General features: G+C 38.2%; 3 protein-coding genes across 7 annotated transcripts; 1 reads left to right on the top strand and 2 right to left on the bottom strand.

Moving 5' to 3' along the window:
* Positions 1-25,777: 25,777 nt before the first annotated feature.
* LOC148973548 (uncharacterized) lies at positions 25,778-70,322 on the bottom strand. The gene is given in 8 exon segments (XM_089119957.1): positions 25,778-25,904; positions 27,675-27,790; positions 29,215-29,355; positions 50,158-50,280; positions 50,282-50,523; positions 50,526-50,626; positions 50,628-50,759; positions 70,159-70,322. Coding segments are annotated over 8 exon segments (1,146 nt in total).
* A 22,679-nt stretch (positions 70,323-93,001) lies between these two features.
* LOC120468795 (uncharacterized) lies at positions 93,002-98,910 on the top strand. Its single transcript, XM_039657383.2, has 6 exons — positions 93,002-94,053; positions 95,138-95,309; positions 95,412-96,242; positions 97,532-97,599; positions 97,735-97,778; positions 98,714-98,910. The coding sequence occupies exons 1-6, from the start codon at positions 93,853-93,855 to the stop codon at positions 98,802-98,804; spliced, it is 1,407 nt and encodes a 468-aa protein (XP_039513317.2). The 5' UTR covers positions 93,002-93,852; the 3' UTR covers positions 98,805-98,910.
* Positions 98,911-102,519: 3,609 nt separating this feature from the next.
* LOC120492234 (uncharacterized) lies at positions 102,520-109,010 on the bottom strand. Of its 5 annotated transcripts, none has more exons than XM_089120214.1 (14): positions 107,822-109,010; positions 107,100-107,180; positions 106,458-106,850; positions 106,165-106,266; positions 105,750-105,982; positions 105,447-105,625; positions 105,217-105,310; positions 104,794-105,138; positions 104,552-104,669; positions 104,420-104,469; positions 104,151-104,265; positions 103,774-104,049; positions 103,463-103,624; positions 102,520-102,828 (listed from the first exon to the last, which is right to left on the bottom strand). In XM_089120214.1, the coding sequence occupies exons 1-14, from the start codon at positions 108,063-108,065 to the stop codon at positions 102,623-102,625; spliced, it is 2,598 nt and encodes an 865-aa protein (XP_088976340.1). In that variant the 5' UTR covers positions 108,066-109,010; the 3' UTR covers positions 102,520-102,622. The 5 variants fall into 5 exon arrangements, with proteins under 5 accessions (XP_088976340.1, XP_088976339.1, XP_088976338.1 ...); XM_089120213.1 differs by having other exon boundaries at positions 103,774-104,052; XM_089120212.1 differs by having other exon boundaries at positions 104,378-104,469; positions 107,822-109,009.
* Positions 109,011-144,179: the final 35,169 nt, after the last annotated feature.

The raw sequence follows: 144,179 nt of genomic DNA on the forward strand, positions 1-144,179 counted from the left end.
GAAATTCTGCAGGTAGCATTTTTTTTATTCAAATGATAAAGTAGATTTGTATTCATCTTGACTTACTTGTACGCTTCTAGTTCCAGAGAGCCACAGAACATATTTCAGATAAGATGGTGAAAAAAACCTTGAGCTCATTTTAAGCACTACTGAGGACAAAAGATAAGAATTCAAAGCATTTCTTGTCCCTAAGGACCAATCAAATTCGATGTCACTTTGCTGGACACTCATATGAAGGAAGGCAAAGCGCTGAAAAGTCAAACAGTGCTGTGAGCTAATACTGCTCAGGGTAGAAACATTAGAAACATAGTCTCCGTTTCGATCATGCTTTTCTGTGTTGATGCGTGTGTGTGTGTGTGTGTGTGTGTGTGTGTGTGTGTGAGAGAGAGAGAGAGAGAGAGAGAGAGAGAGCTTCTTAATGAAATTTGTTTTGTTAAATGTCATTTTATTTAAATGATTATTTAATTCAATGCATGGCTTATTTAATTCACTTACTCCATTCCATAGCATTTAACTTGAAGCCTGTAGGATATGTAATCCATTATAAACTTATTCAGAATGCCTTAGACATTGCAATGACTGTTTTATCTTTCCACAAATAATTGCAACCACATTTACAAATGCATTACAGCATTTACCTATTCATGGGTATATAATGACGTAAATTTTAAACATCTACCATGCCCTTTTGCTGATTTAAGCCTATCTAAATCTATATCTGTCACATGTCTTCCTTTTTTTTTTTTTGAGTATTGTTTAATTTGTCCCACCTGTTTTCCTTGTTACCCTCCTTGTTTGCTCCCCTATTTAGGCGAAAACATAAAAATATTTCATCGGATGTGCCTTTCGTTTTACACGGCGACTGCGTTTTTGCGGCTTAAAAACGCAAAAAAGTGAAACCACCCAGAGTGGAAATCTTAAAAACGTTCCTGTAAATGGTAAAAACGCAAAAGTCTGCAAGACAGTGAAGGTTGTACGCAGGCGCGCAGACTTGGTGTTGTTGTGTGACAGTGCTTCACATTGCCACCAAGCCACCTGGAGTGCATAGCCTACTGCATCGAATTTTTACACTTTTGCCTCACCATATGCATGCGGATTTCACATCCATAATGCTCGTCTAAACGTAGAATAAAAAGTGATAACGCAACGCCACTCTTGCGTTTTCTCTTCAGATCGTTTCCGTGTAAACATAGCCCTAGTCTCCCTGTGTTTGTAGTCCTGTGCTGGTTCGTTGTTATCATGTTCCTTGTGTTTCCTGCTGGACCTGATTTAGTCTTTGTCTGTTTTTGTTTGTTAGTTTTTGTGTTTATATTCAATTTATTATGTCCTCTTCCTGAGTCCTCAATCCTTTCCACTATCCAGCCGTGACATAACAAAATGATGAGGACTCAGTTGAAGACTTCGAGTCAACCACCAATCGTGTCGATTGACTGCCCGCACTATGACTGGATAATGAAGATCTCTGAATTGGTTTCTTTGCACCAGGAGGGAAGGAACTTTGAGAGACTTTGCCCAGGAATTTGAAACCTTTGGGAAGGTCACCGTTCTGGCCGGCTAAGGGTTCTTCACCGCCCTGGCCACCCGAGGGGTCTTCACCGCTCTGGCCACCCAAGGGGTCTTCACCACCCTGGTCGGCTGAGGGGTCTTCACCGCCCTGGCCGGCTGAGGGGTCTTCACCGCTCTGGCGGCCCGAGGGGTCTTCACCTCCCTGGCTGTCCAAGGGGTCTTCACCGCCATGGGCGCCAGAGGGAAAGTCTCCACCCTGGCCGCCCGATGGACTGACTTTTCCACCCTGATCTCCTGAACTGTCCATGTCTCCTGTCCCTCCCTGGTCTGTCCCTCTTGCCCCTCCCTAATGTCCCTAGTGGAGCGTCTGGTAGCCGCTCCTTAAAGAAGGGGTAAAAGGCTTGTTTGAGATGAGCAAAATCTGCGCAGAACCGATCACCGGTGATCAGCGCGAGATGCATGCCGGTTAGAAATGTGTCCGAGAACGGTCCGCCTGGCTCTGATGTCATGCCGACGTATGTCAAAAAACTCTCGCGAGCGCAAGGCGCACCTTTCGGATTCTGCAGTCGCGCGCAGTTGCTCTCCCCCGACTGCGCTGATCAAAAGCATGATGGGAAACGACTTGCTGACGACACAGCTTAATGCTCATTGGTTTAAACAACCGTGATGTATTTTTCTCTTTTAACATGTTTGATTTTAAAACTCTGATATCATGTTTTATGTGTATACATATTTGTTATGGGTGAATAAACTCTCAGACAGTGCCATATGGGTTATTATGTGATGTCACATATGATATTTTTATGCACATGATATTTTTATTAAAACAATATATAAAAACACATGTCTGTATAAAAGAAAAAAATATTGATAAACACATATTTGGAATGTAATTAAATAACAAGTATTTTTGGTGTCTTGTTCGTTATATTTATTTTCATATAAAAGCAACAGAACTTAAAATTACATCCAGTTTATTAGCAACACGTGCACGAGCGTGAATCCCATGAATCCCGCGATATCAGTCTTTGATCTCACAGGTGTCAGACCCACTGCGAGAACCGAGATTTGTCCGGCTTGATTGCGCTTTTTTCACTCCTCCTCTAACTGCAGCCGCCTACTCTCGACTACATTGCAGGCGAGGCGAGGCGCATCTCAAACAAGCCTATTGTCTCATCTCTGTCCTATCATATGTAGCACATGTGGTGTTTTGTGTTCCTGTCTCTGTCTTGACTCCTCCTCCCTTGTTATCTGATTATTGGTTAATTTGTCCCACCTGCTTTCCTCGTTTACTCCTTGTCTGCTCCCCTATTTAGTCTCTCTGTGTTTGTAGTCCTGTGCTGGTTCATTGTTATCATGTTCGTCTGTTTTTGGTTGTTAATTTTTGTATTTATATTTACTTTATTAAATCCTCTTACTACACTTGAGTACACACTTCCAACACAGATATTTTCCACTATCCAGCTGTGACAATGTCTAAAATGCATGGCTGCATGTTAAAAATTCTTATGTATTATTTCATTAAAAGTTGCTAACATTATTTTTTTGAGTTCTGTTGACGTAATAATGCTGATCATTTTGTGAGTAATTTAAACAAAAGAGTGCCGAAGTTAGTACGTCACTTTGTTGTCCAAAACGCGGGAGTTAGCATTTTAGCACTTCCGGTTCCCTCGCCCTAAAGTCTAGGTTTTTTTTTTGAATGGGTTTTTGCTAAATTGCTTGAAATAAGGTCTTTGGTTAACAAAGCCTCTAAATATTTCCACGTTTTGATCTATGACATAAAGCACACTAGTTATAACCTGCTTGTGGGTTTTTTTTAACTTTATTGTTTCTGCTTGTCGTTTTTCAAACTTTAAATAGGCTTCAAAATGTATAAATGTTGGATTAACGTGTAAAGATGATCTTGATTGACAAAACGTGTAAGGGTCACAACTCTTTGTTGCACACGTTATTTTTTGCGATTTTCCAAAAGTCTATGGGGAAAATGCATAGCTTTTTTCGATCGAGGGAACCCATGCACTGCAAACTTCAGAGTTGCCCGGAAGCTAGTTATTTTAGCCGATATTTTTAAATATGGGTATTTTTCTTACACAAATGCATCACTTCACTTCAGAAGGCCTTTATTAACCCACAGAGATGCGTGGAGCACTTGTATCATGTATAGATGCGCTGGACTTCTAAAAACATACAGCCATCCACTGCCATTATAAAGCTTGGAAAAGCCAGGAAATGTTTTAATATAACTTTTATTGTATTTGTCTGAAAGAAGAATGTCATATACATCTAGGATGGTTTCAGGGTGAGTAAATCATGGGCTAATTTTGATTTTTGGGTGAATGATCCCGTTAATGTTTATTTATTTATTGTTTTTTAGTGATGGGAAATACCAGCTAGTGTTTAAAACTGTTATGTTTGACATTTAAAAGAGTCCCTGCGATGTTGAAGTGGTTACCATTGTGTTAAAGATGTAGCCTGACGTTGTCATGCTCAGATTCTTGTCAGAATATGAGTCTGATACTGCTCCATTGTGCTGTGATTATGGGGTGTGTGTCAACCCAACCCGATCACATTAAATGCATCTTTATAGCACGTGGTGTGTTTATCGTACAATTTACACGCTAAAGTGAGTTTTTACGTGCATATGATACGCATGGGTTGGTTAGTGTAGGTTTAGTAGGTGTTGTTTATCAGGGGTGGTAATGGCACAGTGGTTAAGACACATGCCTTTCGTATGAGAGAACGGGGTTCGAATCCACTGTGAGACACAAATGTGTCCCTGAGCAAGACACTTAACCCCTGTTGCTCCAGAGGCGTGTGACCTCTGACAAATATAGCAATTGAAAGTTGCTTTGGATAAAAGTGTCAGCTAAATGAATAAATGTTAATGTAAATCATCAATCACGCGTCTCGCGTCCCTCGACCTCATCCTGCTCGCCACAGAGGTCTTTTCTGAAACACAGTGGAAACGTCTGTATGGATGAGGATTTTTTTTTTTTTTTCATTTCGAAACGCTGTTAAAACGAAAATGCACTAATGTGGACATAGCCTAAATATGCTGTACATGCTACATAAGTTGCATGAAGCATGTGATCCAGTAGCTGTTGATTTGAACTGACATTGGTTTCAGCTCGACTTAATTTTTTGTTTTTGAGTAATCAACTCAACTTTTTTTTTTTTTTTTTGTTACAAATTATTAAGTTCATCTAACTCAATATGGTTTGTTGGTTGAACATAATTTTATTCGATGTTCCATATTCGACCCATCCATCCACACATCCTTCGATTTTAGAAAGCTCACTCTTCCTCAGTCATGCAGGGCTAACACATCATTGTCCAGCTGGTTAAAAAAAAAAAAAAAACAGTGAAGGTATTTATACTGTTACACAAACAAACATTTAAAATAAATGCTGTTTATCTGAACTTTCTATTCATCAAAAAATCATAAAAAAAACTGTTCTCAACATTGGTAATAAGAAATGTTTATTGAGCAGCAAATCAGTAGGCTATATTATAATTATTTCTGTAGCATCATGTGACACTGAAGACTAATGCTGAAAATTTAGCTTTGCCAAAAAATAAATAAATAAAAAAAGAACAGTTATTTTAAACCATAAATATATTTTGCAATATTACTGTTTTTGTAGTTTCACACCTAGAGCAAACATTACAGACATGCATACACGTGGATATGATCTAAATGTCTAAAGTATACAGTATTTTAAACTCCTTGATTTTGAACAACTTAACATTTAATCTGAAAGCACAATAAACTACAGTAAAATGTATGTACATCTCTCGACAGAAATGTTTTTGCTGGTTTTAATAAAATGTAATTTATTATCAGTAGTCATAATAAGCTTATTTAAATGCCTCTCAACGAAATGACATCACAACTGAAGCGACCAAGGGCAAATGATGTTCAAATCAAAAACGGGAGTCCAAATCGTACTGACAAGTTTGTTTGCTATCTTGTTAAATCATTCTCCAGGGAATAAATGTTCCACTGCTTTGAAAAGCTTTATAAAAGTAACAGCTTTGGTTTGAAAAGAGGGTTTCTTTTTAATAGTGAATCTGAAAATATGATCCGAGATTGATGTTATTGGCGACAGCAAGCCACACTGTGAGTAATCTTGTTAATTCTGATAAATTGAGTTATAAAATAATGAGCAAATCAGATCATTATCACTAAAAAGGTCTTAACTATAGGCTTATAAAATCTTAAGGGCTGGTGGAATGTTCCAGAAGAGCACTATTAAGCAGTGAAATGACTCTTTCACAATGGCCTTTTTTGTGCTTTTAATTGCATGCAGCCAGGTCTCGTTATACATTTCTCAAAACAGATCGCATTAGTTCATTATAAGCTCATCTGCTGGGGAAAACAACATGTCACATATTGAAGAAATCAAAGAATATGCTTTCTGCAAGGTTACAAAACAAGAAGAGCATTAGGATTTGCAGTGCCTCGCTTATTTGAATTGTACAATAATTTGCTTCAGCTAAATTCGCATTCAGCAATTGCAAGTAAAGAAGTTAATGGAGACTCTGAAGGCACTGTACAAAATAATGGCTTCACTTACAGCTTCTAATTCTCTTCCATAATTTGTAGTGCAGCATTAATATAATAAGAAATAATAATAATAATAATAATAATAATAATAATTAAAAAAAATAACATCATGATTGAATCAAAGCTGTAGGCTACTGTATATAAGGATCTTTGGTCTGATTTACAGAAAAAAGAAAAAAAAAAGGCAAAAACCAATGCACCAAGAACGTTCGTGGAGATGGTGACATTCTGAATATAGAGATTTGTAATGATTTCTCATTATTTATTTCAAACTGCATCATTTGTTACAAAATGTCATAAGTTGTTGTAAGCAAGATATTAATTATCTCATAGAATTCAAATATCCAACATCCAATAGAATGTCTTATAGGATTTATTGTTGTATTGTGTTGCATTTATCACCATTCACTTGAAATATGTGCTTTCATAATAATCCAACCCGATCTCACGGGAATTTGTACGAATTTTACGAGGTGGCTAATTCGTAACAATTCATACGACCTCAGTCGTACAAATTAGTACGATTTTTGCTAAATCGTACATATTTTACGAATTGGCCAATTCGTATGAATCCGTACGAATGACCTACCCCTGACCCCGCCCCTAAACATAACCGTCACGTGGGTTTAGACAAATCGTATGAATTCGCACAAGTGAGGTCGTACGAATTAGTACGAATTAGCCACTTTTTAATCACTCGTAAGAATTCGTACGAATTGGTCGTGAGATAGGGTAGAATAATCCACAAATCTTAAAGGGATAGTTCACTTTGAAAGTAGTTTTTGATATGTTTTAGCTTACCTCAAGGACATCCAAGATGTAAGTGTCTTTGTTTCCACAGTATTTTCAATTTTGACATTTTTCGGTCAAACAGTTGTTGTCTGTCAGTCATATAATGCAGGTTTAGGGAGTCCACCTCAAAGAGCATGCACAGAGAAGTCCAAATTAAACATGATTTAATGACTCGTGAATGTAAGTATACACTGATGGCCTAAGACATGAAACGAGCAGTTTGTGTGAAAAAAATAAACAGTATTTATATAGTTTTTACCTCTTGTTAACAGCTAAGTTGAACTGATCTGAATCAGATGTCCAACTGAACCGAACTGAACCGTGTCCAACGTTACGCCAGAAGTGATCTCTCGCGCGTCTACATCATGCATTGTTTACATGAGATTTCACAGAGATTTTTACCTTTCACTAAACATATTTAGATATATTGAAATGGTCTTCCATTGTGATTTCCTGTATATCTAAATATGTTTAGTTCATCCCTGCCCACGCTACATCATGGGTAAGGATACACACGATCTGTGTGTTGTTTTTATGGGAGTGCAGCATGCTCAGTCAGCTCTCGAGGGAGCTGATTGTGAACATTGCGAGCATATGTCTATGAAAACGCTCCACTCCCGCCGTGCCCTCTTCGAGGAGAGTGGTTCGGTCCGCACGGGCTCTGCCCTTTCTCCAGACACCCTCCAGATGCCCATTCTCCAGATATTGTCTTTCAAGACGCCGGCATTGCCCACCAAGCCATTGAGAAATACATCGGCTTTGGTGGGCAAAGCTTACTCAGCGGCAGGTCAAGTGGCAGCGTGCTTGCATACGATGTCTATTTTACAAGCGTATCAGGCAGACCTTTTAAAAGACATTAGTGAGGGGGATGAAATTGGTGCTGATGTTATCAGAAAACTAAGACAGGCTGCTGATCTCTCTCTCCGTGCCACTAAGGAGACGACCAGAGCAGTCGGCCGCTTCATGGCAGCTATGGTGGCCACGGAGAAGCACCTGTGGTTAAATTTATCTGATGTGAAAGACAAGGATAAATCTTTTCTTCTGAACGCCCCGCTTTCGACTGTTGGTCTGTTCGGTGACTCGGTGAACTCGGTCATTGAAAGGAGAAAAAGCAAGCGGCGGCGCTCCAGAAATTTCTCCTCCTCCGTGTACATGTCTCCCGCCCAGGCTGTCGAGTAGCTCCTCACACAGGTGCAACAAAAGCATAGTGTCGTGTCTCATGCTCTTCCTCAGCAAAGCTGGGGCGAGACGCGGCCGATCTGACCGATCTGAGGACGGTCATTGTCGCGAGGAAGGCTTCGTTGAAGAAGAAGCCCTGACACCAGACGTTTCAGGGTGCTGAGGGTGGTCCCTGCCAAAAGAGAAAGGTGTTTGCCGCAGTAAACGGCACCCGTTCTCTCCCGGTGGCCTCAGGGGCCCGTTCTGCTAACCCCGCCTGCGTGCCGGGGCGTAGATAGTCCCAGCGAGCGCTTTCCCAATGGACGCTCGCTCGCTCCGAGGAGCGATGTAGAGCGGTCAGACCAGGTGTTCCCTGCCGGTGCGCCATTACAGGGCACTGTGACTGCCACTCGAAATATTCCAGAGGCCAGTCTCGAGAGACTGGTACCCTTAAGGGGGTCGCACACCGGGCGCGCAGCGCAGCGCCACGCCGTGTCGCATTGCGCCACGTCTAGAACAATTCACAGGTATCGCACACCGGACGCGCACATTCTATTCGCACGAGCTCAGTTTTGAATCAACTCCTGGTAGAAGTCAAGAGCTGCAAGATGGGTGAGTTTAAACTGGATGAATTATATATATATATTTTTTTTATGTTAAGTGAATAAAATAGCTGATGTTTGAACGTTATTAACCAAGTAAACGTGTCTATCACCTTGTTAAGTCTGTTATTTTGTTGTAACGTTATCCGTTGTCTAGGCAACTACTTCATTGATTACTCCCTACTCCTTCATACTACTCCCTACTTCATTGATGAGTTTTTCTTCGTCCATTTCGCTCCGCTGCTACGCTACAGAAATTACCTGAAGTGTGTTGTGACCTGGTAAATCCAATAGGTGGCTCTACACGACCGTGAATGTAACCACGTGAGGCAAACGTTACATCGCCTATGCATTAATATGTCGCACTGATGGGTTTAGACTGGTACTTAATAATAATAATAATAACCCAGTTAGTGTATGGTTAATATGATAGAGTATTGAAAAATGGATTTAAAAAGGCTATGTTTGTTTTACGTTTTTTTCCCAATATGACTATTCAAGCTGTTAGGAATTAGGGAAATTAGGAATGTTAAATAGGCTTAAATGTATATTGCAGCACAGGGTGAAGTCAGTATGTACATTAACGACGATTTGAGACAAATAAATGCAATTTTAATAGAAAACTATGCAAATGACGCTCTGTGGCGCGGCAGGGTTTTGAACACGGTCCTGAGCCGTAGCTGGGTGGCGCGGACAGACGCCGAATGGCGCCGCCGGTGTGTGTACACTCATAGAGAATAATGTGTTTCGAATTTTGAAGACATGGCGCTGCGCGCCCGGTGTGCGACCCCCTTTAGTAGAGTTTTTGACGGAGTGGAAAAATCTTCCAAATATACTGTATAGTGGGTCCTGCAGACTGTAGAGCATGGGTACGCGATTCAGTTCAGATCATGCCCACATCGCTTCTTGATTTGATATCTTTATTTTCAACATGTAAATAAAAAATACAAATTTTAATCAATGAAACAAGGAATATTGATAAAAAAAACAACAAAGTATAAATCCATACTTTCCAGTACTTGAAGAAAAAGAAAAATAAATAAATAAAAACAACCCTCTATTTGCATGTGCAAAAAGGAGTAGGAAGAAGTAAAACTTGTACTCCTACCCCTTTAACTCCTACCCCTTTATACCCTTACTACCATATAAGGGGTTCAGAGGGGTTCTGCCCACAGTGGTGGACCCCGAGCAGGCTCTGGTTATGGAACAGGAGGTGAAAACTCTGTTCTAGAAGGGGGCGATTGAACGAGTGCATCCTCCCAGCAGAGAGTTGGGTTATTACAGATGATATTTCATTGTTCCAAAGAAGGATGGGGGGGTTCCAATTTTAGATCTGCGCCTATTAAATCGCTCAGTAGGGAAGCTCAGATTCAAAATGCTTACTCTCAAGTTGATCGTGTCTCAAATCAGGTCCGAGGACTGGTTTGTCACAATAGATCAAAAGGACGCATACTTTCACATTTCCATTCTTCCACAACACAGGAAGTTCCTGAGGTTCACTTTCCGGGGCGAAGCGTGCCAATATCGGTTTCTTCCGTTCGGCCCAGCACTGTCTCCCTGAACTTTACCTGCCTAGTGCCCTGGCTATGTGGAAAGACCCTTGGTTCCTGTCCTTAGGACCTGTGTTGGGGGCTCCATGTCGTTGTGTAACACTAACAACGGACGCCTCTCTCACAGGCTGGGGGGCGATCATGAGTGGTCACTCGGCACAGGGTCTGTGGCAGGACCATCATCTTCAATGGCACATAAACTGTCTAGAAATGATGAAGGTATTTCAGGCACTGAAAAAATTCCTCCCAGACCTGAGAGGTCACCATGTTCCCTTCCGGTCAGACAACACTTCGGAGGTCTCTCATATATGAACCATCAGGGGGGTCTGCGTTTGTGCCCGTTATACAAGTTGACTCGCCAGATCCTTCTATGGTCCCAGGGGAATCTTCTTTCATTAAGGGCGATTTATATCCCGGGGTATTTAAATCAGGGGGCAGACATCCTGTCAAGGCAGGGGCCGAGGCCCGGGGAGTGGAGACTCCACCCCGAGGTGGTGGAGCTCCTATGGAAACATTTCGGTCGTGCCGAGGTAGACCTATTTGGTAACATTGCACTGTCCACTGTGGTTTTCCCTGTGTCCTCCAGCCCCTCTGGGGTTGGACGCGATGGTACAGGAGTGGCCAAGGTCAGCCCTCCTCTGGTGATTCTGATCAGGAGGGACCTTCTCTCTCAGGCGAGCAGGTCGAGCGGGTCAGTTCGCACAACGGTGCTGACTTGGGACCTGGCGATTGTTCTAGAAGGGCTCTGTCTAGCACCGTTCGAGCCCACTGAAGAAGTTCCTGAGAAATTCCTCACTCTTAAAACCATCTTCCTGCTAGTTATATCTTCATTAAAAAGAATAGGAGATATTTAAGCTTTGTCAGTCTCTCCCTCGTGCCTGGAATTTGCTACCGGCATGGTGAAGGCTTTCCTCCTCCCTAGACCGGGATACGTTCCTAAGGTCCCAACCAATGTGGTCAGGCCTATTGTACTGCAGGCGTTCTGTCCTCCTCCCTTTTTGACGTCGGACCAAGAGAAACTAAATCTGCTCTGCCCTGTTAGGGCCCTAGATGCATATGGCCACAGAGCTGCCCTGTGGAGAAAGACTGAACAGTTATTTGTTTGTTTTGGACCCCTAAGAAGGGCTGTTCTGTTTTTATGAAGAGGTTGAGCAAGTGGGTGGTTGAGGCCATCTCACTTGCCTACGAGTCTACTGGTCAGCCTTCTCCTTTGGCTGTCCGGGCTCATTCAACCAGGAGTATGGCTGCCTCCAAGGCTATTCTGTCAGGATTATCTATTCAAGACGTTTGTGACGCGGCAGGATGGTCATCACCGCACACATTTGTCAAGTTTTATCATGTTGACTTCAGCTCCACTCCAGGGGCGCAGGTGCTTTCGCAGGTTCAGGTGCAACCCGCCCAGCCATACCATCTATTCTCCTGGCAAATGTACGATCACTGGACAACAAAATGGATCACACACGACTGCTGAGGTCAGCGAACCAAACTGTAAGTAACCGCTGTGTGCTCATATTCACTGAAACCTGGCTGATAACTGATAACATTCCCAACTCTGCTGTACAACTGGAGCAATTAGCATGCTTAATAAAAGGGTCTGCTTAATGAATAAATGTAAATCTAATGTAAATTTTCCATCATGCTTCAAAGCCATCACCATCATACCTGTGCCAAAAAAACACCAAAAAAACTGTTCTATCCTGTTTCAATGACTATCGCCCTGTGGCACTGACACCCATCATCATGAAGTGCTTCGAACGGCTTGTCATGTCATACATCAAATCCACCCCCCATTAAATCCATACCGAGTCAAATGATCCACAGAGCATGCAATATCCTCTGCCCTTCATCCAGCCCTTACCCATCTGGTTAAAAAAAGATACATAAGTAAGAATGCTATTCATAGATGTCAGTTTAGCATCTAACACTTTAATTCCGCAACAACTCATCTGCAAACTTGACAAACTGAGGCTAAGTATTTCACTCTGCAACTGGCTATTGTTGGACTTCCTCAGTCAGAGGACTCAAGTAGTGTATGTTGGCAACAACATCTCAAGCAGCATCACACTGAGCACAGGGGCCCCTCAAGGCTGCAATGCTAAGTCCACTGCTCTTCACGCTGCTGACAGATGACTGCACAACAACTTAAGCCTAGTTCACACTACGTGATTTTAAGCCCGATTTAAGCCCGATTTGCAAATCGTTGAGTCGCCGACAAGTCAGGGTTTTATCGCGTGCAAATCACGGGCGATTAGCGGACGATTAACGCTCGCCAATCCGTTAGTGTGAAAGAGCCAACAACGCATCAAAGACAGCTCGCAGACACCTCGCAGACAGGTCACCGAGCTCAGAAAAATATCTAGCATGCTAGATATCTCGAGCAGTCGCGCGACTCAATCTCAGTGATGTCATGAGTACAGCCAATCATAGCAACGCATGGGTTGAGGACACCAGGTAAATCTTACTTTTTCTTTTTTGCATTTTTTTTCTCAGAGCAGATCGTCGAGCAAACAGTGTGCAGCACTAGTTTCTGTCTGACGTCCATATTCGCGTGTTATGTTCTTCTCTGTAGTTTCGCGTCATTTCTGGTTCGTTTTATTGTGTGGTTTTTCGTTACAAAACATGGTTTCTAGACCAGGGGCCCGTTTCAATAAGGAGGTTCAACCAACTCTGAGTTAAAGCTTGAACTCTGAGTTGACTTACCCTGAGATGGGAAACTCTGAGTTTTCGGTTACAGAACAGCTGAAATTAGTTAGTTCAATCAACTCTGAGTTGATTGACTCTGAGTTAAGCGCGTGCACCACAACTATAAAAAGCCATTATCAATAGAGCTCAGATATTAGGAGTCACCATGGCAACAGCGTCAGACAAAAAAAGGTGTGCATATTTCTCACCAGCGGAACTGGATGTGCTAATGCAAGCATATGCAGAATTTGAACATGTATTTAAAAAAAAAAGCAACACGGCTGCTGCGGCGAAGGAGAGAGAGTTAGCTTGGGAGAAAATAGCTGCTCGAGTCAATGCGTAAGTTTACATTTTAATTACTTTTATACACTGTTGGGTGTAATGAATGAAGTTACTAAGTCATCTAAATACATGCAATTAAATTAAAGACTATAAAACAATTGTGTATAAAACAATAGTGGATGTAATATCAAATTTTAAAAGGTATATTTTTAATTTAACTTTCTCCCTCTAGTTACACAGTTTGATCAATTTAAGAATAATTTATGCAATTGTATATTGTTTATTTGAAAGCATTAGAAGTGCAGTTTCTTGTCTCTCCTTGTATTGTTCAAGTGGTTTAGGTTAATTTGGGATTTAGAAAGAAATTAATAAGTAAGTAAAACAAATTAGGAAGTAGACCACTTTCTAGAGATAGTAATTATTACATTAATCTAATTAGACTTTTTGAAGGTAAAATTTATAGTTAGTAATTAAGAACTATTTTAGAGTAACTTACCCAACTGCTATAATATCAGAGGTGAAACTGAAAGAACAGATTTTATTAAACCTAATTTAATTTTCATGGATAGGTGCAATCCTGCAGGCATAAAAAGAACATGGCAGCAGCTGAAAATGAAATATAAAAACATACTTCAAGCAGGTAAGCCTTGAGCCCATCATAGGAGTAGAGTAGCTACCTCGCTTTACAAACATTTGACATATTAAATGACTAAATAGCATTCAGTGTCTAGCAGTGCCGCAGCATTTTTGACATAGGTCTAAATATTCATTCTCATTTGACTTCTACTCAGCCAACAGAAAGAAGGCAGAGGCTCGCAAAACAGGGGGAGGACCTGCACCACCACCTCTGTCAAATGCAGAAGAGATGGCCCTGAGCCTAAATGCTGGAAGGCCAATGGCTGAGGGAATACCTGGAGGGACTTCGTCAGAGCCAGTCACTCCAGAAGACTTAAGTGCATTCATAAAATGTAAGAGATCTACCTACAGTATGTGTAATTTTTTATATATAGACTAAATGTGATATTTACATTTATATTACTTTGGGTTGGGTTTTTTGTTGGTCCCAACAGATTCTGATGGTAATATCTGCCTCTTGGAGCCTCCTGTCCCAATAGTACCCCATACAGTTGTCAGTAGCCTACTCCATACACCATCAATTATGACAAATAGAATTATAAAGTGTACTCTATTAAATGCTCATCTTCACAGGATGATGGGGATGAAGAAACCATTTCTGCTACCACAGACAGGCCTACAGAGGTAATTTTAATATTATATGTTTACATATCAAACAATCTACACATTCACATTTATATGTGGAGTAGCCTATAGAATCTAAGTTTCTATATAAATGGTTATTCTTATCTCTACCCCCAGAGTGTGGAAGAACAGCAGGAGGAAGGTCCATCAACTTCTGGTGCACAGATGAACACAGTTCAGTGATTTACAGTAAATGCCACAGTTTAATTCTGAATTTTAGACTACATTCATGATGTAACTCTAATCTAATGTATTTTCAGTTGCCAGTTAAGGAGTTATATAGACTTCTTCTTATTAAAAAGATAGAAAAAAACAGCAAAGAAGTTGTATACTTGGACCGCCAGATCCAAAAGGCAGATCTGGAAATTGACATTCTGAAACTAAAGCTAGAGGTGAGTGTATGGTCACAGGTGCATTCTAGGAAGTATTGTAACTATTTTAAAATCTTTTTTTCTTTTTTCTTTTTAGCAAATGAAGAACACCATATAAATTGCTGTGATTTTGTTTATTAATTATTTTATTTTGTGGTTGCATTTCTATGAAATAAAGAACACCATAAATTGCTGTGATTTTGTTTTTATTCTTTTTTTTTTTTTTTTTTTTTTTTGGTGGTGGTGGATATCATGTGTATTAATCTGAGAAGACATTGCGGCATATCATATCCCGGACTACCCTTCCATCCTGGAAATCTGCAGGATTGATGGGGTCTTCCTCAGGGTCTTGTAATTGTAGGGCAGGGTGTTGCTCCCCTCTAATTATGGCAATATTATGGAGAACAACACATGCCACAATAATGTCGCAGGCCCTTTCAGGGGTTACCCTGAGGTGACGTAGGCACTGGAAACGTGCTTTCAACAGGCCTATGGTCATCTCCACCCGGGCTCTTGTCCTGCAGTGTGCCACATTGAAGCGCTGCTGTGGGCCTGGTTCAGGTTCTGGGTAAGGGGTCATAAGATTTGGTCGGCATGGGTAACCCCTATCTCCCAGCAGAAAGCCATCAATCTCTCCTGTAAGAAAGTTCACATTGCTTTAGAGCTGCATAGAAATTCCCCTGTAAGTGTTTAGTGCATACATTGAAATATGTGTATAGGATATATATTTACTTACCCCTTTCCAGTCTGTTGCTCAGGGTTGACTCCCGATAGATTCTTGAGTCATGAACAGAGCCGGGCCACTTGGCCTCCACATTTGTGATTATATGTGTAGCATCACATATGATCTTGACAGTGCAAAGAATGAGAGATGTTAAAATTGTGGTGTAGTCTTTGACCATTAGAAACAGTAGGCTGTCAGTGTACCTGCACATTAATACTGTGGATGGATCTCCTGTTCACATAGTCTGCTTCATTTTCAGAAGGTGCAATAATCGGAATATGTGTGCCATCAATGCATCCAACCACATTCGGAAATCCTAAAGGGAATTCTAATTATTAGGTTACTTCCCGGGGTAGCAGCAAGATATTATAACTGAGTGTAATTTATCAGGTTAGCCTCATTTAAACACTTAACATTTAAACAGATTTATACACCACTGACCTGCAATCGTGTGAAACTCCTCTTTGATGACTCTCACTGGTTTGTGCCCAGGAAACAATACAAAAATTCTCAGAAAGCGCTTAAGAGCGAGGCACACTTTCCTTACTGCTCTGCAAACAGTAGCCTTACTAATATGTTCTGCATCCCCGATGTTATAAAGAAAACTTCCATTCGCAAAGAAACGTAAGGCAACGCAAAGAATCTGCTCGGATGTAAGAGCACGGCCGCGATGGTTGATGTTTCTGATGTAAGGATGGATGAGATTATGGATGTACCTTATTGACTGTAAAGAAAAACGGTAACGCTCAAATAAAAACGAATAGGGATATGACAAAAAATCCACTCTGGGCCTCAAAATCCTCTCCCGACGTAAATGTAACTCCCTACGAAGTAATACTGCCTCTTCGTCAACAGGATCATCCATAAAAGGACATGCCATTTCATACCCTTTGATGCGCTCTGCGTGACTAAAATGTGCGCAATGAATATGTCCCCAAAGAATCAATGAGGTGTTTAAACAGCACTTCCTCTTTAAAAAAGGGGAGGAGACCAAAATAAACTCTGGGTTTTCTGAAGAAAACCTGCTCCCGACCAGGTTAGGTTCACAGAGTAAGTTACCATGGTAACTGACTCTGAGTATAAGTTACCTCTCTTTCAGAAACGGGCTTGACTTACCCTGCTTTCTCAGGTTTAACTTACCTCCCTTTCTGAAACAGAAAACTCAGAGTTTCCCTCATTTCAGGGTTAACATACTCAGAGTTTTCACTTAACCTCCTTTCTGAAACAGGCCCCAGATAGAATCGTGTTGTTGTCAACTCGTTATTTGTTTGATTATTTTCAGGATTTAGACCATACTATAGTCCTGAAACAGCTCTCATTGAGTCACAAATGATATGCTCTTATCATCCGATCGTGGTTGTATCTCTATGCAGTGCGTTGTTAACTCGTGTAGTGAGTTACCTCCTGTTGTGGATCAATCACGTTGTGTTGTGTGGTGTGAACAGCTAAACAACTTGAACACTCATGATTTCACTGAGAGCAAGTCATGTAATGTGAACTGCACAGTTCAGCCCAACATTTTAAAATCATGTAGTGTGAACTAGGCATTATAACACTATTCACATTATCAAGTTAGTAGACAATACACCTCTGGTGGGTCTCAACACCAAGGGAGACGAGTCACTGGTGCAGAAACAACAACCTCCTGCTGAACATCAGAAAAACCAAAGAGATCAATGTTGCTGATGTGGAGATAGTCAGCAGCACCAAATTCTTGGGAGTGTACATTAGTGAAGATCTCTCCTGGACCACTAACACTGCATCTCTGGTGAAGAAGGCTCAGCAGCATCTCTACTTCCTGCGCAGACTCAGACGGGTCAGACTCCACCACTCATTATGAGCACTTTATACAGAAGCACCATTAAGAGCATTTTTTTTCCAGCTGCGTTACTGTGTGAGGTGGGCGCTGCACAGAATACAACAGGAAAGCTCTTTAGGTCATAGTTAACACAGCCGGAAAGATCATTGGTGCGCCACTCCCCTTCCTGACAGACATATACTTCTCCTGTCTCATCCTCTAAACGACCACAATTGTGAGCGATGAAAGTCATCCTGCTCACAATTTGTTCAGACTCAACAACAGCTCCATCCACTAGGCTGTTAGGATGCTGAACTCTCTTCACTCAGACAACAGGCCGTCAAGAAGATGACAACCACCCCAAATGATGTCATTGTACTATCATGTCTTTTGCACTTTTTGATGCTGCTATGACTAAACTATCCTTGCACTACAATGCCATTTGTACACTTCAGATGCTGCTTTTGATGAACTGTCTTCACACTACCATGCCATTTGCAAACTTCCAATGTTTGCTATGACTGAAATTGTCTTTGCATTATCATGTCACCAGCTGATTTAATTTTTGAATATCTATTTTTTTATGCCTATCATTATATAGTTATTAGCTATCTAGTTCTTAACTCTAGTTTAGTTTTAATTACATGTTTAACTAAATTTTGTTTCTATGTCTTCACCATGGGATTGAGAAAAACGTAATTTCGATTGTTTGTATGTCTGGAACATGTGAGGAATCAAGCTGACTACTGTAACAGTTTGACTCTTTGTTCCCCCCTGTTTTCTAGTCTTTTGGTTTAGTCCTGTTCTGTTTTGCCGCCTCTCATCTGTTTCCATAGCAACCGTCATTAGTTCATTAGTTCAACTAACTAACTAATTAACCAACTAATTATTAAACAGGCCAGCAGTTTTACAGCTTCTAGTGTTAATTTCTGTTGGAAACTGCAGTGATATGTTGGTAATATTGGTATTTTGTTTTGCAAAAATGTTGCCACAGGTATGTTTTTTTTCTTTTTCTTTTTTTCTGCTATACCCTCTACATCCCCTTGCCCTGCAAAGAAATTCAAATCTACACACCACATACCACCAGTTTGTGTTTTTCACTCCACAATGAAGACATGCACACAAAGCTCAGCCTTATATGCTGTCCTAATCAATGCATTCTAAGGCATTATTGACATCTGTCTGGAGTGTTTCTAATTGACCGTGTGAGATTAGTGTAGAGAGAGCCTGTCTTAATCAGACAGCATAACCAATTCACAGTCAACCAAGGTTTGATTAAACATTCCAACCCTTATTTGCTTGTTTTACAAATGGAGCCTTCGCAAACATGCATAAGAATTTATGTTCGTATGCACACAGTTGGTGTGTCAGTCTTGGTTTCTCACAATGCCATTGTGTAATGAGGAAAACAAGGGGTGACTTATTTCACACTGGGTCTCGTTCACTAAAGTCACTTCTAATGTTGATGGATCCATATTATTTTAAAAGAGAGAGCTGTCTCAGTAATTAGCATTATACCCAAACCACCTCTATTAAAGGGCTGCCAACACAATCTCACTCATTGAGTAAAGACAAGTGTACTATTTTCATGTGAGCTGAACATTTGCCAAAAGCGTACTCCTCTGTCAAAAGCTTGAGAGGACTGATATATATATATATATATATATATATATATATATATATATATATATATATATATATATATATATATATAAGCAGTGTATTATAAAGATTATACAGATTATTATTACATATTATAACTAATATATGTCTGTGCACTGCAGGCTAAAAAGGAAACATGTAGATTACAATTAAGAGCTTAAAAATATTTTTGTTAAATCACAAATATTTATTTTACATTAATTAACTTATATTATTAAAAATGAAATCTGATGTATAACGCACATCCCTTTTTATACTCAGAAATAAAAAATTAAAAATATATCATGTATTGATTGATAAAACAAATCATTGTTTAAAAGTCTGGGATTAGTAAGCCTTGTTAGTTGGCCCTAAGTTGGTTAAATAGCCTACATGTTGTTCTTTTAAACTTTGTATTCATCAAAGATTGTTAAAATATATCACAAAAAAATGTCATGTATGTTTTTTTATTTTTTATTTATTAATATTTATTTATTTTTTAAATGAAGCACATTACTGTTTTTAGAGTAGTTTGATTAAATCAAAAACCAATCAATCTATCTGTTTGTCATTCAAGGTCACAAGCACCAAGAATTCAGACAGAACTCCTATAACTATACTGTATGTATAATATTCCAATACACTATAATCATATTCACTGAACAGCACAGTATTTTTGCTGTGTTGATATTGATGTGATCATAATACCCCTTAACCCTTGTGTGAAATTGAAATAGAAAACATGCAAAGTAGATGTTGTTTCCTCTCAATGCCACTGAACTCATCACAAACAAGTAATTTCAGGGTTTGCCAAAGATGGAAGGTTGATCTTGTAATTTGTTTTTGTTTTTTTTCTGTTTGTGAATATGTTAGCACAGTGCAAAGTGACTTTCACTGTGACATTGTCAAACATGCAGATATATGTATTGTGTTGCAATAAAAATGACAAACACAGTGTGATTTTTGTTTAGTCTTCACCATAACAGGGTGAAGACTAATTTATGCAAACTGTTACACACAACATGTCCTATTGATCACAAACAAGGATAAAGTAAAAGCTTACTTTATTTAATTACACAAATATTACACAGCAGGGAATGATTCAATGAACAGCATGCTAAATGCTGAAAGTTTCCTGTGAGTTGGGATGTATTTGATCTTTAATGTTTGTGTTAAACAAAAGGTTTGCCTGTAAAATGCTTTGATTGATTAAACATGATTAATAAACACATGATTAAGACAATACATGGTTTATCTGAGTTCTTCAAATAAGTTACATATGCACTCAATGTGTTGTTCGCCTGGAATTCCCGTCCTAAATTTTCACGTGTTGAAAAAAAAAAAAGTTGTGTCAATCACGTTTACACACAGCAGTGCCTCCGAAACTTTTGTCTGTCAAAAAACAATTCGGATCGGGTTCGATTTTTTGCGTTTTTCCAAACTCGATCTTACAGCAATTCGTCCGAATTTTACGAGGTGGCTTATTCGTACAATATCATACAACCTCACTCGTACCAATTCGTGCTATTTTTGCTAAATCACACATATTTTACGTACTTTTGAAACAGAGAAAATATTTTTTTATATAAATATGAAACTATAAATATTTTATCTAAATAACTCAAACAATTTTATTCCACTTGTTTCAGTCTTCAAACTTTAAACCATTTTGGTGGGAATAGTGTGTACTTTGAAACATGGCATGCATTACAAAATAAGCACTTTAATAAAAACAGAGTTTAGCACTGTATTGTTGATACATGTCATAGCAAAAGACTATGAAGTGAAACATTAATTTGTTAAGCTGTATAACTTTCACAAAAAAGTCTATTGTTTTATTAATACAACAAATGATATTGATTAGGTGTCCAGGATGCTGTGGTTTTATGGTTTTCAGTGATTTAGCTCAACAGAGACAATTTTCAGGATCAAAGGAAGCTTGAAGCAATTAAATATTGCCAAGCAAAGAATTTCTCATGCGGTATAAGACCGAAGACCAAATGTTCTCTAGAGAATCTTGTAATTGCTCAGATGGCAGATGAATTCAAAAGAAAGCAATGATACAGCACTTGAATTGAAACTTTTACCCCTGGAATTTACTTTCATTATGAGTTTAACAGTAGGAGGAATGAATTGCAGTGAAAATTCCAGTGGCTGATAGGATCACAATTTAAAATTGGTAACACTTTTTAAAAAGGTTATACACCTTAATATATTAATTAATGCGAAGCAAATACAAACAATAATAATTCTTACTATAAACTGTATGTTTACAATATTTATTAATTTAGTTTGATTGTTAATTTAATCATTAAAATGTTCCTTAAATATTGATGCAACAACAACAACAACAACAACAAAAAACTGTATAAAGTAAACCCTGTTTACTTTAAAGTGTTACCAAATGATTTGTGCATGGAGAGGAAGATGAGCTAAGGCTAATAGTTGATTCATGTCATAAGTTCAGTGCTCTTTCCTGTTAACCTAAAAAAGTTAACCTGTCAGCAGTCCTCTGCATACATATGCACTCAATGTGTTGTTTGGCCTTGTATATTAGATATTCTACAAAATCTGCAAGGAAACATGGTTGATAATGTGCACATTTTTTCTCCAAAAAAAAAAAAAAAAAAAACATTCAACTTTGCAAAGAGCAGCCACACGTTAGCAAGGTCTGTCTATTTGATAGTAATATAGCACAGAGCACACCTAAAAAACAACAGCAGTTGACAGACATAAACATTTGGTTTCATCTCGAGTGGAATTTAAATCTGGTGAAGTAAGACACACTGTCGCTTCCGAAGATGTTTGAACTCGGTAAGCATCTCGCCTCCATGTAAGCAAAGTGCGGTTGATCTGATGAGTAGAGAAATGCATTTGGCTCTCGAACTGACGACTAAAGTCCCACTGAGTTCCTGCCAGATGCCAGCTCTCAAATGGAACTGAAAGTGTTCATTTTCTCCCCTGAAAGCAAATCCAACCACAACCATAAAACTGTTTCCACTCAAATAAATAAGAAAACAAAACAACAACATTGCCCACTCCATATGCACCAAGGAAATCTCAGATTAACTCCACTACAGCCATTGCAATGCAGAGGAGGGAAATTAACAGATTTTTAAAAGACAGCTGTCTTTAGAGTGTAAAAATGTGGAAAAGGGTTCACTAGAATTCATGAAGCAGACATTTTATTGATTTCTTCATGTTGCTGTTCATTGTAACTTTTACAGGCACTTATTCACAAAGTCACCCACACAAAGCAGTGTAATGAGACATTATTTTACGAAAATCATTGCAAAGTGTATGGATCAATCAACTCAATGAGCACCCAACCAGAAATTAAATGAAAAAGCAAGCATTGCTGTATTGTCTTCCAATTTTTCTGCAGTAAAAGAGAAATTAGAGGTGGAGGAGGTGGAGGAGGTGGTGGGAAAGTAGGTCTGATACTTTTTCATCTCCACACTCTCAGAATAAAATGTCATCAGAAACTGATAGTGACCTTGCCAAGGTCTTGTGCCCCTATTGTAATTATATAAGTTCCAGTCATTAAACGAGGGCTTGCTTGGTGGCCACAGAATGAATTATTGTGTGGTGGACTGCCAGCACCGGGCACGGTGCCTGGGTAGGAAGTCCAGAGGATGGTCTTTTCTAGCAGCAGAAGGAGCCCTGCTGCTCCTATTGTGCTTACTTCTTGATTAAATAATGTATCGATTATTATAGTAAGGTTATGTGGTACTGAAATTAAAGGAAACTTGTAATTTGATTTGTTCAAAATAACAGTTTGTAAGTTTGACAACTACATTACAGCTTATTATGGTCAAGAAACCCACGCAATTTGACCAACTAGATGAATCTGAAATTTATTATAACAAAAGGCCAGCATGGAAAAAAAAATCATTTAAAGAGCCCCTATCATAACATTTGAAATGTTCCTATTTTTGTTTTGGGAGTTCCCAAAAACAATTTAACGTGCATGCAAGGATAAAAAACACTTTATTTGTCTTATGATATGCATTTATTTTTACCCGATTTGCTCAACGACTCCCAAATGATTCGTTCAATAATTCATTTTCCCAAACACCTCCTTTGAGTTATGCGAATACAGCAAATACAGAATACTTCATACAGTTCAGTTCACTTGACTCGTCATTTGTGGTTTGACTTGTCGAGACTTGTCATTTCCCAAAGATGGCTTCTGCTTGCATACACGAAGTGAACTGTTTTTTTTTTTTTTAAGTATCTTCTTACTAAACGGTCTGTACACTTACAAATTTCTCAATGCTTCGGTTTGCATGTAGGGACGCTCATTATGTTACTGTGTTAGTGTTGGGCTATTTTGAGCCTTGTTAGTGGTATTAACTAGCGATTATTTTTCATGCCCTTTATACTAGTGTTATACACTTTTTAGAGATAAAACTCTTTAAATTTGATTATCATTAAAACAAATAGAGAGTGGTTGACTAGGTACCAAAGTGTTATTATTAGACCAAAGGTTCATTTTGCACCGGGGTTGTCCTTTATGCTTTATGAGGGGAAAGTTTACGACACTTTGTGTTCAAGTATTTTACATATGTAACTGGATTGGATGTTGATGCAGAAACTATTAAAGGTACTTGTACTAATAATATACTGCATAGGTATCAACATATACTATACAAGATCATTTAGATCATTAAAATATCAATTCATAGATACCAAACATGGTATTGGTGAGGTTGCATTAACTGGTGGTTCTATCATCAAACATGCATAAAATGGTATACAATACAAAAAAGACATTACAATATACAGGACATTAATAATCACAAACATAATGTTCTGGAGATATGCATTTTTTCTTCATAGAAAGTTGTCTATGAATGAATGTGGTATAGTCTTTTTTTTGGGCATTATTGTGTTTCAATGGGAGAATGGAGTGAGAGTTGACTCTTTCACATTCCTTTTGGTCCTACAACCATGGTAACATGGTAAACAGCAGCCTTGTTTTATCCACAAAAATATTAAGAAGCACAACTGTTTTCAACTGAAGAAAATTCAGCTTTCCCATCACATGAATATTATAAAGTGGGTAAATAAAGTATTGAACACGTCACCATCATCATCATCATCATCATCTTCTTCCGCTCATCCGGAGCCGGGTCGCGGGGCAGCAGTCTTAGCAGAGAGACTTCCCTCTTCCCAGACACTTCCTCCAGCTCTTCTGGGGGGACACCGAGGCGTTCCCAGGCCAGCCGGGAGACATAGTCTCTCCAGCGTGTCTTAGGTCTTCCCCGGGGCCTCCGCCCAGTGGGACGTGCCCGGAACACCTCCCCAGGGAGGCGTCCAGGAGGCATCCGGAACAGATGCCCGAGACACCTCAGCTGACCCCTCTCGATGTGGAGGAGCAGTGGCTCTACTCTGAGCTCCTCCCGAGTGACCGAGCTTCTCACCCTATCACTAAGGGATCGCCCAGCCACCCTGCGGAGAAAGCTCATTTCGGCCGCCTGTATCCGGGATCTTGTCCTTTCGGTCATGACCCAAAGCTCATGACCATAGGTGAGAGTAGGAACGTAGATTGACCACTAAATCGAGAGCTTTGCCTTACGGCTCAGCTCCTTCTTCACTACAACAGACCGGTACATCGACTGCATTACTGCAGAAGCTGCACCGTTCCGTCTGTCAATCTCCCGTTCCATCCTACCCTCACTCGTGAACGAAACCCCAAGATACTCCTCCACTTGAGGAAGGATTTCTCCACCAACCTGAAGTGAGCAAGCCACCCTCTTCCGGCTGAGGACCATGGCCTCGGATTTGGAGGTGCTGATTTTCATCCCAGCCGCTTCACACTCGGCTGCAAACCGTCCCAGTGCATCCTGAAGGTCCTGGTGTGAAGGGGCCAACACGACAACATCATCCGCAAAGAGCAGAGACGAAATCATGTGGTCCCCAAACCTGACACCCTCCGGCCCCTGGCTGCACCTAGAAATTCTACAAAGGGCAGCCCTGCTGGAGTCCAACATGCACCGGAAAGAAGTCTGACTTATTACCGGCAATGCGAACCAAGCTCCTGCTTCGGTCATACAGGGACCGGACAGCCCTTAGCAAAGGACCCCATACCCCATATTCCCGGAGTACCCTCCACAGGCCGCCTCGGGGGACACAGTCGAATGCCTTCTCCAAATCCACAAAACACATGTGGACTGGTTGGGCAAACTCCCATGAACCCTCCAGCACCCTGTAGAGAGTATAGAGCTGGTCCAGTGTTCCACGGCCCGGACGAAAGCCACACTGTTCCTCCTGAATCCGAGGTTCCACTATCGGCCGTATTCTCCTCTCCAGTACCCTGGCATAGACTTTCCCAGGGAGGCTGAGAAGTGTGATCCCCCTGTAGTTGGAACACACCCTCCGGTCCCCCTTCTTAAAAAGAGGAACCACCACCCCAGTCTGCCATCCCAGAGGCACTGTCCCCGACCGCCACGCGATGCTGCAGAGGCGTGTCAACAAAGACAGCCCCACAACATCCAGAGACTTGAGGTATTCAGGGCGTATCTCATCCACCCCCCTGTGCCTTGCCACCGAGGAGTTTCTTGACTACCTCTGTGACCTCAGCAAGGGTGATGGACGAGTCCACCTCTGTGCCCTCAGCCTCTGCTTCCTCAATGGAAGACGTGCCGGCGGGATTGAGGAGATCCTCGAAGTATTCCTTCCACCGCCCGACGATATCCCCAGTTGAGGTCAACAGCCGGCCTCCCCTACTGTAAACAGCATTGGTAGGGGACTGTTTCCCTCTCCTGAGGCGCCGGACAGTTTGCCAGAATCTCTTCGAGGCCAGCCGATAGTCCTTCTCCATGGTCTCACCGAACTCCTCCTAGGCCCGAGTTTTTGCCTCCACAACCACCCGGGCCGCAGTCCGCTTGGCCTGCCGGTACCTGTCAGCTGCCTCCGGAGTCCCACAAGCCAACCAGGCCCGATAGGACTCCTTCTTCAGCTCACTTCTTCACGTCACCATTTATCTCAGTAAATATATTTCCAAAGGTGTTATTGGCATTGGTTTTCGGCAAGATGTTGGTAACAACCTATGCAAGGGAGGTGCAAAAAGCACTCAAGTCTCAACCAATGACCTTTTTAAAAACTGATCAAATAACTGTTTTAGTCAGTGTTTGCTTTACAATATGAATAAGATGGTGAATGGACTGTGGGCAGTATGTGGCCGAGCCTTCTGAGGCGGTGACAATGTTCAGATCTAAAGTCGAAAGGGGAAAAAACTGACTGTTGAAATGAACTATTAAGAAGTTAGGCCAGTGGTGTATTTGGAGTTCTTTTGTTCTTCCAGAATTTCAGAAAAATGTACCTTTGTTATCTATTGCCTTGTAGAGAATAAGTTAACAATGTGCATGAAAAAAGCAATTAGTAGAACATCCACTGACTTCAGGTATTTCAATTCAAAGAAAAAGGGCAATAGCTTTATAGTTAGTAAAATTACAAAAGAACATATACTATTCAAGGAATAGGTCTGTGAAGGAGTTCATGTTCATCCTGGTTAATGTAATAAAACCAAGCGCACACTGGTTGCCCATTGATGTTTTTGCTTGCAACAGTAATCACACACATCTAATCACAAGCACTTTTAGTATATTTTAAACGGGTGAGAGAGAGACTGGGAAAAAGTGGTAAGGGGCTTAACCTTATTGTGCGCAATACACAGAGCTTCATAAGCAGTAGGGCTCATCCTCACATTTATGTGATATATACTATCATCCTCCTGGCCTATCTGTATTGAACTGAAGGATAAGGAAAAATTTATAGGTACACGAGAGAGCCATTTCTCAAAGGATGATCTCAAGGTAGGGTTTTTCTGCCCTAGCGCATGTGGCCTCTGGAGACCAATAGTGGCACTATAAATATTAAACACCTCCTCCAACTGTAGAATATTTCTGTGGCCTTCAGCAAAGATGAAATAGTGATACTAAGAATGACAAACATTACTCAAGCAATACTAGTAATTATATGCATTCTGTTTTGTACTAACCTGCCTTTCATAACATATTTGATAATACTGTCATTTTTTCGTTGAAAAATAAATTAAAAGAAAGATCTTTTCATATCATCGCAGAGGTTAATTGTAAAAATTCTGACCTCTGTTTATTATATTGACCTCTGTGCCATTACTGTGTGACCTCCACTGGAGAGTGTTTACTAACATATCTCAGACCTGCTGCAAGCATAATTGAGTTATTACCATGTGATTTACTGCACACTATCTACAAGCCATTTTCATCTCAATCCTGACCTGCTTTAAATCTAACCCAGTGCTCGTGCAATGTCTGGTGAGTGATCTATGTGCCTGCGATTAGCCAGAAAGACCTTACAATATGTCTATTGCCTCACTGATGCTTCTAGGTGACTGTCTGCAGCATATGAATATGGAAGTTTGTGATGAAGTCAGGGTCATTATAGTGAAATGAAACAAAAAATAACATTAAAAAACTTTAAATTCGTACGAATTGCTGTGAGATCGGTTGCTTTGTCAGAGTGGATATTGTGGATTTTATTTGATTTTATTTTGATTTTATTTGTCGCCAGGTTACAGGCCTCACCCAGCCTTCCGGAATGCGAGCTACCACATACTGTGGTCGCCAGGTTGCATGCCACCGAGGCCTTTCTGAGTACGAGCTTCCACATACTGTGGTTGTCAGGTTTCAGGCCTCATTGGCCTTCCTGATATGAGCTCCCACATACAGTGGTCACCAGGTTACAGGTCTTACCCTACCTTCCTGAATGTGAGCTCCCACATATTGTGGTCACCAGGTTTCAGGCCTCTTAGACCTTCCTGAGTGTGAGCTCCCACATGCTGTGGTCGCCAGGTTACAGGCCTCACTGCCTACCAGAGTATAAAGCTCCCACATTTAGTGGTCACTAGCCTTCAGGCCTCCTCACCCTTACTGGTTATGAGTTGTCACAAGTCAGGTTGAACGCCTCACCAGGCCTTCCTCAACGTGAACTCCCACTCACTGTGGTCGCAAGGGTGTGGTTGTGAGCTTTCACATGTCAGGTGGCAGGCTTCATCAGTCCTTCCTGAATGTGAGCTCCGACATATTATGACTATCAGGTTACAGGCCTCATCTGGCCTTCCTAATCATGTTAAACCCATACTTATGGTCAGGGTTATGTGCTATACACTTTGGTCCCTTCCTATGTGGCCCAGACTCAGGTCTTTCAGCTCGGGTCCCAATCTAGATGTGTCCTGTCGTTGAAGTATGCTACGACAGACAACTTTCTCTAGCTAACTTCCACATTCTGATCTATGTCTTCCTGCCAAGTACACACACTTTTGTTTCATGTATTTTCAAAAAATCCATGTTTAGGGCCTTTCTTAAAAAGAAGCCCCCACAAGGTGTGCTTGTCAGGCTATAGGCCTTATCAGGCCTTCCTTATATGAGCTCCCACTTACTATGGTCACCAGGTTACAGGCATCACCAGCCTTCCTGATATGGGCCCTCATGTAATGGAGCTCCCCACATAGGGAGTCATGAGGTCTTGGGCCTCAGCAGACCTTCCTGGTTTTGATTCCTCTCTTACTTACTCAGTGTCCAGAACGAGCACTCGGTAGACCCGGTAGACCCGACTTCCGTCATTTCTTGAGGTTGAGTCACACTCTCCAGGGGATCCCATCTCTGTGATACGGAACTAAATGGTTTCTGACAGCTTTGCAGGCCTTCGTTTTGGATGCTTTTTCCAAGGCAATTTCCGGAGGCTCTGTCTAGGACAGACAGGCAATGGCCAAACTGTGCATCTTAGTATAGATCCCCAGGCCAGCCTGGTGGCTCTCCTGAATAGTGACTGGCTGGGAGTCCCTTGGTTCCCCTAGCCACACTCCCTAGAATAAACTCATTCTATTAGCAAGTTGTCCTAAGCCTGTGAGCTGGCCCAGATATACCTCCCATGAACTATTTTCACACAGTTTTCTTGGTTCATTAGATTGGCCTATTTGTAGGAAGTGCTGTCACTGACAATCCAACGTGACCTAAGGGTTAGTGGTTATAGTGTTCTATTACTAGTTCTGACAGACTGCCCTTGGGCATGCACTCCCATCAGTTTGGGGGCATGGGTATTTCGTTCCCCATAGCGTCAATGATGTGCTGTTGAGTTCCCTTCAAAAGGAAACAGGTTACTGTAACATATGTTCCCTGAGAACAGGGAATGAGACAATACGTCTCCCTTCCATGTCTCGGGGCCTGCCAGCAAAAGTCCCTTCAGACAATAGGATGTTGTCAAGGATGGTTTCAAGGCACCCTTTTTATGCACCCAGTTTGCTTGCTCATCATTCGAGCTGATGAGGCACAGGCTGCCGCCGGTCAGCATGATTGCTTTGAGTTGATACTTGATTTCAGACACCTGTCTGCCTGAGGCACTCCCCATAGCGTCAATGACGTATAGTCTTGTTCCCTGTTCTCAGGGAACATAGGTTACAGTCGTAAACTGAGACGTTGTTAACACACCACAGCCTGTTTTGGGACAAATTACATTATATTCACCCAAGACAAATCATGCTGTAATGTGCATAATGCCTGAAACACAATCCAGCAATTTTATAGATTAAAATATATAAAGTTAGTAATTGATAGTATTTCGATGCATTACACATTGCATTGAACCTTAGGAAATTAAAGAGGGGAAGAAGAATCATAAACATATGTATCGACATATGAACAATATGGCAAGCCATAAACATATGTTTGCACTGGAGGGCTGAGGCATTATTAAAATGAATGAGTACAGAAATCAGCCTAGACATCATGTAGATAGCTATTTAAATAAAATCAATAAACACCCACCGCTGCAGAACACTCTTAACATAATAGAAAATGAAAGGCTGATATTAATAAACACTGCTTATACTTGTTTTCATTTGAAAAGCTTTCTGCATCATCTTGTAATATTTTCTGAATTGTTATTTATAGGAAGAGAAAGGAAGGGAAGACTAATAATTCTATCATAATAATAACAACAATAATAGCAATATCCCTAATACCACCCTCTTTGATGAACACACACTTAAATGTTTTAAATAACAAGAACTTACAAAATACAGTTTTATGGTTTAATTATAAATTTAATTATAATTATATTCTATAGTTTAATTATATTTTATTTTTATCTCTTTACTCATCATTGATGTAATTTGTGGTAAAAGGTTTATTTTGGGCCCTGCTTGAAAAGCATTTATCATATCAACAACAGACATGGATAAAGTTTCTAGTGATATCTCACTGAAACTTGACTGATTCCCAATAATACAATTAAATGTATGAGAATGGGCACATAATGCTTTACAATTTTTTCTCAAGCACCAAATCAGCATGCTGGATCCATTCAGATTTGCCATAACAAAATTGAGCCTTAAAAATTGTAGTTTGTGAGCTTCTCTTTTAAAATGGAACTCTGGAGTCTGAGACTATTATATCAATTACAGAAAGTGCACTGTATTCGAATTAAGGATGTCTTCACAGTGTTTCCAAGGGAACTCTCAAAACACAGGAAAAAGCCTTCAAAGGAGGAAAAAAAATGACAGAGGTCTGGACAGCCATCTTAGGTGGTTCTGACACGTAATATTCTTCCTCAGGGTCTGTAGTCTACACATTCCCAGAGACCAGCAAGTTCCAACAGAACACTGTCTCGATGCTGGGATTTATTATGACCATTATCGGCCCCTAATGTGTGTGTTTGGGCCAGCTCCATTATATTGCACCTGCAGAGACCACAGGTCCAAAGACGAATCAGCGCAGGTTATAATAGATGGCATCATATTATAACAGCACTGCAGAGAGCTCTGCAGTCCCAGATCCATCAGGGGCTTGATTACCCTTTAATCCTTCCATTTCCCTTCCTCAGTCAGGATTATTCACCAAAACAAGCACAGAGGTTCTTTCAATGACAATCCTCTTATCCAGAAATGATGATTGGCAGCGATGGGGTGTTTTTGCTTTTGCAGCCTGTTGGAATGAAAGGTCTGTCATTTAAATAATCATTTTGATTAGCTGATGATGCGTACAATGTATTATCTCATGCACAATTTCCGCATTATTCTCTATAGAGTTTTGAAGTCTAGCGCAACCGGCGGCAAGCGAAACAGAATAAACGTTATTAGTATTCCATGGACATTGGGCACCCTGTGAAAAAGTCTGAGAGGGTAGAAAAAACGAGTCCCGATTTCCAGTTGCCCTGGTTACCAGTTGAGTCTGGGCTTTCTGATTACCACCTCAGTGCTTGCTATGAGCCTTTCATTACAACACAGCCACTACATGAGACTCAACCAGACTTTTAATGAAGAGCTGACAGGGAACACCTATAAATGACCCTTCCCACTTTGACGAAAACAAGATCATGATGTTCTTCCGAACAGTTAGCACCTTAAAACTTTCAAGTTTAAAACTTCACAAGCATATGCTTAATTGAATTGTGACAGATGGGACAAAATCAGCAGGATCTTAGCGGTCCTACAGGCAAAATTCCACAATCGAGTGATGAGCAACCGTAGCCCATGTTATATTGTGATTATCTGAAGTTATTGCCATTGATTGATACAAGGGTCAAACAGAGTAGATGGTGTGAAATAATTAACAGTTGGATGTTTACACATGAGCAAAAAAAAAATGGCCTGAAATGTTGGATAAAGCCAAAGTAAACAACTCTTAAAGTACAACTCTGCAAAGAAAGCATAACGATAAGTCATTATCTAGGCTTCTGAATAATATAAAGGAACTTCATGGCCTGCGGCATGTAAAAAAAAAAAAAGCTTTTAGATTTGGTGCTACTATAGCCTTGACATATTGATTTTTTAGTTTGATGTCTGTGCATCACTAGCTGTTCGGGGTAATTGTAGAGCGATCTGGGTTGTAATCACACATTACAATAACCCAGTTGTCGGTTTTTGATATTACCTCTGAAGGCCAGTATTCGTATTTCTATGAGAAGTCTCCGAGTCAGATTTTCTGCGCTCCCAAGCCTCTCTCCTTTTTATATACAGTCTATGCGATGACACTGCAGCTAACGACATGGAGTCTGATAACACCAAAAAACTCCTGCCTCCAGCACAACACAGACTCCAACACAAACTCCACATAAATATAAAAAAAACAAAAAAAAAACAAAACGAAAACACGGATCAACATCGGCAGACGGTTTGAATTATGGAGAGACCACCACTATTAGTTACAAGTTTTCAGGCATGCTGAAATAATTGTAGGTAAACTACAACATACGTACATGAGACATGAAATGAACACAAAAGACTTTTTTCCAGGATAACAAAAAGTAGGTGCTAGGATGTAACTTTTATTTTATGTATTAGATCTACTTTCTAATGTAATTCAGTACAATAATGTTACTTCATACGATCTTATTGTTGCACTTTGCAAACCGTTTTCGTTATCATATTATACATCCATCTATGTTGACATTGCTGCCTAATTGTGAAAGATACATGAATAGCAGTGAAATGCCTTAGAATAGATAACACCCATAGACTGTAAAAAATGATAACACTACATGTCGGCTAAATGCATACATGTAACGTTATTATGCTAAATGCGGCTAAATGCAGTCATGTAAATGCAGTGTAACGTTATTATGGTACGTGCATGGAGCATTAGTTCAACGTCAAGCTGATAGTAGCCTATTATTGTAACGTTGCAGTAGGAGTTTACATGAGTTTCCAGCATGTTGTGTAGTTTGGCCAGCGTGTACCATGAGTGCTCGCTCTTGTGTTCGAGTACGCGCAAGAGCACGGGCGCTCTTGTAAAAATTGGTTGCAATCTTAAACATTGCGGGTGAAAACATAAAAAATATTTTATCGAATGTGCCTTCCGTTTACACAGCGACGGCATTTTTGGGGCTTAAAAACGCAAAAAAGTGAAACCACCCTCCTGAGTGAAAATCTTTAAAACGCTCCACCGCTGCATTCCCGTGTGAGTATAATATATAATAACCTGTCAGTTCCTTTGTCATGACAACTTGACATTACTAAGACAACAGGTCTGTGTACTTTGCAGTTCTTTGTTCAATTTGCACCATCAAATTTAAAGGGGGGGGGTTGACTGCTTTTTTTCTTTGCATGATTGTGTTTATGGGGTGCAATATAACATGTATTCGTGTTTTTTTCTTTTTTTTTAAGTCTTATTTTTCATAAACTTCACCTTTATTTGTCAGCCGCGCTCTCTTCTGTCCTCGAACAAGCGGTTGACTTCCTGATTCTATGAAAACACTCCCTCAGAAACACGTAGTGGGCTCAGATTGGTTAGTTTGGGCCGGTATGTTGTGATTGGCTAAACTGTCGCTTACGTTGTCCGGAAAGTTAACGCCCATTACCTTTACGGGCAAAATGGGAACGTCATGAGCTCCGGTCAAAATGTAAATATGTGTCGAACTGCAGTATCATTTTGAGGCAGAATCAGACCGAGAAAGCCGCGATGAAGAGAGTCAAACAGAACCTCACCACACACGGCTCTTAATAAACGTTTCTGAATTATAATTTGCTACATTTTTTAACTTTATGCACGTTTGTTTTACACAATAGCATCTGACTGGCAACAATAGCAACTGACTGGCTACTAATGTTAAACACAAACAGCGTTGGCAAGTTTACGTTCTTGATCAAATCTAAAATAACGTCATGAAGCATATATACATGAAAAATACATTCAGGTCCATAATGTTTGTACGCGTTTGTCGTAGACACAATAGCATTACTAGTAGCCTATAGTGACTATAAAGCAAGCGCTGGTATTTGAAAAAAAAATAAAATAAAACACAAGGCTACGTCTGGAATTATACATGAAAATACAAACTGATTAAGTCTTAGCCTACTTGCAGGTTGTGGCCAAACAACTGCTGCCTCTGGTTTTAAAGTTGAAACTGCTTCACGTTTTAGCAACAGTTTCTTGTTAAATCCGGTGTTGAATTCGTGGAGATCCTGGAAGCTGTCTTCCGTAAAATGCGCAGCACAGAGAGCTAGATTACGATCGTAATTTTCAGGAACATAATCAAACATAAATTGTATCCATTGTTGCCGAAGTACAGCGTCTGTGGGAAGTTCGAATACAGAAGAACCAGAATAATATTCTGATTTATAACTGAAGCAGGTGAGTTATAGGATTAACATGGGTAGTAGAAATAAAGCGTGACGGAGTAGTTATACTGTTGTTCAGCATCATCATTAAAAATCTGCTCAGAAATCACTTAGAAAATGCTTTTGAAGGACAGTCAGATTCACATAAATTTCTGGAAATGAAGCAGCTGATAAGGTAGCAAAGAAAGGTTTCACTTAGTTCCTGAAGGGCCACTCTCCTGGAGTGACGTGACATATAGCAAAGTATGTTGTCCCATATTTGGAATTTGTGCTCTGCACTTATCCCATCCAAGTGCACACACACACACACACACACACACACAGACACACACACCAGTGAGCAGTGAGCTCTCCTTCATTAAACATCTACTGATCCCTTTAAGTGGTTTGGAAAAAATAAGAAGTCTAGACTCTCAATAAAATAAGAGACATTCAGTTAGGAGAATCAAGGGAATTATCATTTTGACCGGTTCACAACTCCTTAATAGATCTGGTCATTAACAGCACAGTCTAATTTGTTTCACAAAATGAATTGCTCTTTATGCAAAGTCCCTATAGTGTAGGCAAAATGCAGGTAGTTAAGAATGTGTATCAGATAAACTCGTTCTATTTTAAAAAGTGACGATTATGATTTTTTTCCCCATAAGTGCGCAGTCCTGCTCTAGGAAATTATTGCTCAAGGCTAGTCACTAGCCCTTAGTGTGTGTCACTGTTACAAAAGCACTAAACAAGGAAAAGTTCTAAAAAAATGTGCAGAACTTAGTCTAGTATATCATGTTTAATCTGATCAAAGGCAGACTAAGGTTTCAAACACAACTGATATATAGCTGTAATATCTACAGCTCTAAATTTAATAGTTGACTGTATGCACATGTCGTTGTCAAAGTCCAAGAATCTATGCAGTTTGCATCTACATAAAGGATATCTCTCAAGGTGACCCCATTATACCAGCATGAAGTTTCTGAGCTACACTGAACACCATTATTATAAACCAGATCACAGTAGAGGTCTAGAGTGTCAGAAGAATATTTTCCATCACATGCAATATAAATAATGGAGAAGGCCCATTTTAAATGATGCTAAACCTTAGTAACAACCATCGGTAACAATTCAACCAAAATATCAGTTACTACTAATGTAGTATTAGTCACCATAAAAATAAAAATAAAACAGGGTTTAATTTTAATAGTCTAAAACAGGGTGGAAAATGATCATGAAAATTACATTTATTAATGTAGGGCCAATATAAAAATTTTTAGCTGAAAATTCTTACGTTTACAACTCAATTCAGATACAATAGATTCAAAATGAGCTCCCAATACTCTGCTGTGTTTTGTTCTTTTTGCTAATTACCACAGACAATTCCAAATGAAGCTGTACAGCAGGTGTTTCTGGCAATCTAAGAAATAGTCTTGTTTTCTCAGTGAGAACACAAGCGGTGGAATCGTGAACACTAAATTTTCATCTGTTTCTCTCTAATAGTGTCTGAGGAATCCTGCAGGGCTGCTTGCAACAGCAGAATGAAATGAAGCTTACAACAAGAATAAGATGCACTGTATGTGACAGAAAGAGGGGCCACAGTCATAGTCATAGATGTGGCATAGTCACATAGGGGGTGGGGGGATAGGGGGATGAGGGTTGGTGCTTGAGGGGAGCCTTACCCAGTCAGTTACACGACTTCCACCAATCAGATGCATTACTGTGGGATTGTGGTATTGCAATTTACATTCAATTTATTGGCAACGTCATACATGAGCGTGAATCGCGCGATATCCGCCTTCACTTTTTTTAACTCCTGATGATAACTCAAGATGACGTGCATCTCAAACAAGCCTATCCGACTTCACATTTTCAGCTCCTCCCCGCCAGCATGCGACAATTCTCGCCGATTGGCTACATCCAGTCGCAACCGATATCGAAAACACCTACAAGTGACTCACCTGACTAATTACCTGCCAACTTGACCCGCCAGTTATCTTCATCTTATCTTTTTGCATAGAATTTGGCTTTTTTTTTTTTTTTGATTTACTGTTTTAATGCCAAATCATATGCAGAGTGTGACTTTAAAATTGTGTATTTAAGATCCATAAGTCAGTCCTTTTTATTCCAAAACTATTAAAAATCTTATTTGTCAACTCATAAACTGACAAAAAGACTGAATTGCCTTATGATGCATGCTATTCACTGTTATGTAAACTAATTTCATAAGAGTGTATTATTATATATATATATATATATATATAAAATTCTGCTTTTCCAAAATTGACTTACATTTCACTTGCTCATACATGATGGATGAAAAGATACTTGCTGATTTACTTCAAGCACACACAAAAGATGCATAATGACAACTGATTGGTTTCCATAGAAACCTCCCTCATATCTTTAAATTCCATCAATGGCAAAAATAAATAACTAAATAAAACCTAAACGTGTTACAAACATCAGAATTATTAGAAAATGGGGTCGTAGTTTGTTTCGAACACTGAGGCTTCCCAAAACTGCTTCCTGATTTACTCATGATTCATAAATTGCTTTGATGCTGCGAGCATTTGAAATGCATTCAAGGCCAGCATGCTATACATTTTAATCATGTTTAATTAGAGTATGCAAATCTAAACTTTACTATCTTAAAGGGGGGGGTTGTTTTAAATAGTGTGTAATGTTGCTGTTGGTGCATGAACAGTATCTGCAAAGTTGCAGCTCTGAAAGTCCAATGTAAGCAGAGATATCGTCTTTTAAAAATCAGGAAGTATAATTGCCTACAAAAACGACTCGATTGGGACTACAGCTGGGTTATGGTATGTCACTAACCCGCGCATTTGCATCAACCCCTCCCTCAGAATATGCAGAAAATGGCATGCGTATATTTCTGAGGCACGTCGACTCGTCGAGTGTGTTGTTCACGCAGCTGTCAGGTTCTTATGTGTTTCGAGCTTCCCATGGACGCTATACTTCCTCAACAATGGATAGAATTTATGTTTGATTATGTTCCTGAAAATGACGATCGTAATCTAGCTCTCTGTGCTGCGCAATTTACGGAAGACAGCTTCCAGAATCTCCACAAGTTCAACTCCAGATTCAACAAGAAACATGAAGCAGTTCCGACTTTAAAACAAGAGGCAGCAGTTGTTGGGCCACAATCTGTAAGTAGGCTAAGACTTCATCATTTTAAATGTATTTGCATGTATAATTCCAGACGTAACGTTAGCCTTGTGTTTTATTTTTTTTTTCAAATGCCAGCGCTGGCTTTATAGCCACTACTAGTTAGCCTATGCTATTTTGTGTCCACGACAAACTCGTACAAACATTATGGATCTTAATTTTCTATAAGTACTAATGTTTTGAACTTATTTTTCATGTATATATGCTTTATGACGTTATTTTCGATTTGATCAAGAACGTATACATGCCAATGCTGTTTGAGTATGACATTAGCCAGTCAGTTGCTATTGTTGCCAGTCAGATGCTATTGTGTAAAACAAACGTGCAAAAAGTTAAAAAAAATGTAGCAAATTATCATTCAGAAACGTTTAGTAAGAGCCGTGTGTGGTGAGGTTCTGTTCGACTCTCTTCATCGCGGGTTTCTCGGTCTGATTCTGCCTCAAACTGATACTGCAGTTCGACACATATTTACATTCTGGACCGGAGCTCACTTTCCGCCAGTAAAGGTAATGGGCGTTAAACCTTTCGGACAACGTGAGCGACAGTTTAGCCAATCACAACACACCGGGCCAAACTAACCAATCTGAGCCCACTACGTGTTTCTGAGGGAGTGTTTTCATAGAATCAGGAAGTCAACCGCTCGTTCAGGGGACAGAGGAGAGTGCGGCTGACAATAAAGCTGAAGTTTATGAAAAATAAGAAAAAACACAAATACATGTTATATTGCACCCCATAAATACAATTATGCAAAGAAAAAAAAGCAGTCAACCCCCCCTTTAATATAATCTTGTGACTGTGTATAGGATTACAGCAGACCACCAGAAGACTATATTTTATAGAAATTACACAGAGCTCCTTTGGCTTAGATTATCAAGCAGAAGTGGGCCAACACCAGCGGGCCACAGAAAATAAATGTGTTGCACTAAACAGCTAGAATGGTCTTCTGAACTTGCAGAAGCAGATGGAGTTACCCTACTATTATGAGCATAATCAATTCTCTGGCTCAATGGTCTATCATCTGGCAGTAGAACTTACCTTGTTTATAGCACTTCCTGAAGGGCAAGCATATGTGAATGCAAATATGAATACTGGTGTATTTTCATTTAGCTGTGCTAAAAGCATAGCGACACATATTTGCTTAGACTACTCGTGGATCAGATATGTACATACAGTTGTGATTAATTATTCAAAAAATTACTCAACCCCTATTGCAAATCAGCTTTATTGGTATTTTTATTTTTTTTACTTCATGCTGTTTGTGGTGAACAAATCAAACAAAAGTAATTTTAATAGCTCAACACAACAAGTGGTTTCCCAAATTCAACTGAAAATGCAACTTTTAATGACTTCTGCAGTCTCAAAATGATTCAACCCCCTCATGGCAAGCATCTTTAGTACTAAGTAGTAAGTAAACTTTTACTGTTATGACCTGCTGTAAACAAGATGTATAACCAGCTTCTGGCAGAGTTTCTGAGGAATCTTAACCCATTCTTCATGAGCAATGGCCTCCAGTTCAGTAATATTCTCGGGTTTGCGTGATGCAACCACCTTCTTCAAATCCCACCAGAGATTTCCTATTGGGTTCAAGTCAAGTGACTGTGTAGAATCTTTCAGGACGTATTCTGCAACCTAGCCTTGTTTGAGGTATGTTTGGGATCTGTGTCTTGTTAGATGGTCCAATGACTGCCAAGCTTCAGTTTCCTCACTGACTGCCTGGGCCTGTATTCATAAATAATCTTAATGCAAAGAGTAGCTCCTAGTGACACAATTCTAAGAAAATTCTTAGAAATGTGGGCATTTACTCTTAAAATTAAAGAAAATATCCTAGTAGAGAAAAGTCATTCAGAAAGTGTCTTAACTCTTAAAAGAGGTTTTACGGTAAAAATTGTTAGGAGTATGGACGAGGACTTTTAAGAGGCTTAATAATTTCTTTAGCAGAGGAGAAAAAGGCAGAAAGACGAAGAGGAAGGAGAAATGTGTTGGAAACAATGGATGACAGTGAGTTAATAAGACGCTATAGATTGACACCCGGCCCAAATTTTCCTTTAAGGATGGCCTTGTGTTAATCCACGAACTGCGCTAACAGTAAACACTGTTCCTCTGTCCAGTCGGGCTTTCTAGTCCTTCTTGGTTTTAATTCCATGTTTGTTACATCAAAACCAACAATCAAACCACCACTTAAATAGACATGCCAGCAATCAGTATGATTTGAATGAGTGGAATGATTTTTATAAATCTAAGCCAATCAAATACCTTATAGGAAATTAACAGAATGAGATAATAATTAAAAAAAAAAAAAAAAAAAAAACATTTATATACACATATAGTGTGTGTGTGTGTGTGTGTGTGTGAGAACAGTCAAATAGGAAAAATTACAAATGTAATTTCAACGTGAAGGCTTAGAATAGCTATTCTTAAAATCACTCGTTTTATTTCCTTCTTGGACAACCAACCAATCACAGTCTTGAAAAGATTGTGTTATACATAGCAACTGGGTCAACCGTTCCAACTGTTTCCTCTCTAAGATTAAATGTATTTTCCTTACTCAGAGTTGCTCTCAGACCAGTGACTCCCGGATGAAGGCTTGTATGCCGAAACACATTGGAGTGTTTTTAAAGTGTTGATTATGACCAAGCCATATAACTAAAGGCTTTTTAACTTTTCTAAAGATAGTGCCTTGGATGTTCCTGTCGATTTGCTCTCAGACCGGTCCCGGTAAGACTCCTACATAAAAGGTTTTTAAGCTAAATTAATAGTTTTCTGAGAGGATTCTTGGAATCTGTATGAATATGGGCTCTGATGTTTTCTCTTATTAGGATCCATCTTGCCTTCCACACGCTGCAGGTTTCCAGTGCCAGACGATGCAAAGCAGCCCCAGAGCATCAACAAGCCACCATGCTTAGCTGTAAGTGTTCTTTCCAGCATATGCTTCATTCTTCTCTCTCCAGATATTCAGGGGATTGAATATATATATATATATATATATATATATATATATATATATATATATATATATATACTGTATATAAAAAAAATGTCTTTCAAGGCAGCATTTTAAATTTTATTATTTCACAATATTATTTTTTGACAATTTTTTTATCAAAATGTGGTGAGCATGAGCATTTTGATTTATTTCAAAATAATTAAAAATAGTCAGTGTGTGTATATGCACTATACTGTATATATCAGCGTGTCTGTCTTTCACAAAAAATAAGTAAATAAATCTGCATTTGACACAAAAGCTGATACCTTGTAAAGGTTTTCTGCAAGCATTATTGTAGAGAGAGGAATCATTTGTAGATCTCTTTCGTTTCCAATTTAGAATTTAATCAGTGTATTTCTAGAGAACAATGGTTCTGATTAAGCCAACCCAGCAGCCATAAGTTCCAATCAACTCAGAACAAAGTCTAATTTTCTTTATATATGTATAAATGATTCATTCTAAACAGAGGCAAATGTTTTGAAATAATGTTTTTCTGGGTTCTCCGAGAGAGAAGCCAGTTATGATTATCCATTATGTGTTTAATTGGTTCTTGACTGAACAAATTATATGTTTACCCTGTAATTACAGATCAGAATGAAATCCCAGTTAAAAAAACTGTGTATTTACTCAATCAGAGTTTACCAGCTTTGCATTTTTCACAGCTAAAATACAATCAATAAGCTGATTCTATTCTTGAATTTATTTTGATTGATGCAATGAAAAGTGTGTATTTTTAATTATGGCATATGGGTATCAGAGGTCCATAAATTGAACTGTTTGTTTGATTGTTAATTTATATAAGTACTCCTAAATTAGGCTTGAAGGCCATCTTAGGAGGACAGTAGAGTCTGCCACAATCATTAGCAATGCTCTAATACTGAGGCATTCAAAGTTCCTTCTTTGAAAGTGAAGACGCCGGGAAAGAGTTGGATAATCCACCCACATTCAAACTGGCAAAAGATTCTCAATATGCTTCAGTGTAATATCCCGGAATCAAATTTTTAAGGTGACTTATTATTCATTCGGAAGGAAAGGATTTAAGTGAGTTATCGAGATGGGACACATCGAAGTTGGAACATGGAGTCTTTTGAACTTTTTGGAATCTGTAATACAAAGAATCAATATAAAGTCTAATTTGCAGGGTTCATGCATAAAAGTGATGGACAAGCCATACTGGGACAAAAATAGGATTAGGGGTAATAATTTAGCGCCGTTTAAATGGGTCATATCATAAGGTTTCAAATAAAGCTTGAGTGTACATGAGCTTGATACAGTAATAACAAACTCCTTCCACAATACAAAGACTTCAGGAAAATCTCAGCCGAGAGGTTCATTGTAAACATAATTGTAACTGTGAACACCAAATGCAGTTCTTTTAAGAGACCTAGTTTAGCTTACATAAAATGGGAAGTGCAATTAATGTTTTTTTTTAATTTTTATTAAAAATGTCTACTTTAATCAGTCTTACGTATCCCTCTCTGCGAATAGGTGAGATGACTTGGCTGTAAATTCAAACTCTTCGACCAAACCACACACACCAAAGTAACTGTATATAATTTAAGGCAGGAGTTCTCTGAGTAAAACAGGCTGCTGGGGATGGCGTGTACTGTCAGCATTCATTTGTGCAGCACTATCCCTGCACTGGGCCGGCCCACACCTACAATCTCTTCACATGAATAAAAAATGACATTTCAATTTATCTTTGTTGTTACGTTCTGGCCCTTGCATACTGATTTTCTGTGTTTCAGGGAAAATGAAGAGGTGGAAAAACAGAACAGAATCTTTCAGGGAACTCACAGTGCTTTTCTTGAATAAGAATCAATCGTTAATCTACCAGTCTGGAAGACGCATTATTGCTTTTTTTCCATTCACATAGAAGGTGTTTGAGATGAGATTGGGCAAATGGTATGTTTTACCATGCATGAAAATGGAATACGTTGAAAGTTACGCACACATTCTAGTGGAGGAAACATCTGAACCACAGTGAAATGCAGAAATGAAAACTATTACCTCCTTAGATTGGCCATTTGCATTTCTCTTGCTATTTTTGAGGCTATTGAGCCAGTTCTGCTCTTTCATTTATCCCTTCTTCAGAATGAATGGAATGTCCTTTTATCAAATAAATCAACCCTGTGGATTAAATTCTCTCAGGGGACTCATGCAGTTTATGTCTTGCTGGTTATGAATTCCTGGCAAAGACACAGGTGCTCTTGACCTAACACAAGACAAGTGGTATTCAGACGCCCAAATTACCGCCTGCCCAAACCAACAGGATCTGCCTCCGCCAAGTCATTTGCATTTATAAAAGAGACACATTAATCAAGGCTTTGTGGACTTGTGCTGGCACATTCATCTTCCTCTCAAAAACAACAAATAATGCACATCAGAATGAAACATACGCACATATGACACATGTATACATAAAACCAACCCATTTGCATTTCATTAGCATACTGAAATGATGCATTTGACACATTCATTTAGTAGAATTTGGTTGGGGGTGGTCCATTATGCTTTTATTGTTGAGTTCAACTGATGATTTTGTGTACAGGCAGGATTTGTAGCCCGTTAAGCACTGAACGTAGTTAGCACATTGTGATGGATGTGTTTTTTTTTCGTAAACAGGCTTCATTTTATCTACTCAGCATTAAGTAAATGTACTTTCTGAACTACTGTTATCATTGCATATCTGTGCTTGTTAAACTTTATCACTGAACATTGTAAAGATTGATGAGTTGTAGAGTTTGTACCTTATTTATTTATTGAATACACTGCTCTACAGTAATTTGAAAGTGATTGCAGTACCAGTTTTGGCCACAATCTTGCATACTGATCCTTTAAATTAGTCCTGTCAGAACAATTACATTCTGATAGAGTTAACATCAGTTACGGCTCCTGGCCGTAAATGTAGGTAAGGCAGACTCTGGGTCTTAGCAATAGTTTATGATAAACATTTTATAAGCTTTATATAGTCACTGAACAAAGACACACTTGGCAGGATTCTAATGCCCTTACGTTATTAGGCATGAGGGTGAACTGTATCTAATGATGATTGACAGACTTTAGTTTACATGAGAAACGCATAGAAAGCGGTTAGATGACGTGAGGGAAAACAAAGTCATTTCTATTCTCAGAACAAACAACAGAAATACCAGCCCATTCTCACCCCCAAGGCGTCACCTAACTGACGCATTTTGACCATGCTTCAATATCTGACGCTTTAGGCGACCTATAGCGTCAGTTAGATGACGCCCTAGGATCGTGTGTAACCCTACCCCCACCCCAGACCTACAGTAAATCTAATCACGTCAGTTAGCTTTCCTTTAGCGTCAGTTAGATGACGCCGTAGGATCGCGTCATGTAACTGACGCTAAAGGGCACCTAAAGCGTCAAATATTGAAGCATAGTCAAAGGTGAAGCCTTGGGGTGAAAATGCATTACAGTATGTAAAGGCTAGTCTTTCACCCCTAACCGGAGATCAGGAACTGGAGATAAGGAAACTGTGCATCTGGCCCTTGGGGGTGAAGCACATAAATTCTATGCTTAATGTTTAAGCTCCCTCAACAAAAAAGCTGTATGCTCTTAAATGGAGTAGCAATGCCATCTTAACCCAGTTGACTGTCTGGTTGGTCCAGAAGGTGTGGACTCTTTTGTAGATTTTCTGGCCAAAGACTGCCCACAAGGAGGTTTGACTCTCATGTAATGCAACCGGTTAGTTTTGTTCCAGTCTTTGTTCCAAAGACTGGCCTCAAGGAGGTTTGACTCTCATGTAATACAACCGGTTAGTTTTGTTCCGTGTCATGTTTAGGGTTTTAACAATATAATGCAGATGTCCCAACTTTAACAGATCAGCATTCGTCTAATACATTGTTTCATTCAAGAGTGTTGTGCAAATTTACTGCAACAGTGGAGCCTCGGACTTCACATACTTTTGAAAATTCAGCGTTTTAGTTGATCCTTGTTTTGGCTTCACAGCATTTGTTTCCAGGCGGACCGATAACGAATGTAACACACTTGTCTCCCGGCCATTCAACCAATCAGATTGTGATTTTAAAACTCCTGAAGTGTTTCCAGAAATGTGTACCATTTGCATATGCAACAGTCCGTGGGCATGACTAGCCGCTCCTGGACTGGTCAAGGTGATACTGCACCCTGTGCCAGATTACATGCCAAAGGTGCCTTCATCCCTATTTCATCCTGTTGTTCTTAAAGCCTTCTTCTGAGACTTATGTCCAGTCCAGGCTCTTAGGATTTATGTTCATCACTCAGGCCACTCTTCAGGTTTTATAGTGTGGATGTGCGCTCAACTCCAGGGTCTCTCCTTTTGGGTTGATCTTTTCCTATATTCACAAATTTGTGCTTGTGCAAACTTTTCACAATCTGTCATGCAGGCATTCTCTCAGAATGGCAGCCTCTGTATTGTCGTTCCCATAGCATCAACACCAGAGTCCCTCAAAATAGAAAGTCTCAGGGTTATGTTTTAACCCTGAGAAAGGGAACAAAACACAGCGTTACAGTGCCATACTTCATGTACACAATGATCTCAACCAGGTGTTATTTATAGACTTGATCACACACTACGTTGCGTCACGCTGAAGGTGTTCCCATATTGTCAACACCATGATGCTGTGTGTCGTTCCCTTTCTCTGGGTTACTGTTACAGTTTGATTTGTCCAATAATAAGTCTACAGTGAGTTGATATGGATAAAAATGTCTGCAACATAGCTTCTTATTATTTTGGTAAGGAGAGCATGAATTGATAAAGTACGCCTGGTAAAAAGCTATCAAAAGTGAATATATAAAGAGGTCATAAATTGAGAAATAAAACTTTCCTTGATGGTTTGACATATAAGAGGTCATTCTACGTTACAAATATCATGTTTGTTCCAGAACTCAAAACTTAATTGCCTGTTCAAAAGCAGATTTTATTGAAACCAAGCTTCCAAAATGACTCATTTCATATTTTGTCCTTGTATGATGTCAGCAGAATGTGTTACTAAAGATGTTTTTAACAATGTGTGACTATTGCTTTGTCTGTTAGAGATCATTTTATATGTACTCTCTTTACTTTCACTTTACCGAAAACAATTCAAGAATGACAGTGTGACAAACAATGTTACATTTTTTCATAATTTGTTTACACAAAACACTGTCATTTATCCTGTCAGCTATACCGTGGTAACTCGTTCTTATTTGGCACAACCAAGAGTTATAATGCATATGCAATGCACCTACATTTTTCACATTTGGCAAATGTTAAAACTATTTCATTAGATAAACACCTTTCTGTAAATGTCTTCATTAACATCTTCATTTCAACACTAATATACTGAAATAAAATGCAATATCACTTCACAAATACATAAATATTAAATATAAATAAAAATGAGTAATTACCACACTGCAGCAGACTAAAGTATCCTTGATATTTATGGTGTAGGTTCTCATCCTAGGGCATCATATAGTGACACTTTTGAAATTTCATATAAATCCAACCCACCATGGCACCCTTTAGTGTCAATATAACACGCTTCGGTTATGGGTAGTTTTAGTTCTGGGGTAGGGTTAAGGTTAGACCACTAGGAGGCGCCTTCTGGCCCATATATATATATATATATATCTGCGTCTCATATTGACGCTAAAGGGTGCCATGTGCGTTGGATGTTGACGAAATGTCAAAAGCGTCAGTATATGACGACTTGGGATGAGAACGTCTTGGTATGGCTGAATTTCACCGGTTGCCATTTTTCAACATTGGTTGTTTTCGAAACATTTCCTCTTGTGTAATGGCAGGAACGTTAAACATGTATTGTAATATTCAAAACTTTTACCCAATCATAGCAGTATGCGTTTACTTCCAAGTCTTGCAGTTAACCCCATTAAGTAATTTTATCTTAGAATTCCCAGAGCCTGAAATTCACATTGATCGATCTGATTATCTGCAATAACAAACAAATAATAAAAAAATACATTTATTTATAAAGTTCTTCCATTAGTGGATCCAGTACAGTGTCACCCATTGACTTGCTCTGTCAATGGTTTTCCTGCTGGTGCATAGAGAACCTGATGCAATTACTAAGCCATGTTGAATTAAACACTGCATTTATGCAATCAATCACCAGCAAGAGGGCGCCTCTCAAGAATTCATTAAAATACGCAAACAATCATTTAAACATGGCTGCAGCTTATCTGCTGTCTTTCATGCTAACATTAGATGTCTATGTTCAAAGGATCCTGAATGACAGAGCTATAACACTCGGGAACTCATGAGATAACACACAGATTCTGCTACACATTCAGCACAGACAACTTCCCATCAGGCTGGATTTGCATATTTACATGTCACACATGAAGCCTTGAATAATTTTGAAACTAGGAGAATGTAACACCTTTGAGAAAACGAAAAAAAAAAAATCTGGCCCTATGAATGATTTAAGTTTTCTTTATAAATAAAATAATTAATAATTTGTATATTTTCTTGCATTTTGTCCATTAAGAGTGTAGTAGTGGAAATGACTTCTGTTTATTTTAGACAGCTGAATGAGTTTAATTTATTCGGGTTAATTTTTCCCTTATTAGGCCTCGCAAAGCTAATTTTAGTTAATTCTGTTTTGTGTGGACTGTTTTATCTGCAAATACTCTAAAATATTCATAAGCGGCTCAGTGTGGAGTGTAACTAAACAATATATTATGACCAGTGTATTGTAAATGTAAGTGTTTTTTCTGTCGCTGTTGAAGTGTTCAACTGAAGGATGTGTAGATATGCATATTTCTTCTGTGGAGCATGAGAGCTTGCAGAAATGGTAAATAATGCCACATTATGTGCGTAACACATGCTTTCCAGCTGACATCTGTGAACAAAGTACTTTATTATATCAGACCCCTACAGTACCAGAATACATAACTCCTTACTTTTTGCAGAGCAGAACTAATTTCTTATGTAAAATTGAAGATAACGTAAAATATGAGTCTAAAGATGAAATGTACAGGTGTAGATACAGTGTAGATACGCCTAAATATTGAGATTTATATATATATATATATATATATATATATATATATATATATATATAGCTGTAAATATCCTTACAGTTTGAAACTCTGACTCTTCTTTTCATAACAAGACTGTAATGAATGGAAATAATTTTGTTATTATATTGTATTGTTATAAAGTTGAAAGTGACTTTCATAAAAATGCTCTGTTCAAGCTCGGTGTCACTGTGACACCTTGTGCTGCGTCCTAATACTTATACTACGCCCTTTTTTGTGAAGAAAAAGTACATACTTTTAAGTATGTAGTAAAAGAGTAGGCAACTTTTTGTAAACGTATCTTTACAAAAGTTCACAATGCTTCTGCAGATGCAATATAATAATGTAGTCAACATTGAAAAAATACATTTTTATCAGGTTAGATACTGATAATTAATCACTTGAACCCCCTTAACTACCCAGACAGCAAACTGACATTGAATCAACGTGGAAACGACGTCTCTCATGACATCGAAACAACGTTGATTTTGCTCATCGAATTAACGTTGAACCAACGTCAGACGTGGCATTCTTCAAAGCTAAATGAAAATTGAAAATTGGTTTGCTTTCGTAACGTTGAAACAACGTTGATTTCAAGTTGATTTTCCTCTAGTTTTGAAAGAATGACGCGTCTGACGTTGGTTCAACGTTAATTCGATGAGCAAAACAATGTCAGATCAACGCTGTTTCGATGTCATGTTTCCACATTGATTCAATGTCAGTTTGCTATCTGGGTAAACCTCTGCACACAACTGCTGGACTCACGCGTCCTTCGTGTCTGTAGTTTTTTAACACTTTTCACTTGGGTTTGTAGTTCTAACCGAATTCTCATACAGAGCGCAATGGGTTGAGGGCAATATCAGCCAGTAAGGCGGGCATACACTGTGCGATGTCTGTGCGATTTCAGCAAGGTACCTACTCACACTGAACGAGTAAATCGCATGCGATGCAAAGCCAAAGTTCAGGATTTATGTGCTCACACTGTACGGTCCGATCGTCGAGCTGCGACTTCACTGCTCACACTATACGTGTAATATCTGCGATAACCCCCTGGATTGCGCCTATTTACGTGTATGTATCCAGAGATATTGTCAAAACAACCATCTGCTATCAGTATCAAGATGATTTAGTATTTTCAATTTATGCATTTAATTATTATTATTATTATATTATCATTATTAGGGGAGGCCTATAGGCTAATTTTACTATTAAATTGATCCGCTATTATAATTAATTTGCCACGCGACATTTTCACAGCACACAACCAACGTGCTGTGAGGATAATAAAATATTAATCTTACTCCTCATTAAAAATTGTCTAAAACATTTAGGTCGATTACAATGAATTATATATAAAATAACTATTAACAGTCTATAATATGTCCGAACATTGCCATCATTAATCATCAATGAAAATTAAAAACAGGTTTATTTCAAAAACATTGTTTGACAAAATAATAAAAGAGGTGTTACATATCAGGTGGCTTGAAGACGGTGGGTAATATTATCCATTTTGCAACACGAACTGGAGGTAAGCAACAGTAATTTGTAGCTCGTTTTTATTTTAATTTTATTTTTGCTGCAGATGAAATGGTTAAACTTCTGTTTTCGCGCAGGTGCAGTGAGGGAAAAAACACTGAGTTTAGGGCAATCGGTTCGTAGCTTTGCTTCAACTGTGCGATATAGTCACGAGGAGCGACCAAAATTTCTGACATGCCAGAAATTCATCCGACCATCCGATTGTCGATTGTGAGAGGTTAATCGCCTCTCGTTTCTCCCTGTACACTGCACGAACACTGCACGACAAACGACGCACGACAAAGCTGAAAATCGGTCTGACACGAAAATGAGTCGCACGAGTCAGAATTCGGCTCAAAATCGGACGAAAATCGCACAGTGTATGCCCGCTATTAGAGTGTACATTGATCTGCACTTCGTATTCTGACCGGATAGTAGACCATCCAGATCTCTTTGGAACACTCATTTCAACACACTACGATTTGGGACATACTAATTCTATTTTCAAATGCTATTTAGGACGGATAGTATGCTAATTAGGACACAGCATTGGACTTTGTTTTGCCGTCTGTGTTTGTGCACCATGTGTTTCATTGTTAATCGGTTTCACCTGTTACCTGTCATCATCCTCCTCATCAGTCATCAGCACCTGTTGTCACTTCGTCTCCTTATTTGTCTTTGTATATAGTCTCCCTAGTTTCAGTTCATCCTTGTCAGTTGTACGTCTTTACTGCTGGCCATGTTTGTTATGTGTCTTGTTCATAAATAATACATAGAGTTTGATTGGTCTTACTGAATGTGCCTCACATAGCCTGACTGTGTGACACTCAGTCAGTTTAATTAGCTTAGCTATTATTTACACCAGCCCACCATTCAAAGTTGAGTTCTTTGCTAAGGAGAATTATGGTTAATCAGCATCTCATCTGGCCTCTCAGATCTCTCAAACCCAGCAAGGTCCAGTTCATAAATAATTTTCTCCAGTGGTTCTGTATATCTTGATTAAAACACGTTATTAAATCAGCAGTCTACTTCACAGCTTTGACAAAGTACTTTATATGCAAAGCTTTAACTATGGTCACCTTTATTTTTATATTGTTTCATACAATACAGATTTACAGTGATCAACAGGAAAATAATGATTTAATGACGAAAACAGTTCAATTTGATTGTAAAGCAGCTCTAAAAACGTCATTGTTCTGTCAGTTTAGAGTTGATTCAGTTCTGTTAAAAAAAAGATCATCAATTATTAAATTAGTTCAATTGGCGCAGCTTTGCCGAAAAGACTGATGTATTTATTAGTTTGGGGAACAGACACAGTCTCAATATTATGAGATGAAGTAGTCTCTTTGTTCTGAGATTTATCTGACTTCTGTGACATGAGGCAGCTAGCAAATGGTTGGTTTAGCGAGTCTGTCTGCTTCCTGACCTGGGCCCCAGTTAGACAATTACCAGCTCTAAAACTATGTGCCATATTACTAAAGAGTAGAGTGGCTCCACCCCAGGAAGGATAAAGACCATCTCTTTTCAACAGGTCAGGTCTGCCCCAAAAAATGTGTCCAATTGTCAGTCAATTTCAGCGTTCAATTAGAGATCCAGCCATTGAGTGACAACAGTCTGCTATAAAGCTGTGAGGGGCAAGATCATATATGACATCGTACAAATTCACAGACCTCTTTAATGTAGATTTTAGTGATCTCAGACTGATGAAGTCAGATATCATTAGTGCCAAAGTGAATGACAATCTTAGAATATTTACATTTAGCATTAGCCAGCACAGTAAATTTGTAAATTTTGACAAACATTTAACTATGGTGGCTGGTGTCTCTATTTTCACGTCACGTAATATAGAATCGCCAATAACTTGGATATATTCAACAAGCTTCTCAGTGTGTGACATTAAGAGGGGAGAACCTGTGTAATGTTTTAAATGGAATGGAAGAGTGGTGTTTTTTTTTTTTTTTTCAGAGACTATGCCATCTCTCAATCACCCAGTTGCCCTTCTGTGGGGGCTCTGCAACCAGAACCAAACAAGTTCAAGTTCATTTATTTATTTATGAATAAATAAACAATGTGTTTAGAACAATGTATGGGGTTTGCTAAGCTAGTCTCATCCAATGCCGTATCTAGAACCCTTGCATTCTTACTATGCTCAATTAAAATGGACTTCTCTGTCAGCCTGCAAGTGACAATAATAGGAGAATATCCCATGACTCACCGTGTTTGTTGACTGATTCCAACTTACTAAAGTTGTTTGGTGGATCCATAAAAAATAGAGTGTGAGAGAGAAGGAAGATGGCAAGCATGAATGACAAGTTAAAAGGCTAGCAAAATGTGCTAATGTGTTGTGCAAACTATAGCGATTTAGAGTAAAAGCTAGCAATATCGGAATAATGTGACAGGCAACATTAGATTAGGCCTATATCAGAGATATGATAATGCTTAAAAAATTACAGGTGTAATTTCTGAGAATTAAACCACTTCTGCCACGCCTCATTGTGTGAGATGAAGTGGGATTTCCGTGGCAGTATCTTCATTGCAATACATGCTACACCCTCGCAGGGTTACTTTTAGACACATCTGTGTTTTTTTTTTTCTGTTGTTTCTGCTCACAGCAGGTCGCTTGGTGTGCTTTCATCAGGCTTTTTCCCATCTTGTTTATTCAAAAGCCTAATCCCTGCAAGTCATTGATATTACCTGCCTCAGGTTGCAAAAGTGAATAATTGAGCTGGGATTATCTGGGCAAGCGGGTAAAGCAGCCTCGACAGTAAACGTCTCACAATGAGAGACGAGGCACCGGTACCTTTAATCAGCACAAACATGGCAACAGCAACTTCAGAGGCTAGTTGTAGAACTAAGTGTTTTAATGTTCAACTCAGTTTAGCGATTTAAGAGCTCATTGAGAGCACATGCCTCTTTATCTCCCAGTGGCCATGCTGTGAATTTGTTTTGATGAAAGAGCTAATTCATCTTGTAAACGCAAAGGCATTCTACAAAATAGGGCATCTTGATTAAGTCCACTTCTCTCAGGATTTAGGCTTAGAAGTTAAAGTTTTCACTTTATTTTGATAGTCTCTTTTGAAAATTCTGTTGAATATAAGTAACGTTGTACTTACAGTATGTGCTACTCTAGTTAGAGTGTTAGTAGAGTAATAGTATAGACTGTATAGGGTTAGAATAAACTGACATAGTTGCAAAGTTACTTATAGTCTAAAGAATGTCTGTTTGACGAACATCAGAATAAAGTATTAGTAGATATTTGGCACACAGTCTATAATAAGAATATAATGATCAAAATATGATGTATGCATTTTGGAAAATGTCGATGTATTTTATGTGCTGGTACACATAAAGTGTATAAAGACATTATTTTGAAAATTAGATAGGGTTGCCATTGCAAAATGCATTTACTTATTTTATACTTATTTCTGTAATGTATTTTTTTTATATAATATATAATAAATGTTTTATAATATATATATATATATATTATAAAATTGTATTTATTTTCAATAAAAGTATGAATATACATGTAAATAACTGCTATTGTGCACTGTAAAAAATATTTATGATTTTAATGGTAAAAGACGAGTAAAAGAGAGTAAAAACCTGTTAATTGGTGAACAGTAATTTTCCTCACAACGGTAAATAATTGTATTAGATCTAACTTTACATTCAATTTAATTTCAAAATAAAAGGCTATCACTATATAAAAGCTATCACTAAAAGGCTATCACTATATAAAATAAAAGAATCACTATATAACTTACAATTAAAATTAAATTGACATTCCCAGAATTCCCTGCATGACACTTCACATTTGACCTATTTTCGTTGAAATAACTATTTCTTCTTAGTGTCTTTTTTGCATCGTCGTGTACATTAGGGTTTTATTTTACATCTAATATTGTTAAATGAATGTGTATTTCATTAGTTTGTTACTATGATTTCTTAAAACTGTACAAGAATGACTTTAGAAATCACCTTGAAAAAACTCATATTCTAGAGTGACCCAGATAACCGATGCAAATGTGTTTGCACAATTCACTAGCTTATATATGGTGCAGAATACTAATGATATATATATATTTTTTTAAACAGATCAGTGAGAAATCAGCATGCTGGCAAAGACATTCACATTAATGGGTTGCATAAAAAAATGCACTTTCAAAAGTAGATCTGGTTGGCCACCATGGAGCACTTTTATGAAATCATATTCATATACTATACACTTTCTTTGGGGAATAGTGCTTGAAATTCATTAACTTCGTGAACGTTTAAACTAGGAACATAAAGCATTTTCACAGATGGATGTACAGCAATGTTGGAAATACTTTTGAAAACAGTGCAGCTACTCTACTGAATATTGCAGCTTTAGCTTACTACTTAGTAAGCTACTTCCTAAATGTTCAGACACATTCACAAGTTGTTTTGTCACTCCATTCATTAATTGTCATATTTGTTTGTTCCCTTGTAGTATAGTCTAGCACCTTGTAGTTGACTTTCAAATGCAGTGATGTTTATTATTCAGAAGGTTTTCTTAAAAGAGAGATGCATTACCATAGCAAAGGTTTCTTCAGACACACTACCCTCTGTTAACATGCCGTCAAGCAACTATTAAAACGTCCTTGGAATTATCTGTCATGTGTGTGACGGCGGGGAACTGATGTCTGATAGTCAAAGGATTTCAGCATGTTTGAATTTTTATGTTTATGCATCCTGTTGTTTCTGTTTTATGTTCGAGGACGTCCTCACGCTAATAGCATCCACTTACAAACTCTCGACAGGTCATACATCAGATCTAATGTGATAACCTGATAAATATTCGGTAATGGATATTTCCTTTTTTTTTATGAAGTGACATTTTGGTCTATTGACCAATCTTGCTTTTTTTCCCAGCACACTGAAGTGTGAGTTAGCATGAGTGCGGCGTTGTTGAAGTAGGCAGCCTGTTTGGCATTTGGCCTGACAGCAGGTGTACTTCACCGCTTTAGGTTTTTGGGGAGTTTCTCAGCACTTACACGCTCACACAGTCGAAAGCTCTGCTAGTCTGTGTCACCTGTCACTGTTCACCTTTTTGTGAAATTTGGGGCATGCTAGCTGTCCTTTTCGATAAGTTTCCTTAGAAAAGGTCACAAGATTACTCCAGAACTGTGCAGATATGACACAGACAGAGAGAGAGAGACTGTTTCCACACAACAGTTTGACTCAGGTTGAAAGAATTTAAGCTATTGAACATAAAATGTATGCCTATGTAAAGCTAAACATCCATCTACACTATTAAGAGGTGCTTACTAAGACAAACACTATCGCTTTGGAATTTGAATAAACATATTACCCTAAGTATGAAAATATGCAGCCCGTTCTAATCCCAAGGCGTCAAATACTGACGCTTTTGACAATGCGTATACATCCAACGCACATGGCACCTTTAGCATCAATGTTACGCTGAATATGCTTATGCTAAGCCAGAGACTAGTTTCAAATCGGTTCTTTGTTTTTCGACCACCAAAGCAATAGCTTCGAACCAGTAAAAGTGGTTCTTAAGTAGCACCAAATCATTACTGGTCTAGAAGTAAGAACCTCTTTCGTCAGTGGCTAGGGGTGGGGTTACCGTGACCAACAAAGCGAACAGAAACTTGTGACCACCGTTTTTAAAATAGCAGCTAATCATGCTAATAACAGCTCGATTGTAATCTCCGTCAATGCAAGTTATGGCGAGCTGCACGAACGTGCTGGATTTGCCGTGTTTGGATACTGATGTAGGTTTGCAAAGCCATGAGCATAAATAAATAGTAACGCAACAACCGGCATTGTTGATGGAAGGCTTGTTGGAGATGCATTGGAGTGGCGTGGACTGATTGGAGCTGTGGGAGTATTTGGAGAGCGTACGACTCCTTCTGATTTTGGATCGCTCTCGCAATTCGCATTGTCAAAAGTGTCACTATATAACGCCCTAGGATGAGAATGCGTTGAAATTTGGCACATAACTAATGATGCAAATGTGCTAAACCACAGCTTCTTGGGGAGAAGTTGATTTTACAATTTACATTCACATATAATTCTGTTTTATGTGTCAGGACATAATCAAACATCATCTGGTCCTTGGCATGTCTTACGATTGAACAATAATACATGACATATTCCACTATGTCAAAATGTATTTAACAAAAACTATAGGCCAAAATGGAAAAGCCATGGTTGACAAACTAAGTACACCCTTTCTGCTTCCATGGGAAATAAACAAGTAAAAGTCAGGTGCTACTAATCAAATGTCTTTGATTAATTGATCATCAGCAAGTGTGATCTCCTGTATAAAAGCAGCAGTTTGGGAAGTTTGCTGGTCTCAAGCATTAAGGTGTGTGTTAACACAATGACAAGGAGGAAAGACATTAGCAATGATCTAGAAAAGCACAACTTGTTCAGATTTTTGGCTTTGATTTTTTTTTTGCAGTTTTAGAGTAGCCCAGTAGGTTTTGAAAATATGTATTTTATATAAAATATATCAACTTTATGGTTGTGTGTGAAAATCCCAGTAACTGAGCAGATTGTGAAATACTCAGACCGGCTCATCTGGCACCAACAACCATGCCACGCTCAAAATTGCTTAAATCATCTTTCTTCCCCATTCTAAAATTCAGTTTGGAGTTTCCCCGATTGCCCACGAGCTTTTCCTCCTGTCCATACGGTAATCTATCTACTGTGCGACAGAGAGTTGCTTGGTTATGACGTAGCCGTTAGCCTACTTTACAAAAAAAAAAAAACTGCTTCTACGGGACAATAACATATAACAATAACAAATAACATAGGCTACAAGGTAATGGAGCATTTTATACATTGTCGTGTTTCTTTAGAAATAAATAATGGACAAATGGGGTCTTCAAACGCCTCAGATGTTAAGTTATTCCCTGTCAAAGTGACGCCAAAATGAATGGGAGTCAATGGAAATGCTAATGCAAGTGAAGTTCTGCTACAAGATGGCAGCTCCTGTGAGGCTTCAATTTCTGGTCGATGGATTACCCCCTTGGTTTTGAGTAATCTGAACCATTATTTCAACAAGTTATAAAGTAGACATCCAATTCAGAAGCAGTATGGGAGATTTTGATATGAATTCCACCTCTAAGAAACATATACAAAGAACATTACAGCTCACTGCCACATCACAAATGGTGAATTTAACATTTTTGGCTTTTATATTTAAAACATTTTGTAATGTAATAAATAATTACAATGTAATTATTACAATGTAATGTAATTAATAATGTAATAGGTGTAATAATTTTGACATGGCAAAATTGCCATGGTATATACATATAAAATGAAAACTATGAAGGAAAAAGAATTACATTTAAGACAGGCTACTTCTTTAATTGGACAAAATCCTGGCCAAAGCCCCACCCCGCCTGTCTACTCTGCTTTGATTGGTCATATGGCCAATTCTGTTGTGATTGGTCTACTTCTTACAGCGGGTGTCAAAACACCCATTACCATATCTGAATTTTAGCTCCATAGGCTTCCTCAGCACTTATACACAGTGCGATACAACACTAAAGACAGTGTAATTTTTTTTTCTCCCTTATCAATTCCAGCATGAGTCCTCCTCCTTTGGAAGTGCATGCAAAGTGGCAGAACTGAAAACAGTGTCTTCTTGACATGCTGACAACACAAACTCTTCCAGGTCTCAGCTACAATGCAGTGTTTGATATTGGTCAAAGTAGACATTGCTGATGGTCAGCCAATAAAGACCATGTGTAAATTTGCTACATTGTTATATTGGCATGTAACAGGAAGTGAGACTGGAATTACAGACGACTCGTTTGAGTTCAGTTCAGAATCCTTTCTTTCTTAGGAGATAATAACTTTAAACGTCGTGCACTTTGATCTTCAAAACTTTCACAAACAGCTGTAGGTAATATTCAAAAACACATTTGAGAACCTACTCATATGAGTGATTAATTTCAGGAGTTTATTGTTGTTCTGATTCACTGAAACTGCCTCATGAGAGTCATTTGTTCTTGAATCGGACCACTCTGGTTTATACCTTGCATGTAGCCTATAAGGAACGATCATTCATTCATTTGTTTGCTTGTTTGTTTGATAATGTCAGACTACATTCATTAATATTGGGACTACATATTCCAAGCTGTTTATTCATTTTGTCTGTAAAGAAGAAGACTGGGATGAAAACCGGAATAAAAATGCTGGAATTTAAGATGGAGTATTGGTGAATCACGTCTGAAGGACAACAATGTTTGTCTTTCCACCTTGAGGCCAAAGTCAATATTAAAGGTGTTTAACATATTAATAGGAAACTAATCTGATAAAACCACCATTAACAAAACTCCCCACAGTGAACCGTAAAGATAAACATGCAAACAAACAGAAAATGTAATTTGAAGAAATGTAATAAATATTAGGTTTTACCAAGGCATCATTTGTTTTGAACGGCCAGAACATTATCTTCTTCTTATTTTCTTTTCTTTCTTTTTTTTGAGTCTGTAACAAGTAAAAATGAATGGCAATTGGTTTAAAGTGACTGTTGAGTGTGAGGATGTTGCAATGGTGTATAACCCAGAGCTATGGCCTGCAGGCTCTGTTGTGCGGTGTTATTATGAACCACGCACAGTGAGAGTTAAAGGGTCTAGCACGACCATCTCTTCCATCGGTGGGGTCCAATGGAGTTGCGGTGGCACGGCCATCTTCACCTTTAAACATGCTTGTTGCACCTTATAACTGTCGGGGGCTGCGTGTTGGCAATACTGCTGAAGACAGGGCTTGACGTACGTTTGTTGATAACCTGCTACAAAAATGTGACTTTGTTTGTTTGCAAGAAACTTTTTTACCTAAGCAAGATCTAAAAAGTTAACTTTTTTAATGACAGTTTCCACGGAGCTGGGACAGCGGACCTTACTATGGGTAAAGTGAGAGATCGGATATCAGGGGTGGCTATCCTTTGGCACAAGAAGCTGGACTCAGTGATAAATGTCATCAGGACTGGAGTTGACTGGTGTATTACAAGTGAAGTTTAAAAATGAGGAGCTTACCATTTTGAAAATGCTGCAGTTTGGAGTTTTTCCTCTTTGTCGCCATCTCTGTCCGAAATCTGAAATTGCAGTCATTCGAAGAATTATCAACTTAACGTGAGTTGTACTTCAAGACCCTCAACACAACACTGCGTGGATGAACACAATGTTTGCGGAGAGTGTGCAGCTGTAAGTCACCGCTCCGGTGTGGATACTGGCATTCAGAATCAAAGATTATTCTTTTTGGAAGTATGACCAACATAAGAATTTTCACCGGAAAATGTCATTTGAACTAGTAAGAAACATCTACTTTTGTTCTGGTTCTGACATTGCAGTAAATCTCACTGATTAAATCCAACAATCGCTTATAAGTTATCATATCATGCAAAACCATGCAAATTATATCTTGTTCTCAAATTCTTAATGTTAACAACATCAGTATTGTGTCACTACATTGAATGTCCATCCGGTATCCTTGTTTTCGCATGGGTCCGGTTGCAGTCTCTTTTTTTCTGTAACCACTTCTGACCGAAGTCTTCTGCGTTTTACAGCAGCTAAATCTGTTGTCACTGGTGATTGTCGTTTGAACCTTTCTGGATCCTCCATCAAATTGATAACTTTAATTATATAGATTAGAGTGATGTGAGAAAAGGCTATAACATTGCCATAGCAATGCTATCACTTTATCGATCACTTGATCGAATCGGGACATCCCTACCAATAACCCTAGCCAGTGTGATATCTAAAGTACTGGAAAGGATTATACTTGATCGTCTGAGTCCATTTATTGGTATCACTGATAACCAATTTGGCTTTAAAGCTAAGTTTGGTACTGATTTGTGTATCTATGCTTTGTAGAGGGGTACACGAGGCAGAAATCATACATGATAATTGGGTTTATTGATGCTTCAAAGGCCTTTGACAGAGTCAATCATTATAATTTGAAAAACTGAGCCGGACAGCATTATAAGAACACTGGCTTACTGGTATGCCAACCATGCAGGTTATGTTAAGTATGCAGGTTAAATGGGGTAATACAGTATCTGCCTCATTTAGGGTGAGTAATGGGGTACGTCAGGGGAGGTTACTTTCACCAGCTCTCTTCAACCTTCAACATGGATGAGTTATCCGACCAATTATCAATATGCAAAACGGGTTGTATGATTGGTTGGTTAATCATTTTATGTATGATAATGATTTGGCCATTTTCTCTCCCAGCAGTGCTGGTTTTCAGCAGCTACTGAATATCTGCCCTGAATATGAGGTGAAATTTGATGTGTTCTATAATGCCAAAAAGAGTGCTGTATTGATTTGTAGGACAAAAGTGGACAAAGATCTTTGTTTACCAGACTTTTATCTGTTAGGACAAGTGATGAGTGTTTGTAATAAAATTAAATACCTGGGTCATTACATTACAGATCAGTTATCTGATGGTGAGTGTTTATAGAGGCAGTGTCGCATATTACATGCCCAAGCTAACACGCTGGGAAGAAAATTCCACAGGAGCACGGATGACATCAAAATTGGCCAGTTTTACGTGCTCTCCACACCTATCTAGACAGAACGCAGTGTTTCAGGACCTCAGACCAGCTCTTTGTCTGTTATGGTGGGAAGCTGAAGGGAAAGGCTCTCTCAAAGCAGAGGCTGTCTCACTGGATACTGGATGCCATTGCTTGACATACCACCCAACACATTTCTCCAGATTCTCCAATCTTTGAGTGGAGCCTGTATCCTCTCATGTACTCGCTTTAACCAGCTATACTGGACCCGCTAGGTCTCTTCTCTTGCTCGCCATTCCACTCTACGGACTGGATACGTGCATTATTCTCGTATCTCCTATCCGTTCCGTCTTCCTGTCACTTTCCGCCAGGGGTGTAAAGTAACGAATTACAAATACTCACGTTACTGTAATTAAGTAGTTTTTTTCAGTAATTGTACTTTTTTGAGTACGTTTAAAATTGTGTAATTTTACTTTTACTTGAGTACGTTTTAAGTGATGTATCGGTACTTTTTCTCCGCTATTTTCCTTCTGTTTGTGGCCGTTACTCGTTACATGCTTGTTTTAATTTTATTTTTATCCATCAACGTGATTGGATCAAGTAATCGTTCTCGTGACTGTCATCAATTCAAATTAAGCATAGAAAACTTACCGCCTATTCCTGCTGTTACTCGTGACTGACTGCTGTGGAAGTGCATTCATCACGCATCAATTCAATCCAGATATCAGCGTCTTCCTCTTATATGCTAAGGTACATTTCTGCTTAATATGATATTTATATAGGCTGGCCTGTCTACATGGCCTAACATTTGGTCTGAGGTTGGGGGAATTGCGAGACGAGTTCATAATGCGGTGAATTCCCGCTCCCATTTACTTCACAATCGAATGACGCGCGTCACGATCTGTGCACTGCCGCGTCTCGCGCTCGCCATGCCGCCAGATTCAGAATCAGTGCACCATGTCGTTAACTTGAACTGCATTACTTAATAAGAAATTAGCACAGCTCGTTAATAAACAGCGTTTTTTGATTGATCCATTATATGATCCGTCTTCATTTGGCAAGTGCAAGTGCACTTGCGCAAAAACATTTTTCATGCTGAACTGTTTTTTTTTTTTTTGTGGATGCTTCAGAGACTTCAGAGACAAAGTGTGTTTGTTTCTTTTGTAAAAGTTTCCTGGATATAACTTCCCTATTTAATGCACAATTTTCCTTACAAATTATATTATCAGCATTACAATGTGAGTAAATGTAGCCGTGTAAAATGTAAAGGATGATGCCACCCTTCTAGAATTTACATTTTCATTTACATTTAAATTGTAACATATTTAATAGCATATAATAAAAGTGTGTAATTAGTGTTAGCTCACTATCTTAGCCTTTTTCAGTGCATTAGTTGAGGTAATATGATAATATTAGTGATTCTCATTTATCAAAACACTAACATTGGTACCGTTTTGGAGAGAAATTGGGTATTTTTTTATTTTATTTATCCCATCTCTTGGTGTGTGTGATGCTGAACTATCATATGAGTTTCTAAAGGTTTTTGAATTATTTGCACAGTTATGAATATTGATATTTTATGTGCAACAATAACATGCTCAGGCCCAGTGGCTTTTCGCCTAATTTTAAATGCTTTCCCCCCCCAAATAATATGATTTAAATGGTGATGAGTGTACTGATTTTATGCATTTTAAAAAGATGGATGATAGATATTCTTCAATCTTTCTTACAAAGAACAAAATATAATGTGAATTCCAGTATGTGCATTTTTTTTAATTTATAAATTGTAGTGCACAGTGTTTATTATAAGGGTAAGAATCCGCACCTCAGTACTCACTACTCACTACTCTTGAGTACTTTTAAATAAGCTACTTTTTTACTCTTACTCAAGTAGTTTTTTGGACAAGTACTTTTTACTCTACTCACACTACATTTTTTGGAATGTAATGGTACTTTTACTTGAGTATGTTTTTTCAGTACTCTTTCCACCACTGCTTTCCGCTGTACTGCGGGGATCGCCTGAGTTCAGTCTCGGCTCCTCAGCGAAGAAACATATCTTCATGTTGCCGGCATCTCCCTTTATACCCACGAGGTAATGCAGAGATACGCTATGCAAAATTCACAGACCCATGGCATTTTCTTTGCCATTGGCTCGTTTTGTATACTCGAAGTCGATAGTCTTTCTAAGCGAAACCCCATTTGTCGTCATCCGACGGAACGTTTTCTGCTTATACCACTTCACATGTGAGCAATAATATTCGCACCACTACCTTTTAGTCAGTCATTGCATTTGGATGGATGAATTACCTAAAACTATCTGTTAATCTTGTTTGACAGTTCCAGAAGCATCACTAAAGGCCTGAGCTTTCACCTCCCGCAGAGCTTGTCTCTCTGACAATTACCTGGAAGTCAAGGGAGAGAGGGAAATGTCACTATCTGCATTTTCTTAAAAGGAGTGATAAACGACTGCCAATACAGCAAACCTGCAGATTCACTCTACCAGCTTATCTGCAAAAGAACAAAAAACACCAGGAGGAAAAAAAAAAGACTGTTACATCAGTTAAATCAGTAATACATTTGAGAATACTGTTATGGGACAATATATGTGCTCAAGTGACAATAAAGCATTAAATGACCATTTCAATTAAAGTTCTGTTTTCTACCATTATAATAATTTTAATTATCAATTATTATAATCTTGACATATGATCTTGATATTATTACTAACCATAAAGAATCATCATAAAGTACTTACAACTTTAGATTTAACACCGATGACACCAATAAATTTAGTTTGAGGAACAAACTTTCTTGTTAAATTTAAATTTTGCTTTTGCCTTACTGAACCTTGCATTAACACATAAAAAAAAAGAGTTCAATGCAAATGTCAATAAAAGGGGTATACCATAAGAATAAAAAGAAGGATTTTTTTTTGTCAAATCTGCTTTTTTGCTTCCTTATTTTAAAATGCATGAACATGTTTGTCACTGTATTTTGAGAATGGCCCATTGTTTAAATAGGGTATGTCATAATGTTGTTATGGTTCTTTTCCATTGCATCCATCCACGTCTGGTTTACTTTGGTGCAGGCCGCCTGTCACAACCATGTGCTCGATGTCCATTTCATTCTGATAATATGCAGGAGATAACCCAGCTCATGGCTTTGACAGCATAAAGCCAGCACTCATAAGCCCCATTAATTAAACTGCATCCTGCTTGGGTTCTCGCCAGCCAGTGATCTGTACACTTTTGATTACTGACCTTTTCAAAGTTTGAGCTTTCTTTCCCTCCCACTTTATTTATTTTTATTACCACAGGGGAAATACAACGACCAAATCCCGCTTCATACACTTCCTCTGCATTCTGAACCCTCAGCCTGTCTGCCAGTCCCCCCTATAAAACATAAATTCACAATATCTATTTCATGTCAGTGCCAGTCAGGGGCATTTCCTCTGAGGAGGCAAAGGAGGCAGTGTTTAAAAAAAAAAAAACTGGATAAGAAAATAATCAATATTACAAAACGAGGGCTTGGAGCCAGAGGGGCTGTAAGTGACATTTTGGGCGAACATTAGTTCTTTATATCAAAATAAAGGTCTCGATGAGCTCTATCCGATGGTGCCAAAAATACCTAAAAGCAACAAAAAGGCGTATCTGACATATTTGACTTTTTTTTTTATTTATTTGAAAATGTTTTAGAACACGTTCATTGTGTTAATATGCCAATATGCCATATTTTTTTTACTTAAATACTCATTCATGTAAGTATGCCTGTGGTTGCAATGTTTCTGGTTTAAGGTTAATAATACAGGTGACCTGAAGTGTGGTCAATTTTTTTTTTTTTTTTTTTCTCTCCTGTAAAGTTTGTTAAAAGCCAATTACGCCCCTCTGGCTCCAAGGCCTCGACATATAAACCCAGTGTCGCCAAAGTGTGCGGTGAGTTTGATGGGGGGCAATTGAGAATGAAGGGGAGAAAGTCATGCGAGAGGAGGCAATATCTCCGTCGAGCTTTTATTGAATTGGTTATGATAAGATGATTTGTTCGTGTGAGTACTAGTACTAGATGTACTAGATGACATGCATCGTACTAGAGTAGTGCAGCATCTAGTTACATCGTTGTATGGGAAACGCACCCCTGGAATATTCTACAGTGGCCATCACAGTCACATGACTTGATAAAATCTCTGGTGGGAAGATGGTGGTTGCAGCAACTGGAGGCCAAAGCTCATGAGAAATGGGCAAAGATTCCTCAGAAACGCTTGAGTAATTTTGAGACTCCAGAAGTTATTAAAAGTTGCTTTTTCAGTTGAATTTTGTGAAACCACTTTAGCTATTTCAATTCCTTTAGTTTGATTTGTTCATTGCTAACAGCTGAAAGTCTGTGATTTATGCCAATAAACCTGTTTCGCAATGGGGGTTAAGTAATGTAATTACAACTGTGTACACATTCATATTTATATATTGCCTCATTTTAAAACACCACCACACACCACTGGTGCCAGTATATAGTGTGTGGGAATTGATTTAAATTGTGGCAATATCAAATGCTAAATAAATAAATAATTATTTTATATGAAAATACATTTCCAATAACAAATACATATCAAGCTCACCTGCTTCAAGTTACAGTATGCCATGTAAATTATTCAAAAACATGGGCATATTTGATTCCCTCCAACCCGGATTTGTTATGATGGCTCCTTAAGCTATTATATTAATATTGGTGTTCTATAAGCAAATGCTCCCTTATATGGCACATCTTGACCATTTTGCTTTTCTTGGATGGATGAAGTCGTGCTGAACAAGTAGAATATGCAGATGATCACATTCCCTCATGTGACATTTGAAAGGAAATTCTAAATTCTCCTTCATCTTTGTCGACCTCTCAGTCTCTCCCCAGAGTATGTGATCACAGCAATAGCGCAAAGAGAAAAATTGTGATGGTGCTTTTCCCTTTCCATTCAGAACAAACAAATTATATTATACCCTCCTCTCCTTGACTAAGATGTGTATGGAGTATAGAAGACCTTTGATCACAGGAAAGACATATTTCAGATAGCTCAGCCCTGATTCTATCAGACTATGCTGAAGGTCACACCACATCTCCATAAACTCAACCACAAATTGATTTTTAAGTCTATATTCATTTACTTTTGTATAACCAGATTTTTGACTAACTCCATAAAGTCTAGACCAGATGGCAGCCAATCATATCACCCTCATGTCGCTCCTGTTGTCCTTAAAAATATCTCCTACTCTAGAATCATTTCAGAGGGAGTTCAAAACTGAATTTTTCCCCTTAGCTTTTAGTTTTAAATTGTATGTATTTTTGGTTGTCTGTGTTTGATTATTTTTGTCATTGTGTTTACAGCACATTGGGTACCCATTGTGGTTTTTGAAAGTGCTCTAGAAAAGAAGTTGAATTGAGTTGAGTTTAACTTGCTTTGCAGAACACAAATTAAAATGTAAAAAAAAAAAAAATAAAAAAATAAAATTAATTTGGGGTCCAAACTGTATTGAATCCCATTGAAAAAAAAAGAGACATTCCTCGAAATATCTTTTGTTTGTGTGCGTGTGTTTCACAGAGAAATGATAACAGATCTAACGTTATCATTAGATCTGTTTTCATTAGATCTGTAACGGAATTGCTGAAAGATTATATGATACTGAAAACTGAGGTAAAGGGGACAAAATAATTATTTAATTTTTTTTAATATTTCACAATATTACTACTTTATTGTATTTGTGATCAAATAAATTCAGCCTTGGTAGGCAGGACTTCTTTCAAAAACATTAAAGGGGACATATGTAAAATCCACTTTTTTAGCCCTTAATTGCATTTTGTTGTATATTTGGAGTGTTTATAAGTAAAGAAAAGATGAAATTATTCTCTTCAGGTGCTTCGTTTATATCTTTATATTCTGTTTTGGTCATATTTTTCAACCTGTTCAGATTTTTCTGTTCTCTATGACATTTTTTGACAAATTTGCAGCGGAACTGCCAAGTAAGGACATTGACCACCGGCCCAACACTTCGAGCAATCCGACATTTTTATTTCTTGTCCAAGCTCAATGATGCAGAAGTTACGAGAGGGCAAGTGTTGGATGTAGTGACCTGAAGCACTTCAAGGATTCCAACTTCAACAACCCCCGCCAGTATAAAGAAGGGTTTGCCAATCGACTTCGTCTGAATCTGGGGTAAATTCAATCTATCTTTGGAGAAGACGAACAGAGCATTTTGACTTTCTGTTTTAGTATTATTGTTTTATTGTTCCCAAATTTCATCAATGGTCATTTAGCTGCTGTGTTTTCTGATGCTTTTCTAAACGTATCATATTATCAATACAGATTTTTAGTGGTTAGATTGGACCGTAGTCGTTTATCTTGTCAGTGTGCTTGTTTTAACAATAGAGAAATAATCGACTTTCACTTATAGCACAATACAGTTACACACCACTGCACATCAGAAAATGGATAGAAAAGGAACCTGTGTAGCTGTAATGAGGAATAGTAATGAGGAATTCAGACCCAAGCATTGCAGTTATGCTTTGCATAGACCACAAATGTATGATTTACATGTAAAAATGAAAGATTTAAAAGCGTGATATTTACCCTTTAAAAAAACAACACTTTTGACTGGTATACTGTCAATACTACCGGTATACTGGTAGTATACTGGTATACTGACTGGTATATAGACAGACTATAATATCCACTTGGTTAAATGGCACACATATGGGTCAAAATGTCACAGAGGTCTGATGAGGGTTGTTGTTTTGTTTTGTTTGGGAACCTCTTATTGCCGTTTCTGTGAGCACACGACAAGGCTTGACAGCAGTCATCGGACATCTCCTTCATATCCTTACTTATTAATTGTAATGTATCCCAGGGGAATGAGATGCCAAAACAGCTTGTCAGATAGATTTTTTTAACCGACAAAAGTTTGTCCAAAAGGCATGCCGCCCCGCTTGGCAGATAAGCAGTGAGGGATGATGTGTGAGAAAGACAGAGGGGTATTGTCTCTTTGGTGTTACTCACTCATTCCTCTCTGTCTCCAATCCTTCTGCCTCTCCTGCCCGCCATTATGCTACCCATGGGCTTGCCCATTACATACATCAAATTCAGCTTGCTGGCTCCAAGATTGTCCCATGTAAATGATTCAACCCAGAACGCAATCACAGTGTAGCCTTTTCCAGCATGAAAGGAAGAAAGAAAGAAAGAAAGAAAGAAAGAAAGAAAGAAAGAAAGAAAGAAAGAAAGAAAGAAAGAAAGAAAGAAAGAAAGAAAGAAAGAAAGAAAGAAAGAAAGAAAGAAAGAAAGAAAGAAAGAAAGAAAGAAAGAAAGAAAGAAAGAAAATTATTTTTACAATTCTTAAAAATGCTAATGGAAGAGACAAGATTACAAATGCTAATTGTCAAGACATTGCAATTATCTTAATGTTGTGTTATAGTTAACATTTTAATTAGGTCAAAAAAAAAGTCAGTACTCACGGGACGTTGTGCTTCACATACATTCGTAAAGCAATCTCGGCTGCCTAGAGATGCATACGAATAGGTTGAGTCAGCAAAAAGAGAAAAAACCTCTACATTCCCTGTCAACATTAATGACACTGATGTGTGTCAAACCCCCCTCTCCTCTCTTTCGGTTAACAAGCCTGCATAGCAGAAACTAGAGATGTAAGGATACCAACATTTCAGTATTAATAGCATACCAGTGAAACTTCACACTAACATGCGAATGCACATACCCTTTTCATTATTAAAGCTAAATACATAAAACAATGGTACATCAAAGCTAAAATAAAACTATATATATATATATATATATATATATATATATATATATATATATATATATATATATATTCCCCAATAAAAAAGAAACACACAGGTATAAACGCAAGCATTCAAATGCAGCCACCCGTCAGTCAAACATTAGTGTCACCTTAGTACTGAACAATTCTCTTTTGGCTCCCAAGGACCAGCTAATATAGCTTTATAGGTCTTCGGCAGCTCTTGAAGCAAAAGAAAAATAAGTAAAATCCTCTTGTTCATCTAATTTGCTCAGCATGGAAAAAAACGGAACAGTGATACATATTTTATATCTCCGAGGGGCGTGAGAGAACGGCGCGAGGTTGGTGGTGTGAGCCGCACCTGTGAGCACACCCACCCTGATCTCACAGGAATTCGTACGAATTTTACGAGGTGGCTAATTCGTAACAATTCATACGACCTCACTCGTACGAATTAGTACGAATTTGCTAAATCGTACATATTTTACGAATTGGCCAATTCGTATGAATTCGTATGAATGACCTACCCCTGACCCCGCCCCTAAACCCATCACGTGGGTTTAGAGAAATCAAACGAATTTGCATGAGTGAGGTTGTACGAATTAGTAAAAATTAACCACTTTTTTAATCATTCGTCGAATTCTTACGAATTTGTCGTGATCACGAGATAGGGTAGGCACACCGGTCTCGCATCTCTCACGGAGGAGCGGAAGCATAAAGGGGGAGCGACGACGTGGAACATGAAGAGAGGAACAGGCCTGCTTTTTTTTCTATTTTGTTATATTTCATTTTCGGTAGCCAGCAGTTTCGTGAGGGGCTGCTGGCAGGTATTTTGTTTGTTTATTTCAGTTAAATAAAGTTTTATTTGATTGTCCTCTGGTTCCTGCCTCCTTCATCCTTTAACCTTGCAACAATATTGTAAAGAATCTGATGGTCCTTTTTGAAAAGCCACAGAGGGTAAAAGCATTACTGTAAAGAAACAAAGGTCTGCTATACCACTTTCGCTGTAAAACAGACAATGGCTCATGTATCAGAGAGAGTTCACAGCTGAAATCTGCACACTGAATCTTTTTGACAATATTCACATCCTTATTAAAAAAAAACCTAAGATACAGTTTTCTTATCAGGTGTTTTATTCATTGTCAAGGCGGCTCTAAAGACAAACTCCTTGAGGCTTTTTCTCTTTAAAGCATCTAACTGCAAACTAAAGCGAAATAACCATTTTTTTTCAGATGCCTGTTTTCAGATGTATCTCATAGAGGAAGTGTCTCCTCATCTCTCATTACCTGTGGTGAAGTTTCATATTGGGAACAGCTGGAGGTTTTTGCTATATCCAGGTAATCTTGAATGCACTTTGCAACATTTCATCTCCTGAAGCAAGAACTTACTTGGCTTTGGTTTCAGATACAGCAGGTGTCTGTGTAGGAGACAACATCCTGTTTAACCATGAATGATTTACTGTGTTGTGTCTTAAACATGTGGATTGCCTGTCTTTGCCTATCAACTGGCCTCTTTAACATCCTAATTTAATCTGTGTGATTAGATTAGCACTACAGAAACAGGGAACGCTCCCCTGAGGCCACTTTAATCGAGCTAGTAGTTACACCAGTTATGACAGCTCCTTGGCACATGCAACTTTCTGGCATTCTATAGCGTGCATATGTGAGTCTAGAACTTTGATGAAATCATTCATGGTAAATATAAAATGAGGGATCTAAATCACTGAGTTGTGGTTACCAATAAATCAGATCGAAACCTAAAATTTACTTCAAGTGAGCATGATTTTGCCAAGACATATCCCTCGATATTCCATATTCTTTTTGCTGGTCCAATAGCAATGTTCCTGCAGTTCTAACAGTTTTAAAGGCACTTTCACACTGGGCATGATTAAGTGACATGAATGTAGGCTACGTCACGCTGGCGCTCTTGAATTAAAACAATAGATCCCTATGGAGCTATTCACATTGGTCCCGATATATCACAGCATGACAAAGCAAGATTTGTTTTCTTCGAAGAGGTGTAGCGTTCTGTTTATTATAAAACACATCTGCCTATTGTTGAATTAAAATCTATTTTATTGCACGCACTTGATAATGGTTTATATGTTGTACCAAACTTATGTAACTAGTTGCTTATTAGCATGCATAATACTAGGACATTGGCTGTTTATTGGTAAAATCACATATTATTGTCTTGACATTATTGTCGCATGACATTATTCTACATTCCTAATCCTTCCCAATACATAAACGTAACAACTACCTTACTATTAACCTTTTAATAAGCAGTAATTAGGAGTTTATTGAGTCAGAAGTCATGGTCATTAATTTAACTACTTCAGGCTAAAGTGTGACCTTTATTTATTTTTTAATAACTATTTACTGTTGTATGTTGTGCAGCAAACAAAGGTATGAGATACATATGAGGAAAAATGTATTCTTGGTCAGCACTACTTTCCATGCAGACATGAATTATCTAAAGGCAATTGATCGTTTTGTGTTCAGTGTGAAATCTCCATCTGCCTGTAATTCACTTAGCTTTATCTCGTCTAGCTCGTAGCTCAATGTTACCTCAATACCACAATTACAGCATTTAGTACAAATGAGATTTCCATATTATCTACCAATGTTGTTCATTTCAACATTTCAAATGTTATTTTTAAGCATTTTAAGGTCTAGTTCACACAATTAAAATTTGTAATTATAACCATTGCTTTAACAAGTCAATTAAACTGTCCTTAATAAAAACAAGAACAAAAAGTGCTTGACATTTTTCACTATGTTCCTGCAGAGGCGTATTAAAGCATTAAAATTATAAAGTTGAGAGCAGTGGGCATTTTCTGTTTATATTGCTTTAATATATTGCTAATTCTGTTTGTATTGCTTTAATATTGCTCTTTGAATAATAGTAATTACATAACAGACCAAGGCTTTTTGTAACATGAGTCAGTCACTTGTGTCTTATATCAACTTGTGTCATCAACCAGAGCACCATGGCTCAATATATCCCTATTTCACTGTTCTATATTGACTCTTCTTGTAACTTGTTCCCTTCTTAAAATCATTATTTACCCACCTTTCCTTCTACTCACCTGATAACCTACAGTATGTGTAACTGTGACCTTTCAGAGTCATAAGTGAAGTGGTCATTTGGCCCCCTGAGTGACACAAAGTGACAGAAGGAGTCTGCCCAGAATCCCTGGTGACCCAGTGGCTGGTATTCGTCCACACCAGCTACAGGTACAGGCTTCAGTTTCTCCTTATATCCACTCAGATCATCTGCCATGGCCCATTGTAATGCAAACAGATTGCTTTATCCATACACAGCATTGGTTTAATTGCATCCAGTTAAGTGGGCAAGGGAGGTCTCGGCAGCACCAGCTGTTCAACAGATCAGACAAGCTCTCCACTATCAATTGGAACAAATATGCATGCTTGTGAATATATTTAAAGTGGGTAAAGAGGATAAACACATCTATAAAGAGGATGAGAGATTTACTTTGTGGCAACTAAAGGCCAGAACTCAGCATTGGCGTTTGCAATGCCAAGATAGTGGGTTTGAATTCCCAGGGAAAGAAAGAACTGAGAACTGATAAGAATGTAAAAAAAATAAATAAATACCTTTACCTTAAAATCGCTGTGCATTGCATTTGAAACAAATAAATGTGAATTGAATTGAATTGAATGCAACACAAACACGTCTGGCCCAAGCGGCAACATTCTAATCTGAAAAATGAAGCCTACCCGGAAGTGCGAAAAACTGCAATACGTCTAAAATCCGCTAGAGGGAGGTCCCAAAAGGGAACAAATGTCCATAGACCCCATCTTAAAATGTCAGTTTTCACAGCATAAATTCATGCTTTTACAGGTTGGTCCCATGGACTTTTATTGCATTTTTCGATAGGTTCCGAGTGCCTGACAACTGTGAAGGGGGTGAATTTTTTTCTAACTCGTTAGCTTAGATCATATTTAGATATAAAATGTATGACAAAGGTTTGAAAAATGTCAAAGGTTTTGATGTGTGTGTTTGTGTAGCCCATTCTCACTCCAGCCCATTCATTTGGACATGCTTCAATATCTGACGCTTTAGGCGCCCTTTAGCGTCAGTTAGATGACGCCCTAGGATCGCGTGTACCCTACCCCCACCCCACACCTAAACCTAACCGCGTCCTCTAACAGACGCTTTCCTTTAGCGTCAGTTAGATGACGCCGTAGGATCGCGTCATGTAAGTGTCGCTAAAGGGCGCCTAAAACGTCAAATATTGAAGCATGGTCAAAGGTGACGCCTTGGGGTGAGAATGCGTTGGTTTGTGAGTGTTTCATATTTTTAATCAACAAAGACATTATTTTACAGTAATGACATTATTTTACAAAAGACATTCTTTCAAAAGCATTTGTAAAAAAAAGGTAGTGTATGCCACAATATTATTTTTGATGTCACCACCGTCATGACAGAGCAATAATTTGAAAGGAATTTGAGCACATTTTTGCAAACTGTCAACATATTTATCATACTGTATAAATAACATAAAAATACAGACATTTGAAGTGACATTTGAATTTAAAATGAATAAAATTAGAAAATATCTCATCCAATTCCACCCTGTTTTTTTCCGCACAAAGTTCTGTCATGAAAATCTGATGGCACAGACTAATAGGTCCTTAACCCTCTTGGGTTGGCAATCGCGCGGGCGCAAGGGGCTTCCTTATCAGTGCAAAAGAGACTCAAATTACTCTGTTGATTTGGATCTTACATTTAAGTGTTGTTCATCATTTGATCCTGTTAAGTGTCTATTTTTTCATGGATACTCACAATAAAAACCAAGTGTTCTGCTTTTTTGTCAAATAAAGAAAAGTAAACATGATGCAAATTTTGCCTTCACTCTGTCAGTGAAGTTTATTCTGAAACATGTCCGAAAATTAACTGTAACTAAGTAAACACTTCTCACACAAGCTGATTACAATCATATTGTTCACTATAGGGCACAGCTGATTGGTTCCTGTTGTATCAGTAGCCATTGAGCTTGCTGCTTAACCTTGGTTAGCATTTGCCTTAGCAGTGCAGCACGCTTTCAGAAACCCTCCACCTTACCCAGCTCCACCTGAATAGATCTGCAATGGGTAATTCATGTACATTATTGTACAGCTACAGCAGCATGTCATTACTAGAGATAGCAAAGATATTATTACAACTGTAAAAATGCATAAGATGCTGGTGTTATTGAAACTGAAAATAGAATAGGTTATTAAATTGGACTAGTTGTTGAATTTGCTTCTGAAAAGAAGTCGACAACGTGTTCAAAAGACATAAAGCGCTTTGTCTTCTGTCAAAGGAAAAAAAAAAGAAGAAAATGTAATTTCTAGAAAAGTAAAGGAAATGGACCCCGTAAATGTACCTCGTATCAGCCACCTTTGAGAGTCATTAGCCTTATTCCTTTCAGAGGCATGCCTACTAATGAGCCAGGTACGTTCACACAGCTCACATAGCTTGACAGAACTTGCAGAATGAAAGATTCCTGTTTGTTTTCATAAAGATGTTTTCATACCCCGTAACTATCATTAGCAGAATGTTAAAATATAGAAATAATAAAGATCAAGGAAACCAAGGTTAAAGTTCATGCAGTGACGCTGACAGTATACAGTATACTGCATCTTGTAAACATCATATCAACCAATTTAGTGAATTAAAGCAATGCTGAACAACACAGTGAAGTAATAACCTTTTCTTTACTGCTCATTATGATGCATGGGTTATTTTTGTAAAAGGTCGCCGTTTCTTTATAACTCCTCAAATAATTTTCTGCTACGAGACAATCTTATTAAAATCAAAGTATTGTGTATCTTGGGAAGATGCTGTAATATCGGGAAAAGAACATTTCTCAAACATAAAAGATACTTCTGGCAAGACCAGTTTGGTTGTGCGGTAACTGTTCCTGTCGACAGTTTTCATTAAGTTTCTGTCTCTTTCTTTGTTTCGGGTACATCAATAGTTTACGCTTCTGAAAAGACACCGTCTCTAACAACAGCAAATGCTCTTACAACTGAGTGGACCATCAGTTCTTGCTAATACAAACAAACCCTTTCTGTGGTCTCTTAACAATCTTGTTTCAAAGCCACAGTTGTTTATTTTCAAAAACCCACATTTTATTCTGAAGGTCATTGTGCTGAAAAGGGTCCATTATGATTAATAAACATTTGGTAAACTAATACTGTTCCATCAATATTGAATAATTACACAGGAACAAATGAGTAATGCAATATTAACATTCTTACAACTATTAACCAGAAACTCAGATTAATTGGTAAACATAAGTTAACTACCTTTGTTAACATGAACTAAGAATTAACAATACTTCTTTGGAGTTTATTTAATCTTAGTTTATACTAATTTCACCATTTACTAATATGTTATTACATTAAAAGGTTGTATTTGTTAACATTAATTGATGCACTGTGAGCTACTGTAACATGAACAAACAATGAGCAGCTGGATTTTTTATTAACTAACATTAACAAATGTTTATAAATTATATAACAAATGCATTGCTCATTGTTAGTTAATCATTAATTTTAACTAATGAGCCTTATTGTAAAGTGTAACGGATTGATTAATTAATTACTAATCTGTTAAATGTGGTAGTCAACTATTAGCTAATCAGTAACTATTTTTGTTCATACCTCCCAGACTAATAACTACTATACAGGTGCATAATTAAAGTGAATACTGTATAATCTATAATTAATTCTTATGTATATTAATTCTTACATTATTATGGTGGTCATAGCTGTAAAATAGCTGTCTAAATTCATTCCAGCTGAGTATTTTATCTCAGCTCAAATAGTCAGCCCATGAAGCTGATTTTTTATTTATTAATTTATTTTTTTTCTGAATAGACTATTTCTTTCCTGAGTGACCTCTATTAAGTCTGCCATGATATTACTTGGCCACAGGCTCTCTAGCATTGCGGTATGATGAGATGAGAACTTAGTCTGCAGTTTCAACTGGACCCGTTTCTTTTTACATCGGCTCAAATGATGAGTATTAGCAAATTACATGGTCCTAAGGTCTATTGCTGTTATCACAAACCAGGCCAGCGGTGTGGGTGGCATGTCGTGCAATTGCTCCCAAAGCAAGCTCATATTACACACACGTCCTAATTAGGGTGGTCTGTTATTTAGTTGCAAATGGTCTGCCATGGACCCCACAAAAATTGTTTTGTGCTCCCACAGGAGGCTATTAAGAAAGCATAAGTCTGTGGTTACTAAGTTGATTTGTGGTTTAGACAACTCCACGTTCACCACGAGCCCCCTTCAATCAGGTCTGTTTACTGAGTGGATTCAACATCAGAGTACTTCATATTTAAATCTGTCTTTGGCACTGAGCAGTTTAACACAGTGGTTCTCAAGGGTGGTCATGTCTCAATGCCAGAAAAATGTAAAACACAGTTAAATGAATATGTGTTTCATGTTTCATTTATAAATTTCTGATGTTGATAAATCTAATAAAGCTTCACTGTATGCATTTAAGACTTAAAGGGGTATTCCACTCCCTTCTCCGGAGTGATGATATTACTGCGCTGAGTCCATGTGCCGAGTCGAAGTTGCTGTGGTATTCCGCCATACGTTATAGTTATCCATTTAAACGCTTAGAAAAGCTCAACGTTTTATTTTGTGTTACACTACTCATGTAATTCTATTTAAATAGGGAAAACGTGGAAGTGTTTGGTCGCTTTTCTGCTTGGATTCTAATGAATGAACTGGGCTAAGTTAAGTGCGATCAATGTGTCTTGCACACCAGAACGATTAAGTGCACGCACTGAGATGAGAGAGGTATGTTAGTTAAGGGAATAACATAGTTTAATATGAAAAACGGTTTTGACCACTTTCAAGCAGAGATGTATAAAGAACTAGAAATCCAGATTGAGTGAAAAAAATACAAGTGCTCTAAGTGACTTGAGAAGAAGTTGACGTACTTTTTAAGCACCACACTTAAGTAGATTTACTAAAGTATTCAACATTGTTTGTACTTAGGTATTGAAAGTAGTTTTTTTAGTAACATTTTAGTAGTAGTAACATTACAGTAGTAACATTTTTTTTGTTCTTTTGTCAAATCAACTTAAATAATTCAGCTGAGATAATTTATTATTTTGAGTTTCTGATGATTAAATTTATCACCTTCATTGAATTAACTCACTTTTTCCAGTTCAATCAACTTAAAATTTTAAGGCAACCAGGTTACTTACTTTTTTTAAGTTAAACCAACAATATGTTTTTACAGTGTACTTAAGTACTAAAAGTAAAAGTACAAGTATTGTGTCATGTAATTATTAAAGAAAGCAGTCAAAATTTTGAACTAGCAATCAAATAAAGCGCTCTGGTGGGATACAAATTTGCTTTGGCGGCCACCAAAAAAATGTCATTGCAGGACAACCCCTGCATAACTTGTCAATGTGTGTGTCAATCAATACTATTACCCCATAAAACTGGCGTGTGATTTAGGCAGCATGACAGCCAACTTGCAATGAATGATTCGTAAAATTTTTATAATTGTAACGAGTAACTATCAGAACATTAAAAAAAATATCAATGTAAAAGTATTACATTCATCGAAAATATCTACTGATGTAAAAGTGGAAGTATGAGAAAAAATACAATACTCTAAGTACAGATACAGCATTTTAGTACTTAAGTACAGTACTTAAGTTGTTCTGCTTTCAAGCTGCACACAGATCTGTGCTGCACTATTTTATTCCATGTGCTGAAAAGAAAACAGGAAAACAAAAACACAGATCAACAAAAGGGATAGAAAATTAGTCATGTTTCCCCTCAAAGTAAGATGTTTGATTTCATGAAACCAAGAGTGGTCTGTTATTGTACTTTGAGCAGATTTTTATGGCAAAGTGTTTAAAAATTCAAAACATGTTCTTCACACTAAGAAAAAAAAAATGTTCACTGAAATGTTCTTTAGGTAACCAAAAATAGTTCTTATATGGCATCACTGTGAAATCCCCTTTTGCAACCTTTATGTTTAAGAGAGAATAATATAAACATTGCCTCAAAATACAAAATATATTAATGTATGTATGTATGTATATATACATACATACATTATATTATATTAAAAAATATTAAAAAATGCCATTCAAAAGTGTGGGGTCAGTAAGATTTTAACTGTTTCCAACAATAATAAGAAATGTTTTTTTTGAGCAGCAAATAGGCATATTAGACAATACTGGAGTAATGGCTGTACAATTCAGCTTTGACATAACAGGAATACATTACATTTTAAAATATATTAAAAAACAAAACATGGTAACACTTTATTTTGATTCTACTTGAACATTCTGTTGAAGTAACTTTGCAACTACAAGTCAACTTATTCTAACCCTATCAGCCAACTATTACTCTACTATCACTCTAAAAAGAGTAAGTAGATGCAACATTACTTTTTAGTCAACAGAATGAAGTGAAACCCAGTTATTTTAAATTGTAATAATTTCGCAAAAGTTTACTCTATTTTTGATCAAATAAATGTAGCTCTGGTGAGCATTGGAGACTTCTTTCAAAAAAACATTTCTCACAATGAGTGCTGTCAGTTTTCAGCATGCTCAATACTGACAAAATGTGTTGTGACTGGATGTTCTGATCTGATCAAACCTTGGCCTGAATAATTAAAAAATATACTGATCTAACACAGCCCACCCATGTAGCCTGCATAAAAACTCGGAAATCAACACGCACACAAACTCAGACCCTCTACACACAAATCAACGCATCTGCACTCGCGCACAAACCGAAACCGCACACTCTACATGACAAGCGCTCGGAGACAGATTGCGATTAAACGCTCCATTAGTTTCTATAATTCTCTCGCACCCTCACTGTGAAAACAGACTGAGAAGGACATTGTGTTTTAGTTCAGAGCTGCGCACACCCACACAGGCCAACAACATGACCTCATTTAACAATCCAATCATATTCAGTGTTTCGCCCACTATCATATAGACCTAATGCACAATGAAGCAGCATGCAAATTTGATTATAACCAAATAAAGTGGCAAGCGGCATAAAAACATGTTCGCTTGGTGTTTTAACATGTAATCCTCTTGTGCTACCTGCTAAGCGATACACGGAGAGGTCCGTTTTCTTTATGTGGGTTGCATTTGATGAACAGGCAAATGTGGGTGTGAAGACGTATATAAAATGCAAGTGTTGCCCTGCCTGGGCTTGGTGCCATGACAGACTGTGGAATCAGGGCGGCTCAATGTGAAGAGAAGACCGGGAAACATTAACCATCACAGACAGGCAGTCAGCAGAAGAGCAGTCTGCTAAGGTTAGGGGGCCGTGGGCCGATCTGCAGGGGAGTTGACAGCATGTTTCAGATATATAAACAACAAAAACATCCAGTCACTGCAGAAGGCGCTGACACCACACTGCTCTGAACCTTCACAAGCATGCACTTTAGAAACAACTGTGTTTTCTTAGTGCATGTGAAGTACTCCGGGAAAAACAAAAATGAAGAATAGAATGCTTTCTTTTCACTGTTGAACTGCATCCTGAGGATAGTTGCTAGAAGAATGCTAAAATAGAAAATAGAGAACTGATGGAGCAAGATAAGCAAAACACAACGCTTGTAAATTATTAATGACCAAACAATGCTATAAGTGAATTATAAATGCAGGCATTGAAGTTGAAGGCTTTGTTCCAGAGAGGGGTTGGGTTATTCAAGGAGATATAGCTACAAAAAAAGCTGTATTACAAAACCTGCCTGCATTTCAATTGACCTTCCCCCAAAATTGCCATTGTCCAATCACACAACCTAGCAACATTTACTATGTGAGCAGGTCCATCAAACATTGACTTCAAGCAAGAAACGGTGCTGATAGATTGTCTGGAGTCCCCTAATAGATACCCCAATAGATTGTTTGGAGGAGTGCACATTCGCAACGGGGAAAGCAAGAAGCTTACTTGAAAACATCAGTTCATAGAAATCAACATCGTAACGAATAGAAATAACCTTAAATAATGTATGGTTATCTGCATCTTTCCGTCTCTTATGTATAGTTACTTTTTAAACATGAAAATCCCTTTCAGCGTGACATGCAACCTGCTTGTTAAAGCAAATGTATTGTATAATCCTGTATCTGAGGCAAAATTACTAAATATGCAGAGCGAATTATATATGTGATGTGATCTGGGAAAACCTACCCTATCTCACGACCAATTCGTACGAGTGATTCAAAAGTGGCTAATTCGTACTAATTCATACGACCTCACTCGTACAAATTTGTACGATTTGTCTAAACCCACGTGACGGTTATGTTTAGGGGCGGGGTCAGGGGTAGGTCATTCGTACGAATTCATACGAATTGGCTAATTCGTAAAATATGTACGATTTAGCTAAATCGTACTAATTCGTACGAGTGAGGTCGTACAAATTGTTACGAATTAGCCACCTCGTAAAATTCGTACGAATTCCCGTGAGATCGGGTTGGGGAAAACCCGTCGGGTGTCGCACTGGTACATCTTGTTTATCATTTCTGAACATAACTTGGGAAAATTCATTAGTTTAGTGCAGAAAAATAGCGATTTATAATGTCCAGCTGAAAAGACTGTGTTTCTCTTTAACAACGCACACAGGCAGCGGAGCGGAGGGGGAAACACAAATCTGCCGTTTAGCTCTCCTTCTCTTTACACTACAAAGACAGTTCACCTATCAAAATAAACCACATAACAGAATAAAATCCATTCCTGGTTGAACTACAACGGCACCCAAGTTTTTATTTATTTATTTTTATCCAGTTATCGTGAGGTGTGATTCAGAGCACAAGAGAACAACAGAGTCTGAAGCTGCTCGTTTAAAAGATCTTGCTCGCCTCTCAATCGTCCAATTTCAAAACAGTTTTCACAGGATTAATTTCGAGTTTGTAAGCTTTCAAATGATACCTAATCTATGATGATTACTAAAATATGTGATATGAAAAAAGGCAATAAAAAAGGGAGCACCAGTCAGTCGTCCAGCTAGCAGGATGTGACGGTTATTTAAACCTGTTTTTCTCAAAATTCTCTTTCTGAAAATCATAGCGATCAGCCGACTTCAGATAACCATAACTTTTGTTACAGACAACCAATAAAATAAATAAAAACAGATTTGGAAAGGGCTTGAACCCAGCGTTAATATGGTATCAAAGCCTGTAATATGTCAAATTTCACCATGTGGTGGGTTTTCCCAGATCGCATCACATATTTCTAACTACAAACAATTAGCCACAGAACCAGCTAATAAAATCTTCTTCAAGGCTGTGGTTGCATTTGAGGCCCTGTTTACATGAGAACAGTCACGGGTGAAAACGTAAAAATATTTTATCGGATGTGCCTTTCGTTTACACGGCGACACGGCTTTGGGGCTTAAAGGAGAAGTTCACTTTTCAAAAAACTTTTGCCCCAAAGCCCTTTGAACAGTTTACAGTTTGTACTGATAGTGTCTTTTGGACCTTGGTTCCCACTGAAGTGCATTATATGGAGAGAAATGCTGGATTATTTTCATCAAAAACCTTAATTTCTTTTCGACTGAAGAAAGAATGACATGGACATCTTGGATGACATTGGGGTGAGTAAATTATCAGCAAAAGTTTTTTTGTTTTTTTTTTAAAGTGAACTACTCTTTTAAAAGTGCAAAAAAGTGAAACCACCCTCCAGAGTGGAAATCTTAAAATCGCTCTACTGCCGCGTTCCCGTGTAAAGGGTAAAAACGTAAAAGTCTGCTAGACAGTGAAGGTTGTGCGCAGGCGCGTGGACTTGGTGTTGTTGTGTGGCAGTTGCATCACCATCTGCACGCGGATTTCCCACCCAAAACGCTCGTCTATACGCACAATAAAAAGTGATATCGCAACGCCACTTTTGTGTTTTCTCTTCAGAATCGTTTCTGTGTAAACATAGCCTGAGGTACAGGTCTCGGAGATTTCATTTGAGACCGGTATAAGCATTTGCCTCGATAGTAGTCGTGTCTCCATCATTACGTATTTTTATATTTTGAATGTATCCCTCCACTGCTTACTCTAACCCTTTGTGCCTCAATCTGGAGGATATCGTGGAGGTATTGCTCCAAAAAAGGTCACTGACACACATGGGTATACTTCTTCCCGTAATGGAAATCTGTCGCGCTGCGCTGGTTGTGTTTGACCATTTGTTTGATGGGCATAGTAACAATAACTAGGGGGCTTGGTTTTTGTGAACGGTTGGTCATTTAATTCCAGCGTCCAAATGTAACACTTGGCAGGCCCAAAATCAGAGTAAAAACTGGCTTGCATTAATGTGACCTGCATCATAACATAATTTAAAACAAATTTTAAGAATGATAGTGTGACCCTTTCCAATGTAAGTGAAAAATCAAAGGGGAAAAATAAAATAAAATAACTATTTTCACCTCAGGGGACGATTTAGTATCAGTGGTTAGAACGCCTCCAGAACTCCATATGGTAACATGTGGAATATTTCTGCACTAAAACAAATTAAAATGTGAGTACTAATATAGTCATGACTCATGACGTGTTCCACACATTGTGATAGGTGCAGCTTTACTTTGTTACTGTCCACACTCTGTGTATAATAAGTTGACTTGTAGATAAGATAGATAAGTAGACTATACAGTTTTACTATTACTATTACTATTACTATTTACTATTATAGCCCCAGTGACGTGCTAATGGTACACTTTTTGCACATATTCTTTCAGTGTTTGGCAAATGAAATGGCTTTGTTTCAGTCAGTGAAAGCCTGAAGTGTTTGATTCAATCTGTTAATGTAGGTGGATTGACAGCACAAATTAATATTAAAGAAAATATCTAAAAAATAACCACTTTGTTTTAATTTTTAGTTTTTTCAAAGGAGATTAAATAAAAAAAAGAAAGAAAGAGGGAGCGAGGGAAAAATAGATTGGTAGAAACATACCAGCTGTCTGAAAGTGGACAGTATGTCAGCCACCTTTGAGAGTCATTAGCGTTGTTCATTTGAGAGGCATGACTAACTAATGAGCCGACATTTCCATTCACGTTGACTTCCAATAGAGTCACTGTTTGTGTTTTTCAAGCCATCATTAAGCTCACAGCATTATTAGATAAATATTAACTATGCCACTCATTAGAGACTGTTAGACTGCATGGTCCACTTTCGCTCAGTCTGTTCGAATTGTGGCTAGGAAGTAAGGAAAAGCTGCAAATGTTGATAAGGTCACTGGATGTGTTTAATCCTGGACTCTTGGCAGGGATCACAGTACAACATGCCAGCAGAGAAAGAAAGAGAGGGATGGTTGCTCTCGCCCCCCTGCCCCCTACGGGCGGATCAGTGGAGCGGGTCGTCGCTTTTGCCCACAGATGGGCAGGATGCCACGGCACAGTCACCCCACACACATTTGTCCCCAGTTTGCCTTTGCGCAGCTGAGGCCATTTCTGAGAGCACTTCTCCCTAATGCACTTTAATTGAATTTCCTTCTGTCTACTCTAATCACTGCCTTACACAGATCCAGTCACAGCACTGCTCTTGTAGAAAGTTCTCAATCCCTTCCGTTGTCTTTCCAGGAGCACAAAATTACGTTGTATTATTAACACAAAGGTGAATGATTGTTTTAATAATGCATATAGCAGTTAAATCGAATAAGGCTTCATAAACAGTGGCGTCAGAGAGTTTGTGTGGGAGAAATCTAGACAAATTTTGCATTGCATTAGAAAACTCATTGAGTGGGCCGTAATTGTATTAACTGCGACATGATGCAGTGTGCTTGATGACACGGTGTTGTTTTTACCTCAGCCTGCGTCCGATCTGCTTTGCTTCCAAATGGATGCCTCGCTGTCCGTGCCTGAAAAACACTAGGGATCCAAAGCTTTAACTCTAAACATGCATTTATTTCATCCTGTACTTTATAAGCCATTTTCTATAATTTACAAGAGTGCAGATTCTGCAGATTAAAGGTGTAGTTAGGACAGTCATTTATCACGTTTTATTTCAGGCAGTTTCCATATTTTCAAAGAGTAGCATTGGATGGAGATCAAAGTAGCAGTAAAAGTATTAGACAAATCAGTCTCCGAGTGCCCCTGTAATGGTCAGAATAACAGTACACTGTCAAATAAACCATGCAAAAGTCTGACTGTTTTATTTTTTCCCTCAAAAATTAGCCCTTGACTTTTTGTCCACCACATGAAGCACAAACCTTTTTTTAATTATCTCTGCAAGCAATCCACTGACAAATTGAGACATTCTTGCCTGTAATGACACACCAACTGCTGGCCTTTCATCATTGCATTATTTCCCAAAGCAGTTAAGGTGATATCCTCCACAGACAACAGGTCTAAGGTCTGCTTCACTTAATTCTGTTAAAGTAACATCTCTTCCCGTTGTCTCAAAGGGCCGTGGAAAACGATCTTGGATGGTGCTTTCAAGAGTTGTTGCTTTCATTAAATCGCCATTTTCTCTTTCATGTCTTAGAATGTGACCCTGGGCAAGAAATTAATCAGAAAAGTTCTTCATTTTAAATTGTCATTGTACAAGTCTCATATTTTTTACAGTTATTGGAAGCTGATTATGATTATGAATGTAGGTGAGGTTGTTGGGTGGCACAGGTTTTTATTCTGTATATGTATAAATGTCATGGAGGCAAGCTAGTAAGAGCTGTTCGTGTAATCCTCACTCCCTCTGGCCTCAAGATGCACGCCAGCGTTGTCATTCCTGACAAAGAAAGGTCAACTCATTATTGAAGACAAGGGTTCACATACTTTAACCATTGTCCACTATAAATCTTTACACAGTGTGTTCAGTAAAAAAAACCATGAACACACCAGTTATGTATAAGGGAGCACGGGGCACAACCTAAAGCGGGGTTAAATGTAACACGGATCTTTTACATAGTTTGGCGAGATCAAGCAGGAGTGCGTTTCCCGTACAACGACGTAGTTCGCTGATTCACTACCATAGTACGATGCATCGTTGGAAAAATTAACTAGCTAGTCACGACTGTTTCCAGAAACGCATTGTTGCTAAATTTCGTTCAACCACGTTGGTTTTGCACGTGGTGGAGTAATAACTACTTTTAATTAAACTGTTTGAGATCCAATTAACGCTAGATTTGTTTTATAAAAATAACAGACATGTCATCTGAGGACTATTTCTAATTGTTCTCAGTTGTTTTACTTTATTACCAGACTCAATATTTGGCTTGTTCTTCCATAGTAGAGCACGTTCACACCCATGCGCACTCTTCAAACACGTTACTTCCAATCTTTTGACAAACTAAAAGACGTAAATTCCATTTGTATGTATTCTAAATAACAGAGACCGGTTGTACTGAATGTCAGCTTGCTTATTTTGCTCAAGATAAGGATTTATTACCTCCAAATGTGATGCAATATAGAAACGATGGCTCTAACCACAGGTCGAGAGCTGTCATTCAAACCACACAACTTTGCGATGCTGTTTGCGAATGTTCGTTGGAACGATTGTGTCGGGAAACACCGATTCGTTGAACTATGCTGATAACTTGCGACCATAGTTGGCTAACAATGCTTTCGGGAAACGCACCCCAGGTTGTCTTTCCGCTCTTTTTCTGTTGCTGCCAGAAGACGGTCCCCCACGAATTTGTGGAAAGTTTTGATAATATTTAGTGAAGATACTGGACAAAGAGTGTTTTGACACCTGCAAGTAATTTTTTTCATCATAGGGTTTTTTTTTTTTTTTCAGTTTCTGAGTTGGGTGTATACTGTACGTTTCCAAATCTAACTTTATATTGCCTTAATAACTGTCTTGTTGGCTCAAACATAGAACCGTTTTGAAACTGTGTTTTTCTTTGAAAAAATGTTTAAAGCCCATGTTTAAGGCCTTGTCCACACTAATGTTTTTTTGTTGTTGTTTTTTTTTAAAAAAAAACCCACATTTTTTCTCTGTTTTGGCCTTCCGTCCACACTGTGACGGTGTTTTGAGCAACAAAAACTAAGCTTTTTGAAAACGCTCTCCAAAGTGAAGTCATATAACTGACGTCTTGGGACGTCTTTTGACCATACGTCAACATCCACCTTTTTAGGGTACCCTTAAACGTTGGTTACATGACGATCCCAGGCCGTCATACAACTGACACTTTACCTTTAACGTCGGTTAGGTAACGGGGTAGGTTTAGGGGTAGGTTTAGGTCTGGGGTAGGATCCGATAACATCATCTAACCGACGTTTAAGGGTACCCCAAAAAAGGCGGATGTTTACGTATGGTCAAAAGATGAGACTGCGCTAAAAGTGGATACATTTGAAAAAGCCATTTTGGTGTTGTAGTGTGGACTGTGAAAACTGAGCTATTTAAAACCAATTAGTCATGTGACGCATATTGAACCTATAGATATTCATGTATACACCCATATTGTGTCTGTTATGTGCTATTCACTTTCACAGGGTTGCTAAAATATTTTACTTTGTACACTCTTCATATCACAGTTTGGCAAAGATGACAGAAAATTCACTCACATTTACTGTCCTGCGGCAAAACATGAGGGCAGTTGCGTTTAAGACCAAACATATCATGGTGACTGAGTGCGACCTGGACGCATCAGTGAATGGTGAGATATTTTGCTAAATAAAATGATCCTGCCAGAAGAATTGCGTGAAAACTTGATTATGTCTTGTTCTGTCTGTATCAGCTCAGTGAAGTTCAAAAGTTTCTCATCCACTCTGAAACATTGTAAAAGGCTAAATTCACAGCATTACAGTGCATGTGTAAAACCTCGTAAAAGCTATCGTTTTGAAACGAAAACTCCCGATTAATGTGGACTTACCTTAAGTCAAGCCAAGCTAATTAAGTCCTTTTCCATTTTGTTCACGTTTATTTGAATAAGCTGGGTTCTCACTTAGTGGACTTTGTTACAATTAACTAACTATAGGAAAGTGATTAAATATTATAAAATTGAAAGTTTCACCAAATATTTGTAGCATGTTTCAAACTTCAAAAGTGGTTAAAACCAAAACCTTAGTGTCTTAAAATCTACCAGTAGTCTAGTACATGGTATAAGTTCCCTATTCTTCACCACAGTTGAGCATTTAAATCCCTGTGTATTAGACTTCAAGCAGAAGTATTACCATAGACAGCATGTCAACAGCAGGGCACATAGCATTCTGCTAAGGTTAGAGGGCCGCAAGCTGATCTGCGAGTGAGGTGGCAGTGTGTTTCAAATATAAACTTACAAAAACTGTCACTTCAGAGGACAATGACACCATAAAACCCTTCTGAACGTTCATGAACTCCTCAAGCATATGGTTTTACAATCATTTCCTCATAGAGATGTGTAGTCCAAATATAGATGCATTTATGGGACTGCTATGCTTGTTTGTTTTCCAATATCCTGAGGATACTTGAACTAATGCACAGAATACTAAAAGAGTTCACAGAACTGAAAGAATGAGATAAGCCAAACACAAGGCTTCTAAATTGTTAATGAGCAAACAATGTGATAAATAAATAATGAATTAGGACATTTAAGTTCCCTCAGAAGGGTTGGATAACAAGAGACAGAGCCACAAACAATGAGGTCAAGAGATGATGTACTATCCATAAAGACTGAGGTAGGAAAAAAGAAAAAAATGCTTTTGAATTCATTTAAAGATTTTTTTTGTTTGTTTGTTTTACAAGCGCACATCAGCAGCTTTTCTATAATGCATTAGACCATCTTTAACAACCTGAATGAAGAGGAAAGGGACAAATGTGGCAGTAAATGGGACTAGATAGCAAAAAGGAACAAAAAAAATCTTTTTTCAGTTCTATTTCAAATGAATACTGTTCTTCTTAACTTTTTATTCATCAAATAATCCTGAAAAAATGTATGTCCACAAAAATACCACAGCTGTTTTCAACATTAATAATAATAAAAATACATGTTGCTTGAGCAAAAATATATTAAAATTGAAAATAGTTAGTAGTAGTATTAATATTTCTGTTAGTACTTTATTTTTGACCAAAAGGCAGCTTTGGTGAGCATTAGTGTTATTTTAATTTTATATAAAGTTTTAGTATAGTGTTTTTGTAAATTGTATTTTTTATTTAAATCTATCAAGTTTTATTTTACTTTTACTTTTATTTACTTTAGTACAGAGCCCGTAAAGGAACATGGAGGTGTAAAAAGATTATATAGGAGGAAAAATGATAAGTCAATGCTTTTTTGTTCTTTCGCAAATGTTTTGCGTCCCTCGAAAAAAAAAAAATGAAAACGAGAAGCTTAATAAATAAAGTTTAAGTAACAAAATGCTTTTGTGTGTGTGGTGATTTTAGTTTAATGTAGCTGATAATACTTTTGATATGAATGTAATAGCGTGTAATAAAATATTAAATATAATAAGACATTTTAGTTTGTTTGATTTAGCTTTTGTAGTTTTTGACAGCAATACTCAAACAGAACTTGAAGACAGTAGCATTTGCATGGGTGTAAGGAAACAAATCATTTGCATAAAATTCTGTCAAAATTCCAGGCCTCAACAGCTGACAAGAATGGAGAGAATTCCATCACGCATCATGGCACTTGTTTGTTCAGTCTCTGAAAACATTTGCTGGGACACAGATTCTTCTGCACGCTAGTAAATAGGACCATTACTCTATTAAGCAGTGATAAATTGCTTTATTCTTCTCTTCAATTTGTGCTGTCCCACAGAAATGCCGGTTATTCCACACTGAAGGGCTTGGAACACTGATGTACACACTTCAATTCTGTTACCTTGGAAACATAGCCCGAAGTGAAGAAGGCATCAGCAAAGCAGACAGACACTGTCAGTGAGGATTCCAGCTAATATTGCAGTAAACATCCGAGCCATACGCTGTTAATGTGACCAAATGGGTTCGGAGACCAGGGCTCCTTGTATCTGATCTAATTTTCCCAAAAAAATGGTTTGCACTTCACACATGGTTTGGCTTTATACATAGTTCAGTTTGCCTTGTTCATCCACGGGCACAGACACAATTTAAAATTTTGATATTTTACCCTTTGATTAATATTTTGATATTTCACCCTTTGACTCTTAATGTAATTATATACTGTATAGATGCTTGAGTATAAATATCTCATGCTTTAAATTTGGCATCTGTAGTAGTCAGACATGCTTTGCGGGGCTTGGAGGAGAAGCTCTGCACCTGTACACACAATAACAGATGGCATGCAGCAACAAAACCATAAGGTCATTTTCCAAATCATATTTCAACATTTATGAAATCCACAAAAAAATAAGAGCTATAATTTGATAGTACATAGTGGTCTAACCGTGCCCCAGACCTAAACCTACCCATAACCGAAGCATTATATTGACGCTAAAGGGTGCCATGTGCGTTGGATGTATACGCATTTTCAAAAGCATCAGTATATAACGCCCTAGAATGAGAATGCGTTGGTATTTCATAAGACTTTAACTTTGTCAGCTATATAAAAATATGTAGCATTTCCTCAAGTTTTACCTCTGCTTTTCCTCTGCAGTGACAGTCGATTTGCATGGGACATTGGTGATGACAGTACCACACCCACTCCCCTCCCTTCTTCTCACAGCTATCCAGACCCATTTAAGTTGCATTTTTCAACTTGAGCTGAAAGAGGGGGGTTTCATGACCCTTTAAGAACCATTTTCACTCTAAAGATGATTCAATCACACAACTTTAGTGCTGAGTTATGAGGTAGCAGTGACTGAGGGGATGCATTATGTGTGTGAGCTGGGCTGCAGCTGTTAACAGCCCCCAATGGCCACTGAAGGTATTACAGATCTCTTTCACAAATCTCTCCCTGGGAATTTAATACTTTAGATAGACAGCTATCCATATTTTAACCATGTTCATTCATTTGAATTATTTCAGAATTAACAGATCTATGCTGGTTCTCATCAATCAGAATAAATTCATTTATAAAATTTAATAATTTAAGTAAAATCAAATAGATAAAAAAAATGCCATGATTTTTCAGATTTTAGGGCTGGTCAACGATTAATCACATCCAAGGTTATACACAGTACACACACACATGTAAACACAAACTTACGCCGCCTTCACACTGGCAGTTGAAATCAGCTCCGATGCGGCTGCGAAACGACCGGAAGTCATTCATTTACTATGAAGATTCGCAGACCGCATGCGAATGGGTCCGAAACGGGTCCGACCGAGTGCGGTGCGAAGAAAATCGTGTCCGTTGGTCATCCGGATGCGAAAAGCTACGGACGGTTCCTATCCGACAATTCCAGCGGAAGTTGACCGTTGCTATGGTACTGATAAACAAACGAGAATTATTAACTTTTAATAAAATAAATAATAATTTTATAACGATAAGTTGTCATGTCATTTTTTTATTTTCATGAGTTTCTAACGTTTATAAGGGCAGTTAATACAATTAAACTGAAGGTAGACATTAAACTATTGACCACTATATCACATTTTTTAGCCGACCTGACATGTCAACGTCCTCAGCAACTTTCCTCACGCAGCATAACCCTCATCAGAGAGATCATTCAGAACTTACAGAATCAACTTTTAATCTCTCCGCCATTTTTGTTCTACCCGCGTCCGACGCTTTTCACTGTGTAGTACGACGTCCGTTGGGAACGTATTGCGTATTACGGAGCTGATTTAAACTGCCAGTGTGAAGGCGGCGTTAATCGCGATTAATCGTTAGTCTTGGGATGGATTAAACCCTAGTCTCTTTTTTCTTTTTTAATGAATTAGTGAGGGTTAAGAAAACAAGCTTTCAGATGTTACATATTCAGTTTCAGTTTCATTCATCATCACATTTTCATTGTGACCCAGAAATTGACTCTGTCAACCAACCCCTTTAGGCAACTAGCACAGAGTCTACCTCTAACTGCCAGACTAAATCTTCTTACTTTTGTTATTATTATTTAACATTATGTAATCTCTGACAAAACAGCATTTAAAGGCCATCACTAGACCAGATGAGGTTAAGTGTCCTGTTTACAAGCACAGCGCTAGTGGTCACAAGTGCCCAAAGACATATCTGAACACACATTTTCAAACTCATGGTGACTTCCTCTGAGGGTCTGTATCCTTCCTGAAGAAATCAGCATAATGAAGCTGTCAGTCTAAATATGGGGCTGTATTCACAAAATATCTTAAGGCTACAAGTAGCTCCCTACTTGCAAATTTAGGAGAAACTCTTAGAAATAAAGGGTGTGTCAGTCCCATTTTTTTAAGACTCATATATATCTAAAGTCTTGGGTGCTGAGTCTTCTCCCCTTATAAATGCAATAAATTTTTTGATTTACAGATTTGAATCTGCAATGACATAACACAAAGTATGTTTTCATTTATTTACAGGCAAAATGCATTGAATGATGGAGAATAAAACAATGTGGTCAAATTGAAAATAATGTCCCATCCTCTGAGCTGACCTGAACTTGTGGGAATTCATTGAGAATTGACCAAGTTTGAGTTCCGGCTCGTGTACCCTTCCCAATCGCAAAATTTGGTCTCAGCAGCTTTGTGAATAAGTTATAAGAGGAAACTCTTACCTAGGAACGTGTATTGCTCTTAGTGGTAAGATAAAATGTGGGTTAGGGTTATTGTGAATAAGGCCCCAGCAATCTTTTCGGTAACACTTTAATTGAAGGGGTGTGCATAAGACTGACACTTTCTGTGAGTCCCAATTCACTGTCGGCCATCCCAGCAATAGTGAACTCGCCGGTCTTCCAGAGCCTTGTCCCAAGATGGCCACCACTGTTCAAGAGCCTCGTCCCAAGATGACCGCCATTCCAAAGCCTCGTCCTGTCATGGCTGCCATTCCAGAGCCTCGTACCAAGATGGCTGCCGCCGTTCCAGAGCCTTGTCCCGTCATGGCCGCCATTCCAGAGTCTCGTCCCAAGATGGCTGCAGCTATACCAGAGACCTCTACCAAGATGGCAGCCGCTATGCCATCTCCCCGTCTCCAGTGTCTTCCATTCCTCCGTGTCTCCCTCAAGATCACCCTCACTTACCTGCTCACTTCATCTCTTCCCCTTTTTTGGCTAATAAACTCACTGGTCATCTGCCATCTTACTCCTTGCAATGGAAGGAATGCTGTGTTTGTGCCATTTAATAACTGGCCCTTCATCCGTATAACCTTGGCTTAATGTAGCTCTTTTACAGATAAGACTTCTTTTCAAGGGACATGCAGGCATTCAATCCTGCGGAGCAATGGCAAAAAGCAGCTTTAATGTTTGCTCTTCAAGGGATTAACGAGTTTGATATACAGAGCTAAGCCCCCTCCCTTTAGATGAATTTTCGTCCATGTTTTATTCATCAAATCCATTAAACAAGGCTTCACAACAGTAAAGGGGATTTGGGAGCAGTATTTAAGTAGCTATAGTACCTGCTGACTAGCGTCTGGTGATCTGATCTTTTTTCCGACATCAGCATCACCAGATGTACCAACTGCTTTTCCACACTTTTTGTGCAGTTCATTAATTTGCACATTGCTGGATCTGTTTGTTTTCTTAAAGCCTCTGGGAGTTGTGAATCACAGTTTGATCATTTGGATAGTTGAAAGAAGTACAGCGTATCAAACCAAACCAGTGGTGGAGGAAGTACTGAATCTCAGTACTTAAGTAAAAGTACAAATATCCAGATAAATATTTACTTTAGTAAAAGTAGAAGTAACACAATGACAACCATACTTAAGTAAAAAGTAAAAAGTACCTGATTTTAAATGTACTTTAAGTATTAAAAGTAAAAGTACTTGCATAACAATTTATTCTCTTAATGTCTATTTTCTAATGATTAATAAAACATTTAATTCTAACTCATTCAACCTAATACTCCTATAATGATGTTCAATAATGATGGAAAAAAAATTGTTGTCACCATTTCTGAAACAAGCTTGTAATTAGGCAATATATAGCTACATCATGCTTATCCTTACTATATGTTAATAACTATTTTTTGGCATTAAACGCGATTAATTTATGGTGTTATTCTGAACCTCTTGGCTTGCCATAATCCTAAAGAAACGTATATTACACACGGTGCGTTTCCTATGCACGTAAAAACAAATTTTCGGGTATAAATTGCACGATAAACGCACTGCGTGCGAGACGCATTTTAATGTAACCGGGCTGATATATCTATGGCAACCAAATGTCACTGGTGAGACAAACGTGCAACAAACGGATGGTCAGATTACGTTTTGGCAGGGGAAAAACTGATCAGAAAATGTAACGAAAATGTAACAGAAGTTGTAGAAATGTAGTGGAGTAGAAAGTACAATAATTGCTGCAAAATGTAACGAAGTAAAAGTAAAAAGTATGCACTATTTATTCTACTTAAGTAAAGTAAAAATACATAAAAAATGTACTTAAGTAAAGTAACAAAGTATTTGTACTTCGTACAACACACCAAAACCATGGGACATCTAGAATTTAAACATGCAATAGCACAAGCGGTAGTGATGTATGTTTCGAGACCGGTCTTGGTTTCGAGACCACTTTTATGTGGTTAAGGTCTCCTTGACAGTTTTGGTTTTGGTCTTGTCTTGGTCTCGGACCTCTCGGTCTTGTCTAGGTCTCACTGTCTCATTTAGCAATACAATACCACATTATCTATGATGGTATCTGCAGTGGATTGAATCGCGCGTCTGAGTGAAGACAGTGCGGTGTGCGTGAGCTACACGAGAAAACACCGTATCCACACCACTGATCGCAGCGGCAACGAGCACTTTGATCACTTGATTTAAAAAACACATATCATGTACAGTTTTTGTAGTATTAATATTTAGTAAAACACATATCAGTGACATAATGGGTTTTAACTCCATTCAGGAGATTTTAGGTAACTGCACAACTGACCGATGACTTTGAGCGCACCACCAATGGTGTGTGTGTGTAATCATAGCGACAAAATGACCAACTTTCGGATCCTACACTTAAGCTTATAATTTCGTTTTTAAAAATATAATTATGTATTTAAAAGTTGCAGAATGGATACATTTGGAGACTTCTAAATCGGCAGAGATAGGCAGGCAATGCAAAACAACATCTTACAAGTTATTGCTTAGCTTCAACAACACTCGTCTGTTTTTTTCCCCTCCGGTCTCGACTTATTTCTCGGCCTTGGTCTCGACTTGGTCTATCTTGGTCTTGTCTTGGTCTCGAAACCCACTGGTCTTGGTAGTATCTTGGTCTCAGTTACAAGTACAAGTAGGGGAGTCGCAATATACCGGTGTTGACGATAATCGTGATATTCAAAGCCAACACATTCTCACACCCCAACTCGTCACATATGGACGCTTGGGCAGGACCCCTTGGCGTCATTTCTTGACGCACTGGGTATACCTTTGTCGTCATTTTTCAACGTGCAGGGTAGTCCGATAGACTTCTATAGTTCTCTCAACCGGAGCCTGTAGCGTTGCAATTTGACGTCTTGGGTAAGCTCACCGCAATGGTCTGCTGCGAATGGGTCGAGAGTCGAGACTGCAATAAAAATGAATAGGCTACAATAAATGATCTATGCCGGGGCTAGTATAGTGGTGGTGATCCAACTGTTTCTACATGTTTAAAAACCCTCACAATCTGATTTCAAAGTGCCCTCAGTCTCCGCAAAGGTTTAGCGGCTTCATGTGCAACCGCATTCATCGATGAGTTTAACAACGCTCATTGTGTTGTACAACCATTCATCGGTGAGTTTAACAACACTCAACTGCAGGTAAAGCGGCATTCAGAGGGGAGTTTAACCAAATCAACGCTAAACTGCATGTAGAAAGGCATTTAACGGTGAGTTTAACAACGCTCCACGGCGTGTGCAAGTAAGCAGTTTAAGCGTTTTCTCGTCGAAGGTTAATGTTACTGGCATCCATGATGTACACGTGCTTTAGAGCATGCAGGATAACGTATTTTTATCGGAGTTTGTTTATGTTAATAAATATATATATAATGTTTATATAAAATTTATAATGTTTTTTTAATTTAAATTTGTATTTTTTTAAAATCATCTAAATTAATAACGCTGACGTCACTGTATGGGGCGATCCCGAGGTCCATTGCGATTTTCCACTCGGTAAGTAGAAGAGTTAATTAATAGAGATGGATACTATTCTTAAATGTACACATCAAAAACTCTTGAATTAGGACAAGAAGTTGTGTTTAGAACCTTTAGATGTGTAAGGTGGCAATTTATTTTGACAGTAAATGATGGAAAGAGACAATATGAAAATATAGCTTGATGCTGCACCAAATGTGCAGGCCAGCGAAGTTAATTGAATTAAAGTTTTTGTCAAATTTTGTTGCATATAATCCTATGAAATAATCATGTAAGGCAATACTAGTGGAGATTTTAAGGTTTTCAGTATTACATTAGCACACAACTGTTATTCAACATTATAAATGTTCAGATGAAGAACGGTGTTGCCAGATTGGTTTGTTTTACAGCCTATTTGTTTAAAATCCACGCAAAATTATATAATTAACACTCAAACAAATGTATAATAAATAATATAAATTAATTTTTATGCCCTTTTTATCACACTTAGTGCGACCTAAAACCAACCAATTGGCTGGAAAACTATCCAATGTGGCAAATAGAAGAATACTGTTGTAAAATTAAGGTGTTCAATTCTGATTTGCTTTTTTCTCTCTCATCAGGTCCTTCAATTTTGCCTGCTCTTTATCCCACACGACACATACACACACAGAAACACACAATAAAGGCACTTTTAAGAGCCACGTCTGTCTGTTTCTTTCTCTCTCTCTCTCTCTCTCTCTCTCTCTCTCTCTCTCTCTCTCTCTCTCTCTCTCTCTCTCTCTCTCTTTCTGTTGTTTGTTTTTGTGTATATTTGTTGTCAAGTCATGACAAGGCCCAAATTCAGGCCCTGCCCTTCTTGCCAGACTCCCAATCAGGCAAACAGGAAAACTTGCAATGTTTGTTTTGCAAGCCTGTCCACCAAAAAAAAAATCCAAGAAAAAGTGGTGTCACTGGATAGCCAGTGGGGGGAATCTGTGCTTAAAAGCAGAAATGCTGGGCGTATAATTGATTCTGCCCGTATTGCAGTAAGTAAAAGTGTTAATATTTCATAAGTTAGTGTAACCTGAGGTGAAGCTGAAAGCTTGTGTTTTTCACACATTGCATATCAGACATATATACCAATGTGACCTGGCCTTTACTAACATAGTCTTATTGCATACATGGAATAATCCTTTTTTACCTACAAATTGTGCTAGAGCGTAACTATAAGTTGTGTTCTCTGTGAAGTATTAAAGGAGTAGTTCACTTTAAAAAAAATTTTTGCTGATAATTTACTCACCCCCTATGTCATCCAAGATGTCCATGTCTTTCTTTCTTCAGTCAAAAAGAAATTAAGGTTTTTGATGAAATCATTCCTGGATTTTTCTCCATATAATGGACTTTAATGGGGTCCAAACGGTTCAAGGTCCAAATGACAGTTTCAGTGCAAACTGTTCAAAGGGCTTTAAACGACTCCAGACGATGGATAAGGGTCTTATCAAGCGAAACAATCGGTCATTTCAAAAATGACTCGAAAAAAGATTCGTTCATTTTGATGAACGAGTTCGAACAGGAGAGTCACGAACGCTCACAGACCAGAGCAAGGCGACCATTTGAGCTTATAAAACGTAAACTTTTTTATTTATTTATTAAATGACCAATAGTTTCGCTAGATAAGACCCTTATTCATCGTCTGGTGTCGTTTAAAGCCCTTTGAACAGTTTGCACTGAAAGTGTCTTTTCTACCTTTAACTGTTTGGTTCCCATTGAAGTCCATTATATGGAGAAAATCCTGGAATGTTTTCATCAAAAACCTTAATTTCTTTTCGACTGAAGAAAGACAGACATGGACATCTTGGATGACATGGGGGTGAGTAAATTATCAGCAAAAGTTTTTTAAAAGTGAACTACTCCTTTAAGTAAGGCATGATTGCAATGACAGAAACTGCAGAGTACCTCTGGCCTTATCTGAAACTGGCCATTGATTGTACAGTTTAAGAGTAATGTTTCTTGCATTGTACTCCAACTCCATCAAATGTTTTTAAAATAAAATTGCTTTATATAGTACTAAAGTTTCTAATAATTCAGTGGGTTTAACTAATGTGTGATAACTGCTTTTGTTCATTTCAGGTGAGTAAACTTGAAGCTGTGGGGTACAAGCCAATATTATTTATTGGCAAGCCAGACAAAAGGGCTTCAAATAAATGGGTTGCAGATATAATTACCCATCTGCACCCCACTCCTGTCACTAAAACTCTTTTGGATAAAATGCGGAGGGCCTATGAATTTATCTTGACAAAATGTAAGTAATGTTTTGGTTTTGCAATTATGAATATTTTAAGATACATGTATATTTCTTTGTTAATATGTTCAGGTTTTAAATTAAAGTAAACTTGTATTATAGCAACCTCCTTAGCACAGCAACCGGAGAGTCAAGCAGCAGAGGGTCGAGCGGCGGCAGAGGGTCGAGCGGCAGCGGAGGACCAAGCGTCGGATAAAGTGGCGGCGGAGGATCAAGGGGCGGCGGAGGGTCAAATGGTGGCGGAGGATCAAGCGGCAGCGGAGGGTCAAATTGTGGTGGAGGATCAAGCGGCAGCGGAGGGTCAAATTGTGGTGGAGGATCAAGCGGCAGCGGAGGGTCAAATGGTGGCGGAGGATCAAGCGGCAGCAGAGGGTCAAATGGTGGCGGAGGATCAAGCGGCGGCGGAGGGTCAAAAGGTTGCGGAGGGTCAAGCGGCGGCAGAGGATCAAATGGTGACGGAGGATCAAGCGGCGGCGGAGGATCAAATGGTGACGGAGGGTCAAACAGCGGCGGGGGGTCAAATGGCTGTGGAGGGTCAAGCGGCGGTGGAGGGTCAAGCGGCGGCCGAGAGTCAAAAGGTGGTGGCGGGTCAGGCGGCGGAAGAGGATCAAATGGTGACGGAGGATCAAGCGGCGGCAGAGGGTCAAATGGCGGTGGAGGAGACTGTATTTGTTCTTAACCTTGTTCCTTTGTCTTCCCCACTCTCTCCAACCTCTCTCTCTCCTACTTGCTCTTCTACTTCTACATCTATTCTTCCTTCACTTTCTTCCCCACTTTCACTGCCATGCTCTAAATCTTTGCGACAAATTAAACGTAAAAACACCTCTACCTCTTCACACTATTCTCGCTCTGTCTCTCCTCCATCTCTGTCTGCCTCTTCCATCTCCACGTCTTTGAGTCAGGAAGGGCCACGTGTGAAGAACAGAAGAAAAGGTAACTTTTTGCATGGTACATCTTACTCCACACTAAATAATTTTGCTCCAGTTAGAGTTGACTTCATGTGAATTGGAATAATTCAGCGAACAGTTATTGGTACCCAGTTTGCAGTACTTTTTTTTTCATATTAAACTATGTTATTCCCTTAACTAAGAGGAATTGATACATACCTCTGTCGTCTCAGTGCGTACACTCAATCACTCTGGCACGCAAGACACTTTGATCGCACTTAACTAGCCCAGTTCATTCAATAGGGGCCAAGCAGAGAAGCGACCAAACACCTCCATGTTTTCCCTATTTAAATACAGTTACATTAGCAGTGTAACTCGACCTAGGATGGTGACACAAAATAAAACACTGTGCTTTTCTAAGCGTGTAAAGTAGATAACTATATTGTATGGGGGAATACCACAGCAAGTGCAAGTTCATATATCTATGAACTCGGCGCAGTAATATCTTCACTCTGTCGAGGGAGAGGACTTTTCACGAGTGATGATATTACTGTGCCGAGTCGAAGTGCTCCCAAGCACTTGCTGTGGTATTCCGCCATACAATATATTTATCCACTTTACACGCATAGAAAAGCGCAACGTTTTATTTTGTGTCACCATCCTAGGTTGAGTTACACTGCTAATGTAACTGTATTTAAATAGGGAAAACATGGAGGTGTTTGGTCGCTTCTCTGCTTGGCCCATATTGAATGAACTGGGCTAGTTAAGTGCGATCAAAGTGTCTCGCACGGCTGAGCGATTGAGAGCACGTACTGAGACGACAGAGGTGTGTATCAACTCATCTTAGTTAAGGAAATAACATAGTTTAATATGAAAAAAAAGTTGGAGTATCCCTTTAAGGTCCCTTGCACACTGATTCTGAAATTTTGGTATGCGTTTTTACGTATTCTTCATTCGGTGGCTCTGAATTGTCAAAACACCATTCAAAATTCTTGCTAATGATCCAAAAACCTTTTTTTTTTTATAACAGATGAAAGTTTCATAGGCAGTGTGTAAACGTGATTGACTAAACATTTATTTGTTGTATTTATTTTGTAATGTGCGAAAATTTCGGACGTGAATTACGGAGTTGGTGCACAAGAACCTTTAAGAGGACTTTTGGGAAACCAGTCCTGTATTTTTGTTTTATTAGCAAAAACAGGGATGAATTTACTTTGACCTAAATGGAAAGGACTGCATATCACCTCGCATGTGAAATTATAAATTTGGACAGATTCCGCTACAAATCATGGCATCATGGCTAAATAAACTTTCCTTGTCTTTTCATCATTTCAGGTTGCCGAAAATGTAGTAGGCAGAAGGTTTTCCAGTTTGATCGAATAACTGGGGAACGGATAAATGAGGTAAAATGTGTTCTGTTAGGCTGCTTAGTTTTCTAAATTAATGATTTGGACCTTTCAAAGATAATACAACATGTTATGTCCTATTCCGTGATTGCTTAAACAGTTAAAATTATTATTATTCATGTTTGTGTGTAGGGGAAAGCTGAATTGAAAGTCCACTGGTTGCCATGCACTGTGTGGTAAGTCATGTTTTATTAATTATTCAATTCCATGTTGCAATGCAAATTAGTCTATTCCATGATTAATATGATGTAGGCAAAGTTCTGGTGTCTTGCAAGCAGCGTGGAAGTTCATGTCAGTGTTTTCTGTGACAAGAGAAAACTCACTGGTCTGTAGTTGTTCCCGTCAGTAAATCATCCTCCGAGGTAGCCTTTTGAAAAACTGGAGTGAGGTCAATTATCAGTACTCAGAAGCAAATAGCAATGAGGTAGAGGCATTTAGAAGTGCTAGATCCCTCAGGTAGGTCCTAGGGAGGTAGTAACCTTTACGACAAGCATTCCAATGATGAAAAAATTATGGAATAGTCTTCCGAGCATTCCAAATTCAGACACACTCTCTTAGTACAGACTTAAGACAAATATCTGAATTTGAAATGCTCGTAAGACTATTCCATCATTTTTAAGACCAAGGGGAGAATGATCTACCTCCTTGTTTTTATTTAGAATATTCTATTTTTTTATATCCTGGAATTGTATGATTAACACAATGGATTGTAGGTAACAAGGAGCTGAAACATTCAGTACTTTCTAAAGTAATTAATATAGTTCTAAAATTAGCTGACAGACAGCCAATGTATGGACAATAAAATGGTCCTGATGTGATCATGTAAGTGCTATATACATGTAAAAATTATTATTATAATTATCATGGTTTCTGTTTCTAGTAAGTACTCTAGTGGCTAGCTCTAGCTCTGAACTAGCTTATTTATTGAGCCTGCAAGGACATCCACTCGGTAATGCATTACAAAAGTATTATCATGCATACATAAATTAATCTTTCAGCATCTGAAACACTTTTACATTTTGATGAACTATCTAAATTGAACCCAACAGTGATTTAGATTTGTTTTCTCTGTGTTCTAATGAATTTTTTTTGCACTTATGATATTTTACAGTGGCAAAACTTGGGATGATACGTGGGAGCCTGCCAGTGAATTCGCACATTTTATGCCTAATTCCCCACATCCCAACCAGCTTTCAGCATGATGTGTCGTGAGCCTAGTCAGCTGGACTTAAGCAGATTTTTTCTTCTTTTTGTATTCTTTTTATTTTTTTTTTCTTGCTTTTGTTCATTAAAGTTTTTTGCACAATACCCAGTCTCTTTTGTGTTTACTTGCTTAATGGTGTTTAAAAAACAACCTTTTTCATGAACTGCACAGATCATAAGGGAGAAAATTAGTGCAGTTGGGAGTTTGACATAATGGAATTCCCAAAGGAATTATTAATTTTTTTTATTTTTTTTTTAGTTTAGGTAAGTCTACTTTATCTATTTGTTTGGTAAACAACAGAATACTCCTTAATAATGTCACTTAAATGTAGTGGTGTTTGAAATATTCAATTACAATATTAGATATTAATTCCTTTAACATTTATAATCAAAATTGTTATTATTGTAATTACCTATTTATATTTGCCTTGCATTTATTCACAGCAAAATAATGTAAAACTAAATGTGTGTGTGTGTGTGTGTATATGTATATATATATATATATATATATATATATATATTGGGGGCAATGTGTTCTTCAAAGAGAAGGGGTTAAAGAAACGTCTTCATATATTTTGGCACATCACATGAAAAACTAAGGTGAACTACAAGGTAGTGGGCATTCATGGTGAACATGATGGCTTCAATTTACTTATTAGATTATATATAGTTTTCATTGAAGGGGGGTTTGTTAGTCCCTTTTGAATTTGATTAAGAGATTTATTTACATCCGTTCAAAACAAATACTGCAATGCTATAATAACTATCAAGAGTTTGTATTTTTGTAAGATCGCTCATATATTATTATTACGTTATACAATAATACATTATACATAAATAATCATGGAAATTAAGTCGTATTTCTTTCAATGAAAAATAACAACAAAATAAATAAATATCCTGGATTTGTGTACATCAAAAGTCGGAAGAACCACCAAATGGCCAAGTGTGACGTAGTTTTGACGTTTCCATGGCGCCAGCAGGACAAGCTGTGGTTGGACTAACGTTTATGTCAGAATAAAAAACGCTCCATATCGCAAACTATGTTTTGCTGTCGTTATGACGTCAATAATACTACCAGTTAACAATGAGGTATTGCTATATTAAAAGATATTACACCTTTACCGAGATCCTAACCCTAACCTTGTAGTGTAACTACACACTTCAATGAACTACAATTTACAGCGCCCGTCCCAGTGACACAACGATAGAGGCTCATGGGTAATATAGTTTTAAAACGTTTTGTTATGGAATTAAATAAATACAATCTTTAATGAACAAAAGTACATCTAAATATGTTAATTAAGTTAATCTCTTCGACATATTTGAGATTCAGACTAAAATGTGGTATTTCACTGTGAGCACTTTTTAAAATGCTTTTGTAACACCTTTCCATGTATGCCAGACATCTCTGTTCAACATTATGTATTAAACATAACAAAAATAATTGTCCTACCAATTTTCACTTCTATACGCTTATCAGACTTTGCATTTGCAGACTTTGCAGAGTGTTTTTTTTTTTTTTTTTTGCTTTTCCAGGGGTGCTACAGGACCCCTGAGGGAGGAAGGGCGGATATAGCTACTCTCTTCATCATGGACAACAAACTGTATTGAGTCACATTTATATCTGCACATATTCCCCACCTTTTCTATATTTATATATGCTTGTGTTTGGTTTTTGATCTGCACTCGTAACACAAAAATACAGTAATATTTTACAAATGTTTTAAAATAGACTTTTCAGAATTGCTAAAACACTAACCCCGTTTACAGACAACAACTCAAAATTGTTCACTTATTTCTAATTGATGAGATCAAACCAATTGCACATAATACAAGTCAGTTCAGAGTTCCAAAATTGATTTAAAATGTTGCACTGAATGTTGATACAAACAATGGATGGTAACAATATAAGAGGGAGAGTATGTGAAATAGGTGGTGAACAAAGAGGAAGAGGAGGAGGATGAGAAAGAGCAGAGCAAGGTGTGGAGAATGTTTTAAAGGCTGGATCTGCTTTAGCGATTTTCCTTTTGCCTGAGATGACATTGTCTGTGATGTGGCCAAGGTCTTCCGGCCGGACCAACATGAAGACATGATGTTGAGGCAGAATCACTCTCTCACTGACCATGATTTTGCAATAATTCTTCTGAGTGTACATTTCTGTTTACACACGTTTTGATAATAATAGTATAATAATACAATAATATAATAATACACTTTTGAATATACCATGTAAACACTGCTGTTCTAAATCTAAAGCTCTTTGGTCTTTCATAGGCTTATATCTACATTTCAATACAATGTTCTACAGTGAGAGTAATCTGCTGAGAGGGGTAACAAGTACGCGTAAACACCAATGCAATGTAGAAACAGAAATTATATATTAGGCCAAACATTACTATTGTACACATAGCATACAACAAAACTATAAACATGTACATAAGCAATGTTTGCACATGTGAGGAGTGTGTGTAATGTTTGTACATGTGAGGAGTGTGGTGAATAACTAAGTGTAGCATTTTGATTGGTTGTGTCTTTGTGTTTTAGCTATCTTGTGTAGCTATCTTATTTTTAAGAGAATTGTGTGTAGTGTTTTGAAAAAAAAAAGTGTTTTATGCAATTGAAAACTGAGTCAAAAGCTGATAAATAACCTATGGTTTGAAGATTTGGCATATAGTTTTGCACTTTGAGTGAGAGGTTTCAAAAATCATGTGACATGAAAAGATTTTGTGTGTAGGCAGTTGGTAAAAACTGTAACATGCTTTTGATTTAGGCTTTTTTCACGGTAACCTTTTTGTCTTTTGCAGTTGTCTTTTACTGTATTTTCACAGTATGCAAAACAGTGCTGAAGACATTCAATACTATATAATATTCGGTAACAATATGCATTTTACATTCCCGTTACCCATGTACATACTATATACTAATTATAGTAAATACAATCACTGGGTAATAACTATGTTCTAACCCTGAACCTACCACTTGCCCATGTATTAGCCTTATATTAGCCAGTACTTTCTAGGTAAGTACACTGTAAGTACAGTACTGTAAAAGGAAGCATTAACCTATATTCAGTACAATTCTATACTTGCAGTGCTTACAGTACACAATTTATTCACCTTGTCATTATTATACTTTTTAACGTAATTGCAAAAACAAAATTACTTAGTTGCGATACATTTCTTTCTGGTAACTGCGTGTTTTGGATTCTGTTCTTAATTTTTTTTTTTTTATCTATTGTATAACAAATGATCTGTAGTGATCATAATAATGATTATTCCTCCTCATCATTATGGTTTTCCTCCTCATAATCTGCTTCTTCCATGTCACTAAACAGGTTTCAATGGGCTTTATGCACAGCTGCACTACTTCCTGAATTTCAGTCAGCTCCTTGTTTCCTGTCTGCCATTATTGGCCAAATTGATTAATTCAGGTGTGCTTGACCTCAGTAGTCATGGCAACAATAATCAGACACACCTGAATTAATCAATTTGGCCAATAATGGCAGACAGGAAATAAGGAGCTGGCTGAAGTTCAGGAAGTAGTGCAGCTGGGCATAAAGCCAATTGTTATACAGCACCCTACAGTTCAACTAATGAAAGTTACTATACCTCACAGTACAGTACTTTAATTAATGCAATTACATTCCACCACTGACTGGTTTAAGAGGCATGCATGTACACATTTCTATGTATGTGAAAGAAGAGGTTACACTTTGGTTTTATTTATATGGTGATAAATAGCAGATTTTATTACATGCTTTATATTCATAGTTAAGGCTATTGTCCAAGTATGAAAGGTGTTACAGTCTTGTAGATTACAGTCCATCATCAGAAATGTCATCGTCACTGTCGTACTCATCAGATGATGCATTGTCCAAAAAGCTGATGTTCTCTGCTCCAGACAAAACTTGGAGGTAACAGTCTCTTGCTTGCACCTTCATTTCTCTGATTTGATGCCGCTTTCTGAGGATGATGCTGTGCAGACCTTTCAAACCCTCTCCACTTAGATCACATTGCGAATCTTAAAAGAGGAACACAAGAATATAATACCAGCCTTAGAAACGTTATAAACAGTCATCATTGTTGTGTGTATATTTATTAGGGCCCCCTAATAGCAATCTTTTGTCGGTGCAACCCTATGGCTATAGCCTGGTTGAAACCAGACCATTCATTCATAATTGAGTTATGGTCTGGCAAAGCATCATAGACAAATCATTTCCAGAGGGGCGTCACCAACGGACATCGCGGATAGACCTAAAACCAATCAGAGTGATGAAGGAGATGACGTATGCAGAGCGGCGGAGAAACATCTCCGAGTGTTGTTCTTTGCTCGGTTTTTAACACAAAGGAAACGTTCAAAGCGTTTAAAACAGACACGATAGCTGATTCGAATGAGTGATTTGACAGCGGCACCCAACTTTATAATGTAGGCTACAAAATCTGCTTCAAAATCCTAGCGCTGTTGTCATCGTGTAAAGCCCGCCCCAACGTTTCTGATTGGTGCCACGATTTCGACGGATTGGAAATGAGCTTGAATGAGCTCTTTGCCAGACTAACTTTCAGAGCAAATCTAAATTTGCCGGAAGTTGTATGGGTTTTCCCAGGCTACTATGGTTATGTAATTTATTACAAATACATAATATAGAGTGTCTCACTTGAAAATAAGCAGGACAGCTCTCTGAGGGTATCAGAACGAGCTGAGAGAGATTTCCAATGGTGGTCCATCTCTGCAACAAGAATCTTCTGCTCCTCCTCAAGCCTTCTTACTGACATGATGATGTCAAAAGCTCTTCTCTTTGTCCTTAGATCGACAGAGTCTGGAATGCATTTATGATAAATAAACAAATCATTAGTTTTAAACATCAACCTTCAAAGACCCTCTAAAATAGTATGGGGTTGCAGAATAACATTTGAAGTCATTATGTATCAGATTTGTCAGTAGCAGTCAACAGTCTAGTGTACATACCACTGTGTGGGAGCTGCCATGGCCAAGCTGTCTCACCAGACAAAATGGTGTCTAGGCAAAGAGTTTCTGTGATTGGAACCATTCTGTTGTATTTCTCCACAACAGATGTCAGGATTCCCTTCTCCTCCCTGATCTTGCGGCGGATTCTGGCTCGACCTTTGTTGCCATCGTTATCTTTATAGAGACGCTGGGAACGTCTCTTGATACTGGCTACCAGCACCTCAATTCTGCTGGCCAGGGCATCAGCATCATTCGTAGTTGTTGTTGCTGTTGTTGCTGCTGAGAAGAAATAGGTGTGGTTTGCACTTTACAATACCAGTAACAATTACAATTATTTGTGACTAAATGTACAGTATTACAAGTAATCATTTCCTTACCGTCAGCCCAATCCTTTACATCATTCACCCAGTCTTCCAATTGGCTCGCTGTCACTGTCAATTGGGCTTTCATGGTCTCTAGGTTTTGTAACTGGCTTTGCAGAGATTTTGTGGTCTACAATAACAAACAGTAGTTAGAAACAAGAACCAAATGTTCGATGCACAGCTTCATACACTGCTAACATGCAATACTGAACATCTAAAATTAATTCTACTGATGTCATTACCTTTTGATATCGGCGGGTCAGTGAGATTGCCAAATTGTTAACCTTTTGCTGATTCCAGCGCATGGCCATGAGAGTGAGCATGTCTGTGCGTCCTGCAAAGACAGAAAATAAGATGTTACCATATTCCTCCAAATTAGTATATAAGGATGTACCTAGTGCAGTATGTCACCTTACCTGCTTTTGACATATGTTTTGTGGTCACTGCAATCCTAGAGAGGAAGGCATTGCACTGTTCCACCTCCTCCCCCAGTGTTAGACCAGCCCCATCCTGATATGCCCCACTCCATTTCACCTGGTTAAGAATAATAAAAATTAAAAAAAAAAACAATTAAAAAAAAACAACAACAAAAAAAAAAAAAAACAGATGTTTGTAGATTTAGATAATACAATTATATCATATAGCAACATTTCCTTACCTCACATTTAAAATCATGGGCTTTGGCATGAAATACCGAAAGGAAAGGCTTCATGTTCAGAAGGTGCTGGAGCTCTGGACAGCTTTTCGCAACTCTTTGGAGGTAGGGCCAATATTTGCAGGTCACATCCATGCAAAAAAAAGTGATTTGCCTACTGGCCAGCTTTTCTTGCAGGTACAGGGGATAGGCAAAAATTTCCCCCCTATACATATTTAAGGCAGAGAGCAGGACACCGTGCCGACACACCGCAAGCTCCAATCCCTCCTCGTCTACCTTGCTGGCAGATCTTTGTGAGGTCTCTCTGGCTGCTGACCACTCACCTCCACAAACACCTCTTCCACTGACCTACAATAAGAAAAATGGTGGATGAAAATAAGACTCTCATAAACAAACTCTTCGGAAAGAGGTTTTACAAAATTTTACATGTTTGGTTGTGTTGTGAATGTGGTCCACAAATCTTTTCACGTCTTCATCCTTGGCAATGAAGACGTCTTCAAAGATGGCCTGTTCCTCAGATCTAAAAAAATAAAAAAACAACAATTGGTGATGGATAACAATTTATGATAACTTATAATCTGAGATTTCTTGGTTCACACATTAAAGAGTTATGTTTTCCTATTAATACAAACAATGTGATACACAGTTTGGAGTACCTAGCAGCATTCTTGAAACGATAATGCTTGCGGTTTCCATCAACTGAAACTGCAAGCATTTCAGGGGTGCACGCAGGACAGTTAAAGGGTTCTTCCTTGCACATATTGTCCAACTCAAATCGCACAGCCTCCCACTCAAAAAAACTTTTCAGAAAACTGTCCGCTGAGATCTTGCCAGTCTATTAAAAACAAGGAAACCAACAGCTAATAATGTACAACAAATAAATTAGCATCAAACAGTTTATCAAACCACAACTCAACAAATATCAACAACACTGCAGGATAGATAAATTAAGTACTCACACGACCAAAGCGGACAGTTCGCTGATTCAGCATTCTTAAAAATGCTTGGCAGGACAGTCCTGGTGCCGCCATCTTCATTTCTTCAAATGAAAAAAATACATCTGTGGCATAAACTGTGGCAAATTGAAGGGTTGCAGGCCAGTAGTCACTTCTGTTTAGGTCAGCGACTCCAGAAGTCCAAGTGGCTTGGCATGCCTCACAAATTAACTCGGGCATGCTTAGATCATGTCGTCCTGGAAATATCAAAAACACATCCACTGTAATGTAAACCAGGATTTGTGTTCTTTGTACAATTTATACATTACTTTAAAAGTTTTATATCAATGTCAAACTTGTAGGTAGTCACGTATGGATATATATTTATTTTTTAAGATGCTTCTTAAACAGGACAAAATAAAGTTCTTCACATTCTTACCATTCATTGTGACCACAGCAACAGTCTTTCCTGGACTAACCCTCAATGACTCTGGTGAGCAACCACAGATTTTGTCAGGCATCTCCACAGGTACAAGCCGGACTGAAAAAGAACATATGGTACAATTGAATTATGATCAATTTGTATTGACTGAGATTGTAATAGATCACTGGCAATGAAGATAAATCCAAGATAAAACAATAATGGAAAAAAAGGCATAATTTAAATAATAAAGCTTATGAGCTTAACTATTCTGAAAATTATACAAATGTTGAACACAAACCAGAACTTACCACAATGGGAAAGAGCCATATCCACCACGTAAGTTGTTGGAGGCAATGGTTGGAAGAATCCAGCAGTCATGGCATCTCTGTTGTGAAGAACATGTCTGGTGTGCATGCTGACGTCACATTCAGCACAGAAGAAGGGACGTGGTCTACAGTCACAACACCGGACAGCCGCTGGATTACTCCCACACTGTTGGCAGATGTGTGTTGCCACATGTTCCCTTACCGCAGCCGTGTTTACTAGGCGGGGTCTCTCTGCCCTCCACCTCTCTGAAAAGAGACTTTGTCTTTTGCTCCAGTTTGAGGAAGCCAGAAGAGGATCTCTTGGGGTTTCAAGAGGTGATGCTTCATCACCAGAGAATTCACTTAGTGAGTGTTGGAGATCTTGTAGAAAACACTCTGTAAATGATATGGAATATTAAAAAAATTCATTCCATGTATGTGTGTATATATATATATATATTTTTTTTTTTTTTTAACAATATTAAAGTGTACTCAATTTGGCTGTGAAAGGATCAGTATTCTACCAAAGTTTAAAGTAGAAACATTTATTTACATTCTAACCCACTGTCATAAATGTCATAAATGTCATATATATATATATACATATATATACAAGGGCTAATGGTGACACAATGAAGTACACACCAACAGTCTCTGGAGTAAAGGCCACCTCACAGTTAGGGTCAGGAGCAATGAAGGGAGGATCAGTCTTCCGAATGTGATCAGCTGTAGAGGATAAAAACAACACAAATCAACATTTATAACTTGTCCCAATGCCTGGTTGCCCACCTAAAATGGTGCAAGCTCACTGTTTAACATAGAGCTAGAGAGAAATATTAGTACACTTATTTTCCAAACCCTAATGGGGAAAGTCCAATTACTATTGGTTATCTGCATATAAGGTGTCATATAGATGATGACAGCAAATATGAATCCTTATATAGAAGCAGATTAAAAAGAAACACGTTGGTTGGCAATTGACAACACACTCTGAAGAATAAAGTGTTTCAAACACAGCCTTGCCAAGACCAATAACTTGAAAGAGATTAAGTATGATAGTAACCAGGCTATCTCATTTGACGTTATATTAACCATTTTGACAAGAATGCCTGACAATGTCAATACAGCCCACAATTAAACTATTTTTTATGCTTTGCAGAAATATCTAATATTAACCTGAATGTGTCTTTCACTTAATCCAAGACTAATGATATCTTTCATTAATCTACTTTTTATGCAAAAAATCAAATGACTGATTCTGGGTTGACTGTTTCCCTGCCATATTACGCTATAAATGTATTGTAACATATACACTCATAAGTGGTTAAACAATCTACAATATATCTTGAATGAAAAACAATACTGACCCTTATCTGAATGATTCCTGCTTGATCTTGGCCTCGCATGAACGATATTTCCAGTATTGTCTCTTTTTCTCCAAACCACCCTCGGTTCAGGTGTCTTTACTGGTGCTGCTGCTGCTGCCTCCTCTTCCTGCAGCTCATCAAGAAGGTCATCAAGACTTTGGAGCTCATCTTTCAGTTCTTGGTCATCAACCAAGTTATCCAAGATCATGAGATGATCTTGGATTTCTGAATCACTCTTGGACATTGTGATGGGCAGAAACACAAACAGACAGAAAGACTCACAACGAAGAGATGACAGACAAACAAATAAATGTAGAGAGAGAGAGAGAGAGAGAGAGAGAGAGAGAGAGAGAGAGAGAGAGAGAGAGAGCTAGAGAGAGACTGATAAGTGCAGATTAACAAGACAGACGTGGCTCTTAAAAGTGCCTTTGTTTGTGTGTGTGTTTTGTGTGTGTATGTGTGTAAGAATAAAACTCGTTTTAGAAGCTGCCAATTTTGAGGGTCCTAAAGAAAAAACAGAATTGAACATTTTACACCAGTATTCTCTTCATCTGTGTTGCCAGAATGAGCTATATTTTATGTGATATTCATTGTATACAGTTCAATAAACTAGAATTTAATATTGTTAATGACATTTTAGAAAATAATTAGACAAGAAATGTTGTCTAAAATTAAATTATATATAATTCATATACGAATCAGTCAATAAGTTATGATATAATTACTTATTACATTAATTATACATTAATTATACGATTTGTTTGGGTGTTAATTATATAATTTTGCGTGGATTTTAAACAAATAGGCTGTAAAACAAACCAATCTGGCAACACCGTTCTTCATCTGAACATTTATAATGTTGAATAACAGTTGTGTGCTAATGTAATACTGAAAACCTTAAAATCTCCACTAGTATTGCCTTACATGATTATTTCATAGGATTATATGCAACAAAATTTGACAAAAACTTTAATTCAATTAACTTTGCTGGCCTGCACATTTGCAGCATCAAGCTATATTTTCATATTGTCTCTTTCCATCATTTACTGTCAAAATAAATTGCCACCTTACACATCTAAAGGTTCTAAACACAACTTCTTGTCCTAATTCAATAGTTTTTGATGTGTACATTTAAGAATAGTATCCATCTCAAATTAACTCTTCTACTTACCGAGTGGAAAATCGCAATGGACCTCGTGATCGCACCATACAGTGACGTCAGCGTTATTAATTTAGATGATTTTAAAAAAATACAAATTTAAATTAAAAAACATTATACATTTTATATAAACATTATATATATATTTATTAACATAAACAAAACTCCGATAAAAATACGTTATCCTGCATGCTCTAAAGCACGTGTACATCATGGATGCCAGTAACGTTAACCTTCGACAAGAAAACGCTTAAACTGCTTACTTGCACACGCCGTGGAGCGTTGTTAAACTCACCGTTAAATGCCTTTCTACATGCAGTTTAACGTTGATTTGGTTAAACTCCCCTCTGAATGCCGCTTTACCTGCAGTTGAGTGTTGTTAAACTCACCGATGAATGGTTGTACAACACAATGAGCGTTGTTAAACTCATCGATGAATGCGGTTGCACATGAAGCCGCTAAACCTTTGCGGAGACTGAGGGCACTTTGAAATCAGATTCTGAGGGCACTTTGAAATCAGATTGTGAGGGTTTTTAAACATGTAGAAACAGTTGGATCACCACCACTATACTAGCCCCGGCATAGATCATTTATTGTAGCCTATTCATTTTTATTGCAGTCTCGACTCTCGACCCATTCGCAGCAGACCATTGCGGTGAGCTTACCCAAGACGTCAAATTGCAACGCTACAGGCTCCGGTTGAGAGAACTATAGAAGTCTATCGGACTACCCTGCACGTTGAAAAATGACGACAAAGGTATACCCAGTGCGTCAAGAAATGACGCCAAGGGGTCCTGCCCAAGCGTCCATATGTGACGAGTTGGGGTGTGAGAATGTGTTGTCAAAGCATGAAATATCGACATTTTGTTAATTTGGCAATACACCATTATTGGCGATAACCACAATGTTTAAAATGAATAGGACTGTTATGATGACAAGACATGTAAATACTCCAGCACGAGTACCTGGTTGACCTCTCAGGTGGCTGTATTGCACCCGCTGCGGCTGACCCCCATCAAAGTAGACACAGCCCAGGCCACGGAGCTAATCTGAGAAGAATGTATTCTGAGCACTCTGTCCACACCCGAAAAAAGTAAGCTCGTCTGTATGGGATTTCTTCGGCTCAAAAGAAAACAGCACTTTAAAGGGGGTTTCACACCAGACGAGAAGCGCAGTGCCATGTCTTTAAATTTCAAACACATTTTCTCTTCGAGTGTACACACACCGGCGGTGCCATTCTGCATTTGTCTGCGCCCAGCAATGGCTCTTGTTCAAAATCATGCCTCAACACAGAGTGCCATTTACATTTTATATTAAATTTACATTTTATTTGTCACAAATCATTGTAAATGCCTTCACCCTTCACCATTTAGTTTTACATTAATTTACAGAAATCAGCTGCTTGAATGAAAATTGCTGATGTTATTGGATTTTCAGGTGATATTCTCAATTCATTCAGTTAATGTATGCTCTGAGGTAAAGTATTCAGATCACAGACTAAGCAACTATTGCGTTTAATTGTACAGTACATTCATAACGTAGTACAGACATTCTCTTAATCTCCTTAAACATAAGAATACTGCTGGCCATAACCTGAAAAAGTTTGCATCCGGCGTGTGTCCTCCAGTTGTCTTACACGCGAATGTGTAGCCACCAACCTTTTTACCCATTTCCGTGTCCATCACCCTGCGGATTACGCAATTTTACAGAGAATATATTGAGATTATTTTTACTTGTCATGGAATGGGAAACGTGACATTAACCTGTTAACAGGAGGTTACTCTGTTCATACATTTAATAAAGGGTGATTAAGAACCATCTTATTTGTGTAGTTGTATTTACACTTGATTTTTCTGCTTGTACCCTTATGTTTGTTGGGTAAAAAAGAAAAAAAAGTAAAAATTAATTTGACTGATAACTACCGCCATCCACCCATCCATTGTCCCATGCATGCTTCTAGTTTTTTTGTTTTACTTCAGTCTAGTTTTCCAACACACGCAATTTCATTACATTAAGGATTATTCTTCCCTGTAGATCAGTGCTTCTTAAACCTGTTCTTTTCCCATCCACAAGTTTCCGAGGGGCACTCCTGTAAAAAATAAAGTGGGTGAAACTTCCGGTGACGCGGCGAAAGTAGCATTCCAATGGTATTTTATGTGTTAGTTAGCGAAGAGGCTAGCTGTTTTTCGGAGAATTATTTTACTATTTAAAGACGCAAATCTTTATGAGAGATGTCGTTACGGAGCTCAGGGACAACATGTGCTGTTCACGGTTGTATGTATAGCCAGACTAAACTAATTTAGTGGCTTAAACGGGATTGTTTTGAACATAAGCTGAAAACGAAATCAGAGTGATCCTGCCAACGACTGTAGTTTCCATCACCTCCCAAAAGACGACGAATCTTCCTGTGTACATTTGTTTAAATTCTTAATGTTCTATAAACTCTATCAGCATGTGTTTGGCTGTTCGCTACTGATGTTACAGCTAAACTCAGGATCAAAGCCTGTGTTGACAGAATACCAAATGTGCCAGTTAATGTATTCAAGCAGCACATTCATTTATAATTTTGAATAAACTCCAAAGCACATGACTAAGTGTGTATTTTTTATTTTAATTGTTTGTCAGCTCGCACAACTGTCTGTCACCATGCCTTGATGAGTATTGATTATTAATAATGTTATTATGATACTCCAAATCAACTACTGCGGAGGGTAAAGGTACTGTTATTTCACCCTTTTGAATTTCTTTGAGGTTGTGTTCCCACATCGTTAGCTAGTTTGGATATAAAACTATATATCTCAAGTTATACCACTATAACTTGAATGACTGTCAACTGTTGAATGAACAATTGTCAAGCATGTCAAATCGCGCTTTGTTTACTTCCAACCGGAAGTCGCGCCCACTTTTGACGCAAGGTCTCATGGGGCGTAGGAAACTTGTGGATATGGGTGCCGTCAACTGTCTGTTTACCAGCATTATTTAAAATATCTTCTTTTTGTGTTTAAAAGAAGAAAGAAACTCATATAGGTGTCAGGTGTCAGGCTAGCGTAAAAATTCTCAACAAAGAAATTAACTGAATTCCTTTTCCCTAGTTTCAATAAGCATTCAAGTTGGCCTGGTAATAGCATGATGCTGTCAGCATAGAAGCATTGTGGGTAATATGTAACGCTCTCCTGACTGCAGTAAACAGTGGCTTCCTTCCACTCCCACAGACAAAAGACTCTTCCACTGCATATTCATTATGACCTTGGGTAAGCTCTTAAATCAGAAGCAAACACAAGGGTCAGATAAACACCCACACTGTTTTGCTTTCACCACAAAGGTGCAGGTTTGTAGCAGGATATCGTGTAGAATACAGATTACACAATTATCAGATGACATGATGGAGTGACTGGGGTCCTCCTCAGGTGTACGAGGAGAGCGATTGCTGGCTTGCTAATTAGTCATAGAGTTGCGGTAATTACTTGCGGTGGACTTCCTCTGCACCGTCGTAAATCAGCCCTACTACGTTGCGTCTTGGCAAATGTTTGTCAGTGTTCAAAAGTGCATCAACACCTCATGACGCAAAATAACAGGCCGTGCAGATAGCAATTTCAACAAATAACCTTGGGATGACGAAAAGCACTATACTATACACCTCCTCCAGCCATAGGAATACATAACAATCATTCATGCAGGTTAAGTCTTAAAGGTTATAAAGAATCTTCTAGATTTAGTCACCGTAATAACTTTCTGGGAAGGACCCAATGTTGTTATTGTAAACTAAATAAAATAAAATACAAATATTAGATGAACATTAGATGATTTAATTTTTTTTTATTTTGTTAGCTTTTGTCATTTTTATTAGTTTTTAATATTTCTATTTAGCTTTAGTTTTTTTTTCAGTTTAAGTTTTACTAAAACTATAATAATATGTATTAATACTACATATATATTGAATTGAAAATCAATAAAACTAAAATAATAAAATGACTAAAACCAAAATTAATATATATATATATATATATATATATATAAAATGAGGAGAAACTTAAACTTAAAAACTCGAAATGTTGCCTTGTCAGTTAACTGAAATAACAGTTTAAGATGAAGTTCTAAAATTTCAGCAACTAAAATAAAGATAAAATAAATCTAAAATAAAATAAAACTAATAATACAATAAAAAGAACATAACGAAAAAATTATTTTTACTTAAATTTATTTTTTACTTAAATTTAAATTACAATCAAAACTGAAATAAAAAATAAAAGTTTTGTATTTTATGAAATAAAAAAGTTAACAAAAACTTTAATGAAATTGAAAACAAAAAAAATATTAAATGAATAAAAATGAATTAAACTAAAATTAAATTCAAATTAAAAAATAAAAGTGTAACGAGGAGTCAGAGGTGTTCAGATTCGTCCTAAATAGTATTCGAAAATAGAATTACTACGTCCCAAATCGTAGTATGTTGAAATGAGTGTTTCAAAGGTACCCGCATGGTCTACTATTTCCAGTCAGAATCCGAAGTGTAGATCGATGCACACTCTAACAGCTGATATTGCCCACAACCCATTGTGCGTTGGATGTGGATTCGGTTAGAACTACAAATACGGGTAAAAAGTGTTTAAAAAAAAAAAAAAAAAAAAAAAAAAAACACTACAGACACAGAGGACGCGCGAGTCCCGCGGTTGTGTAAAGAGGTTTAGATAAAGAGCTTTGAGTGATTAATTATCAGTATCTAACCTGACAATAATGAATTTATTCAATGTTGTCCACATTATATTGCATATGCAGCAGCATTGTGAACTTTTGTAAAGACACACATTACTTTTTAATCGTTTAGCCAAGCCATTACTTCATTATATTCAAATTGCAAACACGAGAAGTCTCCACATGAAAGACCCACGACTGGCAGATCAACGTGCTCTCCGAAATTGTAGGAAATCAAATTAGATAGAATGGAGGATTTTAACTGTGACAAGATGATTGACAGGGCAGTTTACGGTGACATGATGCACGCGCACGTGACAGAGCTGTCCGTTAAAGATGACGTGATAGTATCCCAGACAGCAAACTGACATTGAATCCATGTGGAAACGACGTCTCTCATGACATTGAAACAACTTTGATTTTGCTCATCGAATTAACGTTGAACCAACGTCAGACGCGGCATTCTTCAAAGCTAAATGAAAATCGAAAATTGGTTTGCTTTCATAACGTTTAAACAACGCGTTGATTTCAAGTTGATTTTCCGTTAGTTTTGAAAGAATGACGCGTCTGACGTTGGTTCAACGTTAATTCAAAACAATGTCAGATCAACGTTGTTTCGATGTCATGTTTCCACGTTGATTCAATGTCAGTTTGCTATCTGGGATGTCCCAAAGCTTGCCTCTTTTGCTACACACTCAAAAGTATGTACTTTTTCTTCACAAAAAGAGTACATTTTAGGGCGTAGTATAAGTAAGCGAATTGGGACACAGACATAAATCTTAGGCAGTGTCACATTTTCAATATGTTTAGTTCAGTTTTGTGATCTTGTTTCCCCCTGTCTTTTGTGATTTTGGTTTAGTCCTGTTCCTAGTCTGTTTAATTAGTAATTCCCATCACCTGTGTTCTGTTAATTATCCCATTAGTCCCAGTTAATTTAAGCCCTGTGTTTTTCTCTCTGTGTTGGTTGGTTGTCGTCAATGTATGTTTGTGGTTTGAAGAGTGTTTCCCTTTGTTTCTGAAAGTTGAATTTGTAAACGAAGCATCTACATTGAGGTTCCTTTGTCCTTGTCTTTGGTATCCTGCACAATACTGACAGGCAGACAATGAAATAGAGGGATAGTCCAGAACTTGTGGTCATAAACAGACTAAGATCGAGGCGGGCAGCAAATGGACATAGAGTCCAGAGAACAGGCAAAGTTAAGGGAACCAGAGATACTAAGAAATATTCCTGAATGCTTGGAAATGTCTGCAGGGCAAGACTTCGCAATGAACATGGGAAGAAGGGTCTAGATAAAAGAGTCTGAGTGTCCACAGATGACAATGATGATGATGAGGCAGGGATGGATGGTGATCAGATGGTGAAGGGGGAGATGGAAATGCAGTCCTAACATTCATGGGAGAGTGATCTGATGACGGCAGAAGGAGGTGTTGTAGAGTACACCGTGACAAAAAGCTAATTCATTAATAAAAAAATACTATAATAGTATAGAAATTATGTAAAAATAACACTGGAAGGATCCAGGTAGGCAGCAATAACACTGCAGAAGTTAACAGTCACAGATTCCCCTGAAAGGCAGAGCCACACCTGTTAGTGCAACAAGACCAGTTTAATTGCTCGGTAAACAATGGCCAAAATGTGCCATTAACGCTTCGCCAGGAGGAACAGACAACAGTGTGTGCAGTTGGGGGGAAAGTCTGTGAGCAAAACTGACAGGGGAGTTCTATAACCTTCTGCCACAGCAAACTTTGTGAGTGGCAGTAGAGCAAGAGGGCCCTGCTATTTATGTCAGGAAGTATATGAATCTACTCTGCAAATGTCATACTTGGACGTGTATTTATTCATGCAGAATCTGTCACCTTTAGCCAAACGCATTCATTCAATGTCTTTCTCTGAAAGGGTATGAATATATCATAACAAATTATAGCAGCTTTGAGGGAAAGGAGACAAACAAAATGAAGATATGTTTTAATACATCTGTAAAATGAAGATGGCAATCAAATGTCATGAACTGCAATAAGGTGAAATGACATGAATACTATTAATTAAATGATGGATGGATGGCTTCAGATTCGGATACCTTTATTAGTCCTCAAGGGGCAATTCAGTTTTACAGCCAACCCATCCATGATATTTAAAATGCATTAGAACACTACGGAAGCCCTGAACCGCAAAGTGAGAAAAAAAAAGAAAAAAATCGTGTTATTTCGACTTAAACCTATGGTATACGATGTTAAAAATCGGTCGAGACGGTAGGGAAGTTTTAAAAAACTCATTCCGCCACCTCCACACACACCCCCCCTCCCCTCTGTGCTACCTGATCCCTGACGTATGTCACGTTTCAGTTCACGTCAACACAAGATTAGCAACACATGAAGTGTTCTAAACTCCCCACCACCATTATAATACTACTAATATTGCTAAGGTTTTCAGTGTTGCAGCACACAGCGCATCTTGTTCAAATTCCGATCGGCTCGAACAGAAACCTCGAACAAGAAATATAATTACTTTGACCCGTGATAGGCGATGCTAAACGGCTAACATTCCAATGCCGACCGACAGCATGAGCAAGTTGTCAAACTGATAAAAAGCCATGTAACACGTCACACCATAAAAGAATAAATAAATCTTTACCTGCTCAAAAAAAACGTCATCCATGTCAGCGTCGTTTTCAGGCCCAGATCTCCCCGAAGTTTTCTTCACGGTCAATGAAGGACGCTATATTTATCCTACTTTGAGTCCGGCGTTATTCACATTTCTTTTTGATCTCTGATCTTTTCTCCACAGACTTTCTCTTTCGTCCAAACTTTACAGTAGGGGCAATCAGGGGCCGCTTGCTGTTGTCGTTTATATTTTTATCCATTGCTTTATCCATTGCTGATCTGACGCTACTAGCTAGCTGCCATAGACAATCTGTCAGCTGTTTGCTCGCACATGGAGGGGGGCGGGGGCGGGTGTTTGCAGTCATGTCTGCTCGTCTTTCTACACATGTAGCCTATAGTGTATCAGGAAAATTACTGACTTTGCACAAAACAAAGCAAACCTTCTTATCAAACTATTGGACACATATTACAAGATCAAAATGATCATTCTCAAATTGTTTAAGAGCAGGGGTTTCCAACACGTCGCTTGCGAGCTTCCAGTAGCTCGTGGCCTGATTTGGTGGTATAGCTTGCCTTGGGCCTGTTCACATATCGCGCTCACATATTTTGCACGCTCAAGTTCGTTATTTCAAATGTAGGCGCGCGTCAAACGCACTCATAATTGAAGCGGTGCGCTAATTTTTTTCAGGCGCAGTATGTTTGTGCTTTGCGGCTGTCTATGACAACCAGACAACAAACCCACCGTAAGCTGTCATGAGACTATCTATAGTAGGGGATAAAAAAAAATAAAAAAAACCATGGCACGCCACGACGGGCCGCACTTACATTAAACTTTGGGGGCACGGCTCACAAAAAAAATAGACCAGACGCTGAAACTGGGGCTCCCCATGAACGACAACATAGGTTAACATGGGCGCTGAAAGGAAGGGGCCTCCATTCCGTGCTGCTTCCGCAGTGCTTCAGCGTCTGGTGTGAAACCGGCGTTAGGGAGCGTCCCCAAAGAGTCGGTTTCAACGACGCAGTGTCTCGTTCCCTTCTCAGGGATCAAGGGTTATAGTCATAACCCGAGACGTTTTCCACAAACGGAGAATGGTAATATTTATATAGAAGGGGTGTAGTCTCATTCACACAAACACTGAACATATCATGGTAAAACATGACATAAAAAAATACAATAAACTTAATGAATTTAAAAACACTATAGAGTTAGCATCAAACCCCACATAATTAATTAGAAACCAAACCTAAGAAAAGGTTATTTCAACGAAAAATAAAAACATAAAATATGAAGTGTTACGGAGGGAATTCTGGGAATGTCATGTGTCAATGTAAATGTTATGCATATATATATATATACACACACATATAATTTCAGTGTTCATTTAGGTTCAGGAAATAACAAACAAAAACGGTATGATTTGTTGTTTGTCTGCTGTGATGGCAAAGACTCGTGGTTGAGCAGTTAGCTTCAGTTGACTGGTCAGAGTCCATTCTACCTGCCAATTTCAGGCCAGACAAAACACCCTTTCAAACAGTCTGCTGCCAAAACAACTGTGAAATAGACTTGCGAGAACTGTGAAGGTGTGTAGAAAACATCCAACCATCTTTGTCATTGAGGTTTCCTTAAAAGTTCAGAAATTGGCTTATTAGAGCATCTGCAGCTATAGCAGTTGTGTAAGGTGTGATGTAGCAACTCTTTTAAGTGTGGGAGTAGCTTTTGCCTATTTTGGTTTTTTTTTATTTTTTTTTTATGCTAGCATTATGTCCAAGATAAAATGGGACAGAGTGAAACATCTGAACAATGTAAGCTGCTTTGTATTTGAACGTGTCCATGGAAACCTGGTTGTGGGGGCCATTGCACTATCCTGCTATGTTTTCTCTGTGAGATGTTCATGTAATTCCTTTAGAGCTCTTTAGGCAAGGATAAATAGCTGTGTTTTCTTTCACACTAACTGGTCTGCTTAAAGCACTGAGGAGAGATTACAGTTTGAGAAATTACACATGGTTAATTAGAGCACATAGGTAATGCTTTGTGTAGAAGAGAGGGAGATCTGAAATCTGAATCACTTTATTTAGAAGTATCTAATTAATAAAACATATCTGAATATATGGTCAAAGGTAAGAGATTATGCAATAGTTATCACAAAATCAATCTTGATAAGGTGACCCTGAACTAAAGACTAACTAAACATAACTTTGTGAGTGGATTAGGATTAGAATCCTAAATGGATTTAGCTGCAGACATTGCTCAACCTTTAGGATGTATGAGATGTTAGTGTGTGTGTGTGTGTGTGTGTGTGTTTGACAAGTAGCCTACTACACACATAACATTTTCAAAATAATATAATATTGGTGCCAAATACCACAGGAAATGTTCAAGGGTCTTGTAGAGTCAATGCCTCGACAGTTGAAAACTTACTTATAGTAATTAGAATATCTAAAGTGTACTATGGAAATACATTGTTACCATATAGGTACACTTTTCAAATAAAAATACAATACATTTAATAAACAAGCTAAAACTTGTATGCCAGTATTTAACAGCATAAAGAGGTTTCAACTTTAGCTATAGTAGCATCTGTGTGTGGCATAGCAGACATGTAATAGCTCCTTGCTATTTTATAGAAAAAGGTAGACGGTGAAACTTTTATGCTGAGAGCAGGTGTTTCCTGCCAGGCAGAGACGTTTGACAAAAAAAAAAAAAAAAAGAAAGGAAAAAAAGAAATTCTCTGACCATGCCTGTGTGAAGAATATGGGCAAAGCAGGCCGGTTTCTTGGATGTATAAAAGTAACAGACAGTCCTTCTCCACAATAAACTGACAGGATAAAGCCGTGCTCTCAAGTTATGATGTCCTTTCCATCATAAAACTGCAACACTGAAATGCTGCCCTGTAGCAGCATAACGACATTTTCAGATCCCCCATGTTTTGCAAGCCTAATCTTGTGCTGATTTACCAAGTGTGTTCTGCATTTGTATCACGCTGGTGTGAAATAAACATCGCAACGTATAGTTGATTATTCCAACAGCAGGGGTGTGAGACTTTGTCATTGTAAAACTTATCATGCAAGCTTGTATTGGAGTGGGAGTCTCACCTTCAAGCAAGATAGCTGAGCAGTATCGTGAAGTGCTGAATAATTTTATTCTGATTAGAATTTTTTTATATGCACAAACACAATTAGTGCTGAACTAGTTTGACATATGCAAGATTCAGCCCTGGGCGAAGCTTAGCGTGGCAAATATTCAATCAAAGTCTGCTGTGCCAGAACCATAGCCTTGTGGGCAGCGATGCGACATACTGCGCGTCTGCACCTCGGGCGCCCTAAGTTCAAGCTCTGGCTCGTGGTCATTGCTCTGTCTTGTTCCTTTTTCTCCTCATTCATTGTTTTCTATATACTGTCCTATCAAACAGTCTTGTGAAGGTACAACGCATTCTCACCCCAAGGCGTCACCTTTGACCATGCTTCAATATTTGACGTTTTAGGCGCCCTTTAGCCTCACTTACATGACGCGATCCTACGGCGTCATCTAACTGACGCTAAAGGAAAGCGTCTGTTAGAGGACGCGGTTAGGTTTAGGTGTGGGGGTAGGGTACACGCGATCCTAGGGCGTCATGTAACTGACGCTAAAGGGCGCCTAAAGCGTCAGATATTGAAGCATGTCCAAATGCTTCCCAAGGCGTCAGTTAGGTGACGCCTTGGGAGTGAGAATGGGCTGGAAGGTAAGCAGTAGTGAGACGGTGACCTTGTGGTTAAAGACCTGGCAGGTAATCCAGGTCACATAAATTAAATAATTATTATTTTCCCAACTCCCCAAAATGTACTAGACTCTATTCTCTCTCTCTCTCTCTCTCTCTCTCTCTCTCTCTCTCTCTCTCTCTCTCTCTCTCTCTCTCTCTCTCTCTCTCTCTCTCTCTCACTCGCTTTATCATTTCTTTGGCGCATCCCAGGGTGCCTTGTTTTATTGCAAGGCACCCTGGAATGCACCAAGCAAACATCCCCTGTAATTAATGAACTGCAATTTGAACTGATTAAATAATATCTTCCACACTACCAGTCAAAAGTACACTTGACTGAACTTGTTTATCATTATCTTGTATCTATCTAACATTGGGTCTTAAGGCTTCTGCTTAAATGCTTGAAATTAGTTTTGTACAGAGATTGATTACATCACATTCACTATTATGCAATATACAGATGTTTTTTAGTTCAAAATGACTTAAAGCTGCAATACCTAAGATTTAGATGCCGCTAGAGGGCGCTACATTCAAAACAACAACAATGGCTTTGCTTGATGACAACGTGGAGGAACGCGGAATGATGGGAGCTGTTGTTTTCAACTCCACCGTGGATAAATCAGTCAGACGGGAATCGAAAATTAGTTGTCATGGATGAGGTAAAGTTCGATTTCTATAAACGTTGCGTTTAATGACATGCTTGTTTTTCATTAAACTGAAATAACCGCGCAAGAAAAGTCATGTTTAAAAGTAAATTAGTTATCAAAGATGTTACTGTACGAGTCACTGGACGAAGCTATGGTGGAGAGGGTTTGAAGGGGCAGGTCTCTTGCAAGGATTTGATTATCTATAAGTGTACACATACCGGCGGCGCCATTCGGCGTCTGTCCGCGGCGCCCAGCAACGCCTCAATCAGGACCGTGTTCGTGTTCAAAATCCTGCTGCGCCACAGAGCGCCATTTACACAGTTTTATATAAAATTTTCATTATTTTTGTCTCAAACCATTGCTAATGGATCCTGACTTTGCCCTATGCTGCAATATGCATTTAGTTTTGCAGTGATTTACAGAAATTAGCTGCTTGAATGACAATTGCTGATGTTATTATTAGATTTTTCAGGTGAGATTCTCAATTCATTCAGTGAACGGATGATCTGAGGTAAAGTTTTCAGAATGCAGACTCAGCAACGATTGTATTTAATTGTACAGTACAATCATAACATAGAACAGACATAGAACAGACATTATCTTCATTTTCTGTCATTAAACATAACAATATTGCTGGCCATACACTGATGAGAAAGTGCGCGTCCGGTGTGCGATGCTGTGGAGTTGTCCTAAACGTGGTGCGGCGCTTCTCGTCCGGTGTGCGACCCCCTTTACAGCCAACAGTTCACATTCCGAGAATAAATGAAAAGAACAATTGTGCTCCATTCCATAACAAATGCGCGAAACAAGCTGTCGTTTGTTAGACGCGAAACAAGCTGTCGTTTGATAAACGCTAACACACAACTACCGCATTTGTCCAGGACTACACGTAGTACGAGCAGAAACCGAGGTAAGCGGATATGACGCGATTGACTCGCGACTCCCAGCTCACCCCTGCTCACACGTCCCGTTTCCTTGGTTAAAATCTAAATTTTCCCGCGATTTAAATATTGTTTGAAACATATGGAATATTGTGAGTTATCATCTTTACTGAATGTATAACACTGGCCTTGTGATTTTGGGATATTTTAATGCAAAAATCTTAGGTATTCCACCTTTAAATTGCATTCAATGTTTACATTTTGCCTGGGAATGACCTTGGTGTCTGTAGCATCATGTTCTACTGTGATAGTTAGATTTATCATCATTGTAGATTCATCAATTTCTATACTTTGTTGATTGATTTAATTAAATGTGGTAAACTGCTGTTGTCTGATGTTAGTATAAGTCAATTTTAAAAGCAAATTTCAGCTAATTAGAGATCTCAAAATCAATCTCTGTGCCATTTTACTAACACCGAGAAAACAGACCTTGTCAGCTTCTTCGTGTTTCCTTGTTATTGAATAGACAGATCAATGACAGAGCCAAAAAAAAAAAAAAAAAGAACTACAATCAGCATTAAAAATAAAACCAAAACTTCTAGATCTAATGAATTAAACCTGATTTGTGTGGGTTGGTCGTTGCATTGCATTTAGACTGTTGGCTGTGGTCATTAACCTTCATTTCAGCATTTAAACTCATTTTAGACTGTGTCTGACATGAAAGCTTTTCAGTTCCAGTTAATGACCTGTCACTCAAACTCAGCACTTCCCCCAATTTTTTCCCTAGCTCCATTACAGCTGAAGTAAAACCTGGCAGCGAAAGAGATGGGGTGATATAACCTGACTTTTTATTTACTCTGTTCTAGTCTTAATACAGTTGCCATCAGTGTTTATCTAAGAACTGACAACTTACACAGGAAGAGACCAACAGGAAGACATAAAAAATGGCCCGCCACTTCATTTATCCTGCTAGAGAGGATAAATGAAATCAATGAATGCACAATAGTCTAACGTAATATAAAATTGAGCTTATCCTGTTTACGTGCTACCAAGTGCCTGAAACTAAATTTAAGTATCAGGCTGATGCATCATGACCTTTTCTAATCTTAAGAGAACAGATGTTAAACAAAAACAACATAACATGCTTCAGTCATTCCCCATGCAACATGACACATCTGTTTGGGCTCCCATAGACCATAGGTGTATGTTCAATAATAATAATTATAATATATTCAAAGTGTTTCTAATTCGTACACTGTAGAAATACAAATTTACTCATTATCATTTGATTTGTTTTTGTTTTTTATTATTATAAAACATGATTTTAAAGGCCTCATGGTAAAAACAGAGGGATATAGACTCCTAAACATCAGTGCTGCATTTTGAGTAGGACACACACACACACACACACACTAAGAATATGAAGGGAAAATATGTGGATGTGTGAATAAGTATTATTATTTTACATATGCAGGGGTCTCTGGAACTTCAAAGATTTAAAGTGAATTTCAACAGAAATGTCAGGTTTAATTCATTGCTTTCAGTACAAACATGTATTTATATGCAAATAAGTCTTATTCAAGTGCCTTATTCAGAAAAGTTAGCCTTGCTCATTGATTGTTATATTACCCCAGTGCCAAGCAGACAATGCTTATGTACATTTTTTTATTGATACTGGCAACAGTATTTTATCAAATTATGGAAAATAAGCTTCCGGGCATATACCAAACGGTGCAGCTCCCACCATTTACATTCATCATATCCTGCTCATAGTAACCCAGTACTACTAAAATGACAAAGCACTTATAAGATTTAAAAATAAACTTGCACATTATGTGCCAGAAAATTGGGAGCCATTCTCTCTTTTTATTGCGACACTATTCATTTTCATGAAACAACGAAAGCTGAGGAGAGTAAAATTTGCTTGCTGCAGGACCAATGTTCTCTGATAGACATTTTGACTAACTTTAAGAGCTAGTAGTTTAAGACTGTGGGAATGTGGTGTCACATAGCAGTTCTCATCTACCCTGTGTGAACATGGCCCTGTCACATCATTTCACTGAAATCACAGTACTTTCAGCTCAGCACCGGTAACTTATGTAAGGCTAAATGAGGTCTTCCAGTTCTGTTCTTTCTGCAGCCGGTAAAAATAATTTGCTACATAAAATTGTACCTTAAGTAGGCACCTCTGAGAGTACAGTATATAGTCGGCTTGTGAATCCTCCTAATTATACGGCTTGATCTTCAGATATATGTGCAAAAGAGTAACTTTGTGAAAGCGCTAAAGGGCCGTTCTTCCTTCCACATAGTTCCTTTATATACATTTAATTCGTTTTTATTTTCTGTCTGAGATTGTTTTAAAGGCTTTTCTTTGTGGGAACGCCACAGCAGGGAGGCTATAACATCACAAAAGCACAAAAGGACTTCTGATTAGACTATCACAGCCCTTTCAGTGACAGCTTTATCTTGTTGGCCTTTTTCTTGTGGTACTAGAGGAAAGCTTGACATGTTTCCATTAAATGAACTGTATACATTAGCTTAATTTATGCTTCCTCTCATCTGCTAACAGACCAACTAAAGTCCACCAGTGACAGAACACGTTATCAAACTTGCACTGAATGAAATCCCATGGGGGAACTTGTCTCCCTGGACAAGATTAACAAGGGTCACAGATGGCAGGGATTGAAAACCTGAGCACATAATTGAATATAGAAGATTGTCAGTTACAATGTGAAATGTATCTGAGACCTTGAGGAACATCCATCACCGAGGAGACCACTGAATGAGCAATGAAATAAGGTTTACAGTCACTTCTCAACAGTTTCTTTCAGTTCATGTCAGGCATGTTAAACTAATCTGCTACATAAACTTGTTCCTTAAGTAAGCTCCTAAATACAGATATAAGTGATATGATGAGATGACAGTGTCATTTGCTCATATCAGATCAAGGATCATTATGGAAATAAACGTTTAAAAGTAATAACCCTTTCACAGAAGATAAGCAATTGCACAAGAGAAAATTCGGAGACCCATTTCAAAAAAGAGTCAAAAAACCTTTGCGGTCGATAGATACTTTTGCAGAGCCAGCACTGAAGCGAGCTCCGCAACAGATTTCTTAGCGACAGTCTAAGCGGCGTTATGTCACAAAATTGTGGACTCATAGACCACGAGTGCTTAGGATGCTTTTTTTGGACAGGGCCTAAAACCACAAGTGGTGGCAAATCATTGTCTTAACGAATGTGTCATTGAATCAAATTTATTCAGTCAAATGATCCATTCAAAAACAGAAAATTCATTAATTTAGGTAAAAAGCAAGGCTGCATCTGAAATCCTATAAGTCCCTGAAGTCTGAATTCACAGTACTCATAAAAGTGTAGGCAAAAAGTACCTGGTTGACCTATAGTAATACTTCTGGTGAGACACTGAGCCATGAGGCCACGGGAGATGATTTATGAATGGCAGTGAAGCAACGTAACTGACAATGGTTATCACATGATAATGACATCATGGCAAATGTAGTAGCTATGCATCTAGATTACAATTATACTACATGCATTAATACTATAGAACATACTTTATAGCAGTCGTGAAGTAACTACTTGTTCAAAATAAATACCTACTCAAGAGAGTATGCGATTTCAAATACATATTCGAATTTCGCATACGGATCCGTCGGCTTTCTAAGCGGACTAGGGATCCGTCTGCAGCGCCACTTCAAGTCGAACACACCTGTTGTTGTCACAGATACACCAGGCTCCACCATCACTCCCTCACAACAACCCCTAACAATCGTGAGTCGTTTAATTATTATTTATTTAATTGGTTACAAAATGCAGATTCATTCAGTAAAGAAACACCACACTGTGTTGATTGTGGTCATGTGAACTAATGAGGGTGGGAAAAAGGTACAAGACAAAACAGGAACCAAACACAGGAAGTCAACAATGAGAACTGAGAATACTCTTCAACATAAAAGTCCTTACAAAACACAAGATACAGAACCTGAATCAAATCATGTGAGGCCACCCAAAATGTCAGCAAGGTAATTACAAATCTCTTGCAGAAAAAAAAAAACATCCTTGTTGAGCCCTGATTATGCTTATTTCTATGTATGCTTACGCCTGCAACATCTGTCAATAAAGATGATATATTGGTCAAGAAAAATAAAAAAGATTTTTGAAGTAGGAGCTTTATATTCTGCTAAAAAGAAAAAAATATCCTTGATGTCTATAAAGAGGCATAGAAAAAATTATGTGGAAGGAAACAAAAAAAATGAGAGAGAGAGAGAGAGCATTAAAATACTTGCATGAATAATGCAGAAGAAATTTTCACACTGCTTTTAGTGCCTTGCAGGGACTTGTGTTTCAACTACAATCAGCACCTGTCTGGCACTGGCACGTAGGATACAGGACACTTTGATATATTACCCTTTCATAACACAGCAACAAAGAAAAATCAGCTCTCTAGGCAGACACATTTACTTTGCACACTCAAAAATCTCCATAACGCAAACATTTCCACATAGCAACAACAGATAAAACGAAAAGCTTATTAATAAAATAAAACAAACTTTTCCCTTGATTTGATGTCATTGCTCGTTTTGACTGGATGTGTGTTTTAAACAAAGAGTTTAAAACTCAACAATGATTGAATTACATATTTTTCAACTGTCGGTCAGATTCACTGGACACAACATCACTGCAGTGTTGTTTATTCACTCACTAGCGATATCAGACTTGTAGCCGTGCGTTATGGCTGTTAATGAGCACAGATGTGATTACCGGTGGTAATAATAGCCGCTTTCCGACCAAGTAATTACAGGAACTTAGTTATAGGAACTGTCCACTTCTAAACAGTTCTAAGAACTACTCTCCCCCAAACTCGGTTTTGCTGCTTGCGTTCGCACTGGCCAAGTGGCTATAGGAACTGTTAGGACGCAAGCACGGCGACGGTCTTTATGGCTTCAACACTAGACGTTGCGCGGCCACATACAACAACAAACCAGCATGGAGGAGGCTATTGCAATGTTCCTGGTTCCTGTTCTGCCTTGCTGGGACCTTAATAACGGAGAACGAATGACGGCGTTTAAAGATTATGCTTGAGTTCTGTACAGAGAAACACAGAAGACGAAGGCTCCAGCGTAGGCTAATATGATATTAAGAAGTATGATGGAAGAAGATAAAAGAGCACAGCGCAGGAGGCAAACAAAACGACGGGTAAGTTTAGCTATTATTAGCAATCAGCTGGTTGAATGCGTTACGTTTGTCTTAATCCTCATTGTAATGTTTTGCAAAAACACAGCGTATGGCAGACAGCGCGCTACAAGTTCCGTGTTGACAGTGGGCATGATAAGTTGAACCAATCAGCGTAGACCTAGGGAAAGGGAACTAAAAAAGTCCTCGCTCTAGACTAGGTACTAAAAGAGTTATAGGAACTACGGTCTGAGGAACTAAAAAATCCCCAATTTAGTCCGGTCGAAACAAGAAAAAAAGGGTTATAGGAATGTTAGGTTCTAGGAACTGCAAAAGTCCCTCCGGTCAGAAGCGGCTAATGCAATATCACATGGTTATTGCTCATATAAACATCACACACTAACCAATGGCATTAATCTAACATTTACAGTTTCTCAAGACAAAAGTAGACGGATAAAATGTGAAAAGCTACATGTCATCGTGAAAAGTCGTCATGAAATATAAATCTACTATTTACCTTCTTAATGCACATTCGGCCTTATTGATGATTTTTAGGTCTAAATTTTGCCTCTATGGCCGTGTGTCCACCAAAGCGTTTTTTCCACGCGCCTGGCGTTTGTTTTCAATGGGAGCGCCGCGTTTTTTAAACGCCATGTGCGTACCGAGGCGCTGAGTGGTTTTTCCGCACTGATTCGCAGAGCGCCCAGCGTTTTTTACTGGGAGTTGAAAAAGGTCGCTGGGAGTTGAAAAACGTTCAACTTTGGATAAAACGCAGCGCTCATCACTGTCACTTTTTACCCAGCAGTCCAATCACAGTGGAGGAGGGGCGGGACTAATACCACACCGACCAACTGTCACAACATTCAACTGTATCATAGCAACGAATCGTCTCAACGGAAAAAACGCTGCCCTGCCAAAACGCGGCGTCTTCAGCAGAGCGTCTAGCGTTTTCAGCTGGCTAAAAACGCTTTGGTGGACACACGGCCTATGTCATTTAAATGTGAACTTTCCCAATCTTTCCCTTTAACATGCATTACTAGTAAAAAGCACTCAAGTGACATCTGCTCAATTCCAAATATTTTTGGCTGGTGTGTGTTACCAAACAAAGCTAATGAAATGCAATGACAATAGAGCTGAATTGCCATCTGTATAGTTGTCATTATTCAGCTCAGCCTGAAACAAAAACAAAGCTGCTTGTACAAGAAATTTCTCTTCCTGTGTACTTTACAGTATGTTCAGCCTTCACATGGGTGTTATGCTTTCATTAATGATCTCATTAATTTTCTTGTGGCATTGTTTATTTATTTCTTGAACTTTTAAAAAGAAGTGGGACAGAAAATCTAGCACATTGACTTGAGAAGACTCATGTGAAACAAAGATCGTTTTTCATATCCCAGGAGTAAACTCTGTTCAATGGCATACATACACGCCTGAACTTTTAATTCATTAAATAATCCAGAAAAAAAAAGAAAAAGAAAAAAGAAAAAGCAACACACAACTGTTTTCAACACTGATAACAATGCAAAATGTTTTGAGCAGCAAATCAACATATCAGAATGATTTCTGAAGGATCATGTAACACTGAAGAGTAATGATGCTGCAAATTCTGAAAATTGAAAATAAATATAAGAAAAGATTCTCTGTCAAGATTCTTTTTTTAATGGGGCCCAAAATCCTTAGCAGCGCCCCTGCAGCCAGGACTCGGGGCTTCCGAACACCAGGCTAAAGCGTCCGTCCAAAATGTCACGGTCATCGTGCACGCCAAGATGCCCAGCATGAACTCTAATAAATGAATCCAGTGGGGAGGATGGCCACCCACAAAACTTAGCACACCTTGTTCTTACTCCGGCTTTAAATTCCGTGTATTTCCAACAACGGACCGAATAGCTTTTCTCACGTCTTTCTCCGCTGCCATTACTGAACTCAAATTGAAGCGCTACATCAACGTCATTGTTTTCAGCCACTCCCTCTATTCGCTGATTGGTCCTACAAAAAATTGATTTCTTGAAACAGACAGCAGTCCCAGACGTAGTACTGAAGGAAAATGAAATTGAGCGAAAGTGCGTAGGAGGGCGCAGCCAAGCTACCCATCACTGTGGTCAGACAATCATGCAAATTTGTAGGAGTGAGGTCATACGAATACTCGTACGAATTAAAAAAAAAATAAAAACACAGACCCAAAACTTTTAACACCAGTGATATCAACTTTTATAAAAGTGGGGAAAAAAAGAAAAGGAAATACTAAACTAGATGATAAAATTAGGTGGGCTAAAAAGTTAATTTCCCAAAGTGTTGACTTTAACGAAACCATACATCAAGGGACAGACAGAGAGCAGTGGCTTTTCTTTACTTTCTTATCACCATATTGCATGCACATCTAAAGGTCGGAAGGTCTTTATATTATCCTCAAATTACTTCTGTAATGCCTTAATAATTCCAGCCACCTGTGTGTGCCCTTTGAAGGCGGACTGGTTGGATGAGGTTGATCCAGCCAAAGAATCAAGCTCTGATTAAACAGGCTGGACAATTAGAGCATCTGTGGCACAAGTACACACACACACACACACACAGAGAGAGAGAGAGAGGGAAGTGCAGAGAAGGTGCCCTGTGATTACTAATCAGACAGAGGCTCAATGACTGACGACTGTGACCTTCCTCTTCAGAGAGCTTCTCCTCATCCTGCGTCTGGACTTCTCTGCTTAATGCCGAGCACACAGAGCGAAATCTAATGGTCTCTGGCAGAGCTCCAGGACGGCATGTAAAACACAGTGGAGCTCCACATCCACAGCTGCTATTTGCCCACGTCCAACAAAAGACAGGCTTTTTGACAGCAGAGATACTGCAGCAACATGTCATTATCTAATTAAATCTCTTGTTGTCCTTGCTCACTATTTTTCCCCAGCTCTTCCTCTCTATCTAGCTCTCCCTCCCGAATGGACGCAGAGATGATTTTTTCTTCTTTCTCTCCGGCTGACTAGCGGCATATTGATGGACAGGGACACAATCCACACAGAAATGTCCTCGCATCCACGGATGATTGAGATGCAAATGCATTCATAAAGTCAGGAGTGTGCTGCATCAGCCTCATCTAAAATCATCACACTAGATCCACTCCTCATTTAAAGTTGGAGAGGGTGTTTGTTCAGTGGAAGCATAAAAGAAACTTTTGATAGTTATAAAATGACACAGCTGGATTGGAAAATATTGCGCGCCATAAATCTCAGCAAAAAACAAATCCACAAAAGCAAAGCACAGCAACACTTTACCTGAAATCTGTATATATAATCCAATAGTTTTTAATGGAATTCAAGTACTTAGTGTATTCACAAAAAAAATACAGTATAAACAGAGTATGATCAAGCTGATCTCACGGCAATTCGTGCAAATTTTACGAGGTAATTCATATGAATTCGTACGAATGACCTACCCCTGACCCATCCCCTAAACCTTAGCACCTTTTTTATGATTTAGCACCTTTTAATCACTAGTACGAATTTGTGCGAATTGGTCGTGAAGTAGCGTTGGTAATCACATGTGTGTTATGTTGTAATATATATAAACACTACAGTACAACCAAGTTTGGGTTTGGTAAGATGTTTTTTTTTTTTAAAGCTCCAGTCCGAAACTTCTCTGGTTTGTTTTTTTACAAGCAAAAATAGCTGCTTGTCTTTGCTTGATTCAAAACGGTTATCTTGTAATAATGATTTTAATTCCAGTGGATTTCCGTGGGAAATTCGAGCATGTCTTTGTGTCATTATGTCACATCTGTACACATAAAGAAGGAGTCCCGGGTAGTAGGCTATATTGCGTGTGAGGATGTTGGAGGTGGAAATGTATAGTCTTTTCTCACAGCACTTTATATAATTAAAGTTATTGCGGATCCAGAAAGGTTCAAACGACAATCGCAGTGACAACTAGAGATTCACTAGTTGTAAAACCCAAAAGAATTCGGACTTCGGAGTGGGTAGAGAAAAAAATGAGACTGGGACCGGGCCACACGAAGACAAGGATAAACATCAGCAGGGCTTTTGAACTCTGTGATTTGAAGGGGTTCAAAACAGACGCAAAGACGGCTTTTTTTCTGTCGGACAAGTAAGACATCTCAATAGTTCGATTGTGTAAAAGTAGCACACTTGTTCGCTTAATTCGCACAGTTACAGAGTTTCCTTTGTTGTGGCTTTTTTTTTTTTTTTGATCAGTTGATCAGAAAAAAAAATGGGATGTCAGGCCTGCTTACATGTTCAGATGACATTTTCTGATAAAAATTGTTATGTTGTCATGGTTATACTGTACATCAAAAAAGTAGAATGTGTGATTCTGAATGCCATATCCACACCGGCAGGGTGACTGACAGACGCTGTTTCACGCCGATATACAACTGACGTAAAGTTAATAATTCCGCAAATAACTGCAATTACAGATTTCGAACAGAGGTGGTGACAAAGAGGAAAACCTGCAGACTGCGGCTTTAAAGAAAGAAGTCTCTAATGCTCACCCAGGCTGCATTTATTTGATCAAAAACACAGTGAGAACCGTAATATTGTGAAATATTATTACAATTTAAAACAATTACTAATTATTTTTTTCAATTACATTTTTAACTAATTTTATTTATGTGATTGCAACGCCAAATTTTCAGCATCATTACTCTAGTCTTCAATGTCACATGATCCTTTTTTGTGGAAACTGCCATGTAATTTTTTTTCAGGATTCTACAAAAGTTCAAAAGAACAACATGCATTAATTTGAAACAGAAACCGTTTTCATCCCCGTAAATGCTCTTTGCTGTCACATTTGGTCAATTCAATGCATCTTTGCTGAATAAAATTATTGATTTATTTCCCTGTATATTCATTCAAATGCCAGTAATAATAGTTACATGTTCACGCAAAGTTCCAAGTGGACACTTTATACCCCACTTATTCATTGTCACTGTATATCGCTCTAATGTACAGCCTTGAGAGAATTACTACTGTTAATGTTATTATTTAACATTGTAATTTAATTAATGAATGTCAATTAATGTTCGATAAATATTTCAGTTTATTTTTAACAGGCTAATCAGAATGAATGACTCTTAATACATTTCATTAGATGAACTATACGCTGATAATGGCTCATCCAGTAAGAGTTTAAAAAAGAATGAAAAAGAGTTCAACTGAAGTGTTATTCAATTACTAATATCTCATGAAATGACTGATATGTTAATGCAAGGAGACTCCGAGCCACGGGGATTTGGCACCAAACACAACAAAACTCAACATGAATCTATTTTCATAATGTTGTCATGGAGAAAGGGGACAGTTTACTCGTCATGAGTTCAACCCTGTGCGGTCACACTGACACATACATGCGGGTCAGAGCAACTTTAGCAGAGAGAGGAGATCAATGGAGTGTGAAAGTGATTAGAGGAAAGAATGCCTCCGTGAGACAAGAACAGAGAATGAAAACTAAAAGTAGGAAAGGTGGAAGCATGGAATATGGAATGAGGGGCCGGGAAGGTATGAGGAATGAAAACAAAGAAATGCCGTGAGGGCCGTGAAGGATGGATGGAAATAGGCATGCTAAAAATGAACGGAAAATGAAAAGAGGAAAAAGTAAGAAAAATGAAAGTTGCATTATGAATAGGGGTGAAGAGGAAATGAGACAAGCAGATGAGAAAAGAGGGAGGACGAGGACGATTTGAGAAATAAGAGATGAGGAGAGCAGTATTAATGTTGGACAACCGGGGAGGAGAGAGCAATCTAAAGAGGACAGAGAGAAAGAGGGGGGATATAATATGGGCAAAAGGACTGAAAGAAAGAAAAGCTAAATGAATGGAACCTCAGTCTGGGCTTCTAATGGCACTTTTGTTCATGTTAACTAGAAATGTGTATACTAACAGTGCCATTCATTCTGTTTCAGAAATTACATTTTAAACATTTTACAAAATGACTCTCATATGTCTTACTAATGCTAATTTCATTGCTATAGCATTTTTTTTTTTTGCATCCTAAATACACACACATTAAATAATATTCCCCCACTGTTTAACATGGAGTGTTTCAGAAACAAGGAAGTGGGGGATCCAAATGCAGTTTATTAACTAAATAACATGAAAATATCCAAGCAACAGGAGACACAGGCAGAGTAAATAAAAAACGAGGAGAAAATACTGAAAACAACTCACACTATACATCCACTAAGGACAATTGTTCGTGTAGTCTATGATTATTTGATTTTATTTTATTAATGTAATATTTGTCTACTTTGTTTTCTTTAGTATTTCTAGTTTCTTTGCCACTACTGTCTTTCCTCACCCTTATTTTTTACTTTTTGGAATATGTAACCCTTCTCCTTCTCCTAATATTTTATTTTATTTTATTTTTTTACCAGTAAAGGTCGTTTAATTAATTTTATATTTAATGTTGTGACACGTCTAGTACGGCTGGGTATTGCTGCTGTTATTAGTTTGCATTGGGGCAGTTTAAACTATAATGGTCAGTTTCCTGAGCATCATTTTTTTCTCTGAGAACCAGCTAAGTTGTTTTAATTTTTACTTTTTTTAGCGGATTACTGAAGGGTGGTTGGAACGCGGGTGTGGTCCCTTTTACTGGATATTCTCAGAGAGTGCTGTATGTCCATTGTGTGGTGAACATTGTTTCTTTTGTGTGTGTGTGTGTGTGTGTGTGTGTGTGTGAGGGTGGTGTGTGTATGTTCTTTTTCTAGGTACCTGTACCGGTGAATGTCACTGGTGTTAGTGTGGGCTCACGCCAATGGCCAGTCAGTCCCCCTCGAGTGTCCGCTAGTTTTCTTTGGGTTTGTTTTTGTCTCTTGTAGTTGTTTTCTCTATTTTAAAATTACCTCTCCATGCCCATTAAATGTTTGTATAATGTCTGTTAATAAATTGTGAATTGTTATTTGAGAAACACCTCTGTTCCTTCTGTTGATAAGGTACACAAGGAATCTGTGTCTATAATTTAACTTCACTCTCCCTGAGAGGGATTCAGGGTGGTGTAGTCAGGCTATGTTGGATTGGGCACCTCCATTTCCCAGAGTTTATAGTGCCCCCCAACACCACTACTTATAACAATACCTTAAGTAAATTTGTAAAGATTTTGTAAAGATCGCAACATTAAAGGGACTTTGAAATGTGCACAAAACAGTCAAATTAATATAATGTATTTAATAAAATGAAAACTACGTATACATGGAGTAAATGTATATATACAAACAAGAAGGAAGAAGGAGCCGAAGAAGAGAGAGCGAGCAGATGCTTGAACCGTCATCTTTAAGGAAAACAGTCCACACCTCTTTCAGAGCAACCTGCCCAAGGACATTCAACAAAACCTTGGAGGGAAGAGTTTACTTTGTTTCTTTCTGGTGGTCATTTGCATGTTTTATGACCAGTGTTGTTAAAAGATGTAGTTTCTAAACAGAATTCCTGGAATTCCTTCTTGCCGGAAAGGGGGAAGGTTTTGAGATGATGACGTCTGTGTGAAGCTGGCTCATCACTGGTTTTAGGGGTGTTTTGTTTACAGACATTCTGATGCTCGCAGGTGAATTACTAGACGCGAGTCAAATGTTAAAAGCTTTTCCCCAATCCTGGATGGTTATGTCATGTGAGATTGTCCAGCCACTTCACATTTCATATTTCATGTTAAGCATGCTTTTCACTGACACGGTTGGTAAACAATTACACCATTTTTTTTAATGGTTTGTTTTATTTCACACTATTTAGATCACAATAGCCTTTTTACATTGAATAAATAATAGTAATTACATTGAATAAATAATAGTAATTATGCTTTTAATATTTTAATATTGGAAGTCTAGGAAAAGAGAAAACATATTTATTATGCATCAAATCAGCATATTATAATGATTTCTGAAGGACCATGTGCAATTGAGACTGGAGTAATGATGCTGAAAATTCAGCTTTACATCACAGGAATGATTTATGTCTCTAAACTTGTGTATGGTAGTGTAACTGGTATTTGAGACAAGTAGTAAAATCGAATGAATGAATGAATGAATGAATAAATGGTGTTTTAATGTGACCTGTATATAGCAAAAAGAAAACGTTTACAATATATTTCCACAAAATCAATCAATATCTGGTCGAATTCTGGAAATCCTGGGCTGTAAATGTTTCATTACAAACATCCTCCTTTCCATTACCATCATATTAAATATGATATACCCTCAATATCGTCATTGAAGAGAAAATAGCAGCAGTGAAGGAAATGCAATGACTAGAGGAGAGATATTGAGGCAGTTCTCCAGAGAGACACAGAGAGATAGAGAAGGGTAGAGGGCAGAAAGTGAGAGTGAAAATGAGAGAGAGAGAGAGAGAGAGTCTATGATAGTGAGAAAGGGGAATAGCTCAAGGAGGTTCTGTATAACTCATTGACCTCTCAACATCAGCACCACAAACACACATGATTCCCTCTGTACAAGCACATATGACTGATTGAGAGGTAGGCCTGTTGTAGGACACGAGGTTAGATAGAACTGAAATGTCAGCCAAAATCATTTGTTCCAGTACCAGCAGCAGACAGATCACTTGATTTTGTCCTTCATTATATCTGTTCCACCCTTGAGCAAGACATAGATCTTCAATTCTACTTCTTGCTTTTTTTCGCTATGATGGCTGGATCTCCCTTTTGGCCTGTCATTCCTTATATCATTAACCATTTCAGTCCTTTCCAACTCTTTGTGATTCTATGGGCCGTCTCTTGCCATTGGGCTCTAGGCTGAACTGAAATGTATGCCTGAAACCATAAAATATCCATAATGGAGAATATGCAAATGATATAAATCTATAGTACCAGTGCACCCTAATTCTTTGGAAAAGAAAATGTGCTTTAAATATTTGTTTATCACCCAATGCTGGATAATGATAACGATTTGGTTTAAAATATGCATTGTCCCTCTTGTCGACAACAGTAGTATTAAAGGCTTCATTTTCAGGTGAAATGTTTGATAGAATATAATGTGAGCCCCCTGAACATCAGAAATCTTTAAATCCTGGTGAGTTTCTTCAAAATCAGTTGTTCTCCATATCTACACAGTTTGGTGAAGTTTATACTTTGTGCACACAATATATAGACATGTTACTCACAATGGGCCATACCATAAATATATACAAAAGATTTTGCCATGATGGTCCCTATACTGTAGATACATGTGCGGTTTTGAGTAAAACGGCCTATGCAGAGTTCGAAAAAGTAGAGTTTTCAACCTTAGTGGTTCGGGCAGTTGACTCACTGTGTTGTAGGCCTTAACAGGCCTCCTCAGAGGTAAGTCCCAACATTGTGGGACATACTTTATAGTCGCTTCCTGGTAGCTAGCTGTATTAGACCTCCTGTGGGTGGGCCCAATAGTTATGTTGGTGAAGTATGGTGCCCAATAGTGTACCTTTGTAGCAGAATTGACTTGCTATCAGGCCCAAGCAGGCCTCTCTGATAGGCGACTCTCCAGCTTGGAACTATCACCCGGACTCGGCTACCAGTTCCTATTACGTAGTAGGCTTCTCAGGCCTCGCTGAAGGTGAATTCCCATTAATAATGGTTATCAGGTAGTAGGCCTCACCAGGCCTCCCTGTGAGTGGGAACAGGGAAGAGACACTTCATCTTATCGCCATGCCTCTGGGCTTGCCTACCGAACAGTCCCTTCAGACGATAAGGTGATTTGTCATGTCTTTAAGACGCCCTTTTATACTACCAGGTCACACTTTAATCGTTCGCCGCTAATGAATCACGGGCTGTCGCCAGTCAATGTGATTGCCATGATTTGATTGTGATTTCAGACACCTGTCATGCTTAAGCCATTCTCCTAAGATTCATTGACGCAGTGTCTCGTTCCTTGTTTTCAAGGAACAGAGGTTACAGTCGTAACCTTGCTTTTAGCATTTTAGAAAACATCTTTCATGATTAACATCATGTGATTGCACATTTGTAAATAAAAGAAAAACATATGGCTGAACAGATTAAAGTGCTTAGCACAACGGCTGAGGATACAAACAGAGACAAATGATACCTAGCCATGCTTTTACCAAATGACACTTCAATCATGTTGTTTTGTAAAGCCAATTCTCCATGTAAACAGTGTGCATGTGATGGAAAGCAGGTCACGGTGGTATATTTCAGCACCATGGACAGCAAACACACACAAAGAAAATCCATCAAATGCTTTCACATCAACATACACATCAACAATGGTGTTTGAAAAACCTGTTCCTAAGTACATTTTTTTGCAAACTAAATAAATAAATAAAAGCACAAATAACTTGCTTACAAAAACCAAAAAACTATCAGGTTTGCACTTATACAATCACATTATATATTATAGGTATTAAAGGAGAACTCTGGTGCAAAATGAACCTTTGGTCTAATAAAACATTGGTACCTAGTCGACCATTCTCTGAGATTTGTTTTCATGATAATCGAATGTAAAGAGTTTTATATAGTTAATACCACTAAAACGGCTCAAAATAGCCCCACAATAACACAGGAACATAATGAGGGTCCCGGCATGCAAAACAAAGCATTGAAAACATTGTAAGTGTACAAACCGTTTAATAAGAAGATACTTTTTAAAGACAGTCCACTTCATGTATACAGGCAGGAGAAAAGATGGCTCCCCAAAGATGGCTCCTGCCTGTCTTTATCTTCTTAATATCTTCTTAGTAAACGGTCTGTACACTTACAAAATTCTCAGTTCATTTTGCACCTAAGTTCTCCTTTAATAACAGTTAATAAAGAAAAATCTGATTTCATATTATTTTTAGTGAATTCAGAGTAAATGGATCAAGTAATTTAATATGACCATGATTTTAGTCATTACTAAAGAAACTTCATGTGTGGTGTTTAAAATAGATAAAAGAGTAACTAAGGATTTCAACAGCCTACAAAGGGCCATTTTTAATAAGAATTTTCATAAAAGCATGTCTGTTTGGGAGCATGCCTACATATATTACCTTCTTAAAGAAGGTTAAGAAAATAATATTGAACCAATGTGAGCTTTAGATAAGAAGAAATACAGCTTAAATGTGTATATCCTGAGATGACAAGCTTATCTTTACTCGGTGCAAAGATGGCACATAGAAGAAACAAAGGATTTTGTTGTCTAATGCATTGTTGTCTTCCACTGGTACCCCACAGGGTTGTGTTTTATACCCTCTTTTGTTTTCTTTATATACTGATAACTGTTGTAGTATTTTTAATGGGAGACACATTGTTAAATTTGCAGATGACTCTGTGATTGTGTCTATCCTCACTGAGTTTGAGTCAGATCCTGAATAAATCAGAATCTATCAATCAATCAGGATAAACCTAAAAGGCACATTTACAGTCCATGCATGATAAATATGCACAACTTAAAGGGGAAATTAGCATTACACAAAGAGCTGTGGTCTGCCTGTACAAATTTAAGACGGTGTTCGTGGTTGGGTAGTTTGCAACTGTAGTCAAAATAACAAACCCTATTAAATATGAAATGCTCAATATCGGGCCTTTAATTTGTTTTTCTCGCTCATTCGTAACAGCAGTTTTTCTCTTGTTAGCTGGGGGACACTTTTAGGACATCACCTTAAATGTCTTTTTCATGATTTATACTACATGCAATCTATTTCTCGCTCACGTTCGCTAAACAAATTTAATGAAATGTGTTGCTTGATGTTGTCATATTTCCAGCTCATGATGACTGCAAACACCAATAAACATATAAAACCGAAATTAAAGGTGCTAGCTACTACATAAACAAAGTCCAGCCTGAATAAAAATCTAGAATTAATCATAACTGAAATTGCACATTGCGCTTCAAACACATCGGACAAACCTAATCTAATAAGAATCCACATAGCAATGCATGAACCTCATTAAAACGGTCAAGAACATGTCCCTGTAAAAATAAATAAATAATATCTAAAATAAAATAAAAATTACTCTCCAAATAACTGTCTTATTTTAACATTACACCTTTGAATAATAAAAATAAAACCTATTTTTTATTACTTTAGGATTTTGTTTAATGTTATTATTGTCATGACATATAAACATTTCCCAACTTTATCATTACTGTAATGTGACAAAATTACAGTAATTAATTATAATATTTCAATAATCAAGTATGTATATATCACAGTATTACTTGTTGAAGTACTTTGATTATTGCACATTTTTGGAGCACTTACTATTACTCTTGTACAATATCTAATGAAAATTACCTTTGAGAATAATGACAAATACTCCAAAAATTAGTTTTGTATGCATTATGGTAACAGGAAATTGTGGTGAAATATGTTTGTCATTAATGTTACAAAATGCATTTGGGATTTACCAATGGAAAAAAAAAAATCTGAGAAACTAATAAACATCCTTGGCACATCTGAGAGACACAGCACAACATTTGTCAGACCGACCTGCATATGTTTTTTGTTGTTGTTGTTTCGTCTGTAGATGTGCGTGTACAGACTAAAGCCTTTGATGTTATTTATTCTGTTCTCCTTTCTTCATTGTCAATTAATCACACATCATTCATTGTACTTGGTCTCACACAGGAGTGACTATTCAACATGAAAAACGCAGCAACAAAACATCTTTATTCACAAAACAAGATGTCTTCAATAGAAATAAAATAATCCAAATGAGTTACTACACGGATTTCACTGAATCAGATAAACAAAACACCCCTGATTATCCATTCAAGCTGATTTTTTTTTTTTTAATTAATGTAAATGTTTATTCACCGTCATACATAAAAATGAATGCTAGATTTCAACCCTTGTTATCTGTTTCTTCCTAAACATTCACAACATCTCCGGACAATAATCAAGTCACGTCAGTAACTACATCCCTGTGTAAAGCTTTTATGAATCGCAGTACTGTGCTCTGAATAACCTATCAAGAGGTCTATTTAAGAACCAGATATTTAAAAGTTTCAGACATTGTTATTCTTGCAGTTTCTTGGGTTTGTTTTGATCCCAAGACATTTTGCAAACAAGAGAAATAATTAAAACATTATATTGTTAATGAAACTCAGGTGGGGCCAGTTGTACTGTTAGAGGGGCCCGTTACAATTAGACCTTATTATTGTCATATTATTTTCTATCATATCATTTCAGGCATAAATAGGCAAAATACCATGTTTATAATCATCCAACAATTTATTTGCATTTCCATTATATTTTTACATTTGCATATATATATATATATATATATATATATATATATATAAAAACAAATGGCGAGCAAGGGATGCAGTTCATTGCTAGCATATTTTAAATGCTCAGTATTTTTTGTACTCCAGCTTCATCACTACCTCAAAGACTTCTTGTGGAATGACAATCACATCTTAACTCTTCTCAACTCTGTTAACAGTATAGGAGTCACTCTGAACAGCATTGAAAATGTCCAAATAATATTTCTGCCACATCTGTGCAATCTGTTCTGCTCCATTTACACCATCAGTATGTGTTGGTAGGAGCAGTCAATTGCTGTTTATTCTGTTTATTTCTTTCAAGAAGTCTGTAGGACTTTTGCTTTGCAGTTTCCTTGCCAGTAAGTCAGCCTTGAGAGTGTTCTTATTACTTTTAATAAACCGTGGAGCATTTTTAAAGTTAGCATTTGGTTTCTTCATATACTGAAACACATGACCACACTTGGGTCTGCCTGTTTCATCCCAGGCTTTAAAGGCCCATCTAGCCTCAGCATGGGACTGCTCCACAATTTAATCCCAGCCTGGTTTAGCTTTAAATGTCTTCATTTTATACAGAGGTTGACTTGAGACAAGGAGAGAATCTACAATCTTATCATACGAACGGCTGCTACTCCATATCCTCAGACCCCAGGTTCACCATGCACAAGATCCACTGCAGTTTGGATACCAGGAGAAGATGGGCATGGAAGATGCCATCCTCTATCTGCTCCAGAGGGCCTACTCACATCTGGATAAGGAGAGGGGCGCTGTGAGAATGTATATTTTTTTTTATTTTTCCAGCACCTTCAACACCATCCAGCCACTTCTGCTGAGAGACAAGCTGACAGAGAGGAGGGTGGACCTAAAAATAAAAAAAAATTACATCTGTTTATCCATATTGGAAATTGCAAACAAGCTCTACATAAACTGTCTATAGAATCAATATCTATTGAAATCTATAAGTGCACCTAATGATTCATTGATTAACCATTAAATTCAGTTGGATTAAATAATGTAGAAACAATGTTTAAACTGAATGATGAGAGTCTAATGATGATGAGAGAATAAAATATAAAAAATAATAAAATAAATACATTTGACAATAAGAGCTTTATGAAAGGCAGTTACTGTGAATAAACATGGTATATAGATGAAACATGTATTTTGTATTGTGAAAATTATACTTCGTGATTGTACGTATTTTACTAACACAGCTGAAAACATGCTGAAATATTTGGGGAAAAAAACACAATTTTGATTGTTGTGATATTAGGACTAAGAGTTTTAAAAATGTACACCTTATTTTTGAAAATAGTACCAAAGTGAATAAAAAATAAAAAACTGTAAATTAAGAGCATGTCAGAAGACAACCTGGCTAAACAGGATAAACAACAAATGACCGTAGAAGTTAGAATCACATTTTGAGCCGGTCCGAGAGATAGTACTGGAGGTAATGTAATGTAATTCAAATACTTGCTACAATTAATAATTATAAAAACATGTTACTTTTTTACTCTTCACCATAAAATCTGAAATTCTCTACGTTATTATGTGACTTATTTACTGGCAAATAGAGTTGTTGAGAAAAATATTTAGAAGAAAAGAAGGATATTTAAGGTATGCAATTACAGCCTATTCTCACTCCCAAGGCGTCACCTAACTGACGCCCTGGGAAGCATTTGGACATGCTTCAATATCTGACGCTTTAGGCGCCCTTTAGCGTCAGTTAGATGACGCCCTAGGATCGCGTGTACCCTACCCCCACCCCACACCTAAACCTAACCGCGTCCTCTAACAGACGCTTTCCTTTAGCGTCAGTTAGATGACGCCGTAGGATCGCGTCATGTAAGTGACGCTAAAGGGCGCCTAAAACGTCAAATATTGAAGCATGGTCAAAGGTGACGCCTTGGGGTGAGAATGCGTTGGCAATTAGTATAGTTGTTGTGGTATGTGTAGCCAAGTATGTGTTTATTGTATAAAAAAAACTTCTAAAAAGAATGGAATCAAGTCATTGATATTTTTAGCACAACAAAAAGAAAAAAATTGTGTGTACCAGTTTTAAAAGTGTAGGAAAAGGTAAAAATAACCATATACCATGTTTAACAGACAAACATACAGATAGACAGATAAGTAACCCTCCGTGCTTAAAAATATAGAGTGCACATAGAGAGACAGGTAGAGACGTGATTTACTATGAGCAATTCACAAGCTAACAAAAGTGGTTTACCAGTCTAACCCACTAGGGTAAAAGCTTTGCTTGAGCATCATCAGAGCGATAAATTACCCACAAGTCTCGCAAAGTACTCGGTTCCATCACACTTACACAAACTGTCCCTATCGGCGGCATCCAGTCCCCGGTGTCCAAGCAACACTCATCCTCTAATTGCAGCTGCACTCGGGATCGTTTTTTATCTCTCTCATTTGATCATATCCCGCTCTCCTTCTGTCTCTATCGTTCTTTCTCTCGCTCCCTTTAGCTCTCCTTCTTTCTCTGGGGGTATCGCTCTGGGCTACTGTCGCTCTGAGCATTGTGCTTTGTTCTGACTCCGGGAAAACACAGATCTGTTTATGTTGAGTTCTGACAGCCGACTCTCCATCCATATTAACACCTGCACTGCTCTCAACAGAGCCAGAGGACACACGGTTACAGCACGAACGGGACTCAAGCCCTGGCTTGAGCCTGCCCAACAGCAGGCTGGCTTTAGTGCAGCAAAAACCCATGCTTACATTAACACCTTGAGCTGCCCGAACAGCCCAGGCCTGTAATCGCCTCGCTGCTGTTATCTAATGTGGGTCATTAACTTCCTGCTGTCAGAAGAAACAAGGGAATTCACTCAACTGCACACTGCACTCCACTTCTCATCTCCCTCTGAGTCAATCAGTCTCGGAGAGAGATGTAGATGAGAAGAAAAACAACGAATGAAAAAATGAATCTTGCATGATATCTGCACACAATAAAAGAAAGGGAGGTGCAACTCAACCATCTAATCTTTTACTTTTGTTTTCACAGAATATGAGCACAAACTCAAGTATTTATGAACAGAACAGAGGTAATGGTTGAAGAAACATCCCACTACAGATCAGCATATTTCACCCCCAGCTGAGACAGCAGGATTTGCCCTTTGCTTAATCGAACCGGCCTGACAACAGAATCTCTAGAGCAGGGATTTCAGACACTGCAACAACCACAGCGCTCATGAGGATGATTTAAATGACAGCTCGCAGATGCAGAGAGCGATAACGGAGAACGTTAGCATATGAATGTTTGCACTGTGGCAAAAGACACGCTGTTAATGCACACATGTAGCTCATGTCTGATTCCCCCATTCGGAGAGATCCTCCCTGGTGTGATTTCAACCCGAGATCCCCTTAAGAGCATAAAACAAACATATGTTACCTTTGTATTTTCTGCTTCTATGCACTGTGGGTTTAAACGCAATCTGCTGGGTTAATTTTAGATTAATTAAAGTAAACTTGATAAAGCGTTGTAGCAAAGATAAAAGGATCAGGGAAGAAGGAGGCTTTAATCATCTTTAATCTTTTCATCATATCAATCAATCTTTAATCATATAAAACAAACATACACAAAACGAAAGTAAAGCGGCAGCCCCTCAAGGACGACTGCCGCACACACATAAACAAAACATAACCTAAATTTCCAGGCTTGGTCATCTCCTGTCCTGTACTCCTAAAGCTCCTCCGTGAGAAACTCGCCCAATTCTCACAGCCCTCTCCCCGGACAGTAAGCCAAATATGCATACCATTTATTTTATCTAACTTATTTGTAAGTGTGAACTAGCGAAATGAAAAGCTGATGTCTTTTGATGTCACCAGACGATAAATAAGTGTCTTATCATGCGAAACAATCGGTTATTTCAAAACTTATTCCAAAAATTTTACTTTTCTAAGGACAAATGCTAGCCTTACCTATTCTGTGACCTAATACGTAGTTACGTTCACAGGGTCACGGGGCGACGTAGCTGGAAGTACAGAGTCAGTGTTTACAAGTTGAACGCATAGGTTGAACGTGCAAACTAACTCAAACGCCGTTTACAAAAAAAAGGAATTAAAAGGTAAGACAACGATGTCGGACGATTTTGATTCTGTACTTCCGGCTACGTCGCCCGTGACCCTTTGAACATAATTAAAAATAACCAATCGTTTCGCATGATAAGACCCTTATTCATCGTCTGGTGTCGTTTAAAGACATTTGAAGCTGCATCTGAAATTGTTATTAACTGTCTTTTGGACCGTGGACCGTCTGGTTCCCATT

This window comes from Pimephales promelas, chromosome 15 (genome assembly GCF_988280905.1).
Source record: "Pimephales promelas chromosome 15, fPimPro1.hap1.1, whole genome shotgun sequence".
NCBI lineage: Eukaryota > Metazoa > Chordata > Actinopteri > Cypriniformes > Leuciscidae > Pimephales > Pimephales promelas.

Bases quoted from the DNA above. Each gene is read 5' to 3' on its own strand.
- LOC120468795 (XM_039657383.2), top strand. From the start codon at position 93,853: ATGACAAGGCCCAAATTCAGGCCCTGCCCTTCTTGCCAGACTCCCAAT. The intron at 94,054-95,137 runs GTAAGTAAAAGT...TGTTCATTTCAG, and splicing joins TTGATTCTGCCCGTATTGCA to GTGAGTAAACTTGAAGCTGT. The intron at 95,310-95,411 runs GTAAGTAATGTT...CTTGTATTATAG, and splicing joins TGAATTTATCTTGACAAAAT to CAACCTCCTTAGCACAGCAA.
- LOC120492234 (XM_089120211.1), bottom strand. From the start codon at position 108,065: ATGTCCAAGAGTGATTCAGAAATCCAAGATCATCTCATGATCTTGGAT. The intron at 106,851-107,099 runs GTGTGTACTTCA...TATCATTTACAG, and splicing joins CTTTACTCCAGAGACTGTTG to AGTGTTTTCTACAAGATCTC. The intron at 106,267-106,457 runs GTAAGTTCTGGT...GTTCTTTTTCAG, and splicing joins TATGGCTCTTTCCCATTGTG to TCCGGCTTGTACCTGTGGAG.